Source organism: Micrasema longulum, unplaced genomic scaffold (genome assembly GCF_059751315.1).
Source record: "Micrasema longulum isolate JH-2025_06_02 unplaced genomic scaffold, ASM5975131v1 h1tg001977l, whole genome shotgun sequence".
In the NCBI taxonomy this organism is placed as follows: domain Eukaryota; kingdom Metazoa; phylum Arthropoda; class Insecta; order Trichoptera; family Brachycentridae; genus Micrasema; species Micrasema longulum.
Window position 1 is genome coordinate 3,088 of NW_028279150.1, and position 144,179 is coordinate 147,266.

Below are 144,179 nucleotides of genomic sequence, written 5' to 3' on the forward strand. Positions count from 1 at the left end.
CTGTAAAAATTATGTGCACATAATATGTGTTTGAAACAAACCATAAAATCAAAAATTCTGCTAAAAAATTCAAAAAAAATATTTTATTCTCTTAATTTGTATCTGTACCTCAGAGGCAGACGGATGCAAATCCAGAATTTGATGAAATGACATTTCAATTTTCGTTTCCAGTTTATGATAATGTCCATTGATTTTGAAGAAATGTATGTTTGTCTTATAATGAAAATATCAATGTATTAGGATACTAAACATACAAATTGATGTTCTGAATTATTAGAAATCACTTAGAGAAAGTAGATTGTTTAGGCTTTTGTTGAACATTTGACGTTTTGATTTGCATCTGTCTGCCTCTAAGGTTCAGATATATTCTTTTTTATTTACATGACGTATACACAGAACAGAGAATCGAGAACGTACGAGTACATATTGAACAAAAAAAATTAGTCTGAAAAAGTCATATAAATATATATTTTTTGAGTTTTGTATGAATTCATTTCAATGAAAATCAAACAAATGGTATAAAATTAATAGTTTTGGCAAAAACATATTTAAAAGCTGAAAATAAATAGAAAATTACCATTAAAAATAATATTTTTTCTTATTAAAATAGATAAATTAACCAATACACTTTTATAAAAAACTTACGTTGCAATGAAAATTAAATCTTATTAGTTCTTTATAATTTATTGACAAAATTATATACGCATGAATAAATTTACATCTCTTTTTTTTAAGGAATAACCCACTGGGCTCTATTTTAGAGGCTTACCAGCAGTCGGGAAAGTAAGGATTTCTAAGGAAATTATAAAAAATACGCCACAACACCCAGACCAATTTAGAAAAATAATTTTTAGGATTTCCTTCTTGCAACTGGCGGGAATCGAACCCGCAACGCCAGTTTCACAGCTAGCCATCTTACTCACTGCGCCATGGCGCAAGTCAAAATTCAGTTACTTTTTTGCACCATAACAGGTCTAGAACCATGAACTTATGATCTTACTGGGAATCAATCAAACCTTATAACCCCGTGTATGTCGCAAACATCATTATTTTGAGTTTGCTAAAGAAAAACTCTGTCGAAAATTCGAAATCAAAAACAATGCCATCAAATAATTCAGGTTGATAAATGTGCCTACTTATGATTGAATTTTTACATTTATTTTACTTTGACAAACTTACTGTTTAGCGGTAGATTAATATTTTATTTTTAATCGTGGAAATTAACTTATGAACCATAATTTGGTTACTGGACTTTATTGTCTAGAGGCCAAAATCATTACAATGTATTTCAATGTAAGTTAACACAACTATTGGTGGTTGTTTCCGTAGAAAAAAATTAATAATTTTTCACTGTTATTTTTGGTAAAAGTATTCGTGCTCTAATGAGGTTACTAATTTGGAGCAGATTTGAAAAATCGTGGATCGTAACGTATTTTTCATCTCCAAACCGTTTTTATTTAACCTAGTTTACAGTTTTTCTGATGACGCCTTCCCGCCTAACTCTGACGTCTAAAAGTATATGACAGATTTTCTCAGTAAAGCCCAAAGCATTTGCGGAAAATGATCATCGCTACAAAAGAGCATCAAAGAATGTTGGAATATCTACAAAAATATGTATTCTCTATTCAGCTTTGAAAAGTGACAGAAGAATCCGAGACAGTAAAGAGTTTGTGGTTAGCTTGCGAAGGTTGTTGAGTTCATTCTATTCAGCCATTCTCAACAGTTTTGAGAGATTATTGGTATTTTTACGAGTTAGATAAAAAAGGTGTAGTCAGGGCGGTAATTACAAACGCTATCTTCCTTGGTATATGTCGAAACGGAATAAATAACTTTTCTACTATCTCTACCTTCCTAGGTGTGGCAAATTTTGATTTACGGACATGTCAGTTCATTACGTCATCTCAGACGTCATATGATCGAATTCAACCAAGAAATGGCGCAGAAACTTTATTACGCGTTCAATTCAAAAACCCCTTCGGATATACGGAACAGATCAACATCCGGAGCAATGTAGCGGTAGCCCAACAGGCGTAACCATCGACAGGTTGGTTCTGTATATTATTGTTTTATTATTATTAGTTATTACCAAGAACATACAAACCAATATTCATCATAATCTCAGGATAATCGACAATACCGCGCAACAATCGGTAAAACTGTGTAGTCAAATACACATTCCTTCTAGTCTCTAAACTATTGTAGATAAGCATACCCTGCAGAAACTCGCTTGCGCAGAGCCAAGGATAATAATAATAATATCAATATTAATATATTACAACAAAGATGAAAAACATTTCATTGAAATGTTCATGCCTAAACTTCTATATTCCATTCCATACAATGTTATTCATGTCTGTTGGAATATACTTTATTTTATTTGTTTACTTTATATTTTAAGTATTTATTTCTACTAAATATCTATTTTTTGCCAAAGAAAAGGCATTGCGAGCCGTATATGTCAGTAAATTATTCAATTTTTAACAATGTTTTGAGTATGGCCAAATGTTTGCAGACAAGCTGGATTTTCTCCCTAGGGAGCTATTCAGAACTAAATTTGTTGAGACAGAGGGGGAAAACACATTTGAGAAAGGAGAGGCAATCCAGCCTGTCTGCAAACATTTGGACATACTCAGAACATTGTTGAATTAACTAACTGGTAAAAGAAAAATTATAAAAATAGAAAAAAAATAATTCAGGTATATATATATTCAATAACAGATGCAAGAGTTAAGGAAATGTGCATGTTTAAACATGGGCGGAATGGTGAATGTTACACAGTGTGTAAAGTGGCCAGTTAAACCAGCCAATGACAGGTCATAAGCCCTTTAAATGCCAAGACTTCCATATTCCCTTCTCAAAAATATTTTTTCTCTCTGTTGCAACAAATTCAAATCAATTTTCATTTGAATTGAAAACAAACATTTTATTTCAAAGCCAATTAAAAGACATCACCGTTAATTATTTTATTTATTATAATGTAATGTAAATGAGTTTTTGTGGGCCCATAATTAGTCGTATTTTAAAATAATAAAACCCCTTTTTGGGTATTCTCGTGGGTTTGGAAGCTGTGATCTTGGAAAATCGATTCTTTTTGTGATGGCGGGGCGCCAACATGGTCACTAAGCTGACGATGGCTCCCATTTGCTGCTCAAACAATCGATCCCTTTCTTAATGCCATTTTCCCTCTCATTTTACTAGCCCGAAGTCTACGAGGAGAGAGAGACAAGCTCTAGATGGTAGGAAACAGCAAAATTAATTAAGGAAAGTGATCGTAAACTGCGTAACTCTCCTGAAGCAAAACCGTGTATCCAAAATTTTGAATATGTTCGTTTCTCTTTATCTCTATTTATTGAAACATTACGTACAGTATTTCTTTCGACTTTCATTTTTAAATTTCTAATTCTTGTTTTTATATTTAAATAAAAATGATCTTAACACTGGATAATATTTACCAGTCTGGAGATGCCCATTAAAGGGCGAAGGCACAAATTTGTCAAATAAATGAGTGGAAGCGTACCGAGTATTTTAAATATATATTATGTTTATTTGAAAATAAGTTATTATGTAATTTTAAGCATGTTTTTTCTCACGTTATATTATAAATACAGTGTTATTATTTCCAAAGGAAACTGCTTTGGTTTTTCCACAATTAATTCAGAACACTCGTATTCACGAATTGTTTTCAGTCATTATCTTGTCAAGCTTTCCCCGTGAGTGATGATTCATTATAAAAGTTTTTTAAAAAATGCAAATCTAGGCATTTACATGGCTTGTGGCCTGTCATTGACTGGTTTAAGCAGCCACATTACACACTGTGTTTCAATCTATGTTTTAATATCCACATTTTCTCAACTCTTCCATCTGTTAACTTTTGTGAAGTGGCAGAATAGTGAATGTTGGACATTGTTTAAAGTGGCCTCTTAAACCAGCCAATGATGGTCATAGCCCTGTAAATGCCTCAACTTCCACATTCCTTTCAAAAAATGTTTTTCTCTTTTCTGCAAAAAGTTTATATCTTATTTAGTCCCTAAGGAGTGAAACCCAGATTGTATACAAACATTTTGACATACTTAAAACATTCATGAAATAATTCATCATGAAATGTTACGAAGTGAATGTCCATCACTAAACCCGTATCCGCACCCGGTGGTGAACTGGGCACTGCATTAGTTGAATAAATGCTGCGTATGGCGATCATTATACAGAGAGGTTAGGTGATCAGTCTTACGCTTCAAGTGCCAGCCCGGGGGAAATTAAATGTTTAAGTGAAAACCCAGGACCATGGTAGGTGAAAATGTCAACCATACACTACTAGGCGTACTTTTTTTCACTCGATTTTCATTTACAAGATGTTCACCTATGAGCCTAACTAACCGAGAGATTATCTAATTTTGATAAATTATTAGTGTACATACATATTCATCTATTAAAAAAACTTTCATTGTTTAATAATGCAATATACATTATTTAACTTGATAAAAATTCAATATATCGTCTGCTTAACTTTTAAAACTCTCAAGCCTCTAACTTACTTTTGTTCAGGAGGGTATAAACAGTTTTTACTTCAGTGGCAAATGGTAGCGAAGTTTTTTTCTGAATATTTTTTTTTAAATAACAAATCACCATGTAATTTCCGCCTTGAGAAATTATTTAATTAATTTGTTTTGTCGTTTAGTAATAAGAATTTTCTCGATTGAATGATATATTTTTTTAGGATTTTCCGGTCTTCTCTATTATCAGTTAGTCTATGGTGACAGCATCGATATTCTGTTTTAATATTAGTTCACTTTTCTTCTAAGAATTTTCCCGATGCAGATTTTTTTAGGATGACACTTGTCAGTTCTCCGGCTATTCCTGCGCAAAAAATCACATTAGTCGGTCGCTCGATTGCGACGTGAAGGAAACACAAACACACTTTTGCATTCATAATATTATTATGGATTCGAAGTTCTAACAGAAAATGCCAAAATACCATTTTTGACCATTTGTGAACTTATGGAAATTCCTTTTAAGTTTTTGATACCAATTTTTTCATTGCGATTTCTTACCCTTTTCCGAAGAAAGACTCAGTAAATCAAAGAAAACGCGCACTGGGTTTTTATGTTTGATACTTTGTTTTTATTTCGTTCAATTTGAATTACAAAACAATTTAGAACCAAATTTCCAAACACGGTACGAGTATGTCGTATCTACAAAACGACTGGCTGTAAAAACGTGTAAAAAATAATGAAATGAAACAAAAAAGTTGGCATTTTTCTTGTCCCTACTTTTATAGTAAAAAGTCACTTTGCATTTTTCTGATTCCACGACGCCCATTCCGGATAAAATATGTAACCCAATATTTTTCCAGTTCATTCTTTTTTGTTCTAGTATCTTGGTGATTGTTACATCCATGGGTATATTTGATCAAAAAATAGTTTGGACCAAGCAAAAGTTAAGAAAAAACCTTGGTACACAATTTAAAAATGAATCTGAGAAAATCATCTGCGGAAAGGCTAAAAAAAAATTTGCCACAAATTTTGAACCCTGTAGAAGAATCCTATTTTTTTTTCTTTCTTTCAAAAATAGTCTATTGAAATACACAGACACCCTAATAAAATAAACAAAGACGACGGGCTTAATCAACTCAACACGGTTTTCGACACTACATACGAAGTAAATAACACTAAATAACACGGTACAAACTACAAATACATTAACACATTTTTTTGTTATATACAATTCATATTTAACCCTGAAACTGGCTCCTCCAATAGTAACCGAAACGTCAAAACGAATTCAACGTTTACGGGATCTCCCAAAAAAGACGATACATGTTCAGTGTTATAATATTTTTAATTATTTATTTAAAGAAAACAACAGCCATCGTAACAAAAAGATACAATACTTACAAATAAACCAAAATTATAGGTCAATTATAGTTTTCTATATATTACTCAATACAATGCCATAAATGCAAGAAAATAAGCGTACCTTTAGAAAGCCACTCCGTATCATTTCACTTGTTAAAAAAAAGGTAAAGTTACTAACTTTTTTTTACAAAGTAAAGTCTTTCAGTGTTTTTAAAATATCATTTTATTATCAAATTATATGGAAACCGTACAAAATTTTCTGTTGTTAATTTTCGTATGTAGACTTTAACTCTTGACAATAGAGCAATAGGGGTAAATTTGACAACATTGGAATCATATAAGTATATTTATAAAGATTGTGTCATTTCAAATAACCACAAGTAATTTTTGGCAAAGTAATAATTTGTAAATGGAATATCTTTAAATGTTGATCCAAATTGTACCTAATTACTTTAAAAAACATGTTTGTTAAAAATTGTAGCTTGATTTTATTGACCTTTCTACATCCACTCGAAACGTTGATATCTAATTCTAGAATAGTGAAAAAGAAACATAATTAGATGTGTGAAATACTTTTGTGCCAAAACCATTAATTATCCGTTTAAATATTTCAAAAATAAAACCGTTTTCTTGTTTAAAGGAAGTAATGCGGTAAACTGTGAGATGTAATGAATTTCTCCATTTGTATGACCCGAATTTTCTTTGAAAGGGCGCCTTTGATATCATGACACCCATTTATAACGTTTTCGCGTCCTTGGTCTTACGAAAATGTACCATAAATAAACCTCTCGTTATTGGAATTACCACAATTTGTCTAAGCGGTGTAATATTAGGATATTATGGGGAGAAATTCCCTATGTTATTTAGCACGTCATTTTAACCAAACTGTCACCGTTTTATTTTCATGAATTATTTTTACTCGTTCAATCTAATATTATTAGTGTTAATGGTATTTTTTACGGTAAAATAATTACTTTTGCGGGTCTAATATATTATATACCTTTAAAAACATAATATTTGTCTTTGGAAAATGTTTTTTTTTTTAGGTTTCAACGTTTTTTTTAATTCGAGCTTTTTATGAAAATGTTGTATGAAATACTGTTTTATGGATTTATTTATTATTTATTTATTCATTTATTCATTCAAAATTACACTATATTAAATATTAATGAACTTATAAGGGCTTTTTAGGCTATGCCCGTGTCTAGCCATAATAACTAACAATGAAAATACATAGGAAAATTAATTAGATTAAATTATAATGACATGTGATGCAATAGAATAACAACCTAGAAAAAAAAATTCATTAATAAATAATAAAATTTCAAAGAATACAATGCAAAAAAGATAATCAGAAATTATACTAATTAAGATTCACACATAATCAAATATACAAAATAATGGTATCATTAAAATCAACAAAATAATAGTAAAATATAGTAGTATTAAAAAAAAAGTTAGGAGTATCATTGAAATCAACAGAAAAATAATGTATATATAAAAACATAATTGAAATGATAATTGAGATATGTTTTCTAGAAACTCACTCAATACTATAGTAAGAAATATAAGAAATAGGAGTAATAAATAATATTCCAAATAATAGTACGTACTAAATTAAATAATACAAAAATACATCATAAAAAAAAAATTCAAGATGTATAAAAAGCAAATAAAAATAAGAGTATGTCAGGAAAGCAGGTTTGTAAATTTTTGGTAATTGCTAATCTCGAACTTTAAAAAAATTGACAACCTCGTCCCTATCGATGTGCAGCAACCAATTGCAAACATACTATCAAATAATTCAATTCCTGAAAAAAACGTCTAAGTTATTATAAAAATAAAGAACAATACACTGAGATAAAACAAAATTTATGTTAAAATTTGGTACTTAAAGTTCTCTTTTTAAAAAAATAACCTAACGACAATTATTTCAGAACCTATCTCTTTTACGGTCAGTTTAATTAATATCAAGCTACAAAATACTGAATTTCTTTTTGTTTTTTATTTTCCGCCAGTATTAAAATTTTGTCAGCCTAGTGGCGTAATGGTCAGCGTGTTTGCCTACCAGGCTAGAGGTCTCGGGTTCGATTCCCGTCATGGTTGATATGAAATATTTATTAAAAGGGGCATTTTTACACTAGAATATTTCATAGCACCTGGGCTGGTATTTGAAGCGTAATGCTCATGTAACAAACATGACCGAGATTCGCTGCAATTGGTGTACCAATTCAGTGCCCTATGCACCATTAGGTGCTGAAGTGGAATTATAATGATGATTACAACTTTTTCAAAATCGTCAATACCTATACAGTTTGCAATGCGTTATTGGAATCATGGCTAGTTTAGTACACCAAAATGTTTTACCTTAGAGATTAAATAACGATAAATATTCTCGCATAGATGTTTTTTTAAACTAAAGTCCAATATTTTGTACGGAGACGTTAAAGAGCACGTCACCGTACTAAAGCTAAGCTTATGCAATTTAAAAAAGATCCGAAAACGTCGCGTGCTTCAACATTTTTAGTGCCCTTTTTAAAGGCAGTGTTTTCGATTCCCGTTCCCAACTCCCAACTATCCACGGAGAGCCAAGTGCCTACTCGGGGCTTGCTTTCAGTTGCTAGTGAGATAAAATAGGATTGCTCCTAGCCCGCCATACTGTTCCTCCATCCACCCCGCCCACACCCCACCCTGTCACCGCCGACTTCTCCTTACCTCCGCACTCGGCTGGCGCCCTGGTATTTATGTTTGCAGTGCTGCCGCAGAAAATTTATTTATTTATTTATTTAAAACACAATTTTGTCTTAAAGCAAAAATATATTTGCTGTCGGACTTGTTAGAAAATTCCGTGTTAAGTCGGGACTCTTCTATATATAAATCAAAATCACATAATAACATAGTAAACAATATATAAAATAATCAAAACAAATACAAAATAATAATAGAAAAATATAAATAGTAAAAATTTACACATTTCGAAAAATGGAATGCAGAAAAGTTATATAATAATACATAGCAAAATGTTATTAATAATTTACAGTAATTTTATAATTCAATTCGGTAATTAATCGATAGTAAAAATAAATACAAAATAATACAATAAGGTAATAATAGTAACATATTTACATACATGGTAGAATATGTAATTAAAAAAACATAATAATAAAGTAAAAAAATATATTTACAAATAATTATGCATCACTATTAGGTTTATTTAAAGATTATATACATATATAGATATATACGTATATGGATAATAATAAAGATAGCATCTATATTGTATATTTATTCCGGAAGCAATCTTATACAGTGGTCTCTACCTCTTGATAAAATTCAATGATGGATCTTCATCTTAAATATAGACGTTGTTTTGGAGAACTTAATATGTTCATCCAAGACGTTGAACACTCTTAGAGCGTCTCCGAGCAAACATCGTACGTGTTCTCGGTATTAAGTAGATTAGAAAATTGTTAAATTTTTTGATAATACTAATGAAAACAAACAAACCATCACGTCGTTTCTCTGTAGCGGTAGGCAGAGAGGATAGAACGCCATATCACTCTGCCTTTGCATACAAATCTCGCTTTCTCGACATTCATACATCTTCTCATGCACGCACGCCGATTATTCCTACTCTTGATATGTCCATCTTCAAGTATTTGATGGACTTGATCATGCTACGTCTTTCTCGGTCTTCCTCGTTTTCTTCACCCATCAACATTTGCATCGTAGATCCTTTTAGCTGTTCTTTCGCTGTCAATTCGCTATACATGTCCAAACCAATGCAGCACCCATTTCTTGATTCTGTCGATAACGCATAACTCAGCCTTACACAGTTCACGGATCTCAAAATTTGTGCACCTATCATACATCGTTTTACCACACATTCGCCTGAGGGATCACATCTCGACAGCATTTGACCTACTTACTGATCAAGTATGTTAATCTGACCTAACCTAACCTAACCTAATCTAACCCTATTTATCAACTATGTTTATCTGATAATGCAATGTAAAGATGGTGTTAAAACCATAACAAATTATGGTGTTTGGGAATTGTTATGGTTTGTTTGAAGAAGAAGATTATAAAAGCGCTATTGCGCAATTCCTAAAAAAAACAAAGATATCTTTAAAGATATATTTGTGTTTTTTTATGATTTACTCAAGTATTTAAATTTTAAGTGCCATTTTCAACTAGTTGCAAATAACTTACAAGTATAAAATTAATATCAAGTCGTGGTAGAGTGGGGTTCGAACCTCGAATTTTGGATCCGTGAGTCCATGATACTAGCCACGGAACTACAACTTGATTCGTATACAAATTCAGTGTCCTATGCACGATCGGGTGCGGATAAGGACATGAATGTAAAAATATACAAAAACAGATAAACATACTAAGGAAATGTACTAAAGAAAAAAGTGGAGATTAGTCCCCCTCGTGCGGTTGCCTACTATACCAGAGGTAGTTAATTTGGTTCCCGGCCAGACCGACGAGAAATATTGATCATAATTCCTATTACTTTTACTGTACTTTTTTTATTATGGAGAAAAATAAGAATATCAATGGGCCTAGGTTAGGACCTTGCGTAACACCCGAGTGAGAATATAACATTCTAAGAGTTATTTACAAAAACTTTGAATCTAGATATTGGCCAAATAATTTATTTTCGTACTATAAATTCCATAACATTTTAGGGAAAAATATTTTTTTTAATTGTCAGAACTTCGAGGAAAGATCGTATTTTTACTAAATGAAGCTAGTTTTAGTGGCTTAAATTTATTATTTCCTTTTAAGAAACGTAAATAATTAATGCTTTAATAATATATCTGGCAACCAGAGTCTGTGCTCAAAGCTTGGCAAGCATACTACACGGCCCATACCAGGGGCGCACATCAAAGTTTTGAATAGGTAGACTTGACAATATATTTTACTGCACTTTTTATTCGCAGTATTAAACTTTTTGAATGATGCTTTTTGCTAATGACATAGAGCGCTTTTGCCTAAACAGCATATTAAATATTTAAAAATGGTTATTGAATAATTTACCAAAAAGAAAACAAGTAACCATTTATTGTATCCGATTTTAATGTTACTTCAAATGCAATCGATCATCTCATGATTACGCAATTTAGGAATACCTTTATCTCCGCAAATCTGAATCTTTTTTTATCTGTTTTAAACTCTGGGTTTTATTCATATCCCCAACCGATGTTATTTTTGTAATTTTTATGTAAAATTTAGCAACAATGTTTAATTTTTTTAATTTTTTTTAAAAGAAATATTTGCGATCTTACGATTTACCCAAATATTTTATTTTGAGGGTCATGTTCAACGAGTTGTAAATAACTTACTTTTAGAGTACGGTAATCAAGTTGGGGTATAGTGGAACTCGAACCACGGACCTTTGATCTGTGAGTCCGAGACACTAGCCACAGGACCACAACCCGACTCGTTCATTTAACTGTGAACAATCCTTAACCATACAATAAAAGCCCGCTTATTTTAAAGTTTAATACATATTACAGTATTTTTATAGTGACAGTCAATAGTTAATATTCAAACTGTGGTCCATGACTAGTGCACTGAGGTTTGAAAGAGTAATTTTATTTCATTTGATGGAAAAGGACAGCGCAAAAATATTCTTTCAGTTCATAAGCATAGACACAAAGCTTCTTTGACACACGCTTTCTAAGGATTGCACGCCTCTGCCATTTTGGTATTTTACAGTAACAGGAAGGCAGAAAGAGAGCGGAGATCATTACCCGCTACGGTAAAGCGAGCCGCTATCTACAACGGTGGTAGAGCGGTAGAGGGAACCATCTCTACGCGAATAGCAATTTGGGTACTTAAAGAGAACCTTACATAACTACAGTTTACTCCGTAGGTAGGAATAATGTTCTCATGATGGAAATCCCTTTTTGTCGTAGATTGCGAGCCGTAACGTTCCTTTGTTTTAGTCCGTATTATGTTGTGAAAACATTAATGTTTATTCGCGAGTAAAAAATAACAAGATTTATCACAAACGGAAGCTATTTTTCATCATTTAAAACAAAGCTTTTTAACTAAATGTACAGTTATTTAACATGACTTGTTTTTGTTGGTTTTTCAAGTATATTTATTTACGTTTACCAATAATTCAACTAAAATTATGACGCGATTTAGGTGACAAAAAACTTCCTCCTAAAATGGTCGATACCTCGCAGCAACAAAATGAAAAATTTATTATGGTTAGCACAAAAGTCATGGATCGTTCGTTTGAGTTTTGCTAAAACCAAAGCAAAATACTATTTTGATCGAATTCGAGTGAGATACTTGCTTACAAATCGAAGGCATCACATGCTAAGTCACAGTTTGTTTGTATGTAGCCAGAACGAGAGCAAAACATGATTTTGGTAGTATTCGAGTAAGATAGTTACATATATGGGATATGAAAGAATTTACGAAACAATGGCATGACATGCTGGAAGGTCAGATCGCCAACGTACGTTTTTCGAATTATCCTCTGTCTGTGCTTTTTGTAAACATATATTATTCCAACATTGTTTGAGGAGTTCGTTTATTTTTCTCTTGAATAACTTGTACCTATGTATTACTTTCACTCAGTACAAAGATGCTAAAGCTACCAGAGCCTTTCTTGTTCGGCAATTTTTATTTTATGTGGACACCGCCAAGGAGACTTAAGCCTTCAGATGCGGGTCAATGAGCAAGCTGTCACTTGAATCATGTTCCGAAAGAGGATTTCTGAAACTTCAAAAAGATTGTTGACTAAATAAAAAACATTTTTAATAAAATCTTCTTTAAAATGTTTTCCCTCTCTGTTGCAATAAATGTGTACCTATACTAACTTATAAGGCTCGTTACATTAAAGTGTTGCATCATACGATGTAATTACCTTTTTTTTAAACACATTTTATAGTACTTGACTACAAACATTAAATTACAAAAACTTCCATATTTTTTTGTAAAAAGCGTATTCCACAACTAGAAAAAATAAAGGGTAATGGTAGACGGTTCTTGAATATTTAATTACGGTCCCCAGATACGCCTAGCGTTTTAAATAAAAACACGATTCCTCTTATATTAAAAATACTGAAAATAATAACCTTTCATGTGTGCAAGAATTCATTTTATAGTCAATTAAATCCTTAAGCTTTATTTTACCGAGTGCCGCATACACGCGCGTATTAATCCCTAGAGAAAATGGCATGCGCTTACTCTGTTTTCATTTTGTTTTTTCTCGCATTGAATTATTCCACGCTTTCAATAACCCAGTTCTTTGCTAGGATGGCATGTGTGAAAAATATAAAACCAGTACATACTAAGTGGGTCGCGTGCTTTTTATTGAGGGTGGTTCAGTTTGGTTCAAACTTGCCATCGAACCTACATAACTGATGTACAAAACTATGTACCTACGTTGAAACTAGCAGATTTTTCTATAAATAAATTCAAAGACTTCTCGAAGAAATTGACCAAAATAATTATATACAGACATTAAGTTTTCTTAGAGGTTTAATTTTTACCTATAATTAATATAATTAATTTATTCAATTTATCAAATTTAATTTTTAAAAGTTTTTTCATAATAGGGACCTGAATACGTTTTTGCTGTTTCCCTACAGATGGTATTATATTAGCCTTTTACATCAGACAATACTACAGCCAACTTCATCGTGAAGCTCTACCATTAAACTCGAAATGACAATATACATTATTCCACCGAAGTGTGGATAACATATTTTTTCATAGTGTTAAACATGTCTAATGTCGTGTCAAAAAAAACAGCATTTGTGGGAAATTTTACTGTTATACTTTTTTTTTTTTAAAATTGGCAGTCGAAGCACATAGAATTCTTGTGGAGACTTACGACGACCATGCTCTGCCGAAACAACATGCAGAGATTGGTTTCGACGCTTTAAAAATATTGATTCTGATTTTGAAAATAAAGAAGACTTTAGCGCTCTGAAAAAGTTTGAAGACGAAACATTGGAAGATTACTCGATTAAGAACAATGCCAGGCGTAAAATTAACTTGCAAAATCATTACGAGTTAATCGCACAACAGTTGCCATCCGTTTAAAATCAAGAAAATTGGGTGCCGTACGAATTGAAGCCAAGAGACGTTGAAGAAAAACATCGAAAATTTACATGCGATCTTTCATGTTCAGTACTTGATACAACAGATAAAATTAAATATCTTGGTGTATACATAGACCAAATCTTAAAATGGAAAGACCATATCAGTGAACTAGTTAAATGAATTAGAAAATGTACATACATATTTATTAGATTAAGGAATATTTTAAAAATCAATAATTTAAAAATAGCTAATTACTCAATTGTACAATCTTTGTTACAATATGGTATTATAGGATGGGGTGGTGCATATGCCAATATATTAAACCCTCTTAAATTAGTACAAAGATTAATTATTAAAGTAATTTTAAAGAAACCCTCTACATTCAATACGGAAAGTCTATATAAAATATTTAAGGTTCATACAGTAGACACTCTTTATAAAATAAATTATATTATACAAATTTATAAAGAAGAAAAAATAAAAGAATTTGAGATGAATTTGAGAAGATACCAACATAATATTAAAATTCCAAAATTCCATACAAGTCATGGTCAAAATAGCTTTGTCTTCAAAGGTGTAAAAAATTATAACAATCTTCCCAATGAACAAAAAACTATTAAAAATTTGAAAACACTAAATAAATTTAAAGTTAATCTAAAGAATTTTTTGAACACGTGTAAAAAAAACATTAAATTTTAATTAGTATGAATGTATTATTGTTTTATGTTTTTTCTTTAAAAACCCTATGTTTTTTTTTCTCGTGTACTCGTATTTAAAATTATATAAACTCTTATAAATAAACGACTAAAACAGTGTAAGTCACTCTCCAAGCACAAGTTAGTTTCTTTTTTTGGAGAGTTACAGTGATAACATTTACTAGATGTGTAAAAGTAGATATGTTTACAATTTTACAAAAACATGTACTTTTTTTAAATTCATGAACAAAAAATATAAAAACTGATCCACAATATTTAAAGGATGTTAAGTCAAAGTTATGTTATATGATACATATTTTATATATCTACTGTTTGTAATCCAATTACTCTATAATACTTATTTTTAAAGATTAAGGATAATATTTTTATTTTATTTTTTTATTTGGGAAAAAACAACAGTTTTTAAATAAATTGCATACAGAAAATAAGAATATATAGAAACCAAAATTGTAAAATAGTCAATATAAATTTTCCAGGGTGACGTAAGCTATTGATTAAGTACATACAGTGCTTTATTTATTTAGTTTTTATTGCTTAGTTCTTGGCATGAACACTTGACAAACTTACTACTATGCTCTATTTTTTATAAATTTATTGATATCATTCTAACTTTGCTAGAATTCCACTCGTCCATGCGCTTTGTAGCTGCACGATGATTGGTTATCTAGCTTTCATATACCAACTTAAAAATACCTAAATTTTATAAATGGGGTCTAGAATTCCAATCGTCTATGCGCTTAGTAGCTGCAAGACGTGTTGTAATCTTACTCCTTTTTATTATTCATATTATTTTATTTTTTTTTAGTATCATTAATACACTAAATTTATTTGTCAATTTTTAAAATGTGTAAATGGGGGCTAAATTTCTAACTGTCTATGCGCTCTGTAGCTGCAAGACGTCCTGTAATCTAGCTCCTATCTGTTATATTTTTTTATTGATCTTAATTGAAAACGAGGAACTAGAATCCCAACCGTCCATGCGCTCTGTAGCTGCAAGACGTACTGGGATATTTATTAATTGTACAGCGCCCTTGAGGTGATTTTCACAAAAATGGCGCTATATAAATTATCCAACTATATATATATATACATTATAGGTATAAAAAAAAAGCAATTTTAAAATTGAGAATTATTAGGTACCAAGGTAATCAGGTTTATGAACGCGTTTACACTTAAATTTCTTCAAATAGATAAATTATTTCTTTGTTTTTCTAGCAAACAATCAGACATATTTTGATACGGTGTCGATACTTATAAAACTTGAAATTTTAGCTGTTGTAGTTCTGTTTTTTGGTTTTATTATATTTTTTATTTTTAAATATTTTATTTTTAATATGTAAAAGCCTTGTGGGCATAATAAATAAACTTAACACTTCCGTACTATATGGGTACAGTTTATTAACATCAAATATAGTTTAACACAATATATATTGTCGGTGATACTAACTACGTAACTATCAATTGATTTTTTTGGCAGGGTAACCTAAAAAGTGTTCTGTATATTCTCGTATATTACTTATGATTTTAATCAACTAGAAACACCACCAAAGTACAAAAAGAATCATTATTTAAAACTTACACCTTTTATTATAACAAATTTATCGCAGTAAAACATTTTCGTAAAAAAAAACAGTTTATACCAACATCGGCAGTATCACCGACAATAAAGTTTTTTAACAGAAGAATCTTGGTTGTGCAGTGGTTTGACATTGTAACGAATGAAGAAATAAGAGAATGGATGCAGCTAACTCTGATGAAAACTACTGTCATCAAACGGAGGCGATACCGTTAGCTGGTATATGTACTGCGTATGCCTCCAGATAGCTTTAATCACGCTTTATAAGGCATCAGGGCCCCGATTAAAATGGGAAGTTAACATTTGTCTTCAATTTTTTTTTTGTTGGAAAAGTAGAACATGCGTACTTTTTTTTCATTTAAAAATGTTCAATTATGGGTTACCGATGAAGATACTTTAAATGTTCATGCAAATATACTCATTTTCGTACACAAATGACGATTTTTCTTTATTAACAGTCGAAAATAACTCTGTTAACTTCTCATTGTAATCGGCGCCCAGGTTCTTGACGTCCTACACGTTTGTTGCTGAATGTGTTGGCAGTTAAAGTCAGAAATACTATATGAGAACCTGACTTGGGAGAATGCACAGCAGCTGACAACCGATAGATGCCTGGAGGCTCTTTGTTGAGCGGACATGAAACGCGGTGGATAAGAAATTTGATAAATAGGTATTTGAGCATTGTTTTTCAGTCACTCTCCCGCAAATACCTTCTTAATACTGTGCGCAAAAGATGACTGCACGTCAGACTGATTATGCCTAATCAAAATCGACGTTTTGCTGTCCCGTATTCAGCGCCCCAAAACTGACCCGATTTTTTGTTTTTATTTGAGAAAAGTATCAAAATTAAATTTTCTGATTCGGTACCTTTTCAGTATTTCAAAATTGTTTATCATATTTGTTTACCAGACGTCCGAAGATGGCACACGAAACTGAGCGCTTTTATGGGTTTTTGGATGGTCCTAGCTTCCATAAGAAACAATGAATAAAACAAAATAAGACACGGCAATGGTAAATATCTATTATGTGTAAAAAAAATCACTGCTCTAGTACCATTGTTCAGGGAGGAAATACGGGAATACTTTTGTAAAGGTCAGACCGCGTTACCTCTTGATAATACGGTACTTAATCGTTTTGATGAAATACCCTAATCAAATCTTTAAACACTAGATACTATTTAGAAATGACGAATAAAAATACTGAAATTAGTTTTAATTAACAATTAAGCAACAACGTCAAATTATGAATTATTTTAGACAAAATCGAAAGTTTTATTGATTTCAATATTCATTCAATCTTGTGTGATAAATACAACTCCAATTAATTAAAACGAGTATTTACTACGCTTATATCGAGTGAATAATTGGCTGTGCTTCAGTTGTGTATTTAACAAAAGGGTGTGCTTTTTAAAATGCGGAGACAAAAGCAGAGGAAGCGAGCGCTTTTCCTTTTCATTTGGTGTCGTCATTTCCCCAGTATTTCCTTTCCGGCCCTCATCCGAACTCGGCAGTAGGTCACAGGGTATTGATCTGTAGGTAGGATTGTTACCCCTATAGCTGTGTACGTGAGGTTCAGTCAGTAGGACTCTACATCCCACCCTCTACACGCGGCTCTCAATCTGTTGACAATGTGCAAAACGGAAATGCGATCAGTAGTAAAAAGTGATCGGGAAAAGCGGATGCGGAGACCGAGCAAGACAAGACATGACCAAATCCAACAAATACTTGAAGATGGATATGTCGGAAGTCGGAGTAATCGGCGCGCGCGCATGGGGAGACGTATGCATGAGAAGGGAGCGTAATCTGGCGGTCAATTCTCTCTATGTTTGTCTGTTTTGAAGAAAAAATATTAAAGATTCTGGACAGCAGTTTTTTCAACTAAATATGAGAGAACGTATGAGTTCATTATGATAAATATTATTGTTTTTTATTTATTTTGAATCTTTATATAGGGCACACATAAACATATTCTTATGTGTGCCCTAATAATAACAATGTACATAAATTTCATTTATAAGTAGTTTAACATTTTTAACTGCACGTTGCATTATTTGGGATAGTTGCTGAATGTACATCTATAGTGGTTTATGCTATGTATATGTACCGTATGTAATGTATATGTTTGTTTATGTTTTATATGTGCTTTTATGTGTGTGCGGGTCGATGGCTCGCGGTTTGCATTCGGTATTTTTGTTTATTACCAATGATAACCTCCATGGAAAACGCAAATGTTAACAATTATTATTTTCTCACTTAAGTTTCTTATTTATTTATTTTTTTGTCACATTTAACGTTTACATGTTTTGCATAATTTTTGAAAAAATTGGTCTTTTTATGTTCGAAAATCGTTGTTTTTAATACTTATTATGTATGACTGTATGTTGTCTGAATAAAATAAAATAAAAATAAAAATTACAAAAACACATTTTTCTAAACCTTCTGTTTGAATTCAGAATTTTTTTTCTTCGTGAATATTTTTTCCCATTTCATAAATATATTTTTTTACTGCTTAATGTAAAATTGAATTTTGTGACGTCGCCTTTTTTCTAAATGTGAGTCTGATTTTACCTTTTATCTGGAATTATGATCATGTTCATGTTGGCTAGTTTTTTTTACAAAATATATACAAGAAAAAAATATGTGTTGTAAAATATTTAACATCCAATTTACACTTGTGCATTGGTTTTTTCAAAATGATTGTTTTGGCTTTGTTTTGAAATATGGTTAGTTTGTTTAAATTTTCTTGGTTTGGTGGTTTGATAAAAATAATATGCCACTACAGTAGTTAATATGTGGTTCAATAACTGTGATATAAATAATTTTGCATGAACCCTTATCAATGAATCTAAATCTTCTCAAAATCGAAAAATTTTTGCTATATTTTCCGTTACAACGTTACGTTTTTGACATTGTTTATCCTGTTTTTGGATAATTTATCAAAAATCTGAATGTTAAATATGGGTATTCATAAAATAAGTGTTTGTTTTTGGAGTTGAGATTGTTGCTTGGCAATTTTTTATTATTTATTAGTTTTATATGTTAAGCTTATTGTTTTTTTGTTATTTGTCATTTTTTATATTTTTTAAACTTTATCATGTATATTTTAAACTATTTTATATTATTCATTTTTTGCACCACAAGAAGCCAAGAGGCTCAATTACAGTAGTGAATCACATCACATAACATCACATTTTTATGTTCTCACCGGAAATCCAACCCGGAACCATCCGTGTGTGAGTCGTGCACCTTGACCACTGTACCACGGAGGCCACCGTTACTGTTACTGTGTTATTGTGTAAAACATGTCATTGTATTTTTATTCCTACATAAATAAAGATCAAAGACCTGTTGTATTTTGACTTGCCATTTTAGACGTTTTTATTTTACACTTTACATATATATATATATCCAATATATAAACATATATATAAACGAGCATATTGCCTTAAGGCAATTTTTTCCTACCTACCCAAACCGTTCAGTTTAAGAAAAATTACAAGTACATAGACATATTCTAAGGAATTATACTGAATCTTAAAATTTTATACACAATTAAAAACACAAGTTAACCAAAAAAAATATAATTAATACTATACAATGAAGAGTGGAGAGGAGATGGAAAGGAAATAAGAAGGAGAAAGGAACAACTAAAATATTTAGAAAGCGACATTTCAATCTTGATTTAAATGTAAATATAGAAGGGGCGTCTAACATTAGTGGGTAGATTATTCCACAATCGAGCAGCTACAACTGTGGAAGAGGAGGCAAGAAAGTTAAAGCGGTGAAAGGGTATAAAAGGGTTTTCTCGTTACTAGAACAAAGAGACTGCTATACTTACTAACTGATAATTCTGCATATGTTTGTTGGTTTGTTGTCCTTGCTCCTTGGTTTAGGAAACTGTGCTATACTTGTGAGGGCGGCAGTCCCTACTAACCTACGGTATATATTCGTTAGGGCGGCCCTTTACTAGGTCATTCCGTTTTGTTCCAACCAGAGGGAAACGGATGGGAACGCTCCCCTAAGTCGGCAATTTCCCACGATACCAAAGGGTTTCAGTTTTAAATTGACACTTTATTGGCGCTTAAAATATGTACATTCCAGATTCAATTTTAATTTTGAAATAAACTTTTGCGATAACAGAACACACAACCATTTTAAATGGAATATTTAATCAAATAATTTGTAAAATGACAATCCGTATACAAAACTTATATAAATAGTAACACGTTTTACTATTTGTTTTGTCTTCAAACATACTTAATTTTTCGATGTCAATTTACACCTCGAATATTTTTTTTAAATTTATATTTTGATGGCTCAGTACCAGACAAAGATAAATAGAAATGACTAGTTTTGAGTAATGGCTGATCAAAGTTTTGACAGTTGTCTTGGCCATGTGCTGCGGATGCCTCCTGAGAGCCTTAACCACGCTTGTCTACTTTACAAGGCATCAGGTTCTTGATATCCTGGACGTTCACTGTTGCCTGTTCGTCGGCAGTTCGTGTCGGAACTACGGGACGTGAACCTGACTCAGGAGGATTCACAGGAGCTGGCAGCCGACAGAGATGCTTGGAGGATATTTGTGCACACCATATTTTTCAACTAGGGAGCGGATTTGGAATAATGAAATTTTTGACAGATTTAAATTGATTTGTAGCAAATAATTATTTATATCAACTTAAGTGAGGTAAATGTTTATACAGGGTGACTGGAACTAAACCCGCTATAGCAAATTCACTTGTAGAAGAGGTCATTTGCTAATTATTGGACCTCACTTTTTTTAACTAAAGTTTTATAGTTTGGGAGATATGTCAATTTTTATACTTTATTAAGATTTTTCCAAAATTTTACCTTCAAACATTCAGAACTTTTAGTTTTTTCATTATTAAAGTATATTTTATTTTTTGATGGTAGTCATAAACATTTGTGATTAAAACGTTGTAACTTCCCTCAAACTAGGGTTAAAAAATAAGGTATTACGCTTTTGAAAAATTACTTAAAAAAAATTACGATCAAATTTAACCTGAAATAAAAAAAAAAACTACGCTATTTCAATCATTTATTCTACTCTAAGTTAGTTCTCTAGCTCATTACCTTTTTTATAAAGCGTAATATCTTATTTTTTAACCCTACTTTGAGAGAAATTCCGACGTATTTTAATCACAAGTTTATGACTACCAACAAATAATAAAAACAAAATAATGAAGAAAAAAAAAGTTCTGAATAATTGAAGGTCAAACCTTGGGAAAATCTCAATAACGTATAAAAATTGACATATCTCCCAAACTATAAAACTTTAGATAAGGAAAGTGAGGTCTAATAATTAGCAAATGACCTCTTCTACATGCGAATTTGCTATGGCGGGTTCAGTTCTAGTCACCCTGTATGTTTATGTAAAATAAGTTTTTTTTTTTAATATCCAATTTCCCTTAACACTGAACTTCATTATTCCATAAAAAATAAATTTATTAGTTTTTGTGTATCAAAAATATTTTTTATGCATGGAAGTATTAAATAATATTATGACATTCCCTACGGACATACGAACCTTTCAAGCGAATGAATACTTTCGACTCGTTTTTAACGTTAAAATATCCGCAAACCGTTGAAAGGATAGCGTTTAACAGAAAACACATCGCTGAAACATATTTACTGGGAAATATCGGAGGTAGATTCGAAAATATAAAAGCCTTCTATGCCTTTCTAGAAAGGATCTACCGAGGGATTTCCACAAAGGGGAACGGTAAGCTTCGAGCGAGCGGTTATTACTCCGTCAATACAGAAAAGCGACACTTTTCATTTTTACGATCATCCGATATAAAAATTTCAACGAGAGATAAATTTATTGAAGCTGTCACAACTATTATCGACTCAAGCGTGACGCTTCTGATACGGTCATAAAAATATTACTATCTCTAAATGTTTTCCGTGTTCAATTTCAATTTTTTAGGCTGATTTGATGCTTTTTTAATTACGATTATATCGTATAAATTCTTAAAAAGCTCTTATTTCAAAAAGATGGTTAGAGATTTGTTTGTATTTTTATATATTATCAAATCGAACTTTCAATAGGAAAATGGAAACATACGTTTGAGTTTTTTATTTAAATACCAAATTAGTATTAAAGAATTACAACAGAGCTGGAAAACATTTTAAGATAAGGAAATGTGAAAGTCTAGGCATTTACAGGGCTAAAGACCCGTGAGTGGCTTGTTTGAACAATTTAAAAATTGTTTCCAGGAATCGTCTAGTAGATGACTATGCGAAAAAATTCGACCCGATTAATCTCTTTGAAAAAAAAACGTTTACTTATCTCTATTTATTATTTTGAATAGTTATTTCTTATTTTCTTTACATTACTTAAAGTATAAATTATAAGTACATTATTAAAAGCAGCATAGATGATTGGTCAATGGTGAGTCAATGTTAAATATTTCAAGTCTACGAAAACGTAAAAATAACATTGACTCCATATTCAGGTGTAATTTACTAAATAGCTTAATTGGTGTACCATCGTAACTGGAACAAGTGACATTCAATGTTCCGATATGTCAGTTGTGAAATAATAATGTGCTATTCTTTGAGCAGCACATCACAAACTATGGCTTGCATGAACCAATATCTCGATTGTGTCGCATTGTAAACTCGAGACAAGATCTGCACTTTTTGGTGTTCTTTTTAGATTTAAACAATCACTCACACCTGGTTTTGTCTTGAGGGAGTAATTATAATTTATTTTTTTGTCCTGGTTTTAATTTTCTTGAGTTTTATTTTATTTCGATGAGGAAGTTTAGTGATTTTTTATATTTTTTTATTTGTTAAAAGATTATTAAACTAAGCCAAAATTTTTATTTTTATTTTTATATATCATATTATCAGCGCTATGATTTTTTTCTTCTCTGTCAGTTTTCCCGATTGAGTCGTTTACGGTAAACAAACCGGATATCCTTCATAGCTTTCATATCATGGTTGGTTCATTTGAACCAGTGACTTCGTTCAAAATAGTGCATTTAAATTTTTAAAAAAATTTTTTTGGTTCATTTTCAAAAAACTTTTCCATATAATTTAATGGCCAATTTTTTCCCGCGTGCAAGAAAACATTTTTTGAATCAAATTTCCCGTAGGGCTGAAGTTCCTCATTGTACCTGTATATATAACCTAAAATATTTTCTTACTGTGTATATGTAAATGTTTATTGTTACGTTTGCTATATTTTTTCAGTTTTATGTACATATTATTATTACCACATTATTACTATGAACTGAATAAGTTCGTAAATAAATAAATTACTTACTTCCTTTTGTACTGTTAAGAATCTGCTAAAAACTGTTTCTTTATTTACGTAAATTTGATAAACTTAGTTTTTTATATTGCAATTATTTGAAAAGAATACAACAAAAATTATCAAAAATCATTAAAGTTATTTACGTTTGCGTATACTCGCAAGTACCTATTTATAGATCCCGATAAGTTGATACGAAAACAATAGCCTCTACATTAGTTTTTGAAAACAGTGAGAAAGGCACAACGTTTTGATCACGCAATATTAATTTGCTATTAATTTGTACCATAGTGACGTAAATTCGGTACCAATTAATTAGGAAAAGAAAAAAAACATGCTTTAAAGGAGCGATTTGATTCAGAAATTACAACAAGAATGTAGTGTTTTTTACAAACAATAATTTGTTAACAGACTATCAAACTTGGCAAAAACGTTTTTCATTGTATTTTTATGTATCGTATTATCATCGCTATGATTTTTTTACAGTTTTGTAATTAAGAAATCACTGCGCATGTGACGTCACAAATTATCTTCGGTGAGTTGTCCTGACTGGTGAGTAGGCTTCCCAAAAACCGGAAATCTATCACAATCCTCTGTCATTTGTTGATTCGGAAGAACTTGTGACGTAATTCAAAGTAGTTCGTTTTTTTTAATACGATTTTGGAAAAACTTCGTCGTGCAATTAAATGCTCTTATTTTTAGAGCGCGTGAAAAAACATTTTTGTATCCAATTTCCCGTAGAACTAATCTTCATCATTTTCGGGATTTGGCTTTATAAAAACTTCAACCATTATGACCATTTTTTTATGAAACTTAAACGAATTTTCAACGGACTTATGAAGTTCGTGTTTTATTATGGAAGTGACCAAAACTTTTTACTAAGATTGTATAAACCGTCTAAAAGTTGCGCAATAACAGACATTTAAATCTTGTTTATTGTGACGTCATATTTGCGCCATTTTAAGTATTACTACTTACGTAAAAGTGTAAACACAAAAATTTCTCATTACGTGGGAATGTGAACTGTAAATCCTGTGATAGTAAAAATGCAGTTGCAAGAAATCAGAAATTACTAAAATTGTCAGGCTTCTTTGTGTAACCACGACAAAAAAGTCCGTTTTAAATATTATTTATTAACATTTATTTTCGTACTTTTATTTAAAATGATTCGAAAATGTTCAACAAATATCGAAAAAGAACAATAAATTTATATTTGGCTCCATCCATGTTCAATTTACCAACCTTCAGATCTTAGAAACTGTACTACCTACCAAAAGTGATAAAGGCAAAATAAGGGAGTGGCTATTCGATCAAGGGGGCAATTGCAAACGTTATCTTCATCGAAATATACCGAGACGATATACTTAACTTCTGTACTATCTTTATCTTTCTTGGGTACGTATTTTGATGGGAAGTTAAAATTCATCTTCAATTTATCTACAAAGTAAAATTAAGTTTTCTGTATGAAAAATAGAATATGTTTAAAAAAAAAATCTAAATATGTTCAACTACTGGTTACCGACGAAGATACTTTGAATTTTCCAGAAAATATACACTTTTTTATTTATAAATATCGATATTAGTTTATGCGGATAAAGACAGCCGTTCATAATCGCAGCCCAGGTATGCCTTCCGACTTGTTATCTCTGACGTCATATGATCGAGATGAACCAATAAGTGACTCCAAAACTTTACTTCGCTTTGGCGCGTTCCTTACTCAATTAAAATAGTTCTCTAATATAAAGTTTATATTTGAAGCACTAACTTTGTGGTTATTCATTATAATAAAATAAATAAAACAACTTTGTTTTTAACCACTAATTTTTATTTTTCACCCAACGGTTTCAAAGCAAACAAACTTCTTCGTCAAGGTTTACGTAACTAATGAATTGATTCCTTTTTTATTTTCATCATGTTCACTAAATACTACACGTGGACCCAATAAATCAAGTAGTTTTTCCTTAAACGGGTGGTAATTTAAAATCATTATTTTAAAAGTAAGACAGGAGAGGACAAAGAAATATTGTTTATTTGGTTATTAATTATTGTTTTCTTTTTATGAGTCGCTTTTTTAATTTCTAAGATTTCTAAGTTGTCTAATTTTAATATTTTATTTTCAACATGAAGTACTTTTAATCCAGTGTCTTTATTGTTTTCTTTTTATGAGTCGCTTTTTTAATTTCTAAGATTTCTAAGTTGTCTAATTTTAATATTTTATTTTCAACATGAAGTACTTTTAATCCAGTGTCTTTATTGAAGTTATGATTATTTTCTATCAGATGATTTGCGAATTCAGAAAAATTATTATTATTTAAGCATCTTAAGTGTTCTTTTACTCTAATATTTGAGTTTCTTTTAGTTTTTCCAATGTATATTGAATCGCAATCATTTATTGGGTATACGTGTAGTATTGAGTGAACATAATAAAAATAAAAAAGGAATCAACAATTCATTAGTTACGTAAACCTTGACGAAGAAGCTTGTTTGCTTTGAAAGCGGTAGGTGAAAAAAAAAATAGTGGTTAAAAACAAAGTTGTTTTATTTATTTTATTAAAAAAGTTCTCATTCATTATTCTGTGAAAAAAGTTGCTACTTCGAAGTGATTATAAACTCAAACAAATCCTAATTCAATCAAAAAAGTTATCAATTTTCGGTCCCAAAACACGGATGTCATGATTTTTTTCGCCAAAATAGAGGTTGGTTCTGAATTTTTTGGCAGCTGGGGAACTAGTGTGCCGCCTCTGTGATGACTCTTTTTATCTCAGCGGTTTAATGAGCCACCCATGTTTCATCAGCAGTCACAATGGAGCTCTGAAAATCCTCACCTTCCTATTCAAATCGCGCAAAGAACTCGCGAGCGCTAGCGACTCGATTAAATTTGGGCTGATCTTGGCGGGATTTCTTTTTGACATATTTCACAGAAACGAACACAACGAGGCAAGTTTTGGTACTAACGAGGGCCGTTGTTACTCGTTGTGTTCAGGAGACCCCCACTACCATCAGAGTTGCCAACTTTTGGAAAAAAATTCACAGAACGAGAGCCAAAGAGTAATCTTCATTTATGGATATACCTCGTCTATATATGCATGTCTTGTGAAGTTACTGACTGCATAATAAATGTAAACAACGAATGTCTCGAGCGAGTAGAAAAATTTGTGTATCTGGGAAGCATGTTTTCAAGAGATGGAAGGGTAAAAAAATATGTTGAAAGAAGAGTGAATGTGGGCAGCAAAATGAACGGAGCACTAAGCACAGTAATTTCTAACACAAATATGTCAATCGATGCTAAACTGGCAGTGCACAACGGAGTTTTAGTCCCAACACTTGTGTATGGAAGTGAAACATGGAACTGGCAGAGGAAGGATGAAAGCCGAGTGAACGCTGTTGAAATGCGATCTCTTAGACGAATTTGTGGGAAATCAATGTATGACATGAAATCAGGCGAGGGTGTAAATCTGAGTCAAGTATAATTGATAAGATTAAGAAAGGGTCTCTGAGATGGTTTGGTCACGTAGAACGAATGGACGACGAAAGAATGGTAAAACGTATATATGGCGAAAATTAAAACGGCAACGTGAGACGTGGCATGATCAGATAAACCAAAATCTTAAGGCTGGTCATGTCAAAAGCAGACAGAACCGAAGGGCATGTATGACAAGATGTATGAATGTGGAAGAAGCTAGGATTGTATGCCAGGATAGACGTGTGTGGCGGTCCATTCTCTCTGCCTACCCCTGCGGGGAAATGGCGCGATGATAGTAGTAGTAGTAGTAGTGTATGTCTTGAGTATGTATGGCACACTGAGTTGGGGCTCTTTTAGAATTTCGGGACCTCCATCAGCCCGAGAGACCTGGGCTCGTGTTCCACGTGCCCTTATGGAAAAGACGGCCCGGTATACTATAAACATATAATTTTTTTTTTTCACATGTGGAATGATGCGGAGTGGCTATTTCAACGTACCCTTTTTTCTTCTTATTTTGACATTGTATTTAGTAATGTATAGAAAACTATAATTGGCCTATAATTTTGGTTTATTTGTAAATATTTATTTTTTTGTTGTAATGGCTGTTGCTTTCTTTTGATAAATAAAATAAAAATATAACAAATGTGAATTCTGTAAACATTGCGGGTATTTGTATTTATTTTGACTTTTTTGATAATTGACATAAATAAGTCAAATAAAATATATATGAAACATAATGAAATTTTTCATTACGCATCAACTTATTTTAGGCCATATTGAAATAATACGAACATTGATTAATTGAAACCAGACCAAATATTTACATTGTTATCATTTAACGATCTGCCGAGAAGTGGTTCAACAATCAAATTCTTAAGTATTTATAACAAAAGCTCCGCCGAGTACTCCGGAGGGTAAATATTGATAAAGACGGAAATATGATTAATGGCTGCAAAGAGCGTTGGATGGATGAAATAGTTCTAAGGAAAATACGAGCACCAATTTTTGTAATTTACACTTTCGCTGTTAAGATACATAAATAACGGCAAAAAGTAAAGGGAATAACGATTCGTGTTTGCAATGAGGCAGTTCAGGAGTTTAAAAAAAATGTTAACTGACTATCGAATTGGGACAATATTAAAAATAAAACTAACTAACATTACGTATCGTGTTATCAGCGCTATGATTTTTTAAAGTTTCGTCATTTTGAAGTTCCTCCTTGTGTGACGTCACAAGTTTTCTTCGGTGGGTTCTGTTGATTGTTGAAATGGCTTCCATTAAACGTTGATTCAGAAGGACTAGTGACGTCGTTCTTAGTAGTTTGTTTTTACTAAAATATTTTTTTCATACATTTTCAAAAAACTTCCCCATCCAATTTAATGCTTTAATTTTAACCGCGCGTAAGGAAACCCTTTTATATCCAATTTCTCATAGCACTGAGCTTCGTAGTTGAAAAGCTTCCCTTCAATTAGTATCAGGTCCCTATTGAAGTATCTTGTATTATGGTTGTGGTTGACGCTTGGGTATTTCTTTATATTTATGTGTGTAACCACTACCGTTCTCAATATATACTGTTGAATAATATTAAGTATTCTGAAACATTTAAGTTTGTAAGTGAAAATTCTTGATGGAAGTTCATTGTAATTTATCATATAAATAAAACACGAGTGATACTTTAATCCACAAATTTGGAATATCCAGTGACCGGTTTCATCGCTTTCGCGACATCTTCGAGACTGGTATCTTTATTAAAAAGTTAAATGTATTTATACAGAACAGAGGTAAGGATACATAATTCAAAGTTATATGTAAGTAAATTAAATAAAGTTATTTTTATCTTAAGGATCATTATCAACAAATTTTCTATGGGTTAACTAATGAATTGATATAATGCTATTTTAATGAGTTTAAGTATTTTATTTTATTTTTGGTGTCTCATCCTTCGTGAGTGTGGTTTTGTAAATAATGATTTCTGAAAAACAAAGGGTAAAAAGTCATTAGTAAAATTATATTACAATGGGTAAAGTAATGGAGAATGCACATGTGTTATCTGTTCATTAAGTAATTCTACGTTGGGTTTATTTTTTATAACTTTGAATTATGTATCCTTACCTCTGTTCTGTATAAATACATTTAACTTTTTAATAAAGATACCAGTCTCGAAGATGTCGCGAAAGCGATGAAACCGGTCACTGGATATTCCAAATTTGTGGATTAAAGTATCACTCGTGTTTTATTTATATAATAAATTAAGTATTCTGAATTGTTTGTAATAACGAAACATTTATTTAACATTCCATGTGGACATTCTGATTATGCTTCCTTAAATATGTGTAATAATATTTTCTCGTAACGAAGCGTAAGAGTATTTTATAGGTTTAATAAAATATTATGATGATTTGCTTATAGGTCATGTGAAACAACCGATAAATGCATTTGAAACTCGCATTTAGTTAGAACGTAGCTAATTACCAAGAAATTGATTATACCATGTACACTTATATGCTACTTAGTAATGCAAGTAACGTTTCCAACAAGAGAGCTCAATAACGCCTGCAAAACACCTATACCCAGATAGATGTAAATTGTAGCACTTCAATAGTCATTCGTAACACTTAAATAGGCATTCGTAGCACTTCAATAGGCATTCGTAGCATTTCAATAGGCATTCGTGGCACTTCAATAGGCATTCGTAGCACTTCAATAGGCATTCGTAGCACTTAAATTGGTATTCGTTGGCATTTCTTACGATTCTTATTTCTAATTTATATAATGCAATAGATGCAGTGATCTCTGATGACAACTTGCTGTCGTCAAGTGGGTGGCTAGTTTACATACTTAGAATGCCTTCCGAAAGTCTTAACCATATTTGCGTACTTAACCTTAGTCGGCAAATAACTCAAATATCTTCTGCGCAATAAGTATAGATAAAATAGATATACCTTTACCGTATTTATGTAATCGCCTCTTCATAGTACCTTATATCAAACTACTTTGTCAGACATGTCAAAATGCGTCGGCGTCGGTTAGATTATGAATAAAGTTAAAATGTTTTCCTAAACATGTCCATCTGATTATAGATTATGGGCGATATGCGTAAAAGCCTTGAGATTTTCTGAGAAAACTTTGTAATACCTTCTTACAAACTTATGTAAGTACATTAAGAAGAAACGCTATCTGACTTTTCCTCATACAAACGTATTCCCGTATTTTCTCCCTGGATTATACGAGTGATTTTTTTGCACGCTGTAGATATTTACCATTGGCGTGTCACTATTGTTTTGCTTTTTTGGTAAATTGTTTCTTGTGGGAACTAGAATAAAATAAAAGCGTCCTGTTTTATCTGCCGTCTTCGGACGTATAATATACAAATATGATAAATAATTTAAAAAAACGGAAATAATACCGACATAGAAAATTTTATTCTTATACTCTTTCTCAAAAAAAAACATTAGTTTTGGGATGCGGAAAACGATAGAACGAAACCTTGATATTGTCGATTTTAATTAGGCATAATCAGTCCGACGAGCAGTTGGCTTTTTGGCACAATTTTGGAGAGGCATATGTGAGAGAGTGACGAAAAAACTGTATTCAAATTTTTCCGACACATATCATTTTATTCCCTCAAAATAATAAATTTGTATCCTGTATGAACATTAACGTTAAATTTTTGACTGAAAAGTTTACTCGCTTATGTTTTTAAACTATATATGAGAAGGCGACTGGTATTAAAACAAAAAACAATATGACTTAAAATTAAACACTTTTTATCGACAATCAAAATAAGGATTTTTGAATATGATCTGTAAATTATCGACTTGTACAAATTAAACCATTGCATTGATATGATATTTTATTATTTTCATAGTAAAAAGTTTATCCGTTCTTTTTTGTGGCTTATATGTTTATCGTCCATGTATCTTGTTTTTCTTAAGAGATTCGATTGAATGTTGGGTATGATTGAGTTCTTTTCTGATTCTGATTTGATCGATGCTGATTTTTATACTATTAAAAAACGACGTTTTTACAAAATATTTTTTTTACAATTGAAATTCATCAGCTTTCCTTTTTTGCACTTTTAGCTAATTTGTTATTTGATGTATAAATTAAAAATGATTAATTTTGTTATTTTTCTTTGTTTTCAGGTAGTGTTGGTATTCATTCTGAGCATAGCGTCGCTTATCATCTATTTCATCGACGCATCGAGGTGAGAAATAGTCATTTTTATTTTAGCGCATTAAGTTACTGAAGAAAAAGTCATGCATAATTACACACTACTTCACAACACATTCTCTCATCCATGGCATGCAAAATACACATGAAATATAGACAATAAATATTTAAAAATCGGTACGTAAATAAATAAATAAATATACTCAAGGCTTCAAAACATTAGAAAAAACACATAATTTTGAGATTCATTAATTGCAAAATATTTCATTTAACTTCCTAGCAATATCATTGATCCAACTAAAATATAAAATTAAACTAAAAGATTAACATTATTTGTCCTCAAATTAATTAACCTTAAAATTCCATATATGTGTAAAGCATGTTATTACATTTTTAAATGACTGTATACCTACTATTTCGATGTATTTTTTATTGTTATCAAATGTTTTTTTTTTGTTTGTTGAAAGACAATGAATTTAAATTTGTACATAAATTAGCGAATAGATAAAGTATTTAAGTATTGTATACCTTATTTTTGTAAAATTGAAAATCAGTTCCATGAGAATTTGTATAATACGTTTAAAATGGGTCTTTCTTCACAGATAAAAAAAATTGTTTAAATATCTGCACCTTACAGGATAAAGGAAGTCCGTTTTTTGCCGTTTTGAAAATGAAAATGGAGAAATTACCAAAATAAGATATTTTATGCGTGAATAAAACACCGAAGTCTATTTTCGTCAAATAAATGCTTTTTTTAAGTCGAAATAAAAATCTGAAGTCCGCCTTGTTTTAATGCAATAAACTTCAGTCCCACAAACGCTATTCTAACGAGTACTGTTTTCAAAGTAATTATTATTTTACGTTGAAATTTTTTTACAGATTTAAATTATCTGATTTGCTTCAAAAGTTGTGATGTTTTGAAAATCGGACGATCACGAAACCTTGTTTCCTGAACATTTCGTTTAATGTGACTACCATGGGTTATCCCTTACGGTACAGATACATATTATTATTAATTTGTGATGATCCATAAAGTCAGTGCTCCAAACGAATAAAAAAAAATATTTTGCTGTCTTGTTTATATATGGTAAAAATAATAAATATTTTGTATATTTTTAGCGAGGAAGTGGAACGATGTCAGAAATGGAGCAACAACATTACGCAGCAAATCGACCTTGCCTTTAACATATTTTTTATGGTCTACTTTTTTATACGAGTAAGTAATGACAGTAATTTGTGCGGCATTAACTTATTTTCAAATCAAAGTATACAAACTCTCAAAGATTCCTAATATATATAACACTTTGTATATTTTACTATGATATAGACATGGACCCTGAATTCTTATATTATCTGTGAATTATATAATCATTAAAATAATTATTTTTTAAATATCATCTACAGTTTAGGAACACAAGATTATTTTGTCACAGCGTAAAATAATAAAAAATATTCCTAAAATTAACAAAAAAATTTTAAACTATTTCAAGTTTCTTATTATTTATTATACTTTTATATTTATTGTGTATTTATGCATTAAAACTAAAAATTCTGAGAAGAATGAAAATATTGATAGAAATTCTAACAGTAATACATTTTAATAGCAAATTGTCGATGTACTGATAAACCCCCCCCCCCAATGAAAATTTTTGAGAAAACAAGTTAAAAATGCAATTATGTGTATTTTTTTGAGCTTTATCATCTAATTATCCTCTAAATTCTCCAAGGTTTTGTTTCAAACATAGAATTAAGAATAGTTCAGAAGGAGCGTAGAATCATATGTATTTTTTTTTTAAGTTTCCAAAATTTTATTGTACACGCGGGAACATTGATTGACACAACAGAGTAGATAAAGAAGGGGTCATTGAATATAAGTAATTAAATTGATGAACTTTGAACATAAAAAATGTAAGAAATTTTATTTTATATAAAGCGGATATTTTTATGTCATGTCATGTCATTTTTATGATGAGCAAAGTAGCGTAAAAAAATTACTACTCTGGCAACACTAACAATATGTCCATTTTGTTTTCTTTGACAATCTGACAGATGGAAAAATCGTTTAATTTTTAAGTAATGCATTTACTACTTACACATAAAATGTGATCCCATCTTGTTTCTTTTTGATCCCAGCAGTATTTCTACACTTAAAAAAGGAAACAACACGGCAAAGTTGAATTCAAATCGGGAGTTACGTACTGAACAACGTCTTCAAAGAAACTAATGGGTCGAAACGTAAAACTACTCCTTTGTGAGTAGTTTAGTCGCCTTCTATTTGATGCGCGTATGCGGTTTCTGGAATATTCTAAATTCTATGGTTTCAAAGTTAGCATGTATAAATACTAACTCATTATTTTTTTTTGTTTTCTATTTAAAACTTCATTTATTCCATTTATTAGATATTTTTTTTCGAAACCTCATCCATTGAAACAGTAAAAAGAGACTAAGATGGTCTTATGATTGTGTATCAAGTCCAAAATATTCTGAAAAGACTTTTATCAAGTCAAACATCTAAACTGATTTGTCTCAATATTGGCAATAATGCATTTAGGGGTTTTATCTGTATACTGACGAAATATGATATTATAATGAAATAAATACAAAATTAGGTCCTGAACAACAGAACTTTCGAAAAAATACGTCTTGAAAAAAAACCTGAAATATTCTGAAAATATCGAAGGTTCTCACACGCGGTCCTCGCTTCAAAACTACCTACATAGTTTTGATTGGAAATAAATTCAGAAGTATTTTTTAGCCCTAAAAAATAAAACGAAATTTCCTTTTGAAGTAAATATAATCCGTGCACATCATACATGCAAGTTTTTTTTAAAGTCTTATTATAATGGATGATGCCTGATATAATTTGTATTTTCCATTAAACGAAGATGAAGGAAAAAGTGAAATATTAGCGTTTTTATAATTTACCCAAATATTTTAATTTAGGTGGCCATTTTCAACGAGTAGTAAATAACTCACTTTTAGAAAATGGAAATCAAGTTGGGGTGAGTGGGGTTCGAACCTCGGACCTCTGATCCGTGAGTCCGCAACACTAGAGCCACGGGACCACAACCCAATTAACCCTAAGAAATATAACGACACAAATAATATCTAGACAAAAAAATCTATCAAGAACCTTATTTATTCTCCAACGGTATAAATACATATTTCAGACTCAAAGTATCCGGAAGGGTGGTTAATGTCAGCGGTTACCAAACCATTGTTTATTCTCGAGACTATAAATATAATGGTATAACTATTATGTATACATAAGGATTTCTCCTGTTTTCAATGGCTGTGCCGTCAACCAAGTGACCACTATTGACGTCATGGCCTATCACGATCCCAAAATGGTAGTTTGGTTTTGTAATGACGCAAATGTCAAGGGACAACCATTTACTGTAACATTTCACTACTTCTAAAAAGCCAACGAACAGTAAAATAGTAGCCTAAAAATTATAAGCCCAGCATATGAAATCGTATTTATGTGTGGGGTTGCTAAAATTGTTGTATTTATCAGTTCCTTTATAGTTACAGTTACAGTTTTCTTTGTTTACTAATTCCTTTTTAATTAACCATCAATCCTTCAAATGTTTTTAGAATCCTTCCGCAAAAATCTTATAATTGCTTTTCAGGACGTATTTTTTCAGAATTTTCAATTTCGATGAAGTATTTTTAGGTTTTTATGGAATTCATTTTTATTCGGCCATTTGGTTTTTTTTCTAATTCCTATTTAAAGATTTAGCTTTTTATTTTGTTTTTTACAATAAACACATTACATTGTTTTTATGGCAATTCGAGTCCCAACTTTTTTTTATTATTGATTAATATAAAAACATGTTATTTTCCTATCTAATCAACTTTTATATTTTTTTTATGTAACTTTCCAAAAAAAACGAGCTTGGAAAGTGACTTATACCCGTATGCGGAAACAAAACTTAAGGTGAGGAAAGTACATTCTATTGTTTTCCCCTTCGGGTTATTCTCCGCATTTGAGATTAGAATGTACTTTCCTCACCTTAAGTTTTGTCACTGTTATATTTACTTAATCAATTGAAGTCATAAAATTTCGAATATACATGAGAAAAATTCAAAATTATACGAAATAAAAAGAAAAACTGAAAATAAAAATATTAATTAAAATAGAAAGTTGTTTTTACTCGGGTTCAAAAAAAATATTTTAATTTATTTACTTACTGATATATTAGTTTTAATAGTTTGTTTTCACTAGGGAGATTATCGTAATTTTTTTATTTCTTTAAAAACAAAATTATTTTGACCGTGACTTGTATGGAATTTGGAAAAATTTTATATTATTTTGGTATCTAAGTGACTTATTCATCTCAAATTCGTTTATTTTTTCTTTGTAAATTTGTATAATATAATTTATTTTGTTAATAGTGTCTACTGTATGAACTATAAATAATTTACTTAGATTTTCCGTGTTGAATGTTGAGGGTTTCGTTAAAATGACTTTGATAATTAATATTTGTACTATTTTAATATGGTTTAATATATTGGCAAATGCACCACCCCATTCAACAATAACATATTGTAATAAAAATTGTACAAGTTTATCTTGTATATCTAGTAATGATTATATTAGATTGCAGTTAGTTTTATTAATAATTATTTTTATTACTCAATCTAAATTAGCATATGTACACATGTGTTAGTAATATGTTCAGGTTAGTAAGTTAGTATTTGATATTTTGATAACTTTACATTAAATATTATAATATAGCATCTTAACACCATTACTAACTAGATATTTACATAGAATTTTAAATACATGTTTATTGGGTGGGGACAGGAGAGTTAGAATACGAATAGGGAATGGGATATTAATATCAGAGAGTTCGGATAGGAAATCGGGATAACAATAATTTATGGGGCAGCCAGAAAAAACATGGTTAAATCTTCTTAATTTGACATCAAGTTGATATTCGCAAATATTATTCATAATCTATATTAAAAATATTTACTAGTTAATCAATGTGTTTCATTGTTTGCATTTTTTCTTTTCCAGTTTATAGCAGCTAGTGACAAACTGTGGTTCATGCTCGAAATGTATTCATTCGTAGATTACTTTACGATACCCCCATCCTTTGTATCAATATATTTGGATAGAACATGGATTGGTGAGTAAATTTTTACTGCTGTTTTTAAATATGTACGTGAAATGTTATGCAGCCGAATGCACTAGTATTTTATTAGGACTGTCATAAAAAATTCAAACAATTTATTGAAAATTGTCACACAGATTTATTTCAATTTTATTTATTTTACTTTATTCATATTTGTACATAGCTGGTTTATAAAGAAACAGCAATGTTTCATTTAAGTTTTAAAACCTACATCTGCGAAAAAAAAAAGATTTTCAATGGTAAAATAAATTGTCAGGCTTGAAAAAAGATAAGGGCAATATTCTTAGCTTGTGTAATCAATATCAATTTGTGAATATTATCTTTAAATATTTTTTATGTTAGCATCAATACTATTAACTATTTCCTTTACATATGAATATGAAATTCATAATCGGCTCTTTTTATATCTACATAATATCATATATTTTATTCTTAGTGCACAAATTTAAGTCAGTTTTATGTTTTTTTTTTCATTTGTAATACTTTTTTTTTTTTAACTCAGTGATTTAAGCAAATAGGTAGATATTTTTCCATATCGTAAAAACGCATCAACCAACCATTTCCCTTTTCAAAGCAAAAACATTTTACTCAGATATTGCCAAGGTATGGTTGGTAATCACGTACGTATAAATTATTTTATTGCAGAAGGCAATCTGAAACCATAAAATTTTGCCTTCAAAGGTGATAATGGTATTATTTATAAAGTTTATTAAAAATTAAAATTTCCGAATATACTTACGACAAACACTAATAATAAGAATCTACTAAAACACTATTTTGCAAAAAAAAAAAAACACTTTTCAGTAGGTACCTATTTACGTATTTTCTAAACTATGAATAATAATTTCCGGAATGTGACAGTTATGTCTTGTTGTCGTCTGTGGTTCGAAATTTAAAATGACATGAAAAAATATTTTCAAAACAAAACACTTCCAAAATCTTTTCTGAATTAATCCAACTAGTAATAGTTCTACATTATCTCTGATTAATCCAACATCCAATCAAAAAAGTATAACTATTTTTGCAGCGAAAATGTTTTCATGAAAAATTCAAACAATTTATTGAAAATTGTCACAGAGATTTATTTTAATTTTATTTATTTTACTTTATTCATATTTGTACATAGCTGGTTTATAAAGAAACAGCAATGTTTCATTTAAGTTTTAAAACCTACATCTGCGAAAAAAAATTTTTTTCAAAGGTAAAATAAATTGTCAGGCTTGAAAAAAGATAAGGGCAATATTCTTAGCTTGTGTAATCAATATCAATTTGTGAATATTATCTTTAAATATTTTTTATGTTAGCATCAATACTATTAACTATTTCCTTTACATATGAATATGAAATTCATAATCGGCTCTTTTTATATCTACATAATATCATATATTTTATTCTTAGTGCACAAATTTAAGTCAGTTTTATGTTTTTTTTTTTATTTGTAATACTTTTTTTTTTAACTCAGTGATTTAAGCAAATAGGTAGATATTTTTCCATATCGTAAAAACGCATCAACCAACCATTTCCCTTTTCAAAGCAAAAACATTTTACTCAGATATTGCCAAGGTATGGTTGGTAATCACGTACGTATAAATTATTTTATTGCAGAAGGCAATCTGAAACCAAAAAAATTTGCCTTCAAAGGTGATAATGGTATTATTTATAAAGTTTATTAAAAATTAAAATTTCCGAATATACTTACGACAAACACTAATAATAAGAATCTACTAAAACACTATTTTGCAAAAAAAAAAAAAACACTTTTCAGTAGGTACCTATTTACGTATTTTCTAAACTATGAATAATAATTTCCGGAATGTGACAGTTATGTCTTGTTGTCGTCTGTGGTTCGAAATTTAAAATGACATGAAAAAATATTTTCAAAACAAAACACTTCCAAAATCTTTTCTGAATTAATCCAACATCCAATCAAAAAAGTATAACTATTTTTGCAGCGAAAATGTTTTCATATTATTGTTTGGGTCATCAATGAATTAATATCACTATCTGTACGAATTTGTTCTCAGCTGCTTAAGCTTTGTTTTTATTTGTGTTTCATTTGGATAATATTTTTAGGACTGAGATTTCTTCGCGCCCTACGCTTGATGACCGTGCCTGATATCTTACAATACCTCAACATCCTCAAAACATCCAGCTCAATACGTCTCGCCCAGTTAGTTTCCATATTCATATCCGTATGGTTGACAGCAGCCGGAATTATTCATTTGGTACGTTTTTCTTTTATTTATAACCTAATTTTCGTATATTTTGTTTTAATCGTGAAAGTCTTGAAAATCTTAGCACAGTCGATTGTCAAAGAATTTTGTTTATTTATTTTAATTAAATGCAGGTGGATCCACCAAGTATTATGACTATTGGTTGAACATAAATTTAAAATTAAAAAATAGTTTTAATTGTAACACCATTTTTTTTATTTGTTGATTTGTTGATTTTATTTTTATTGTTTGTTGATTGTAAAAGTGAAGTTTGATTTATAAATTGATTTTCATTTATTTACAAATTATTTTTCGTGTTTTAAACTGAATGATTTGTATAATAAATATAATGTGTAAAAAAATTACTTAACTAAAGTGCAACTGGTTTCAAAAGCGAGTATTTCCACTTTTTCTTTTTCAAGAAAAATACTGTAATTCTCATTATTTACTCAAATATTTAAATTTTCAGACCATTTCCTAAAAGTCGTAAATAACTTGTGCTGGAAAAAAGGAAATCGACTTGTAGTAGAGTGGGATTTGAACCTTGGACCTGTAATGGCTAAGATACTTGACCCGCACACGGAAGGCCTCGGACCTTTGTATTAGGGAAAATACATGTCAAAGAAAATCTACTTTTAGGTTAGCATTTGATTCAGGCAGAGGAAAGCTTGTCGAAATCCAGCTCTCTAGATTCGGAGATTGTGCGTTTGCCGTTGCCAGCCCCTCTACCTGGAACCAAATGCCTTCAAACTTACGAATCATCGACAGTCCCAGTCATTTTAGATCCCAACTAAAATCTCACTTCTTTAGTTTATCATAACCTTAATTTTAAATCAGAAAATATAATATGTCACTTAACCTTAGTTAAAATATACGTTTAAGAATACAATGAGGAAGTTCAGTGTCTTTTTTTAATTTTTTTTATTTTTCAATAGAATATTAAACCATGCCAATTTTTATTTTTTATTATTTTTATTTATAGTATTATCAGCGCTATGATTTTTTTGTACATTTTTAAGAAATTTTACTCTTTAATTTAATGCTCTAATTTTTACCGTGCGCAAGAAATCATTTTTTGTATCCAATTTCTCATAGGGCTGAAGTTCCTCATTGTAAAGCGCTCTTTAGGTGATTTTTTACAAAAATGACTATATAAATCAGCCGAATATTATTAATATGGTTCTGAGTTGGATTCCCGGTGAATATTCAAAACTTAAATGTGATTTTTCTCAAGCCTGTGTGTTCAGTGCTGTGATTCACCACAGTAATTGGGCCTCCTAGCCTGTTGTGGGATAAAAAATAGATTAAATATACAATAATTGTAATGTTTGTTATGCAGCTTCTGATTCTGTTTCTTCACACAGTTGGAGAACTCCGGTGACCCTCTGGAGTTCAATAATCCGCAGCAGCTGTCGTACTGGACGTGTGTATATTTCCTTATCGTGACCATGTCTACCGTGGGGTACGGTGATGTTTACTGTCAAACTGTTCTCGGCAGGACATTTTTAGTATTTTTTCTCCTCGTCGGCTTGGTAAGTAACACTCCAACCCTTTCTCTACATTGTATCATGTTAATAAATGTGGCAATGTTTGTGAAGGCATTGAATGTTGACTTTAGTTTTCAGTTTATGATTTTACATACAAATGACTCTTCTACTCGTTTTTTATTTCACTTAATTGGTGTTTCAATTTATCGAAGACTGCAATAAGTTTATCAACATTACTCGCCAAAGTACTTATTGATCTTTTCGTGTATTTATATTTTCAATAATTGAATGTTTGTTTGTGAATTCTGTTGTATTGCATGATTGGAGATGTTAAGTATCAGCACAGCGATGGAATTACAAAACAGCGGTGGAATCTTCATTGACGATCTCTTTTTACAATAGCCGAAGCGAAGACACGTTAATCGAAAATTACAAATCCAAACGCCAGTTTCTTATTTAATCATCTTAAATATTGGTTCACGATGTATAAATGGGTGCATGTTCGCTAATAAATATCTATTGATTAGCGCACATGGTTCAAGTAACATGACTTTTTTACAGCTTTGACACCAAAACATTTTGTTTGATCAGTTTATATTACTAATATTATTGTTAAAAGTAACTTTGGTCAACATTCATCCTCAACAGCAAGCAATCCAGTATTTTGTTGCCGCTTTTGTGAACATACAATAAGATGTCATTTGTAACTGAAAATCAATACCTGCTAATTATGAACCATCCATATAATAAAATAATCGACTTTTAGCTAACTTACGCATACAAAATATTTGTCATATTAGATAAATGTAACGAGTTACACAATATATATTCTTTACTCGAGAGACATTCTATTTCACCTATTTTTTATAAGATTTTAACTTTTAATTTTCCACTTTTGTGAAGTTCATCAGAAAATATTTTTACAAATGCCAGTTAAGTAATATAAATCAAATTTATAAGAAACTAAATGGAAAGTTTATTCCCCATACACAATAAATTAGGCAACTCTTTCACAATAGTAAAGTTGTCGATGTTAGCACCATTACTCTGATGGCATATTCAGTACCCCATGTGAACATTGGCAATGTTGGCATTGCCTCCCTTCCCTCGCCCCCCCGCCCCACCCCCTCGGGGGACTCGGCCATTGTCTACAAGGCAGGATAGTTGGATACAGTGAGTCAGATAGGTTCCTCGCAACTCTACATTCATACCGTCGTCGCAGGACAAACTACCGCGCAATACTCATCCGCCATCTTACATACACATCCATACTCGGTTGTTATTCAGTGCATGCTTTTATCCTTAGTTACTCCACAAATCTCCCAACCTTTGCTTGCTTTTGCTTTAAATATATCCCAAAGTGTGTTTTATATCCCCTTAGTTTTAATGATGGAATTTCTGTTCCTTCAATTAGGTAAACGCATAAAATCCTTTTGGTTTTCTGTGTAAAAATATCTGTTTCTTAAATACCGGTGTTGTAAGCTGTGCGTTGTTTTCTCGGCTGTTGTCGCTTTGCGTACAACACGGCTATGAAAACGGCGGACAGAGTAATGTTACGAGTGGTAAATGTAAACACCGATGTCTATTCCAGGCAATGTTTGCCAGTAGCATCCCCGAGATTATAGAGCTGGTAGGAAGTAGGTCCAAGTACAGTGGCGAGCTGAAGCGTGAACACGGAAAGAGGTATTCATTAGTTGATCTTGACATTTTATACTATGACGGGGTGGTTGCTAAAGGACCGTGAACATATTTTAAACTCACCTTTGAGAAATCATTGCAATCTCGTTTGGTAAAACATATCTACCTTAAGGGATTTTAAGATAAAAATATGCACATGGGCTCTTGATTCAAACATCCCGCCACAGTTTTCCCGGTAAAATACTGTTGAAATGATCAACTTCTGTTGGCATCAGTGGCGTCAGATGTATTGTGTTATCTACTCACCACTACTGTATGGTATTCCCAAACCGTTTCAGTACTGGTGTTCTATCAGAATATCTCTATTCTCTCCCTATTTTCACTTTCATCTCTTCATTTCCGAGCTGTTTATGTTTTCCGTATGCTTTATTTTACTTTCTTCTAGATAAAAATACTTTACTATCTTTGTGTTGTAGCATTTTATTTTATTTTTTATAAAACTTGCACAATTATTATTATTTGTTTGTGCTCACATTTTTTTTAAAAGTTTTACATCACCCAGATTCAATAAAACTCATCATAATCCATACCCCCTACCAGATTAAGTATAACTAACGTAGTCTGTGGTGTTTTCATTCATATGCATATGGACGTCACAAAGTATTTAGAAATTCATACATGCATAGACATGTATTAAAAAAACCCAAACAAAATTAGGCATTTATATCTGTTAATTTAATGTAATCTATTCAGTTGATATTAATACATGGGCTATTATTTATTACTTACACCCTCTCTGGCTGCTTACATCAATCATCGTATATTTTTTAAATCTATATTCATATGAAAAAACTTTCCAATTATTTTTTTGAATCAATAAATTTATACAGGTGTTATTTATTAATCATTATAGTCATAACTTTGCTATCCATCCATACCTTTACAACCCTAGAATTCGTTGTATGTATTTTTGAAATATAGTTTGTTTATATAGAAACTTTAACCTCAGAGTTCAAATAGGAAACTCACGGTATATTTACATTAATAAATATCTCTATATATATATATAGTTCATTTTTACTTAGACATTAAGTACTAGAACATGTAGTTAAAGTAAATTTGTATTCTTTATATGTATGTTAGATGTAGACACTATGGATTAAAAATACTTAATTTAAATATCTTGAAAAATCCCATTGCTGTCAAATACATATATTACCATGCTTATATAAAAAGGCAAAAAGAAACTGCGTTAAAAATAAATACATTACGATCAATTTTAGCTTTTCTTCGTATTCTTTGCAGTTTTTTTTCTAGTAATATTGCTTTCAATGAATTTTTAAAAATAGTTTTTTTTGTATTACTAAAATGAAAATTTACAGAGTAAATCGACAAATAAATTATATTCACAAGGAAGAATATTTATTTTTTATAAGAACTGCTTTTTATTGAAGCATGGCAGTATAGGTGTTCTTGTAGATTTTATATAGAAAGGTGTATCGTTTAGTATTTTTATTGAAACTGGGTGATTATCGGTTCCGACCTTGAATAAATGTGTATGCGAGAGTACGCATGCGTGTGATGAGGATAATTTCCCCATGTAAACACTTTTATAAAAATATTAATTTCTCTTTTTTTCCTCATTGTATATTGGTAACATTTCCTCATTTTAATTTGTTATGGCAAGATAATACACACTAAAACATGTAAATCATTTCGTTCATAACGTAAGAACCTACGATGACTCACTACAGCCAAACGATTCGTGCTCACAGCCTTGTGTACGGACGCGTAGGGAGAGTGAGGGGCGGGTACCGGGTAGGCGGGTAGGCGGGTAGGCGAGTAGGCGGGTAGGCGGGCAGGATCAGTAGTGGGCTCACCGTGTGTTGTGGTAGGCTGTGTTCGCCAGCTGGATCCCCGAGATCACGGAGCTGGCGGCCCAGAGGAACAAGTACGGCGGGAAGTACTCCAAGGACATTCGCCGCAGGTACCGGCCCGCGCCTTCACTAACACTCGCTTGTCTCGCCGCCTCCCGAGGGAGGGGAACCTCCCCGCGAGACTCCTCTCCCTCGGAGCCATTTGCTAACATCCACTTTATTCTACTCTCATTTTTATTATAACAAGAGTTGATTGACTTGAATGCCGAGTTTGTTTTCCTTTTTACTAGTGTTGGTTTCTTGGTGCCATGGCGCATGCTCAGTAAGGACTAGATCCCGCCCTTATCTATACTGTCGGTTCGCTCTCGACTCCCGACTTAGTCACGGACGAGTCCGTTGAGGGGATAATGTATTGTACATGAGTAGTGTTTGGTTGAGTAATGTTTTGCTTGCACACGATGCCTTGCTGCCGCCACGCTGTAGCGCTAGTTCCAGCACCACCATGTCCCAAGAAACACACACAGCCAGTGCCGCCCTTTCTCGTATTCTCGTACCCGCTACCGCGCTCCCTAGAGGTCTCCACCTTCCGCACACTAATACGCTTGACGTCTCACACGAATGAATGATCGACTTCATGTTATCGAGGAAAAGATATACTAAGCGGTTAGTGGAGGATATAAAACATGACATGTGTTACTCTAATATTAATCTGTATATAATTTAAGATTTCCCCTTGTGTTTGTACTCCCTACTGCCCGCCCATGAATGACCCGTTGTATGTCTTGTTTGTCTGTCGGCGTGTAGGCGATATTTGCCAGTTGTATTCCCGAGATTATTGACTTGATCGGCACTAGACCCAAGTATGGCGGCACGCTGAAGAACGAGCGAGGACGCAGGTGAGAGCCACAACGGTCGCTGCTATCCAAATACTACTGTTTGTGTTTCGTGTTGTGATAACTATTCTCCTTCCTCCTCTATTCTACTCTCTTTTCTACCTAGCACGCTTATTGTCTACACTGTTTTAAGAAAGAGGAATTAATCCTTTATTCTGTATTGACAATATGTGAAAGACATAGTCATCTTGTTATTTGAATGTTCGTAAATGGTGTCTTATTGGAAGATTAGTGTTGTGGTTGTACCCATTTAGGTGGTTTTAGTATACTTTTGGAGGAATGTTGTATATTTGGAATGATCTCTCGGTGTATCAATTTGTAGTTTGTTTTTGAGAGTTTATAGGTTTTACTTATGAATTACCAATTATTTAACTAATTTACATAACTCATAGTGACCTATCAGACATGAAGTAGACTGACATACTCGGTTGTAAAGGGAATTTCCAAACCTGCACGTTGTACTTGTCCCCTGAACTTAACAACCTAATCCAACTCAATACAGTAATGAATGCAATAAGCAATAACTACCATAGATCCGTAATACTCCAGAACATTACTTACTCGTAGAGCGTGGCAAGGCTGTGTGCATTTAGGACATGATATTACAATATATGTACATACCATAGTTCGGCTGTAGAAACTAAACAGTGAGTTGTACACTAAATACAAACAATTCTAGCATTAAGTCGTAGGTTCATTGCGTTGTCCATAGAACTTGAGAAGTAAGATGGGTGGACTCTGGCCTTACCGAGTTCTCCAGGGTCCGCTATTGCCAGATCTCAGCCATTCCCTTTATCATGACCAACAAGTATATTCCTTTTTCAAGGTTTTTGACAGTTTCATTTCATTTCTTTACTATAATATACCTTAAACTTTGACTATTTTATAGATTTATATGATAATGCCTGCTGACTAGATTGCATGGCAGCTGTTTGCACGCCTAGATTTGGTAATATCCACCCACTGTTGAAATCTTGGTAACATTTGAACAATAAATATGTACTTTATTGGTTTGACTAAATGTATCAAATTATTTTATCGAGTTTATTGTTTGAAATTAAATCACTGCATCTCATAACAAAAAAGCTTAAGTGTTATGTACTTCCATAATTAATTACGATGAACCAAGAACTTTCACTAGATTATTAATTTGAATGCCAATGTGTTGTTTGACTTAACATTACCGCCTAATAATAAAACATTATTAAAGTTTTTTTCCGATTACCATACGTTAAAATTAATATAATATCTGTGTCAACGTTTAATTTTTATTTGTCAATAATGGTAACTGATTAATTTTGTTCCTCCGTAAAGTTAGAACAATAGTTATCCCTAAAATTTAAATGAATTAACATATTCTGGCAAAACCTTTTAATAAGATTTGTGAGATGCAAGAAAGGATGCAGTAATTTTTATTTTGAAAAAATAAAACAATACTATTCTTATATGGGTATTTAAAATATGACCTTTCATCGAAATTATTTTTGGTGCACTTACATAGAAATTAAAAGACCTTTAATTTGGTATCACCTTTTTTATATTATTTTTATGGTATTGTGGGCTAACAATCAAAACCCATCATCTGCAGTTGATTACTGAGTCAATCATATTTTCATGTTTAAAAATCCTTAATGTACCGAGTAGTATAAACATAACTGCACTCTATAGTTTGTATTACATTGCAGTTTAATATTGAAATTTTATCGCTTTTATTAAACAACCTTCTCTGTGATGTTTATACATTTTTCTGTGATTTGATTCATTTTATATTTGTCGAAGATCGATTTTCGTTTTAGACCTACAATATTGTTTCGTTGTTTTTTTAAAACAAAATATATTTGCTATGCATTTACATATCGTCGGTCGACGTGCATTACCGCCAATATACAATTACTTTCATATTAGGGGATTTCTAACTTTCATGGGATATTCCCTAGTCATACGATAGTAGACAAGCTTTCTGAAGAAGAACAGTACCGCGCCGCGGATCAGAGTAAATAATGTGTTAGATTTGATTTTAAAAACACTTTTTACTGTCTCCTTAGAAAAGTTTATTTAGTAGTTTATTTAATTCATGCACGCCAACCGACAATATCTTTTATAATGTATTTGCATATTTATGTTGCTAAATATTTTTAATTTACATATTTGGTTTGATATTTTTTTAACTATTTTATAAAGAAGGTGGTCTCAATAATAATTTTAATTATGAGAATACTAATATTGGAGCTTTATGGTTTTAAGTTACCCTTAGCTTAGATAAAAACTACTCAGTTTTTTAATTGTATGAAGTCCAATTATATTTATTTGAAACAGTCATATATTGATGACTTTTATTGTATTTTTCATTATATACATATGCCCCACAGTTTTAACAAATTATAACCACATAATTTGCACTTTTCCATAAAAGTCTGTTTCGATAATGGCACAGAAAGCTATTTTTTGCCTTAATCCTTCTGATTGTGTATGTGACATGCTTAAACAATAATTGTATTTATATTTGGGTACATTACTTATGTACAATTGATTCTATTAGTTGAATAGGAAGAAATGACGCATACATCTAATCTGAAGGTAATTTACCATTTAAGTTTAGATTCCTGCATTCATTTGACCATTTATTATTTCAGTGCATTTGATTATTAAATGCACAATAGCCTTTTGCTTTATTGAAAACACAATAACAAAATTATTCTAGCTCCAAATATTAGTGTAGAAACATGTACATGCATGACTTGGCAAAAAATGATACTATTTTTTTTCTAAACTAATTAGTTTGTGAAATTTCCGCTAGGCACATTGTGGTATGTGGTCACATCACATATGAATCCGTCAGTCATTTTTTGAAGGACTTTCTTCATGAGGATAGAGAGGATGTTGATGTGGAGGTTGTGTTTCTTCACAGGTAATGAAATCTTTCTACTTTATCGCATTAAATTCTTAACAATAATTATTCTTTCTAATCATAGTGATCTGATCATTTTTTTCTAAATTACAGTAACAGACATACATATTATGTAGATCATCTACTACGTACCTATTTATTTTTATTTTTTTAAGTTACATATCATAATATTGTAAGATTTTAAAAATTAAACTATTTTTTATTAACAAATAATTTAGTTATCCAAACTAATATTGTTTAATGTAAAATCTTTGTTTCTGTTTTCGTAATACTTTAAAATGGCTATTTCAATATTGATTATCAATATTGGCCATGCAACGCTTTTAATGCAAAAGCTCATAACACAATGATCATAATGGCAGAGCTGAACAGACATAATACCATTTCAGGAAGGAGCCGGACTTAGAACTGGAAGGTTTACTGAAGCGGCACTACACAACTGTGGAGTTTTTTCAGGGTACCATGATGAATGCTGTGGACCTTGAGCGAGTCAAGGTTAGGTGATACAAAGATGGAAAGAATCTCGCACGGCAGTCGTTTAAACACTTTATTTTTTTTCAAATTCTTTTTTATATTCATATATAATTTGAACATCACTTTTGTAGGATTGAAATTCTATTTTTAATTTATTGTCTTCTTTGAGCAAAAGTACATTTGGCTTTGTACATTTTGGATTTGTGGTTCACTTTGGAAAATATATTACTGAAATGTGGTCAATATTTACCACTCGCGCTATTTTATATACGTGTACCGATACTATACTTTTCAATGTGAACTTACGTAAAAAATTTAATAGAATCTGCAAATGTCATGTATGCATGGTAATGTTGGTATCACATAATTGTTACGCGAACCCGCCACTGCAAGCAGACCGTCCACCGTCCAGCGTCCAGCCAAAGCCGTAGTTGGTAGAAAAAGATAAGGAACGTTTGTAAAATACTCGAGGTGTCTGCTCTAAACTATGTCCTCAAAACCGTCTGATCGACTCTGTATGCGTAATAATTTGTCCAATGCCAACAGCAGATCGTTGCGGATTTTGTGGAATAGTTTACAACAGCCTCGGTTCTGTTAGTTGACCGCTTTGTAGTGGATGTTAATGGTGATGTGATGGCAGGAAACCGCCAGATTTGGAGCTGGAAGGACTCTTCAAGAGGCACTTCACCACGGTGGAGTTCTTCCAAGGAACCATCATGAACCCCATCGATCTGCAAAGGGTGAAGGTCAGGACCCTGCTATGTTTGTGCTCAACAGAGGCCGTATTGGCTCCTCCCTTGTGTGTGGTTATGGTTGCATTGTTGTACCGGTGTTACAGCCTCCGCTCTCTCTATATATATTTAGTATAACTGGTGGAACCCTAGAATGTCCTGTGTGTTGCCTCAATGGAGATCTGTAATGGTCACTATACTGTTTAAATACCCGCTAACCAATTTATTTCATTTTACAATTTTTATCTTTTCAAGCATTTCAATGTTCCCTATGTAATCTAACAGCGCTTTATATGTCGTTTATGGGTTACATAAAAAGTTTTTTGCTTGAAACTTGCTTTTTGTACAAATGTATTGTTTCTACTTTTTGTTTGAAAAATGTTATGCATAAACATCATTCTACCAATACCCGATGAAAGCTGTATTGCCCGTATGTTTTCTGCGAATGAATTCCATTTTTAGCCCTTCTGGCTTCCGTTAATATCTGATATATACTCTACAGCTACTCTATAATATATATGCATGAATGATAATCATAACCTCGGAACAAGTTTGGTTACTCGGTATGGGTATTTTAGTTGAATTTTGCTTAGTATAATTGAATGACTATTAACTTTTGATTTTTTGTTGCGGAAAAATAACATTTGACAAGAGTCACAACCTATACCGCATCTCCCGCAGAGCGTAATAGTGTCCGATGGGTACTCCACTGTTCTAGCTTTTCCATCATCTGATTCCATTTCCAGGAAATTGGTCCGATGAATATTAGCAATTTTTTAAATTGAACAGATTTATATTTACTACGAATTACAATGTGTTTTATATAATTACATAGGTATTATATGGTAGGTAGGTGATTTATCAACAATAAACTGTAAGTTATTATTTTGATTCCTGTAATATGATTAAAATCTTTTTACATTTCTCTAGCTAAATTATCATGGTAAAAGTATGTAGTTTTTTTTTCATATTTAAAAACTAGGCACAGTAAAAAAATATTGAAAACATAGAAAGCAATGGTTAAAATTGTATCTATCATATTTTAGAACAACATGAATATCAGTCAGTTTAAAGTATTAGATATTTTTTAAATTTCAATTGGGTAAGTAAAAAACAACTAGGTGAAAACAATTCTGCATGATTTGCATGGAGTTTCAATAGATTGATGAAACTTTTTTGATATCTTTATGAATATAATGTTTAGAGGTATAATAGGTTTGTGCATATTTCAATGTCTTAATTTTACACTAGTTATGTATACTGCAAACAACTGACACTAATATATGTTTCAATAATTTTATACTTTAAACTGAACCAAAGATCATTTTAGATATCATAATATGCAAAACATACTAGTAAATCAACGATTCACTGTTTTTTATGACTTTACTTATGGATATTTAACTTATAAAATAAATTACTTTATGAATTGCACAAAAGAGTATTTATGTATAGCAGGATATTTGTGGGTCACAATAATTTATCGTAATGCTTACTTTTTATACTTACAGTTTATGTTAACATTTGAATTTAACGTTTCATTGTAACAGTGTTATTAATTTAATTTTACAATATTTTTAATAAAACAATTTTATCTATCTGCCTTCTTTTTCCGGGTTCGATACCCAACTGAGTTAATGCAATATGTATATGTACTTAAATGTTTCTTTTCAACAATAATATTGTACAATTTCTTTGAAGCATAAGACTTGTCATCTTACATTTTTCGTAAACAAACATAACGCTGTAATTATTGGAGTACTTATGTCGCCTTTGTTGCACCATTGCATGAAGGTAAAAATTAGAAGATGCAGAATATTTTTTCTTTCAAATCATTGAAGTAACATTACTACTCATTTTTTTAAACTTTCATATTATATATTGATTAAAAAAATTAAAAACAAACTTTTATTAAATGCATGCGTACAAAAGTGTACACAAAATACATATAGAAATTACATTCAATAACAAATTATCTTCCATAATTTTGATATTTTCTTGCAATTCTTACTATGCATTTTTTATCTTTAAACTTATAAAATATATTTTAATTGATTTTTTGTTGAATTGTAGGTCCATGAAGCAGATGCTTGCCTCGTATTAGCTAACAAATACTGTCAAGATCCGGATGCTGAAGACGCAGCCAACATCATGAGAGTAATATCTATCAAAAATTACTCAGACGACATAAGAGTCATTATTCAGCTTATGCAATACCATAATAAGGTAAGGAAAAAGCATTGTCATTACTATTAAAGCAAAAAATTAATTTTCACTGAGAATGAAAGAAAAACGTAATATTTAATACTATTTTAACGATATAAAAATATGTTTCGTTTTTATTATCAGAATATAAAAAACACAACCCAGATGTAATGTGATTCTAAATAAATAAGTTTTTATAAATGTGTGGTTTGTGATTCCATCTTTTATTCTAAACACATTGAAAGATGTATATCTCATAATTTTCTTACGTAGTCAAGAAAATTATGAAATCTTATTTTCTCACTTAGTCAAGAAAATTGTAGGAGTAGCACCCTATTATCTTTTAATGATGTAGTGGTTTATCTTAATTATATGTGGAATTATTTAAGACTATAACTTTTTTTTAACACCTTCCGGGCCATGCCCGAATCCTGTTCAGTATGCATTTCTCGTCCGGTCGGCCAGCACTTTACGCGCCTTCTATCCTCATCCGGCCAAGTACAGACTCTGTTCGTGTTGACATTGTTGGCTAATTGGCCGTGCCCGAACTGTGTCTGGGTTCGTTCTGCAAATTTTTCCTATGAAAACCACATATCCTGTTTGTGATGCGATTAGTTTAGAGTTCCCTCAATACAAGTAATGATTTATACAAATATTAGTAAATGTCAAAAAGCCTGGCCAGATGGCGTATGTTAATATAAAGAAAGCTGCCCAGTCGGGGAGAATTGTGTCACAAACTGTATTTGTTTATAAAAATTTGTGGCCTGGGGTGGTATTCTGAATCTTCTCTACTCCCTAGAGAGTGGTTAATTGGGAAATTTTATTTTTTAATACAACGACACCGCTTCATATAATGGCCACACTAATGATTAAACGTCAAACGATATATAAAACCGTTTAAAAAACTTGAAAAAACTTATGCGGTTTGGTCAATTCAACCTAATTAATTGTTTCGGGTAATGCTTAAGGTGGCAATAATGTTCTTAATGAAAATCATCATATTTGATTTCACGTGTTCATATTTATTTGACGTTTAATCATCATGTGGCCAGATATTTATTTTATTTTATTTATTGGGGATATCAACAGTAATACATGTAAAAAAATATAACAAATAAAATATACAGAGAATAAAACCAATGACAGATATCCACAGAAATACATTGAATACACGTACAATACATACTTGTGTGTTTGTGTGAGTGTAAGTGTGTGAGAGGGTGGGTGAGTGGTTGTTTTATTGGAATGAGGGTGGACATGTGTGTAAATATTATTGCACAAGTGTCAAAAATATAAAAATATATAAAACATTAAGAATTAGAGGTAAAGTAAGATTTTATCATAGAAACTAAGTATAAGACAACAAATTATGTTTTGAAATGCGCATTTTAAATGTTAAATGTTATGAAGCAAAATGTAAACGCATGCAAAAAATAAAAATCCCTAAATTAATCACTCTCTAGGGGGCAGAGAATATTCAGAATACCACCCTTGGAAAGTGTTAAAGTGCTTAAATACCTCATTTTAAAAATTGGTTAAAATAAAAATGTGCACTATTATATTACTGAAAATAAGGACTGAATAAGACTCCTATATTTAAAAAAAAAACCTACAATTGTTTGATGTAAAGGAAATTAAAGGAGTATGATAAGATCCCGGAAAGTATGAATAATAAAAATAATATGAATGTCGTATGTAGTTATCCATGTCCGCCTTCTTTAAATCTTACTTAAAATGCCTACTTATGTTTATATACTTTCTTTCATACTTTATATGGTATGCTTTAAATATTTTTTTCTTCTCTAATTTTATGTTATTCTTGTTTTAGGTTAACAATATCTCTTGTTAAAAATTTGATTTTTTCATTTTTGTTTTTTACTGATCTTATTTTTTTTAGTATCATAAGTTACCACTTATTTGCCGTCTAATATTTTCTATAATATGTAAATGCCATTAATGAGGCATATTTTGGAATAAAAATATTTTATCCAGGTATCTCTGATTCGTGTATTAACAACTGTTTTGTATGAATGTTTCAGGCATACCTGCTTAATATTCCCTCGTGGGATTGGAAGCAAGGTGATGATGTGATATGTCTAGCGGAACTCAAGTTAGGTTTCATTGCACAGAGTTGCCTTGCACCAGGTTTTTCTACCATGATGGCCAATCTTTTTGCCATGAGAAGTTTTAAAACTGTAAGTTTAGTTCAATTTACTAACATTTTGATCAGGATTTATTTCAGGGCAGATTTTACCAACATTCCCCTAATAAAAGTTTATTAAAAATATTAATGTGGGTAAATATTAGTATTTAACCACTTACCGACTTTTTATGTCTACCGGTTTCGAGACATACCCGTTTCTTCATCAGGACACTCACTACACCAACAGGGAAATACTAAAATACACTTTTACCTTTTCTGTCACCGTAGTATATTTTATTTATTTATTCATTTGTTTAATTTTTTGTACATAATGTTAATTGTACATTAGCGGACTTATTTCTTCAAACCAACCAATAAAATAAAAGTTTTATTTTTATAATTCAAGTTATAAAACATATTCGATAGAAAGAAAAAAAAAGGTAAATATATATAGAATATAAATAAATGTATTTGTGTATAAATTATCTTAAATCAATACCATTACTCAGTATTTATGAAAAAATACATAAATTACATGCAGAGTTAAAGGGAATGCAAACACCACCATGTCGGAACATGCACTACTATGTATACTACAGACGGTAAAGGTGAAAGTGTATTTTAGTATTTGCATGTTGGTGTAGTGAGTGTCCTAACAAAGAGACGGGTATGTCTCGAAACCGGTAGACATAAAAAGTTGGTAACTGGTTAAATACTAATATTTACTAACACTAATTAAAATGTTTGACCACGAAGTTAATGCTTTGAACGTAAATAATTATTAAAAATACATTTAGTATTATGACAATTTACCTTATCTGATCAGGATTCACAGTGGTTAAATCTGCCCTCAATTATTTATTGTAGACAATCAAATGTGAAAGTTCTTTGTGTAATACAATTAAGTAAGTATTTAAAATATTTAGTGAAAAAATGTAAATAGCTAAAATTTTACAAATTTACTAATTATTATAATTTTTAAACCTATTGATTTGAATCCTTTTTTCCTTACATTTTGAGTGTTTGATGCAATATTAACATTTTTTCTTCGTGAGCTTCTATTTTTTGATTATTTTATATTAAATTATGACAGAAGTTTTGATGGTAAAAACATTTTATATCGATAAATATTATTTTAATATAATAATTCATTTTATTTTATTTTATCATTCTTTTGTAATATCAAAATAGGAGCAGACTCATAAACGTATCATGAGAACACTTCGTGGACTGTGCTTCACAAATGTATGTAATGTTTTCAGTATTTGCATTCGGGTGACGGTGTTTGGTTTCGCTACAAGGAGGTGTTTGGATTATGGCAAAGGGCTTAGAACTAATAATATTATATCTCCCATTGGAAAATTTACGGATTCTTATTTCATCTAAATATTATCATTGCGTACTGAGTATATTATCAAAACTTTGGTATTTTAGTACTGGAAAAGTTTTAAACTTTATATGAAAATGTTTGACTCAAAGAGATTATTTAATTTTTGTGCCTCTTTAGTAAAATAGTTGACTTTAAAATACATAATATCGACGGTAAAAATGCTAAATGACTGATGTGCCATTAAGTGAATTTTACAGGAGAGCCAATCAAAGTTTTTTTTAGGAAAAGTGGGCTTAACTTTTTTCATTTTAAATCAATTCTCAAATTATAGGCAAGAATATCATAAAACTTTTTTTCTATTTTTTTAAATATACAGATTACTTGTAAATACTTCAGTTTCTAAGCTACTGGTGATTCGGAAAATTGACCATAAAATATTATATGGATTAATTGCTGATACGCCACTAACAATCTTCTTAATGTGAAGAAAATTTCTTAAGCACCATGGTTATTGTTACGATGTGTGAAGCAAAAAGATTGAATTACTAACAATGCTGTATACAATTTGAAGATAATTGGTTTAAGCCAAATGATGTATTCAATATTTTTGAGGATAATTGCCTTAAAATCCAGCCGGTGTACTAAGAAAAATGACTTAATATATTAAAAATAAATGTTTTGGAACAAAATTATTTTCACTAAACGTATTCATACTATCAAAATAATATTTTTTTTATCTTTTATTTATAAGTTTTATTGTCAAATAAATATTCCTTGTACCAAAATATCTTTTCCATGTAGTTCTGGATACATTAAATCTTCTTCTTATCAGCCCGTTTCTCTCCACTGCTGAATATAGGCCTCTTCCAAATTTTTCCATGTTTTTCTGTCCTGGGCACTCTACTTCCATCCATGGCCTATGAGTTCGACGATGTCGTCAATCCATCTCCTATGTGGTCTCCCTACTTTCCTTTTACTTTTGTAGGGTCTCCAGTTTAGTATTCTGGGGGTCCACCTATCGACTTCTTGTCTCGCCACATGATCCGCCCGCTGCCATTTTTGTCTTCCCACTCTTAATGCGATATCGGTCACCTATGTATGGCGTCTTATCTTCTCATTCCTTATTCGGTCTCTTAAGGAAACGCCCAACATTTGTCTTTCCATCGACCGCTGAGTGCACTTAATTTTTTGAAAAATAAATGTTAAGTATTGAATGTATAAGTATTTTATGTATAACTACTTATACATTAAATACTTAACATTTATTTTATTTGGTGCTGAATTTTTGAACGTGGCAATCCAGATAAGACAAAATTTTCCAGTCAGATTTTCATTGGAGTTTTTTCCAGATATAGCACTCCATCGACCAAAATCTTCACGAGAAAGGACTTCTATTTTATTCTTTCTGGCAAGTTCGAAAACTGTAGACCACTGTGATGGAGCCTAGATTATGTTTTTTGATGTACTATCTTATTTAACAGAATGTATAGAATCCACGTAAAAGATAATTTAGTTGAATGGTGGCAATAGTTTGACGTTTATCATATAAAATATAATGTATGGTGGCAAATACTATCCGATTTTTATTTTGACCGAAACATGAATCACTATAACCACTCACGTGTGTTGAAATCTAGGATTTAAATGCCAGTCGGCGTTTTGAACTGATCTAAGTGTGACTGAAGCGCCAGCCTTCTTTAAAAAAAATAAAGGGCATTTTGCTTTAACGATGAAATCCTTATTTGACTCACAGAGGAATTTTACTGAAACACCAAATATGCAACAAAAAATTGGGTAAAATGACTGCTGTTTTCTTCATACTTCATATGTTTTGAAGTTAATTAGTTCAAACGACAAACAAGTTTAATTTCTATATGAAGTAAAATGTTTAATGCGGTAGCAATATTTGTTTACCAATAAGCAAAATTTTGCTGAACAGTCCAAAAATACTTTTTAAAGTAAACCTAAATGACAATTCTTAAAAAAAGTAACGTTTCGGGTCATATAAATCTCTCAAACAATAAAGGTTTCAGCTCTTTAACTTCACAAACGTCAACAAAGAAAAGAATCGAAGGAATGTAGATGTTCAAATATAGGCAGAATGGTGAATGTTACACAGTGTGTAAAGTGGCCACTTAAACCAGCCAATGACAGGTCATAAGCCCTGTGGATGCCTGGACTTCTATATTCCCTTCTATAAAACGTTTTTAATTTCTGTTGTAATATATTGATATAAATCTGTTAATTTTATGAAAGTCATACAAGAGGGTTTTTGACGTAATCGCCAAAATTTACGGCCGATCTCCACGGGAGTTAGCTCATACGATGCAGCTGAAAATTCCAAGTAAAATGGTTTATATAACTCAATATCGCCCAAAGGGGCGCATCAATCACTTAGCCTTTTTACCGCCGATATATTTGTAATTAAAAAAAGTAGACTGTAAACTAGTTGTAACAAATGTTGCATAAATCGTATTATAGCAAGTTTGCATTTATACATCAAAAAGTATGTAGAATATTGCTACTATTTTTTGTAACTTATATTAAATCAATATCTAAAAAAATAATGATAATTTATAATCAAAATATACAAGTTTCTTGTATTAAAATATGCTAGTATTGGCTAAAAGTTCTGAATAAATCGGTTTTTCTTTACTCTGCCATATCTTTCACAATTTATTAAATGATTCCCCCTTCAAATTATGTGTTCTAAGCTCTCAATGGAAAAAATAACATTTAAACATCTAAAACAAGCCTTGTGCTGTTCACAAAGTAATCTGTCTAACGTGTATTTCTATTTACAGCCATAGTTAATGGAGCTGAGGGATAGCTATATTATAGCATGCATTTTATGCTTGGAGCTTTATTATTCAACAAATGGGCTTAATACTTGTACATTTTTTTTTGTTCAGAATGTCAATTTGTCAAAAAAAAGAGTATCCTGAATATTAATTATAAAATATTGCATTAATTATTACATGATATTACTTTTATATTGTTAAACTTGTTACTTATTGTGTATTTCTCACCATCTTTGAGATCGCCTTATATTTTTTATCAGATATAATCAAGTTTGACGGTAAATATATTTAAAAAATATATATTAGGTTCTTACTATCGCATGCATATTATATTATGTATGCATATGTATATCATATACCTGAATTATTTTTTAAAGTTATATTTATTGAACTATTAGATCTGGTGTCATTTTAAAATTTAATGTATAAAAGGTGATGATGTTTTCTCCTTAATTTTGTGAATAAACTACTATTAACACTGGTGATGGAGAAATTTAATCCTGGTAATATTTACATGAAAAAGTTTAAAAGTATATTAAGCCACAATAATAAATACTATATTACGTGTATGTAAGAGATTGAGACTTTTGAGATTATTCAAATGGGCCGAAATTTCTATGACACTTTTCACGCAGTGTTTTGATTGCACTTTTGTTTTAAAGAATTGATTTGGCTTTATTAATCCGTACTGGTGTAGAGCTACATGTTTGGATTGGTTTGAATACTCTTTGAATGTCTCAATCTAACGTAGAGTAAGGGAATAGGTATGCAAACTGTTTGATTCGGGGGGTATTGTGGTATGGTTTTCCAGTCCCCAGACATGCAAGTGTGGACGAATGACTACTTGAGAGGCACAGGAATGGAGATGTACACGGAGACGTTAAGCCCCACGTTTATCGGAATGCCCTTCGCCCGGGCGACGGAGTAAGTGGTCCCAGCAGCACCCAACTGTATAATGACCTTATAGACGCCCGCCATAAAGCATTCCTTTCTTTGCATTCACCCAACTTCAGACCTGTTCAGATTGATGTTGCCAAGTCATTCTATTGCCATGTTTATACATATATACACAAATAATTCATATTTTATTCAAATATACATTTATTTTATATTCTTTATATAAATATGTATATGTTTTCCAAATTTCAAATGATTGTTTATATTTTTATTAAGTTTTAGTCTTAACTTGTACAATAATCACGAAGAATTCTCCTCGGCAATACACAATAATTTCGTTATATTGTGTAGTGAGTAAAATCCCTTACCAGAATGCGGCATGTATTGATGAATGTACTAACTATCCTTAAAGTAATATAAACAATCATCTGTATGTGTAAAGAAATCTATGGCAAATCCTGAGTTTTGTCATGCCTCTGTAAGCTTCATCTTTCTTACTGTCTAATGCTCTATCGATGTTTATCTATTGATGTTGTCTTCAATGTTTAAATATATTTTACTACAAAATTACAAAAAAATGCACATTTTTAAATTTCTGTATGAATTGTCTCTGACAATGTTAATGGTAAAACTATCTGTTATGAACTAACAGAGAACATCCTGTCAAAGTTTTGCCAAACATAATCAGTGCCTGCTTAGCTGCGTTTTCAAAACATGTTTTTGGCATTACTAGATAGTGTGACGTGTTTTAAAAGCGCAGTTTTATGTTATGCCTATAAATAATAAAATGTCCTTTGTTTCCCAATGTTAATGTAAGTAGGTGTATACAAGCATGCGTGTAATTTGCAGGTACCGCACGCAGTGTCCCAGGTTTTCCAGGTGATATCGGTAGGGTATCTGTGCATCTCGAACTAACATTCCATTACTCGGGTTTAATGTCTAGAATGCTCGAGGAAAGAGAATGTGGTTTAACCAGGGAAAGGGAGTAGTCGGCGGTGAGGGGAAGTAGGAAGCAGCGCGAGTAGACAGATGAAATGTTTGGTTGTTTTTCCAGTCCCCCGATACGCAAGCGTGGCAGAACGATTACCTGCAGGGCACCGGGTGCGAGATGTACACCGAGACCCTTTCTCCTTCATTCACCGGCATGACGTTCCCTCAAGCCAGCGAGTAAGGCCGCCATACCCCTCACCAATCCCAGTACTCTAACTGTACCTCCTAGTTCTAACCGTTCCACTAGTAACCACCCACCTAAGTAATGCGGTGTTACCTGTGTACAGTACCTACCTGCCTGCTGGTTTACTTTACTCGAGTCACTAGGACTTATAGGGTTCTAGACCGGAATGATTACAACTCTGATTAACCGCACTCAATTACATTTTCATTTCACAATGAAAACTAGTTGCATTTAATTTGGCTGCATCCGGATTCTTTTCAAGAATTACACGTGAATGTACTAAAAATGTGCGTATTTTGTTTTTGTTCAAACTGCTGAATCCTTAGTCATTTTCTTTTCTGTTCCATTTGCTTTAGTGTTCTTATTTTTCAGCCACACTTTGCTTTCAATGTTCATTGTTTCACACTATTTCTCCGTTTTATATTTACGTACATACACACATTTATGAATTTATTAATATTTATTAACGCATAGTACATATCTATTCATATTTGTATTTCTACTATCCAATACATAATACACCGACTCCTCATAACGAAGCTATCTATAATGTGTTTGATAACAAGTGTACTAATTCTTTACTTGTTTCTTTGCTCACCCTATTCCTGGGTATTAAGAACGTTAACAAGTATAAGATACACATTTATGTATTCATGTTATTTTGCTTAGAAAATATCACATATTTCCCTGATTTTTAAATGTTTACAATTAACAAACTTATTGTTAGTTTCATTTACGATTTTGCTTCTCTTAGTATTTTATGCAAATTTATAATATGACTAGAAGTTTAAGTTCAATTAAAATCATAGAAACTCCATTATTTTAGCCCGCAGTATACCCACTAAAATTTCTGAAAATAGCAGAATATTGCGCACTTTTTACTTTCATCTCTAGTATAGAAGAGTTTTAAGTACCAATTTATTTTAGATTCCTATTTATTACAATACTGATAATAGCAGTATGTTTGTTACACTCTGCGTAATAATATTTATAAGCTTGGCTTTGTCACCAGAAAATTACAATACAGTATGATTTACGGAATGACTTATGGCATATCAAATTCATATGTTTTAATTAAATCAATTTGTTTAAGAATCTGCTTATCTCACATTATTGCATGAGGATTATAAGATTGGTTCGATAAAAAAATTGGCAATTTGTTTTAATGGGATAACTATTGCTCATATAAATAATTGAAATTATTTTATTTTATTAAGTATTAAATATCTATTACCTTACTTCCAAACAAGAATAGAGAATGAAAATTATATTCAGATTCCATTAAAAAATATTTTTAATGTAAATAAACACTAGTTTTCAAATCTCTGTAGCATTCTATTCTTATTCTGTATCTAATAATGAATATTTTCTACAGACTTTGTTTCACCAAGTTGAAACTTCTGCTACTGGCAATTGAAATCAAAGGCGGCGAAGAAGGCAACGATAGTAAAATTTCAATTAATCCCAGAGGAGCAAAAATATTAGCAAATACTCAAGGTTTTTTTATAGCACAATCTGCAGACGAAGTAAAAAGGTATGTTCTTAAAGATTCACTTGGTAACTAAAATACACAATATCCCACTTTCAACACGGTTTGTAATATGAACCCAGAATAAAAATTCCAATGTAAATGTTTCAGAGCCTGGTTTTACTGCAAAGCTTGTCACGACGACATTAAGGATGAAACTTTAATAAAGAAATGCAAATGCAAAAACTGTGAGTAACATATTTTTTAACTTTTTTTGTCTCACTGCTCTAAATAACTTATAATGTTAATACGTATTTGTTATTATCTCAATAGGTACTATCTGAAGGAGATATTTTAACTGAATTCTTGTGTATTTATAACTTGCTATCTGACTACTTGTGAAATGAAAGGTTTATGTACATAGTCCTCAAATAAATATTGACATAATTATTGTGTGTTGGGGCATATATAGTGGCGGCTCAGCAAAGGAAACTCGGGGGTGATCTAGGTAACTGAACACAATGAAAATAATCAAATGCCTTTATATTTTCGGAAATAGATATCTGTAGCCCTGTACTGTGCAATATTTTATTCATTACTGACCTTTTCATCACTCGCCTGAGCCTCTGTGCCCGTCTTTTATTTCTTCTTTCTCTTTATCTATTAATTTTCTCGAATGCAGACTTACCACAATAAAGGTTGTATTTGAGTAGAGTAAGCCTTCAATACTCCCGTAAACGCGTGTTTTGGTCATGCAATTGGAGAGAGAGTGACGGAGTGAGTGATTCAAGGTCACGACTGTTTCCACCACTCCAACTTGGGAATATTATCCATCCATCGCATGACCAGAATAGACTTAATGCTGTAATGAGATTGTAATTCAGATTGTCAGGGAATGACTTAAGACAATTTGGTTTCACACGAGGCCCCTATTGCACATTTTTTTTCAAGACTGCATGATTATTTGTTTCCTTGATAGAATGTGTTTGTTTTTAATTTCATCTTACTAAATTAAAGATACTGTACATTCACATTTTTATATCAATCTTTACAATTGTAGGTATACATAAAACTTAAATCCACCAAGAGAGCGGTCTTATTTACTAGATGCAGAGTTTTGAGTGCTGTAATTTTATTCTTATACCTCTGTAATAATATACCCTATTTATATGTTTAAACTTTAATGAGACTATTCCAATACTTGACTAATGTTCTTAGTTGTAAAGTCTAGAAAATATGACATATTTGCAGGACTTTCTCTGAGAATCTCTTGTACCAAAGGAATCCTTCTCCTTCCCACAGTTGTCCCTTACTCCCATACTATCCACGACACACACACACACACACCTTCACGCATACACACACATACTCACTTGTGCTGATTGCCCTGGGCCAATGGGTTCCCATCGACCAGCTCAAGCCATATCTTGTTGCTTTTTAACTCTGAAAGACCAACTCGACAGTCTCTGTATATACGCAGTGAAATATCTCAAAATGCTTGAAAAGCATGAAATCTGCTCCATTATTGCTAACATCCATATCATATGTTTCTTCAGTCCTGATTAGAGTTAAGTGAGTATATAATGGGGATACAATCGGACGTGTGTGGATACATTTATCCCTACTGTGTTTTTTCTTGGTATTCTGGCTTTTTGCAGATGTGGGAATGATCATGATGCAGACCGGAATGGTGAAACAGGGTCTGAACACCTACCGAGGTTGTATGGAGGGTACGATAAACCCATATCAACTGTGTTTTACAATACTAACTCTCGAATCCTTCTATTCGTAATCATTTATCATTCAACATTCACCCGGCCAATGTCCTTCCATAACAATGCGTTCATCCTAAATATACCATTAGTGTATCTTATCCGCTTTCTTACATTGTTCGATTGTAAGACTTATTTCAACAGTTTAGATTTGTATTATCGCTAGAAATTTTGCTGCCCTCTGTGTTGTAAGTGATTGGTGTGCTGAGCAGTTCATTTATAAGCTAGTACAGTACAATACTTATAAATTTATCATTATATATACTTAGTAGGCTTAGGTAATGTAACTCAGTCATATTTGGCACCGAGAAGATGGGCTTTTGTCGTTTTTATTTAAGCATAATTACAATATTGATTTAATTCAGTGATTACATTTAAAAAATTTAATGTTTGATTACAACACTGTGTAGGTACTTTATTATGTTTTAAACTAAACAATGTATTTAATAGGTATAAAAAGTTATATCATTTAAATCATCAATCAAAAGTTCATTATCAATTCTTATTGGAAATAGTTTTTAGTTTTTACTATTAGACTCTTTCAACGTCTAATTCTATAGCTAAAATACTTCCGTTTTAATGTATAGGAAATTAAGATTAATAAAAAAATGTCAGCTTCAAAATTCATGCTTAACAACTTAGTAGCTTCAATCATCTCTTTGGCTACCACGGGTAGGTCATTTTGGTACTCACCCCCAGGGTAATAAGTCCAGGTGTACACTCATACTAGTCCTCACCCCCGCAGCGATCCTCCCCAGCCCCCTCCTCCCACCGCACGCCTCCCAGCGCCAGTGGTGTGGTCCATGTTTAACACTAACGGCTAACGTCTCTGTTTGTTGGTTCAGTGGCAACATTCAGGAAAGGTGTGCGAGCGGTGCAGATGGTTGGAAGGGCAAGTACGTATCCACCTCATAGACTAACTTGTTCCATATTTAACCCAATCCCGGTTTGTGCGGGAATCTAAACTTCGTGTACCGTTACAATCTCGGGAACTGTAATTTATCTGGGTTATTCACATTTCGAACACAAGTGTGTATCTCTGTAAAATTAGATATCTCGATGTTTAGCTTGATATAACCCTCATAGAGTTCCAACATATATGTTGTATATTGTAATTGTTTTTATGGGAAATTGAATATTCATTTGGCAAATGATTAGCCCAGTGGTACTTGTACATGTTTCATATTTGGGATGTTAAAGGTGTGTGTCTATGTGTATATTATGATGAGAGCTTAGTGACTCATCGCCAGCATCTAGACTGTGTTCTCGTTGTTGTCTTGTTTTATACTTTGTGACAAACATCAAGTAACCTCAGAGTGAGAAAGGTACCACCACCGCCTTACTCAGTAAACACTCAGTAAACGTGACTGCCATTATGGAATGTGTCGCCCGAATGAGGTTTACTTGTCATAATGTTCAATGTTGTCTGTAGGTGTTGCGTGATATGTGTGAGTGAATTTAAGTCAACACTTGTGTTCGTTATTTACAAGATTCAATTTGCTCACTTACTGTCGCGTCCCATTAGTTACAAACCGTAATTTAAGGTATACTGCATTTAAATTATTGTGTCTCAGTTCATATCACTTTGTTGTGTGTAAATGTAATAACAAATCTGTTGTGTGTCTTTCTTTCTGTCTCCTTTATTCCAACACATTCGTGTCACGACACAACTTAAAGGCGATGAGGAGTACATCCTTACAAGTAAGAATAAGTCTCGTGTGACGTTGAAGTGTAGAAAATTGTAATACTAATACCAGTAATCCACGGTACACGATACCAGTCCGCGTACAATATTAGGACTGGTCTAACCTGGGCTTGCCGGTCATCACGCCGCCTAGTGCGCTTCTTCTTGTTCATTAACACTCCAGTGGATTTGATTTTTTGTTTCATCATAATGTGCGATTCTTTTGTACGCTCGCAATAGAGCAGTAGGTATCGTAAAAGGCAGCAAGGAAAGTGGTGCTTCTTATCTTTATTTATACAATATTTTATGCGTCTTAAGAAGTTGTTTTGTTCTGTACTTGAGATGTGATCAATCAAACTTGGAATTTTCTTATAAAAATTACATTTCTCGGCAAAATCCATCAATACCACCACTTTGATTGCTGTTTTTGCATGAAATTTAAATATTCAAACACTCCACAACGCTTCCTAATGATCAAAGCAAAATTAAAATCCAACTCCGTAATGAAGTTTTCTACCACTCCTCTATTAGACGCATGCTTTCATCTTTAGGTGTAAATTTCTTCCTTCACGTAGAATAGACATACGTAGTAACTTAGACTAGGAATGTGTAGATTGCATGTCTGTCGAATGCTCCCGAGAAGGTAGGTTTCCACAAACTTAAATATTTATAATTTTAAACTCACTAATCAGAATAATGTCGGCCTAACCGAAATAATTGACTCACTGATAAATGTTTAAATTCTTGAATATAACAGTTACTGACATGTTTGTTGCTTTGGAATTAATGAAACAATGCCAAATCAGTTGGTTGGTGCTTTCTCCTTTTGTGATGGTATTTTGGAATGTGTTGGGGTGTTTGCAGATGACCACCACCCCCCTCCCACCTTCACCCCGCCAGAGTTGCCCAAGAAGGTTCACGTACGAGGTACTTAACATTCGCTACAGTAAAATGGCTAAATTTTTTTTTCTATATGACTAGGTTTACGCGCAGTATAGTTTTGCTTTGCTGAATCAGCACATAGATAATATTTGGCAATTCGCGTGTAGAGTTACGCGACCAATTTACGTATTCACTATAGATTTTCGAGCAAGTGTTCCAATATTTAGATTGCAAATAATTTGGCACAAATTCGTTTACACATTTTTTAATTATTTAATTATATGTTTTTAAAATATTATTTGCTTAGTAATTATTTTTATTTTATTTATTTTAAAACATCCACACTAAAACGTTGTCAAGACATAACATAAGAATAAAATATCTTATTCACTTTACTTAACATATTATATATTTTTCTTCATTACAAAAATATGTTTATCCCTGCATGAAATTTAAATGCATGGTTTGTTTTATGAAGCCTCAAATATTTATGAATATTTTACTTCATCGGGTAGATACAGATACCTGGTGATCCCCTTAAAACAGTATTGTGCATTATTTCAATTTTGCATGTAGACACCTTTATCGATCTGTTAGGATAATTATTTTATTTTTCATTCAAGAGGCTTCTTCTATCATCAACATGGTATTTTCATGCAAGCTTATTTTGTTTTTACATAATTATCCAAATAAAATACCACTGTTTATTTTTTACAATAGATACGTCTAAATAATGACACGACACAGCTTTTACATTATTCTTTTAAAATTGCTTTTGCTAAATAATAATTTTAAAACTTTATTATTTAACCATTCATACTAAATTCAATTATTAGATCTACAAATTATTATATTAGCGTTCAGTACATAATATTTTTTTGTATTTTTAAATTATATTTCTTTCTGGTCTCTTATGTACCCTTAATAATAGGCCAACTAAGTCCTAGATATAAAGCGTTTTTACATTATATTGTTTTAATAGTTGCTTCGTATGTTTTATGTATTAGTTTTTTATGAGTACCTTTATATTATATTTTTTTAAGCCACAATCACTACAAAGTTATTTACAATAATAAGGTAAAATATTAACTGACGGCTTAGAGGTGCTGATTTGGAAACAACTGCATTAAATGTTCAATATTTAATACATAATTACCATTCATATTATCCGCTTTCTTCCTAGCTTTTTCATTATCTTTGTAAACTAATATTTGATAAATATAATCTGGTGATGGTTATATACATTTTAATTTTAAATGCTCAAAACATTATTTTTGTCATTAACGATAAACACAACCCTGATAACATTGTGATCTAATCAAATAGTTAAGCCGTAGAATTATTTACACTCAAAACGTTAACAAAACAAACTGTCCAACAAATTACTTTTTTTTTTCTAACTGTAGTTCTAAGATATTCACTACAATTCCCGGTGAATAAACGACAAGCTTACTTTACATTTCTCGACAGCTAGAATACAAATATATTCTTGACAATCATCTGCTTTCAACCCTTAGAATACTTTTCACAGCATCTCAAAAGAAAATATCCAAAGTAATAACAATAATTAGATTGGAAGGAAATCTAAGCTTATTAAAAAAAAACTTTAGTTCGATGTGTACGCATGGCTAGTTGGTGTGTATAAACCTGCGGGTTACAGTAACCTGAAGTTTTGTTATTTAAAATGCATGTTATGAACACTATCTATTAAATGTATGAACATACAAAATCGAAAATAAAAAAATAAAAAATTTTCTCTAAATATAATTCAAAGTTTAAAAAAAATTATTAATGGGTACTTGCATCACTCTCTGAGGATTAATAAATCAAGTAAAAAAGGTAACCCTTAAAAGGTTAGATCAATCTTTTTAGGTAGCTATAAATTTATATTATTTTTAATTTCCAAATAAAATAATGTTAATACATTTGCATTGATGTGAGAGAATATATAAAACAATTAAATGAAAATTATGAACAAAAAAATAGTTGTAATTTTACACTTACAATTTTATATATATTTTTAATTGGGTTGTGGTCCTGTGGCTAGTGTCCCAGACTCACGAATCAGAGGCCTGAGGTTCGAGCCTCACTCTATCCCAACTTGATTCCCATTTTCTAATAGTGAGTTGTTTACAACTCGTTGAAAATAGCCTCCAAAATTTATATATTTAGGTAAATTATAAGAAAGCAAATATTATTTTTTTTTCAATATATATACATACCTATTTTTATCCAAAAAAAAATTCAAGGTGTTCTATTTTTTTCCTTTTTGATATACAGTCGAACTTGGTTATTACAAGGAAGATGAGACCGACTGAATGTGCTCGTTATAAGCATTACTCGTTATACCAGAGGAAGGTTTTTTTAAATCCAATCGCCATTGCATATTGTCACTATTGAAAATTATAATAAATGCTACAAACATACCACTTTTTAAATTTCAAATTTAGATAAATAAGCATTCGTATTTTTTCACAATGTTGGCAATGTGATAAGGATGGAGAAAACTTTTTACACTCTTCAACACATTTGGCGCCACATTCTATTTTACAAATAATTGCCAATTTTTTGGAAATTTAAACACTTCTGCTTGTTAATAGTCATTTTTATAATTCAAGGGTTAGGTTTTAACTTATCTGACATCACCCACTCATAATGTTCATTATGCATCGACCATAGAACATTTAAAAAAAACATTGTGATCGTTATAACCAAGTTCAACTGTATTGATAATCTACATGTTATTTTACGTTTGAACTATTTTTTTATGAGTAATATGGTACCTTCCCATGAAATTATTCATCTTAATGATCCATAACCATGGTTATGTTGATTCAATTTTTATTTTCGATTGCCTGCGTAATGTGTATTATCAATGTGTTTGTTTTATGTTAGAAATTATCAACAAATAGAAAAAAATGTTGGTCTAGTTTTTTTTAATCTTACTTTAATATTATCTTGTTATCCTTGTAAGTCGTTTTAAATTAATCTGCAAATTTGCCATCTAAACAAATTATAAATATCAACACTTAAAATGTTCATAGATTTTATATTTTTACTGGAATACCCGCATCAGTCAAATAAAAAATATAAACTATGTTTACGTTTTTCATCAATATTTTTTTTTTATCTTGGTGGCAAAACAATGATAATAAACAGTGTTTTTATAAACTAGTATTAAATATATATTTATTTTTGAAATAAATGTTTTGTATCCATTCCAACACTCGAAGCTATTTCACTGGATATACCTTAAGAACTAACCCGAAGCATACTATGTTTTAAACCATGGATATTATAGTTGTGAAATATAAAAGAAATATGTTTATGATTTTAAAACTAGACCAACAAATATTTATATGTAAAATCCAAATACTTCATTAGGAACTTAGGTTCCGTACTGTTTAATACAGAAATACCACACTATTTACTGAACGAGGTAAATTCAATCAGAGATTTAAAAAAAAAAACACTTCTAGTGTTTGTTTGATAGAAACATAATATAATCATTTGAAAAAGTCAATTAAAATTTAAATAAACGTCGATGCACTCCATTCCAGCCTACAATATAAGATTAAATTCTGTCCAAATTATGCATTGTGGTGGTTTATTGATGTTATCTTTCTTTATATATTTTGTATGGATGCTAATCAGTTCACTGTGGTAATTTAAATGAATGATCGAAAAACTTTTCAGGCGAGCTGACGCGGGATAGGGGAGAAGAAATAAGCTGTAAGTATTTACTTATTTATTTATCACAACTGTTCGAAACAAGCTCGGTTCCCAGAGGTATTACATTATCATCGCCCTATCTTGTAAAACTCGTAAATCCACAACACTTTCACTTCAAAACGTTAGAAACTAGAAGAAAGGTAAATGACCTGTTGTATTTATAGAATATTGTTAATGGTAAATTGGAAAATTCAAGCTGTTTGAGTAATATTAAAGTTAACATTCCTAATGGTCATACCTTAAGGAACCCAAAAACATTCTACACATATTTGTTTAATAATAATGTGTCCTTCTTCAATCCAATATCAAGAATGTGCAGATTATACAACATCATTGTGAAAACGTAGAGATTGTCATTCTTGACACTGGATTGTTTAGTTTTAAGAAGTGTAGGCTTACTAGATGCGTTTTAATATGAATATGTATATTATTTTTGACAATAATTTACATTGCTAATTTTAATTCGATGCATATTTTATTATTTTTTTATTCAATAATTTTATTTTAATAATCTTTATTGTTAATGTTTACACGCATAGATAAGATGCATTTTATATTAATGAATACATTTTTAAAATAATTTTATTTTAATTTTTATATTATTAAATTTATTTAAATATGTATTTTACTAGTGTTTACATGTAATTGATGAAAATAAGCAGTGTCTTTTTTTCATTTGAATATTTCTGTTTATTAAATATTATTTTTAATCGTTTATAAACCAAATAAATAAATAAAATGGTAAAAATTATAATTTGCTGTTTTCTGTTTCTGCTGGCTTCAAATAATCTATGTGTGTGTAAAACTTGTATATCTGTAGTGTTGCCTTAGTTATCGAAAAAAAACATCGCTATGATTTGCTACTGAAGAAAAATCGGTTTTTGCTCTTCCCTGAAAAAGGTAAGTTTGGGATTTAAGAGTTTTACAAATTAGGCCGACGATATCCTTAACAAATTCAAAGCCTGATGCTTTGACTGATTTTTCTTTCTGAACAGTTAATAGTTGTTTGAATTTTATTTTAGTTATGTTCTATTTTCCTGCTTTATCTGTAACCTCATATTACAAAAATGAGCTAACAAACTTTTTGCTATTTAAATTATCTTTATAATATATGATGGTTTCGTCATACTTAATTATTCGTGATTTCTTTAATATAACATAGTTTTAATAGACAAGATGCTCAATCGTTTTTTAATATAATCCTTTTAAGGATTATCAAATCTTAAGGAATACTACTATCATTTTTGAAACATTGTAATTTTAGGATATCTTAAATATGAATATTTTGTTTGTTCCAGTGATAAATCGAAATCATAGAAACGCTGCAATAACTCCAGCGGCTAATCAACTAATGAATTCAACTACAAAACAAGTCAACAAAGTTAAACCTAATGTTAATAGAACTCCTGCGGATGCACTTACGTCGCCAGGGTATAATAATAGGTATTAACCATTTTTATCTCTTAAACTGTGCTATTGTTAATCTAACACGTTTAAATTAAAAATGGAAATATTGCTTTATCCATTAACTAACAGAAGCTTTTTAATATGCAAATGTTTTCTTTTTTATTTTCTCTTAACTTTCAAAGCTTTAATCAATTTAATGTTCATTGAAGTTTGAATTTTAAGTTTTCTTGAATTTCCTTGCTAATCCTGCATGAGAATACAATTTTAAAGTTTAACATTACTCCTTGGACATACTTATCCGACCCTCCCAAAAGTTACATCTTTTTGTTCAATATTCTACCCGCAACACCTATATAATTATTACTCTTGTTGTACTTATTAAAAGGAGCCAAAATTAGAATATTTTTACAAATAAACATTTTTCTGATAACAGCTTTGAGAATAAAAATATTTCTCGATTTATAGACATCAGAAAAAATCGGAATATTTTTAATTATCTGTGTTCTATACTAATATAGTTTTTTTTGCTGTACTGTGTTTCAGTAATATTTATAAATAATGTTTCAAATTACATTGCGATGTTCATTGTCTGGTCTTACGTGATTATTAACAGATCAGATGATGGACACTGAAATTCGGGTCGAAATATCAGCCAGAAGTGCTATCAATACACAGCATAATAACCTGAGAAAATTATATTTATAGTATCTAGAAAGCCATGAAAATCTATGAAATTTATTAAGGCTTTTATTTATTGGATAGGAGTCCTGTAAATTTCTTTGTAAGCGGCTCCTTTAATGATAGTAAGATAGTGGAAGGGTAGACTGTTGAAGCAGTAAGATGAGCTTGCGTGGGACAGGCAGACAGCTGCAGCGGTAGTGTGCTTGTGTTCACAGAACTGCAGTGGCAGACCAGGACACCACATACCAGGGATATCATCTCTCCTACGAAGTGAAAAAACTCATGTATGATTAGATAAAGTCTATCTTATTACATATTTACTATTACTCTCTCTTCTCTGTAGATGTTAGCATTAGTAGATCAACTACATACTTGTGTGCATAATATTTCATTTTATCACCTGGCATGCTGAGATGTGAAAAGCCTACATCACTATCATTAAATTGTGATTTATTTTCTTCAATATTAAATAATATTTCTTTTACTGTGCTTATTTCGGTGATTATTACATATTATTGAAGCAAAAAAATAACTTTTCGCTTTCTTTAAATCGTTACTTATCAAATTCTCTTCAATAAAAATGTATTACTTAACATAAAATAACATTTTCTAGAGAACATTGTGTTTTTTTAATATAAAAAATTAACAATCTCAAAACAGGAAACCTGCACGCTTTTTGTTACACATATAATTTTGCTCAATTGAAAATCAATTGCATATTCAAGATTTTATGGCTAAATTTGATACAAAATTTGTGATGTTTGCATAATACCCCTTCATGTGTGTAGTTTCGCATTGTGTTATTTGGTTAGAAAATAATATGAGTGTTGTAAAATATCTCTGTTATTAGACAGTACTGAAAACTAAAAAGGAACTAATATTTTTTAATGTTTTCATAATAAGTTAACAATGTTTTACATTATGGATGCAATTTTCCTCATTTTAATAATACATGTTTTTATCTTTTAGTAATTTTGCTATTAATTTCTTGTAGTCTTATTAAAAATATTGTTGATATTCATTTTGAACGCAAATGATTATTTGTGGTAATGTGCCTATTTTTTTTATTTTTTTTTATATAAAAATACTTACTAAAATAATTTCTTTCGTTATATCAGAATAAGATGCTTACTCGTAGTAATTTAACTATTTTATGTATTTTGTATGTATTATTTTGTGATTGATCATAATTTATTTTTTGTACATTTTCAATCATTATCGTAGTATTTTTTTGAATTTTAAACTTTATTTTAAAACCTTGAAAAATTTTTTAAAAATATATTTATGTATAATGTTTGTCATATAAGTATGGGCCTGAATATTATTTTTAATTTTTACGAACATATTTTCATCAAAAATAAAAATCAGTGCGGAATAAGTATAGACAGGGTCTACGTTCAAGGCCCACGAATGGAAACCGGTAGTGCCTTGTGACGCTGCCCGGTTAAGTTTTGATAGAAATTGACAAGTCAATATTCAAGAATATAGTATATTCGTGAATATCGACACCCAAATTTTTATCGAAACTCAACCAGCAGCGTCACAACACACTACCGGAATCCTTCCGTGCGCCTTGAATGTAGACCCTGCCAGTAGATTAAAACCCTGAAATTGGACTTCTGTAGGTAATGCTCAAAATCAAATGTTTTTTAATGTAGTAATAAAGCAATATAATTTAATTATTCACAGCTTTGTTTTTGTATTTTTCTGTAATAATATTAATTATAAAATATGAATATTTTTTTGTTCTATAATATTAAGTAGCAGGCATACAGGGTAAACAGTAAAACATCATATTATAGATATTTGTAGCTATAACATTGTGGATCATTACCATACATAATATTTTTGAGAAATAAAATTCTTTAAACAACTATTATAGATAGATACACTTTATAGATACTCAATTTGTTTATTTACCAGGGTATTATTCATATTATAATGCTTGTTTTATAAACATGAAATCAGTATGCAATTGAAAGATTGTGTACTTGATCTGTTTTCTATTGGTACTTAATAGTTTTATTTTTATAAAATTGACTGCAATATGTCAGTGTCATAGTATATTTTACTTAGTGTTGTAAATTGAAATAGACTTGCATTAAATCAATGACTTTTCAGGCCCACAAGTAGGAGTACTGGAAACAACCAAAATAGTAATGGTGTCAGCCTACCCGCCGGTTTGGCCGATGACCAGTCAAAAGACTTTGACTTTGAAAAGACTGAAATGAAATATGACTCAACGGGTATGTTTCACTGGAGCCCGGCAAGAAATCTCGAAGACTGCATACTGGTAATGCATAACATACATCAGTTAAAACTTATTAAATTATAGGCTCATTAAATCACCTAAATGTTTACTCGTTAAATTATCAAACAATAATCGATATCTCTGGACATTTGTGTGAACTTTCCTCAGTAAAATAACATTGATATTAATTAGGCTTTTTTATCTAACTAAATATGCTCCTATAACACCCAGCATGCACATGACATTCCACACATTAAAAAAAATATACTTTCCAAAATAATATCTTAAAACTAGTATTTTTTGTTCCCGCATAGCCAAGGCTTGTCTGCAAGATACATTTTATTTTTTTACATTGTTATTTACACTTATAATATTATTTTCTGGTAAACTAAGAAATGCTTTTTTAATAACATATTGTATTATACTAGAACACTAATGGCCTTTTAAATATATTTTTTTAATATGTTAATATCTTTTTCTTTGTCAATATTCTTTGTTATTATATTAAAAAGTTTTGGGACCACACTTGCCATTGTTCTGTTCCCGTAATAGTTTTGCTGTCAGGGTACTTCATTCCACACGCCACACTCCAAACTCACAAAACAATAACAACACTTAACACAAATCATATTATTTGTACCTTTTATCATTACATCTTGTTATCCTTGTTAGAAATTTGTAGTGTATATTGTGTTATGTACATAACACTGTACTGGTTCTGTGTTAGGTTTATATTTTTTGTAACATTAAAAAAAATATATTATCCGACATAGCACCGTGTGCACAACAATAACTATAAGTAAATAACAGAGAAATCATAACTTATTTTGTAAATTCAATTTAAACAAAATACATTTACAAAAGAATTCGAATTATTTTTTTAAACAAAACCTGCAATGATACTTGCATTGTAAAAGTAGTGGGATAAAAGTTAATACAAAACCATGTCAAATCGTCGGTGATACTGTAATACCGCATAACAATTTTATTTTTTAACATGGGAACCTATAAAACTATACCGCTGGAATATTGGAACAATTATCATTATTTGTAGTAAAAATAGCAATAATTTCTAGCCAAAGGCTGTTAATCCCTAGAACTGGTTTATGCAGTATTTTTTTTTTTGTAAAAAATTGAGTTTTGCGGTATTGTAGTATCACCAACGATATTCTGACCTTTCTTTTGAAAATGCATATGACCTCTGTATGGTCTATTTATTTCAGTGATTTTAATACCTGTATGCTCTATTAATTTTAATGATTTTTTTATTTCAGGATCGAAATCAAGCCGCCATGACAGTTTTGAATGGACACGTTGTCGTTTGTTTGTTTGCGGATCCAGATTCACCCTTAATTGGCTTAAGAAATTTAGTTATGCCATTAAGAGCAAGTAATTTCCATTACCATGAATTGAAACACGTGGTGATAGTTGGATCCGTAGATTATATTCGAAGAGAATGGAAAATGCTTCAAAATTTACCAAAAATATCTGTCTTAAATGTAAGTTGGTATTTTAAATAATTTTTCTGCCCTAACCAAAGATTCATAAAGATATTTTACTTATATTTTGTTACAGGGATCACCGTTAAGTAGAGCAGATTTAAGAGCAGTCAACGTTAATCTTTGCGATATGTGTTGCATTTTATCAGCCAAGGCAAGTTTAATATAATTGATTCTTTACAAAATTTGTCCTACGCTTTCATTACATTTATCTTGTCTTTAATGCTGTTGCATATTACAGGTGCCAAGTAATGATGATCCAACATTAGCGGATAAAGAAGCAATCTTGGCTTCTCTTAATATTAAAGCAATGACATTTGACGATACAATAGGTGTTTTAAGCCAAGGTGCGACCGAACAAGATGCCTTGACTCCTGTAGGTAGTCCTATTGTATTACAGAGAAGAGGTTCTGTGTATGGTGCAAATGTTCCTATGATTACAGGTATGCCAAAGTTTATTTAACTCTCATTAATTTACTGCTGTCTTTACAGAATACTAATTTAGACAATGACTCTCGCATTTCAGAGTTAGTTAATGACAGCAATGTACAGTTTCTGGATCAAGATGACGATGATGACCCAGATACGGAATTATACCTCACACAACCCTTCGCTTGTGGTACAGCCTTCGCCGTTAGTGTATTAGATTCTCTTATGTCAACAGTAAGTACTATTTTATTTATTATACATAGGGTACAATAAAAAAATACATTTTGAAAAAAAGGCAAAAAACTGTTTGCGAGCTTCATATTTTTTTATTTACATAACCAAAAGGATTTTCCAAGGTAACTGGCGCTAAGAAACGATGATTCAATTGTAATGTTTTAATATTATGTTTTTTGAGCCTCAGATATCCCTCTTTCATTAAAAAAAATTCTAACATTACTTAACTCGAAATAATAATAAACTTTCTTTCAACGTTAATTGGCTAAACTGACAACTCGAAATAAAAATCTTTGCTTTTATAAATTATATTAGCCAAAGGTTCTATCTCTAAATGTTACACAAAAAAGACTAACATTTTATCAACATAATTCAAAATAATACTGTTTTGAACACTACGAATATTAAATAACATTTTAATAAATTATCTTACCTTTTTTAAACTTTATACGTATTTCAATATGTTTAAATGATTTTCAAATTTGTGATTTTGACATTGATCTGACAATGTGTAGGTAGTATTTATGCTCAAAATTTCAATTGATAATTATTTACTTATTTACAGACTTATTTCAATCAGAATGCTCTCACACTTATAAGATCTCTCATAACGGGAGGTGCGACACCAGAACTAGAGCTTATTCTGGCAGAAGGAGCTGGTCTCCGTGGAGGGTATTCTACGGCCGACAGCCTCTCCAACAGGGATCGCTGTAGAGTTGGCCAGATATCCTTGTATGATGGGCCCTTAGCACAGTTTGGTGAGGCCGGAAAGTACGGGGACCTCTTTGTGGCGGCCCTTAAAGCCTATGGAATGCTCTGTATAGGGCTCTATAGGTTTAGAGATACGAGTTCTTCTTGCGACGCGAGTAGTAAACGATATGTGATAACAAATCCACCTGATGATTTCTCCTTACTACCAACGGATCAGGTGAGTTTTTTTTTGAACAGATTCAATAATTATCTCTTACAAGTTCTTTTATTGCTCCCATCAATTTTTCACTGTCTTCCGGGGGAAATGTTCCTTTTTTTATATGTCGCAATATTTAAACTTGCGATAATACAAGGTATATCCAGAAAGTAAGTTCCGTTTGACGGGTTAAAAAAACAAGTAAATATATTTTTTTAATTTTGCAAAATAAATCTTTTAACCTTAACCAGTTTTTCTACATAACTCCCACCATTTTGTATGCTTTAGAGATGGGCGTTTCGGTTATATCATATGAGTAGCAGTAACAGTTACCATTTCATAAATTATACCGTTTTGTATAACAGTTTTTAAAACAACACCCCCCAGAATCAACTTTTGCCGGAGTCGCGGCCATAAGCAAGGGATGGAAACCTGGCATCCTAGCGACAGACATTTTAAGATGGCAAACACGGAACCGTTTTATTTGTGAAATTAACAAATCCCGACTCTTCTTTTTAGTTTTTCCTTAACAGAAACAGTTTAATACATTTTTGTGAAACTGTTTCTGGAGAATAATTGTTTTCATTTTAGCTATTTAACTATAAAAAAAAATACCATCTTTGGTATAGTTACGTAATGTGAAACTTGTCCGGCAGGTGTTTGTGCTCATGCAGTTCGACCCCGGGTTGGAGTACCGGCCCACGCGGAGTCGCGCAGCGGGGGCGGCGGGGGGCGCAGCGGGCGCGGCTCCACCCACCAAGGACGACAACTCCTGACTGCTGCTGTGCAGCGCCCTCACCGACGGACCCTACTCCTACATATGAACACGAGGGTAGCCATACAGCCACTCACTTCTGTCTTGTGTCCGTTTTCTTTTCACTGCACTCTATCTCTCCCCTTGAGGGCTTTCTTCTTATCATTTGCAGTACACGAAAGATAAATCAATATTATTTTCAACACAAATAAACAGAAATTTGAACTGACTCGATAAATTACATTGTAAGATTTATTATTTACAAACCAGCGATCTGCAATTCCCTTCAACTATAAATGTTCTGTCTGGTAAAATGTTTATGGATTTTTTCCCTGCCAGAGCCATTGTAAAGAAGAAACTAAATATACGTATTTGTATCCTCACCCTTAAATGCTGCAAACAGACAAGTCGTGATGCATTTAAATCATATTATGATTGTTAACTGTGGTAATTACCACACAATAGTATAGCAGACAATCCTGGTTTGCATTCAATAGGTGCCTTAATTAATATTTTTTCTGTGCACCAATTTACACTGCAGTTTATCATGTTTGATGTTCACTTTTATGTTTATTAATTTATTTTTATTGTATAACTATTGCAGTTTCATCGTTACTGTTACATCAATTACTCTAATAAAAATATCCTATAATAAGTTATTAACAACTTTAGGAATTGAAATATTTATAAATACAACTGGACTGTTTTTCCAATGATTTGTAAATTAACAGTAAATATTAATTAAACTTATGAATCTATATAAGGTTTGTTTCTACGATTTATCTTCTGCAATAGTAACCGATATGAACTGAAATGTTCTAGAAACTACAGTAGTGTACAGTGATCTTTTATCAATATTCTGACTCATGAATCCGGCATATTGTATAAAACAATAAACATTCCATCACTAATGATGTTCGAATAACTCGGTTTAAAAGAAACACAATTAATTTTACTTTGTAGTTTTAACTAACATTGATTATCTTGCATATTATTATTCTATTTTGTGTATCAACACATTGTTTTGATTACTTGTAGGTAGACATACAAATAGGACACATTTTATAAACACCAATAAGTGATGAACGGAAGTTATTCAAACTGCTTGTTTGTTTGTTTTAATGTGGTTCTTTGGTTTTATGCAATTATGTATATTATATAATATGCCTTTTTTTATTCATTTATAATAAATTATTTTATATTTTCCATTTAATTTAGTCTATTTAATACACATGTTACATTATTCATATTGTTAATCCATTTTTTATATTTTATTAAAGTGACTTTAAATTCTCACATTAAGTAGCCTTCTGCCAATTTGTCGATGTTGGACAAAAACATTCAAATGTCATAATTCAGCTTCATTTTATCTCACAATTCCTAGTTTCCAAAAGCAAGAATATTCATAATATTGTGTAACATAAACTAATTCTTATTCTAAAATAATAAGTGCTTTAATAAGATACTGTGTTAAATTGAACTACGTATTGCAGCGATAAACAAATAGAAAGAATGCGACTAAATGGAAATAATTTATATAAACTTCATTCATTATCCTTTATGAAATTATTTTAGTCCTTATATTTATAATTTATTTTAACGTTGACATATTATTATTACGTATTACAAGTAGACCTTCTGGTGATTACATACAACTAACATTATTTCATTTAAGAAAACAAACATTGGATGTTTTATTTGGTTAAGTTTTAATTAGCAATAATTTGAATGTTTCTTTACGATTCAATAAGTTTACTAACATAAATAGTACCTTAATTAATTAGTATACCTCCATTTCAACCATCGACATTAGTTTTTATATGTGCATGTTTTTATGTTAAAGAAGCATTATTTTGATAATTTAATATTATTTGCATGTTATTGTTTTGCGAAGAGAAGTATGATCAGCGTTACTTTGTCGGCTTTGAGTAGAAGTACAGTTTTGTTTGTTTAGCGCTAGACTTTCCATCCCCTCTGTGTGTCCAGTAGCACCATTTTATTTATTTCCCTTAAACTGTTTGGGTGGCTGTGGAAGGTGGTCCGAGGGAAGCTGCATTAAATGACTATTAACTCTCTCAAGTATTGATAATAGTGAATCAAATATTATACAATGAACTTTCTAGATAAAATCAGACAATTATTAAAGTGAACAAATCTAATTGGTGTTCGTAGTCTTTTAACATCGGTTATGTTACGACTGCAAAGTTATAAACAAACTGAGTTTATTAAAATAAATATCTAATTGAATAGTGTTTTGAAATCGGTTATCAATTGCCATTATCGTGTGATAAATTCTTGGTATATTTTTGGCTTGAATCGCCTGAGAGAAATCATTGTTGTCGTCGCTAAATTAATGAGATGAGTTGTTTTATATTTGTCGAGCTTTGGTAGTTGAGTGTTACTTAGGAGAAGCGAAACGTGTTACAGCCGTGGATGGCACTTGTGACTGATACTAAACTTCTCTTGTTATGTCCATGCAACACTTTGTTTTCTAGAAATCTCATATAAATTACGATAACATCTCTAAATATGATCGCTTGAATCTCGATATATCTAATTACAAATTTAAGATATTTTAAAATGTTTTATACATCATTTTTATTAAAAATTCTTAAATGATTTTTGGATGTAAAAATGTTATCACATTTATTTTTGCACGGAAAGATTGTAAAGTGTCGGTGTACTATACGGAGTCACCTGCGAGTGATACTAAACTGGTAGTAAAACCAACTTGTTTAGAGTGTTTCATCCATTGTGATCTCTGTTATTTTATTGAATAAATTTAAATTTGATGTCTGTCGATTTAGTAAATTGTCGGTCGCTCACAATTTTTCATCGTTATCGAATTTTAAATGTTTTATCATTAGTAAAAGAAAACATCACTCACTGCCTTTAATAAATAAAAATGTTGAAATTAGAATACAAATATTGTATTGCATATTGAACCAATACCTCACAAAATCTACTTAATGGTTTTCTGGACAGTTTTGTCTATCAGTGCTTGTTTTAAAGTAATCACCTTATTTAACTTGTAATAATATCTAATTATTATTAGACTTTTTATACTTTTGCCATAAAATTAATAATGTAGAATCATTTTACAATAATTGCTGGCATTATAAATAGATATTTTTCAGTCATTCATTTCACATTTAAAATGTTAAAAATGTACAAAAAAAGTATTAACAATTTTTATACAATATTGCTACATCAATTTTGTACGAGATGCCATAGAGTTATAATAATAATTATTGTTATAAAAGTTATAAAATTTTCACGGAGAACCTTTTCAAATTCCAGCACATTCTCATCTTCATTAAAAGCAAAATCTCCTTATATTCGAACCTACAAGCTTATAAGGCATCATATATTACAGCTTCTTGGTAACTTGCTCAAATCCAGTTCCATAAATATAGTATCCCGCATTTACGGACACATTTCTGTTCAATTCGTGACTTTGGTGTAAACCCCAAAGCTCATCAAAATGGTTGCTAAACAAGACTTAACTGTTTGGAACTTAACTGTCATCCATACCATATGCAATGAAAATTATAACAATGTTGTTGATGTTGATTGTTAATAAAAATGCAAATATTGTAAATATCTGAAATAAATCTGTATTTGTATTTGAAACTGTCTTTTGATTCTGAAAAACTGGAGAGAGGAAATGCATTGATTATCTCATTATTATTGACCATTAGGTTGATGCAGCACACAATTATCGCCTATTGTTACAGGCATAGAATTATAGTATACCAGAAGGGCGCATAGAACCATGTTTGCATACATCGCACTGTGTCCAAAAGTCTGACATCCCGCCTGCGCGCATGCGTGAAGTGGCCGTGTAAAGTTACCAGACCGCAAACAATAATAATAAGATAACTTTGTGTAATGTTACATTATGTTTTACCACAAAAAATACTTTACCGACTGGACTGTACTGGACAGTTACTTTAATTAAGCAAACGTAAAAAAAAAACATCAAACCAACTGGTCCAAAAAGAAGTTAAAAAATTAGAAAATTATTTTCCACCGTTGCCTAGTATGTGAAATAATTCGATCAAATGAATCTCTTCTCAACAATAAAGGTTTCAGCTCTTTAACTTCACTAAAATCTGTTCTGTAACTTGAACTATAAAAATAAAACTTTTATTTTATTGGTTGGTTGGAAGAAATTGCCATTTGGCAATAAGCCCGCCAATGTACAAATAACATTATGTACAAAAAGTTAAATAAATAAAATCAACAGATGGAAGAATCGAAGAAATATAGGCGACATAGGCAAAATGGTGAATGTTACACAGTGCGTAAAGTAGCCCCTCTTAAACTAGGTTATAAGCCCTGTAAATGCATGAACTTCCATATTACCTTCTCTAAAAAATGTTCTCCATCTCTGTTTTAATTTGTTAATCAACTAATCATTTAGTATAAGTAAGTTAATACTGTTTAATATTATACTAAGGTTTATTAATAGAAAGCTGGGTAAAACAATTGACTACCCTGGCAATACTAACGAAATGTCCACCTTGTCTTATTTAACAATCTGACAGACGGTAAAATAATCAAATTATTAAATAAAATTGTTTGTGAATTCACGTAGCGAATTCGCTACAAACACAAGAAATGTGATCACACCCTATTCCCTTTTAATCCTAGCAGTATTTTGACACTTACAAATGACACAACACGGCATAATTGAATTTAAATCGGTAGTGCGTACTAAGCGATGTCTACAGAGGAACTGAATTCATTTTTAAGAATTCATTCTTGATAAATTTATGTAAATAAATATAATTCGATTTTTACAAAAGATTATTTAGAAATAAATGGTAAGTGTCATAGTGACTGTTGTATACATAACTAGAATTTTTACCCAGCTTCGCTCGGGATAGTTAAAATAAATTTTCATAAATTATTATTTTAAAGACAGTCATATTTTAATTTTGTATACCTTGCTATGTAAGTTCATATTAACATAGTGGTAATTTCAGTTCTATAGTGAGAAAGGCCGAGAAAAATTGGACTTAAAAATAGCACTGTTGACTTAGAAATTGCATCTAGAATGACAAGTCCAAATTTAACTTCGCTATGACTTTCGGTTTTGGAAGAGTTCCTGTGACAGACAAACATACACATATTTTCAGTTTAATATAGATAATTTTATGTGAATAAAAAAAAAACAGCTTTAGCAACGAAAATTATAAAAATCATAATGCTACATTGCAAGGAGAAAAAAAATATTTTTTTTTACAAAAAACATTTATTTACTACATCTCAATGAATTGTATAGTGAAAATGATTACAAAAATATTCATTTTGTAGGGCTGTTTCAATTACATTACATACAAAATATGAGTAAAAATATTTGATTTTATTATTTACGTCAATCGAAATCATTTAAATGAGCTAAGGTTTTATCATGCAATTCAAGTTTTCTTTATCTCAGAATAATATTATGTTCTCTATATCTTTCAAGGACTACAATCAAATATTGAATTAGTAAATAAACTAAATAAAAGTTCAAAAGTTGGTTTTATTTCAGGTTTTTTGGTTTAAAATTTTATTTTTTTACTAGATACTACCATTAATTGAATTATATGTTAATAAACGATTCTCAAACTGCAAACCAAGCACAAACATGTTTTTTAGAGGTTCCTTTTTTTAGTGATTTAAAAAATGTGTTTTGGTGTAAATTTATGAACCAGTTTTCGAAATGTATTTTTCAAGGCAGTATTTACATAAAACCATTTATTAGTAATTAATTGTTACAAATTTCATAAAATATATCTTAAACTAGATAATGTGTATATAGGTTTAGCAATTTACACCATAATTTCATTTTTCAATGAAAAGTTATCACTAAATGAAAACCAGATTGTGTGTCTTACAGCCTTTGTCATTTGACTAAATAATATGTCTATAAAACATCACAATGTACAAATGACTAGTAAAAAAGTACTATATCTTGAACAAATTAATACAATACAATGATTAAAAAGTATTTGGCTCAAATAAGACCACTCTGAAGCATTTTTCTAATTATGTTACAGACTAAGTATGTTTGAACCAAAACATTTTTGATAAATATCTTTAGTAAAAAAATAAAAAAATTGTAGAATGAAGAATTGATATTTCCTGAATTTTTCAAACTTAATAAATGTAAGTAGTACGGCATAATGATACTATTTTTTAAAAAAAAGATATAGTGGCCAGTTCTTTTCACCACTAAGATGACGATATAATATATCTCTACTTACTACAGCCAAGATCTAACTAAAAATATCTATTCTTATTGCAAACAAATTTGTAATTAAAGAAAAACATCAGTCAAATATCCATTTTAACTCTAAATTAAACAGGCACAATTTATATACATAAAAAATAACCGATAATACTCTATTACGATTTCTTTTTGGAGCTTTTTTTTCTAGTTGATAATTTTTTACTACTAACATGTCCATTAAGTGAACTATGAGTATCAAAATCACCAACATTGTGGTTTTGAATATTACTGGAAATAAAGTTTATGGGTGTGAGAGTTGTTTTATTTTTTCTTGAACTCTTGCCTGAAAATGTGTTAGAATCTAAAACCTGTTTTTTCCTGCTATTTTCATCGGACTGTATTGGGGGCAATGAAACTATTCTGTTCTTATGACTAGCACTTTTGATTGCATCACCTCCATGAGGTATAGATAAGGAACGATTTTGTATTGTTCTACTAGCTATAGGTTCTAATGGCTCTAACTGCGAATGTTTATCAGAATTATTTTGTTTTCCTCTTCTTTCGCAAACTTGACGTTTGTAACTAGATTTTCTAGCCGGGTCATTAGAGAATGTGTGAGAATTGCAATATACGTGTTTTCTTGCACCGACAAGGGAAAATAAAGATTCCGCACTGTTGTCTCTAGTTTGTACACTAATTCCATTTATGTTTGTGTGAGGTAAAGAAACAAAGTCTGGACTCATGTTTCCCCGTCTCCATTTTGACGAGGTTATCTCAGATTTAATGATGGCAGAAGACCTATCTCTATAATTATAAGTTGGAAAATTCTTAACCATGGGTGTAATATGAAGAAACATATCAATATCTTCAATTAAGCTTTTGGTGCTAGATTTGCTCCTTGATGTATTCGGAGTAATTCGCGGACACATTTCTTTTGGCGTTTTATGTATGGATTTTAATGGTATAAGCTTCTGACTGTTAACATCTTGAAATTTGTTATTATTTGTCAATGAAGGAGCATTTAGCACTTTGTTTAATTCTACATCACTATCATATTGCAGCGCTAATACTTCTTCTTCAGTATCATATGGGTCATCGTATTCTGAGTAATTTGGTCCACCACAACTTCGACCAACAATCCTAAAAGAAATTTACATCGTAAATAAATAAGCCCACCTGGATATTTCATTTGTGGTTTGCGAATTACAGCAAGTTTCTTTAATTTACGTTTCCTGTTTATATCATTTTAAGGAAGCATTAAGAATATTCCACGAAGAATAATAATAACCATCTTAATTTAATGCAACAGAGAAGGAAAACATTTTTGAGAAGGGAATGTGGAAATCTAGGGCATTTAGAGGCTTCCACATTTCCTTCTCAAATATGTTTTCCCTCTCTGTTGCAATAAATTTAGATCTTAATAGCTCCCTAGAGAGCGAAATCCAGCCTGTCTACAAATATTTTGACATACTCGAAACATTGTTGAATAATAAATATACTTAAATTAGTCTGAAAGTAAATAATTAGGAGTTAGCGTAAAATACAATAAGTGAAGTGTTGAATAAATAAAGTTGAAGTGATTGCTCACGAAAACGGCGCTATAAAAATGGACAAATTTCATTATTGTTACTAAACAATTTACCTTAAATGAGGAAAGGTTGTTGTCCATTGATTGCACTCGTCTATTAAGTGCTTCTGTGTAACTTTAGGGCCAGGTTCGTTATATAAAGTCCTTTGAATTTTTTCCCACTCTTCAGCAACCATTTTAGTCCCTTCCGAGTCAGCCCAGGAAAACATAGAACTTGCACTGCTGTCACTTCCTTCCAACTCCATAAAGTCTGGTGAATCTTAAATAAATCAGTAATATAACTAAAATATAGATATTATTTTTAAAAAGCACTATATTTAAATTAGCTTTATTCGAAAAAACAATAATACAAAAACATAATTACCATGAAATACACATAGTAAGCTTATTCTACCCAAGAGATGTTCTCATAATTAACCTTTCCCTTGCTGTCCCAAAAACACCCGCGCATTACGGCGCTGTGTAGTCACATTACACATGCAAAAAATGAGAGACTTTAAATCGGAAAAAGTAATATTCATAGGTAATTGCTTCAATCATTTATAGTTATTCAACTATATGAATGAATATATCTGTATTATCGAGAGTGAGACGTTAAGGGTGTGTGAGACAATTATAAATTAGGATTACTCTCTTACTACGTACTCCGCAACATGCGACACATTGGTAGACTTTCTATTGTATTGGTGATTTATCACTGATTTTTGATAAAATGCTTTTACTGTTTCCAATAAAAATTAATTGCTTAGTAAAAAAATTTTTTTAGGTGATATGTAAAAGATATACAATGGAACTTGGTTATTACGAGGAAGATGGGACCGATTGAATTTGCTCGTTATAAACGTTACTTGTTATACCAGAGAAATGTTTTTTTTATACAATCGCTATTGCATATTGTCACTAAGTAAACAAGTAAATATGGTACATTGATGGAAAATCCTGCGTTTCTTTGGGTACAAAACCATTGGAGCAATGCGTCATCGACATTAGTACGAACGCACTTTCTAAATTTTTTGTGTCCGTGATATTATTTTCAAATGCAGACAAATAAATATCCTTATTTTTCCACAATGTTGACACTGTGGATGAAGATAGAGAAAACTTTGTACACAATTATACATTTTTCGCGCCACGTTCGATTTCACGAATAATTGCCACTTTTTCACGAATTGAGAGACACTTTCTCTTGTTAGTAGACATGTTTATAATTCAGGGGTTAAGTTTTAACTGATCTGGTCTAGAACTCATTTGACATCACCCACTTGTAATGTTTTTTGTGTATTGAAATAAGCATAGAACATTAAAAAATCTAAAAACCCCGTAAAAACCCCCAAAACAAGCATATCATTCACAAACTACAAAAGCAGCTTTAAATTGTAGCAATGTGCCGAACCGGCACTTACTTAGTTTACAAAGCTTGGATTTTTTAAAAACCATGTGTGTTCATTTGTCGGGGAAAAATCCAATTAGGTACTTAGACACTTACATAGCTATCATAAACATAATCCGATCCCAACGCCCGGCAGTATTTATCCTTTACGTTAGCCAACCATTTGGATTTTATCACTTAGGTTTTTATTTCGAGAATGATGTTTTTAACAATTGAAGATTTTTTGTGTCATTTTTGACAATATTTTTATTCGGTATATCCGAGAAGTAGCTCGTTATAACAGTGAATAATTGTATGGAGAAAACTATGAACTAAAATGTCAACTAATGTTTCCTCGTTACATCCGAGATCTCGCTATTTCCGTGATCGTTATAACTGAGTTCGACTGTATATAGATAATAGAATACTGAAAATCTCAACCCATAATTTATTATATTGATGCCATGTGTACTAGCTACACATCACCGGAAAGGGAGAGTTAAGAAAGGTATTTAACATATTATCTTATTTAGCAAATTAACTTATTTAAACACTTTATATACATATACAGTTTACACACATATGAATACGGGTGGGCATATTGCTTTAAGGCAATTTCTTCCTATCTAACTAAACCGTTAAATTTAAGAAAATCAGTGATTACAATAAACATAATAATAATATCAATGTTTATTGACCTTTCCCTTACTGTCATAAAAACATCCGCGCGTTACGGTGCTGTGTAGTCACTACACATACAAAAAATGAGAGATTTTAAATCGCAAAAGTGTAATGTACATCGGCAATTGCTTCAATTATTTATAGTTGAATTCAAAAGTGATGATATTTTTAATCTAATTGCTAAAAACATGCAAAAAACATTAATTCATGCTCTCAATGTGCGCAAAAGAACCGCCCCCAACGAAAGCCGGGAAGCTACTAACGCAGCTAACGGACGTCTGGGAGAAGTACAAGAAACTTTGCTGTTTGCGCGTATGACGCATAAAAATTGTCTCTCTCGCTCCCAAATATATCCATAACATCAAGAGTGAGAGGTAGAGTGTGTGCGAGACAATTAAATATTAGGATTACTCTTTTACTATGAACGCAACATGCGACACATAGGTAAACTTTCTATTGTATTGGTGATATCTCCGATTTTTGAGAAAACGCTTTTTATGTTCCCAATAAGCATTAATTATTTAATGTTTAAAAAAACATTTCTAGAGATACTTAAGTAAATGTATAACGAAGGAATAGCGAAAATCTCAACCCATCATTTATTATATTTATGGAGATATTAAAGTTATTAGTTGCAATGTGTACTAGCTAAACATCACCAGGAAGGGAGAGTTAACAAAAATTACAATTTCTTTATCTACTACGTGTTTTGGGTAATAGATTGCTCTGGGTTGTGTCTAGTCTGCTTACTAGGTAACACCTGCTTTAAGGCAGACATTGTAGGTTTATCATAATATTTTCATTATAAAACATAACATTGACATTTATACATTTTTTAAAGAAATAAAAATTGACTAAATATCCTATGAATAGAAGAGGGGGTAAAGAGGAAAGCAAAAAGGGTAAGTGGGCAAAATGTATACAAAAAATATAAACAAATACCTGTTCCGGTGTCACTTAAAGATGGCCAATCTGTTTTATAAAACATGTCTTGAAATCTTTGTGATTGTGCACTAGATGTTGTAGAATTATAACGGAAACGCGTTTTGAAATTAACAGCTTCACTAATATTAGAACTAACTTCTTCCCCAAAACTATTTCCTGGCGATTCACAAATTACCTCAGGTAGAGGCCTGTTAAGGGGGAAAACAATTTTCTCAGTTGGGACCAAATTCCTTCTTCGTCCGGACATTTTATTTTCATTAAAATGACGAACGTTGGGAGTAAACTTTTGGATTTATTGTCTGCATAATTTTATTACTTGAGGCAATCGATTTATACCCATATCATTCAAGAACACTAAACCACTTCGGTTTGTTACTCGAAAAGCATAAAGAAAAAGCCTCTGATGCGTTACCATTTTGTATGCTAGAACATAAATATTATAGTAAACTTTACTGATAAAAACTTGAATGCTCAATTAAAGCCGTTTTTGCTATTTTAAAACATTTAACTACGTTTAAAAATTATTCCACCACTATAGTATATTTCGATATTTTTGTAAATGTCAAATACAAATAGGCAATTGTCAAAACAAATGTAATTACCACAGACGGCACAGTTCACGTAAAATTGTAAATGCCATAGATATTTGAAAACGGCGATTAGCGACCAGCGACGAAAAAATATTTTTTTTTTTTTACTAAATTATTTAACCCTTTCAACCCGTGATTTAACCGTTTTCATGATATTTTGAGTTTATCCATTTTTTTATAAAGAAGGATTGGATTCAATCCGTGAAGCGAAAAATATTCATTTACATTATTGCAACATATCCTGGTGGCCTTAACCAATTAAAAAAAGAAATTTTAAAAGTGTGAAATTTCAAGTACTTTTTTTTATTTATTTTTTTATATTTGCATTCTTATGATTTAAACAGATATTTCAGTTTTGTGTGGGCATTTTCAACAAGTTGTAAATAACTCACTATAAGAAAATGGGAACCAAGTTGTGGTAGATCGGGGTGCGAACCTCGGGCCTCTGATCCGTGAGTCCACAACACTAGCCACGGGACCACAACCTGGTTTTGGTTTTTAATTTGATCAAAACATATTTATAATCAACTCCTCATTAAATCATTGAATTTTTTTATTAGCATTGTGCTTTTCACCAACAATTTAGGCAAGTAATCAAAAGAACTTGACTGATATTTCATCAGTTTTTGGCAAAGTATCCTCCAAACATTAGTATGTAGGTGATTTAATTCAATCAGATTAATCTCACATACATTAAAAAAGGTTTCAGCTCTTTAACTTAATAAATATCAAGAGATGGAAGAATTTAAGAAATATAGATGTTGAAACATAGGCAGAATAATTAATGTTACACAGTGTGTAAAGTTACTACTTACACCAATCTATGACAAGTCATAAACCTTACAAACGCCTGGATTCCTAAATTGCCTTCTTTAAATATTCTTCATCTCTGTTGTAACATATTGTTTGTCATATTTTATTAAAGTTTTAAATTATTTCAACTAAACTCACGCGCTTTTCGTATTTCTGAAAATGAAAAGTGATATATATTTTTTTTGTATCCAGTGCTGTCGTGTATTTTGAAATTAGAAGGCAAATTTAAATATTGATTAAAAATAACTCTACAACCCCAAAAACAATTTCTTTTAGATGAAAATAATGTGCAAGTAATAAATTAACATATTTATTTAAAGAAATTTGATTTTCAAGAATATTATGAGAGAAAAGGGTTTTTTAAACTCCGACATTGCATGTGAGAACATTTTCACGGTGTATTTTAACTGTGGTTATTTGTTATCATTTAAAATGTTCCCTATAAGATAAATTAAATAATCCCCATAATCATACCTTTGGTGAATATAGCATGGAGCACCCAGGCTTGAGAAAAATAACTTTTTTTTTCTGTTCTCACCGGGAATCGAAACCATGGTGGGTGGCTCAAGCGTTTTAACCACAACACCACATATTTTTAAACGGAAAATGATTACAATTTTTATTTAAGTCTTTGTCTATGAGTTCACATTAAATAACCAAACCCTTTATTACTAAATAGGCAAAATATAAGGGTAACCAAACGACAGGATTTCTGCAAATTAAAAAAAAAATGTTGAGAAAAGGTTGGACTTTGGAGCAAATGGAATAAAATGCACATTTATGAATAAAATATAAATAGCCTCGTCAATTCATTTTTCTAACGCAACAGTGTTTTGAAATTATCGATCGGTATCTAATATTAAAATTTGGAAACATTCTTCTTAATCACAAAATAAGGCATGTAATGCAATTACACACGGAACAAATTTAGTTATATATTTATATTGTACATATTGTAAAATCATTTTAATGGAATACATAAATATAAATATATAAAATAATTTTAATAGAAAATAAAATAATTATTCTGACAGTTCTAAAATAATCATAGTTGAGAATCTATATTATAATAATAAAATATCGAAATAATAGTTTATATAAAATTATCTCCCTTTCTAACCAGGTAAGTACTTTTTATTGCAAAATATAATGTTGGCTAAAGTGCAAATATTAACACCACCTCAGTCAAAATAGCGACTTTAAATTTCCGGAAGTCTGACGTCACTGCCAACTGACTGAGGTGACGTTCTTTCGAGTGCCTGGGTGAATTTTTGTCTCGTAGCCGAGACAGTATTTGTCAATATTTAATCCTAGGATAGTTATAATTAAGTGAGTTTTTGATGTTTGACTTCAATTTGTGTTCTCGAAGTGTAGCCTGAATCTTTGATAATTTTCAAAAGACCCAAAGTGCTTTATTATTTACCATCCAAAAATTATAATTTTGACGTCTAAACTCAGCTTCGTTTGTAGTGTACCTTCTGCCATGATTTAAAATATTTCTGCGTAATGTAAATTACGATTTTGTACAAATTTGGGCTCTTTCTCGGCGTTGATATTCCATCAAATTTTAAATTTTGAAATAGTTTTGTGTATCAAGGTTATCGAGTTTCTTCACTATGTGTCACTTTCCACAAGTCATTCCTGAAACGAAGATTTATCCTTTGTAAATTAAGTTTTAACGAGTTCCTCTTTCTTTTCAGTTTTTAGCACAATGTTCATATGGGATTGGTTCACTGGCGTTTTAGGATTTTTAGGTTCGTATTTTTTTCTTCATTAATCATTAATAATAAGTGCCAATGAGTTTTTATGACAATATTTATTTATTTAATGAACTTTGATCTGTGCGCGCTAAATACTAGCGAAAATGTTTCACTATCGTCTATCGTTATGATGACCAGTTGTTTTTCTCGTTTTAATAATAGGTTTCGCAAATAAAAAGGGAAGATATGTTATATTGGGTATGGAGCACTCGGGGAAAAAGTTACTGTTGAATTGTTTGATGGAAGAGAATTTAATCGAGCCACTCGATGAATCTAATTTTAGGATGCCGAATAAATATTTGTGCCCGACTTCTGTTGACTGTAAGTGAAAAGGATTATTGTGTTGCCTTATTAACAGCATGGATTGTTTTTAGGGCTGTGGAAGAAATCAGGGAAACTGCTGTTTCTAGGGCTTGATAATGCAGGAAAGACTACCCTTCTCCACATGTTAAAAGATGACCGCTTGGCACAGCATGTCCCGACCTTACATCCCAGTAAGAACTTTTCTTTAAATTACTTTATTTTACCCCGTTAAGAAAAGATAGTATGGATTTTTACTGGTTGCGACCGTGGTCGAAGTTGTAGTATTTTGCGCAGCAGAATTCGAAATTCCTGCTATTTTATTTACTTATTTATTGTACTTTGCATCAAATCAAAAATAAAATGTTGAAAAAATACTTTTGATGCATGTTTTTATTTTATGTTTTCTAATAAAATAACACGCTAATTTCCGATAAGCACAATATCTCGAGATATTTCCGAAAGTAAATCAAAAGACAGTTAATTTAACCTTTGATGCCTCCACTGTGGTGTACCATGATGTTGTCGAAATTCATACATGTAATTAATTTTGTCGGAAAAGTATTTGGTAAACTCTTCGCTGATATTTTATTTAAAGTGCTTAATAACAAAATCTTATTGTGTTAACATGTTAGTTTTCAATGTTATGTTGATAATATTTAGAATTTCGAAGTGTTCAGTGTTGTCTGCTGCAAAATGTACCCAAATCTCATTGCAAAAAGGAAGGAAATGGTTTGATTAAATTCTCATTTGAAGGTGATGCTATTATGTTGTATTTACATATAATATATTTACTAATTAAGCATTTGTAGTATTTTTTGCATGCCGTCGATCATGTTTTAATGATATATTTCATAACAAAATAAAAACAGTAAGTATGGATGTGCACATACATACATGAAAAACTGTATACATGCGTGGGTCATGCATGCATGCATATTTTTTGTAATTGATGGTGTTTCATTATTTTAAAGAGTAAATAATACTTCTACATGTGAGATATGTTTTGTTTAAATTTTAACAAAAATAACAAATTAAAATTAATGTAAAATATTATATAATACATTATCAATGTTTTTCTCCATTGTAAAATGTGTATAGTGATATCGACGGTCCCGATGTTTTGAAATTCAATATGCACATTTTTGGCAATTCTACAGTATCTAAAAGTTTCTTAAAAAAATACCAAGCTTTGTTTTTGCTCTCCCTCCTTTGCTCTATTTTACAAATAATTGCCACTTTTTCATGAAATAAGAGACACTTCCTCTTGTTAGTAGACATATTTCTTTATAATTCAAGGGTTTGTTTTTAACTGATCTGATTGGAGAACATGACAAAAAACGGAAAAACGTTGTAAAAACTCCCGAAATATGGGTGTCATTCATAAACTACAAAAAAAGTTGTAAATTGTAATTTAGTGTCGAGCCGGTACTTACCGAGTTCACGAGCTTGGATTTTTTACAAGCAATTTCAACCACGTGTACGCTATTTTTTCAATTTTGTCAAAGAAAACACCAATTAGGTACTTAGACACTTACATAGTTAACATCCGATCCCGGTGTCCAGTAGGTCCTAATTTAGTCGCCCGTTTAAATTTTATTACTTAGGTTCTTCTTTGAAAATTATAATTTTCAATGATTGAAGAGTTTTTGCTCAACTTTTGACAATATTTTTGTTCTGTATGTCTGAGAAGCACTTCATTATAAACGTAAATAAATGTATGGAGAAAATCATTAACTAAAATGTCAACAAATGTTTCCCCGTTACATCCGAGATCTCTCTATTTCCGTGATCGTAATAACCAAGTTCGACTGTATCTTTGTTTTTTTAATTGTAAGAAATACTTGCATTCTTACAATTTACCCAAGTATTTCAGTTCTGGAACCATTTTCAACTACAGTACTGTCACAGTAATCTGACAACTACTATTTTACCCCATTTTTTTTTACTATTTGGAAGCACAAAATCAGGCTCTATAATTCGCCGGTATTCTTATATCAAATTCAGTAGCCCGCCACGTGCCTATAGACTACAATCCTTTAGAAGAATTGATTCAGAGGGTGGCTGAAAACTTAGAACTCACACAAATGTTTAAGAAGAATAGATAACATACAGTTCTTGGTAACATGCACATAATATATCAAGATTCTTGGATTCTGAGGATGAAGACAATAATTTTCAACAGACTGCAGCTCATATAGTAAAATTCTCACACAGATTCCTCAATAAAAACTATTTTTAATGAAATGAGTATTGAATTTTACCATATTACTGTCTACCATTTTCACTAATTGGATATTTGCCTGGTTTTTGGGGTGGCGGATTACCGAGAGACCAATACAAATTACCGTAATCTGAAATAACCATTCTAAAAATGGAAATAAAGTTGTAGTAAAGTGGAATTCAAACCTCGGACCTCTGATCTGAGTCCACAACACCCCGACAAACGTTTGATACATTAAAAAAAACAAACATTTGATTCGTTTTTGAAAATGTCATCAGTTTAACTCTTAAAGACACACATGTGTATTTTAATACTGTTTATTTAATAATTTAGGCCTGTTATAGCAAAATTTCTTCACTTCACTATTTTAAAAAATAAGACGTATATATTATCAAGTCTTATATTCTATGTAGACTCACATGACATCATTGCCAGCCACATGAGGGTTAAAAATAGGTTAAATTTTTTCTGCGTTTGGCCTTTCCTGTAAAGTAGACGACATCGAGTTATGTTTCTATAAGGGGTCAAATTATACAGTATTAATTGATGAATTGAATTTTTTTAGCATCTGAAGAGCTGTCGATTGGAAACATGCGCTTCACAACTTTTGATCTTGGGGGACACACGCAAGCGCGGCGCGTGTGGCGGGATTACTTCCCGGCTGTAGATGCCATAGTGTTCCTTGTGGACGCGTGCGACAGGGCGCGACTCCCCGAGTCTAAGGCGGAGTTGGACTCACTCCTGACGGATGAGACCCTGGCCAACTGCCCCGTGCTAATACTCGGGAACAAGATAGACAAAGTTGGCGCCGCCAGTGAAGACGAGCTGAGGAATTTCTTCGGACTCTACCAGCAAACGACTGGCAAGGTCAGTAGTACTGACTATTAAATATAGTTCAGGACAAAGACTTCAAACCACAATTCTGGAAAAGGCAGTTTTATTGTTTCAAATAAATTGCGTAGGTCTTATACATATTCTAACAAAAGGATTTGAATGGCAAACGTTGCTGTGATGTGTCTTCTTTGAATCTCATCTTCAAAGTGGTCTTCAAAGAACCAGACTATTTAAAGAGGGACAGGTGGTTTAATGTCTAAATACAGAAAGAACTGCCCTTTTAAATGGGGTAAGGGGGGGGAGGGTCTGTGTATGACATATTATATATCTGGTGTAAGATTGACTACATTGTCATCATTATAAAATAGCATTTCTTGATGAAAAAATATATGTCATGTGATGTAATTATTTTAGATGGTTGTACAAATAAAATTTGAACACCTAGTTATATAAAATATAAAAGAAACAATAAAAAATGTTAGTGCTTCAAATATTAACTTTAAATAATATAAGTTGTGATACGTTTATTTAAGTTAAAAATACTTTAAAAAACTTGTGTAATCTTGTATAAAGACCGATACTTAACGAAGATTGACTGGTGTAATTAATACACATATACTTGTGAATGCGTCAGATACTCCAACGTCGGATCTCTTTAGAACACTTATAAACACACGGGGACGATAATGATAAGGCGGAATTTGAATCCTTATGTTCATAACTGAAAAGTTGCATGTCAACTTTTTGTTTTTTTTTTTGTTCAATACTCAATATTATTAAGAAATATGAAGGGTTTTTATTAGGATATTGTTTTCTGAGGATTGTTTTTTTATAATATATTTATTTTGGCACAGACCCACCATGGTTCAGAAAAACCACATTTAATTATGTATTGTGATTTCACAAAAAAATCAATTTGGACCTCTATTCGTCTTAGCCATTACACCATGACAGACCTACATATGAAGTCATATCATATTCTTATTGGCACTAAGCTCCAGATTCTTCTTTATTATGGCAAAAGAAATGCCTTAATAATACATGTAAGAAATTAGTCAGACAATATCGTTTATTATATTTTTATCACTGAACTAAATGAGATGTTAATTTGAAAACATGTTATTTTCCAGAGCAAAGTGTCCCGAGCTGAGTTACCTGGTCGTCCACTGGAACTGTTCATGTGCTCGGTCCTGAAGAGGCAAGGCTACGGAGAAGGTTTCCGTTGGCTGGCCCAATATATAGACTGAATACATTTTGTTACTCACCATTACATTAATATTATACAATGTTTCAAGAGACTCCTGAGATTGGGCCGTTTACTCGAAAGAGCGACGAAGTGCAATCTTTAATATTCTCATAACAAGTGTTAACTCGTGTGACATTATACATCGGTCCCAAAGACTATAGTGATTCTCAAAAACAGACATCCGTACCCATCACAGTGGCTTTATTTTGTGGTAACCACAACGTACATTCAAGACTAAATTATTTTACAGCTTAAAATAAAGATACGGCCATGCTTCCGAAAATTTTCTATGAAAGAAAATTTATATATTTATTACCATCAAATACTTATGTTTCGTCTGCTTCGGTACTATGTTAAAATTATTTTGTATTATTTTAAACCATCTCGAGTGGTTTGGTGTGGTTAATTGTAGATAAATATCATCTCTGTGGGATGACTACAATTGTAACTTTTCTATGGATGAGTAATGTCAACTAAAATAAATGTGCATTCAATTGTTGCTTCTCCAATGTTTTATTTTCCTGGCAAGTATATACCCACAATATCAATATCAATTCTATAAAAATATATCTTAAATGCATTTAAAACATGTCAAATTAATATTGGATCCTTATGGCACAAAATGATATATTATATAGTTATTAGAGATTCTAAAAAGTTAATTCTTCATTTTCTGGAAGTTTCTTGAAGTAGCTTTCTACATAGTCATCAGTGACATCTTTCAATGTCTTAGGATCCCACTTGGGATTATTATCCTTGTCGATTAACAAAGCTCGTACTCCTGAAAAAAAGTGAATTGTGAGATCATGTTTAGTCTAATTAAATTTCTTAAATTGAATCAAACTGATAGTTTTCTTGGTTAAAAAGACGTTAAATACTTTTCTTTATTTGAAGATACATATACATGCATTGTATTTTTAAATAAAGAAAATTTTCTGTTTCCAAAATGTGTAAATAATAACTAGAAAATAATAAGTTGAGGTAGGATTGGGATCGAATGCTACTATAGGCTCACAACCAGACTCAGTCAAAATCAGTTTATGATTTTTTATAAACCTAAAAGTTTTGTAAATCCACAGTGAAAATATTTTACGTAATGGAAAAAAGGCATTTCATTAATGCACCAGTCAGCGTTGCTAACTCTACCGATTTTTCGTTAGATCTATTTATTTCGGAGGCAATCTACCGATCTACCTAATTCGATGGAAATCCTACCAATTTTGAAACATTTCACTATAGAATAAAATTTCAATCTAAAAAGGGGTTGCGGGAATAATAAATCTTGAGGTTGGGAAATCTGACCACACCCTCACAAATGTGGCCTTTTTAAGGAACAAATATTTTTTTTCAGATTGATCTCTGGATCTCCTGTCAGCGACACTTGGGTTGATAATAAATCTACGATTTATTATTCACAATCTACCAATTTTTGCTTGATGGAGGTTGGCAAGGGGTAATATCTGTTATTTTTAACTTCTCATTCATTTATAGTTTATTTTGACAAAATTAGTGACTTTTATTTAGTTTTTTTTTGGTTTTCAATAGAAAGAATAATAAAAATATTAAAAATGTATCATGAGAAATACATTTTTTATTCATATCCTGAATAATGTTTCAAACAGATATTACCAACGCAATTACGATATGTAAAAAAAAAATTGAGATATGATGGGTACTGTTAATTCTGAGGGAATCATTTTGTGTATAAATTTTGAAACAATCAGCTTAAATGTATTAAAATCAATCCTTAACTTAGAATAAACCTTCACATTGATTTTGGCAAAAGCAATAGAGCTATTATTAACAAGACAATCATTTTACTTTGTTATTCAAACCAGTTTGACTCGATTAATTATGCACAATATTTTGAGTATGTCCAAATGTTTGTAGACGGGGCTGAATTTTGCTCCGTAGTATCTAGCTGAAATAATTCAGTTAGATGAATCTCACCTGCATCTATAATGAACAACTTTTTAGCTCTTTAATTTCACAAAAATCAACAGCGAAAGAACATTCCTCCACATACAAAAATCAACAGTTGGAAGAATGAAAGTAATGTGGATGTTCAAACATAGGCAGAATGGTAAATGTTCTACAGTGTGAAAAGTGGCCACTTAAACCAGCTGGCAAGTCATAAGCCTTGTAAATGCCTAGACTTCCATATTCCCTTTCAATAATATTTTCCCTCTCTGTTGCAAAAAATTATAAATAGTATTGTGCATGATGTTAAAAATATTTATATAATTTTATATTATTTACAATTTTTTATTGCTTGGATTTCACAAGATTTTATACAAAAATCATAGCAAGGAATTCTTTATTCCTCAATAAATAATGGTACCTTCAATAAAGTCTTTGTTAATCAATGCTCTGCAAGCCATTCTGTATTCCATTTGAAGACACTGATTTAGTTCAAGTTGGCATCCTCGCTGCAAGGCTCGCAGAGTTATTTTTAGACTTCCGGGTGACATCTTGTTTAAGGTCTAAAAAAATATATGCTTAAATAAAAATGATCTAAATATGTTGCGGTTAGTGTACCAATGTAGTGCCCTATGCACCATTATGTACGGGTAGGGAAATCATGAGTCCTGTATTTAGAACTCAAAAAAACTAAAACCTTAAGGATATGAGTATTTTTAATAAGCCTGTAAATAACTATAATTTTATTTTTTTAAATTGCAACCAACTGCCGCACTTGATAAGTGTATAGATGTTGAAATTTGGTTGTAGTGTATTATGAACTCCTCAAACCCAACGAAACCATCATTGCCGAGCATTGAAGGAAAAACGGCCGCAATACGAGGAGAGACAAGACAAGTAATTTTGCAGCATGAGAACACTCAGTCACATGTAGCAAGGCCAGTCAAAAGATATCTAGAAACGCTCAAATTGGAAGTCCTACACTAACTGCCGTATTCATCAGACATTGCTCCTTCCGAGTACCACTTGTTCTGATCGATGACATATGGCCTGGCTGGGTGGCACTTATGTTTTTATGAAGATGCCAAAAATTACTTGATTCGTGGATAACCATAAAAAATGAGTCATTCTTTCAAGATTGTACTCGCATACTGCCAGAATGATGTGAAAAAGTAGTCACTAGCAATGGACAATACTTTAAATTACATGGTCAAGTCGGCCTCGTGGTATAATGGTCAGCGCGTTAGCCTGCCATGCAAGAGGTCTCGGGTTCGATTCCCGACATAGTTGATATGAAATATTTATTTAAAAGGGTGTTTTCACACTAGAATATTTCATAGTCCCTGGACTGGTACCTGACGCATAAGACAGATCATCTTACCTTCATGTAACAAAAAATATCAAGATACACTGCGATTGGCGTACCAATGCAGTGCCCAATGCACCATTAGGTGCGGAAAGGTAATAATGATGGTGATTATATGTTATTTACTATTTTAAAAAATAAAGCATAAATTTTCATGAAAAAACATCACCATTCCATGTCCGCTCCCTAGTTGGAGCATATGGTATCTTCTGAGACACCTATTCTCAAAACTCAGAATTTTTCTGTTTTGGGCCCTAGTGAGGTGCCAAGATTCGCATCCGTAGAGGAAAATAGGTTCTATGCTGGCATTATATAGGCGGCATTTGGTTTTCACTCAGTAAATATCCGATCTCCAGACAGCCTTCATACTGTTAAATGAAAAAACAGCTTGAACTTATTCGAGTCCCCAATACATATAAGAAAGGATACCTGTACTGTTTTGTTGGCCCACTCAGATCCATCTTTTTCCAATCTTTCCAGAATTTCTTCTACTGTAGGTGCGGCGAAACAGTAGGTTATTTGTTTCATATTTTGGCTGAGTGAGAATTCTCCACTGCCGTCGTGCATAGAATTCAACAAATTGTAAACTTCATTAGGCGATTCGTTTCTTGTCAATAGAGTTTGCAATTCTTCTAGCCTAGTACTTGGAATGTAATGCGTGGCAATTCCCGATTTGAAAACATCTTTTCCTTTGAGACGATGCCCTAGAAAATATAATGAAAGGTTGTACAAATAAAACTTTATGTATACTGTATGTTTTTTATAATAGTTCTAGCTCAATAGTGTTGTTAAATCAGGAGTAATATTATGTATTTACAAAATTGTATTCATTTTAGAATCACTAGAGTGTTTAATCCCTACTCTATGGGTTTTGATTGATATATTTTACAAATGCAATAATGTTTTTTTAAATATCCGCGGTTTGATCTGGATTTAAAAATATAAGAAAATTCAATAAATATTTTATTTGAGTCTTCTTTTAATGTAGTAATTTAAATGGAATCTTAGATTTTAAAAAAAAAAATGGTTAAAAATACAATTCCTATATTACATTAAAAAAATATATGAAAGGACGTTGCTGACCCCTTAGCATGTCATGTCTGACTTTTATATGTTTTTTTCTTATCCCATATAACTATTCCACTGTAATTCTATCAGAATCATATTTCATTCTCATTTCCATTTTCACGGATATTCTTTTTAAATGGTAGACTTGCATAATTAAATTTTGAAATACTTCAAAGGCTAAGTAAAAGTTTTTTAGTACCCAAATGTGCGAAAAAGGCATTCAATTTCCATATAATGTAATTGCATAATATGTATATTAGGTTCTTATCTATGAAATTGCCATTTTGTATACAAAAATAAACTTTTTTTTAGTGTAAAAATTATATACTAAATTTGTACAGATATGATAATTATAGCGATAAAATAAAGGAATGTGTGTGTACCTGTAAGACCTAAATAAATACCCAAATTTCCTGAAAGCCTCGGTAAGAAATAGGTTCCACCAACATCGGGGAATAACCCTATCTGAGTCTCTGGCATTGCTATCATAGTTCGTTCCGTTGCGACCCTATATCGACCATGAACCGATAAACCCATTCCTCCCCCCATAGTTATGCCATCAATCAACGCCACATAAGGGATGGAGTAGCTTCCAATGAGATTATTAATTTTGTATTCCTCTCGGAAAAAGCTCTGACCGAGAACACCCTTAGTTTTAGCGGATTCAACAACTGCTCTTACATCTCCACCCGCACAAAATGCCTTTTCTCCACTTCCTTTGATTATCACCAACTTCTTTTGAGTTTCCCACTTTCTTAAGATAGGATACATTTCATTGACCATAGATAGATCTAAAGCATTGAGAGCTTTCGGCCTGTTTAGAGTGATAATTCCAGTTTTGTTTATAGTTTCAAATATAACGGAATCAGTACTACTAGAAGACATGCTTCTAAGGAATGTGTTCTTTATGTTTTTGGAAACATATTGTGATATTTTCAAAGACGCAATCTAAAAATAAAATAGATTAAATTCATAAACAAGAATAGTATCGATGTACATATTTCATGGTTTCCCAGACTTGTATTCTTTAAAGAGGAATATTTGCATTCTAACAATTTACCCGAATATTCAAATTTTAGGGGGCCTTTTTTAACGAGTTGTAAATAACTCGCTATTAGAAGATGGATATCAGGTTGTGGTATAGCGGGATTCGATTCTCGGACCTCAGATTCGCTAGTCCACTACACTATCCATGGGACCGCAGCACAGTTCAAATGTATTACATATTAACATTTTTAAGACAGATTTTCCCTTGATGTGACAAGTACATATTATCGAGTTTCTGGCACAAGCTGGTAACTAAAATTTTCGGAAAATGAGATGTCTTCATGAATGGTATCAAATAATCTTTATTTAAAAATTAATAAAAATATACCATATTTTATAAATATAAAAAATAATACTTTATAATATTCAGCTTGCAGTTTTATTTGAATTGTCAATTTTGGATAAGCTTTTAACTTTAAAAGTGCAATATCTCACTACTAGTCAAATATAGTTACCGACTTTTGAAACCCGACAATATTTAGGATATGAATGAGTAAAAAAAATGTGCACATTAAAAAGCAAAACAATTGCCAGAAAATGGGAATAAACTTGTGGCAGAGTAGAATTTAAACTCGAACCTCTGTCTATTGCATATACCTATTACTTACCAACTCTCAATAAACTAGTGTAAAATTAATTATTAGTAAGTTAATTTATTAAATTTGTATCTTTTGAGTTTTCAAAGGTGTACAAAAATAATATACCTACAATGTCAAAAGTTTGTCCAAATTTATGCAGACAAGAACTGGCTCCGACCCTCTAGGGAGCTGTTAATATTAACAAATTACAACAGAGATGGAGAAAATTTAGCTCCTTAACTTCACAAACATCAACAGATGGAAGAAAAGAAGGAATATAGATGTTCCAATATAGGCAGAATGGTGAATGTTACATAGTGTGTAAAGTGGCCACTTAAACCAGCCATAGACAGGTCATAAACCCTATAAATGCCTAGACTTCCATGTTCCCTTCTCTAAAATTTCCTACATCTCTGTTGCAATATGTTAATAATATACCTACTTAACCTTATTTACACAAAATACCTGTTCATTATAGTCAACAAACAAAAAATCTAAACGACTAAAAGACAAATCAGTAAATCTGATATTATAATTTTTTTTATTCAATCTTAATGGTCAAACAATAGGTACCTACTAAGTGTTTTCATGTCCATAATAGTTTATTATATAAAACTATGCATGAAATATCACTAAACCAGTTTTTTTTTAATGGAAGCATCGTTTTTATGTTTTTTTTTTTATCTCCTAATTAATTTGCACTTCACATTATATCTAATTTCTTTTGACAATAAAAAATACCGATAAGACTCTTACAAATAAGACGAAATATATATATTTAATGCGTAGAACATACCTACATGTATATTTCATGTAAAGTTATATATGATAAGTAACCTTAACAAAATTATATACTGTTAAAGACTTATTAAAAATGTATTGACAGTTATATTACCATTGTTGTAAGAATCGTGAAGCCGCTTTCAAGATCGACAAAGTTTCACTTGTAAAAATATCAAAAGTAAATTGATAAAAACGTATGTAGATACTGGTAACGTATGTGATAAGCGTTGATAAGACATAAATATTTTTATGTAAATATTAAAATTAACAAAGAAGTTAAATTAACAAACGGCCAACCAATTACAATTCGGCAAATTTAGAACCCGACAACACGAAACGAAAACCAAAACTTCGAAAATCCAAAGATACTTTATGAGTTTACGTCACTTTTTGACGTTTAACCCATTCCATACAAAACTTTATAGAAAAATAATAAATAAGTAGGTATGTATTTTTTTTTGTTATTTGTACATTGGCGGGCTTATTGCCGAATGTCAATTTCTTCCAACCAACCAATAAAATTGTAGTTTTATTTTTAAAATTCATGTTACATAACATATTTAATAGAAAATAAAAAGTTATAATATTGAAGACTAGAAATAAACGTATTTGTTTAAAAATAACCTTAAATCAAAACTATTACTCAATGGGAAAAAGGAAAAAAAGAGGAAAGGAGGAGGAAATGATATTCGATATTAATATGACTTGTGTTTGCATTTTTGTTAATTTACAATAGCAAAAAAACAATAAACGCATACAATTAAGCAGCATATATTTTAATGTAGGGTGAGTTTTACAGTAATTGAACAGGCATGGCATAGGCATGGCATGCATGGCATACAAGGCATTGAACACTAAAAATGTAATTGTAAAAATAAGTAAACGTAATAATTTATCTCCACCATAAAAAACACGCTAAAAGCGTGTTCTTTTTTTGAACGAACTCATTTTGTTGACTTATTTTTGCCGTATGCTTTTAGCGTGTCCAATTATTATAGCATCGTCAAATTTGGTAATCTGAGATGGAATTTTGAACTTCTACCAAAAGTTCATTTTCAATTAAATAAAATGGTGTATTTGTTCAATTCATCTGTCAATGTTTCCTATTGAAGTTACTGAGCAAATTAAAAGTTTCGGGTTCTTCCATAAAAAAAGATATTTAAATATCTTGTCTCAAAAGTAACATCGCAAAGCGGGATCTTGAGATACTGCGCTAGATAATACTTGAGATAGATGATTGAAATTTAAAAAAAATATTCATTGACACTAATCGATTTCGACACTTTGGTAAAATAAGCATTACAGAACAGAAACAAAACAAAATCTGGATAAATTATTTTATTTTTATTTCGGTTTACAATACGCCCAAGGAGCATTTACAAAAAATATACAAGTGAGTAATAATTTAAAATATATATTGTTTTTGAACTAATTTAGAGAAGACATGTCTCCCTCTAGAAACCTTTTCAGGCGTATTTTATTACTGTATTTGGTTTGAACTCTGGACTTGCAGTTTTAACATTGCTTCCTGCTAGTGACTTTATTATTTCTACAATTATTTGTTTATGATGATTTTTTGGTATCACGACCATAATTAAATTTGTTGAGGAGACGCATTATACGTTATAGTGGTCTCCTATATCAATTTAAAATTTCTCAGGTCTCAAGTTAGGCCCCAGTCTCAAGTTGTCCTTTTTGACGGCATATTCAATTTCTATAGCACCCACCGTAAACCCGTAATTATTGAGGGTTTAGAAATAATTAAAAAATATATAATTCGGTTGCTAGATACCAACCTACTAGTTTTAGTCGGTCCGTCGTTAAAAAATGCGCCGAAAGAACCAATAAATATCATTATTTCTTTTCGTGTATTATTTTCTTACGGTGATTAAACTGCAATGAACAGTAAGTTTATGATTATTAGTTAAATTTTATTTACGATTTAGTAAGAAAACAGAAAACGCATGAATGATGTTTGTTATTGTTTTAGTGATTGACGAATGGAAAAAAGTCTAATTTACTTTTATTAAGATATCTGTAGTCTGTGCTTTTATTTAACGAATATGGTTTTTTGTTTATGGTTTTTATAGTGTATTTGACATTTGACAATCGCTGAAAAATACATTATGTCAAAAATCGTAACTATTCATAATTCATAACCTTAAAATTAAAAAAAATATTAGATCCGCAATTGAAGTTTTGTGCCTTATTATGAATTGTAACACTGTGGGATAGTTGCTACTTTATGAAATCTGTGAATTAAGACCTAATGAATTGTTTATTACAGCCGGTATGTTTTTTGTTTAGTATTTGGTTACGATTTACTGTAGTAATTATAATATAATCTGTTCTATTTACGATTAACGTTGATTCCCATAGTCAATAAAACATTTATCTTCTAATGTATTTTTTCCAGGAATATATTAATGATAAACTTACCCTTTTATAATAAATAACTTTTTAAAGTTATCATTGTTTCCTTTTTTTTTTTACAGAAAACATGTCAAAATATTTCAGGAAATTGTTAAACTGGCATGCACGTTTATGGCCCAAATCACTACCAAAACCGCCTTACAATCATGTAGTTCAAGTAGGAGACCCCATATTAAGAACAAAATGTGAGTGTATTCCTATAGCAACGATTACTTCTAAACAAATAAAAGACATAATAACAAAGATGAAAGACGCAATGAAGAATCACGATTGTGTTGGTATGGCAGCCCCACAAATTGGTATTAATAAACGAATATTTATAATGGAAATGACTAAAAAACATCTGAAAGCCTTTGATGAAGATACAATTGATAAAAGGGAGATGGTTACGTTTCCGTTAATGGTGAGTTCCAATTAAAGGGAATGGATATTCCGAAGTGTTGAAAGTATTATTTTAATTATCAATATTTTGAGTACGTCCAAATGCTTGTAGACAAGGCTGGGTTTCACTCCCTGGGGAGTTGTTAAGATTGAGATTTATTGCAACAGAGAGGGAAAACATTTTTGTGAAGGGAATATGGAAGTTCAAATAATTACCTGTTTTGCATTTAGTCCATACAATTGTGGAAAAACTTGATATTGATATATCACTGGTCACATTTTGAGTAGTTTCATATAATTTTCTTACTGTTAATAATAACTCCCTAAATATTAGTTTTCGTGACATCGACATAAGTATTACACTCTAAACAATATAGTTTTCAGGTCTGTTAAAGACATTTTAAATTTATATTCTGCTTAACTTTTACAGATACCTATTAATAAATTATTGGTTGTGAAATTTTAGCTGTAAATTGACGGGTTTCAGAAACAAGTTGGTAAATAACATTTTACTGGGCAAGAAATACAATCTGAACTTATTTTCTCAATATAATTCGTACCAATAATTTTACAAATGATATTGCAGAACTCCACTAAGAGTTTTTAATGAAAAATATGATTTAAGTTTCTAAAATAGAGTGTCAGTTTGTTCTTTTCATATAAAATATTTCTTATTTCATCAAAGTTTATTCTTATTCTAAGCAGGTGGTTAAGATGCTTTCTACTAATATGGGTTTTGGTTCAATTCCCATTGGTAATAATAAAATGTAATAACTAAGTTAGAGTTTTCATAAATCTTTGCATTAATAACTACAGTAATTGAACTGTTGGCGCACTGTGTTACAAATAGTATTTATAGTTTCAGTTATCACATAATTCACATTTGTGCCTTATATTCAATGAAATAATTGAAAACAACATTCAAATTGCTCTTATTATTGTTATACATTTCAGAATAGCAATCCAGAAGAATTGATGTGACCAGCAAGTTAAAAATGAAAAAGCACCCAATAAAAAAATAAATGAAGTGGTTCAGAACTACATATTTCAAAGTAAAAATATTTGTTTTGAAATCACCAGTTTCAATATGAAAACTACAATAAAAAAAGTAGATAATATTACATTTCAAAAATCTAATTTCTAAATTTATGTTGGATGGAGAATTAATTGAGAATCTTATTAATCTATAGTAATAATTTTTTTCTTCTCTTTTTCAGGTTTTTATAAATCCCACTATGAAGATAACTGATTTAAAAAAGGTATCATTTATTGAAGCGTGTGAAAGTATAATAGGTTATTGTGCTGAAGTCCCTCGCTATAAAGAAGTCCAAATAGATGGTAATTTTACCAACATGTTTATACACATATATAGATATTGTCCGCCTAATGGTCTAGTAATAGGTCAAGTTCGCAGTTATGCCGGCTATAGCCGTCAAAATCGTGTCTCTCATTTAAAAAATGACATCTATAGTCATCAGTCTAAAAGACATTGGTAGTGAGAAGACACCTATAACTTGCGTGAAACTAAAGTAATTATATGCTAGGAGATATTGTGTCCCTATAAAACGGTTAGCAACAAAAGTGTATTAGTAAAATAAAATTTACTTCAAACTGTTTGATATTTCGCGCCCCATCCCTACAGCGCTAAGCCTACACCCAAGTTCTTAAGACTAATTGTTTTGCGTTTAGATACATATGAATCAGATACATCATATTTGTAATCAAAATTTTTAGCCAGTAGCAGTTCTCTAAAGGTCATAATATAATATATTAATAATGGTAATTATTACACAATAATGCACAACTCTTACAATACTCATGCCTCATAGCTGCAATTATAACATTTTATATTTAACGAGTCGTGTATAAAAATAAATTTTAACTCTGCTGATAAATTAGAATATTTAACAATACATACATATTATGTTTTATTGTAAAATGGTGTTTTTTTTCCCCAGGTTACAGTGAAGAAGGTAAAGAAACCAGTATGACTTTTAGAGGATGGCCTGCGAGAATCGCACAGCACGAAATGGATCATCTTGATGGAGTGTGTTATGTAGATATCATGAATAAAGCTACTTTTTCTTGCCAATTTTGGAAAGATATAAATTTATTTGAAGGAAAAATTAAACTTCCATTTTCACCAGAATAACATTTAATATATGTATTTATTTTAAATATAAAAGGTTGCAATGCGTGGATCAATGCTGTTTACAATATACCGCTAGGTGTGGATGCGTTGTAGGAGAAGGATTATAGTTGAACAATATATTTATATAGAAATATATGAAGTACTTACAAAACCTGTTTTTTTATTTTCTGTATCGCCATACATTTGTTATGTTTGCTGAAATGCTCCTAACAACATTTTTTATTTATATAAAAACTATATAATATTATTTGATACAAGCAAAATCATAAATTTTTATTTCATTTTATAATAAAGTTTTTAAAAATGTTTTGAAAAACAATTAATAATAATAAACTTAATCAATGACATTCTCCAAGTGTATTGTGTTTTATTAAAGTTAATATTATTTATTTAGTTTTTCCAGCCAATAAACATTATTATAATGACAGAGGCGTGGAACATAAAAACACAAGTATTTTTTAAATATACGCTTCTTGCATCTTATATAAATGTGTATTGTATGTATTGTACTGCTCAAAATAGTTAATGTTTTTTTTAAAAATTACGTTTGTTAATGTTTGTTATTTCAATTTACGGTAGAATTAATAAACTGGTTAAGAAAGCCTTGTATTTGTGATGCGTTTTTTTTATCAAAGTCTAATTATGAGTTCAGTTGCCTGGTAAGTTAGAAGGTAGACTGCTAGGTACATGGCTAGACTTTCAAATTATCTTCTAAAATTATTTCTTCACTCTGTTGAGATGATAAAAAAATCGAAATTCAATTTAATCCAATGCAACCTACCCATATAAATTTAGAGTTTAAAATATTACTCGTTTACATATTTCATCATGATCGTAGAAAGACACATGTGATTTTTTTCAACTTTACATGAGAGCAGTTTAACCTTTTTTGACACTTTATGTCACAATTTGGTAAGTACAAAATATATCATTTGATACTTGGGATAGTTATTTATATATATTTTTTCAAACCTGGAATATAAAGCCTTTGTAACACTTTTCAAGGTCAAATATAAAAGAAAGTCAATGTCACATTTTTTGCATTATCCATCATTGTTCTACAATCACAACGATATGTATATTATAAATAAAATCATATGATTTAAACCAATATTGGTTTCGCACATATTGATTACACAGACAGGTTAAGCTTATAGGGAATAGGAAAATGTAGAGGAGTATAACCTTTCAGGAATTTTCTTCTTCTTGCGGTGCCTTGTTAGGTCCCCCCGACGTTGGCGATCACTACAGCGAAAGCATCTCGGTCTTGCGCTACTCTTGTATTCAGCAGCCAGGACAACTGCTTATCGGATGTACTCGCCATAGTGATTCCTGGGAAAAGATGACAAGAGTGGTTTCCCGTTGCCTTCTCTGGTGGATTTTTCTGTCGGGGTTACTTTCCCTTAGCTGGTTGGTTCTGGTTTGGAGGCGCCAGAAACTCGCTTTTCATCTTCTCGTTATCTGCTGTGATCACGCGTTTGCGGTTTGGGGTTCGCGACGTGGATGCTAACGAGTAGGACTAGTCAATAGTGTTGCCGGTGGAATGCAACTGTGCGTTTGCAGCATTTTATAGAATCACACCCTCCAGCAAGATGTGACTCACTGCGACCCTACTGACAGTTTGAACCCTAAAAGAATTTTATTTAACTCAATTTGCTTTATTGAATTTCTACTAGTAATAAAAACATTATTTCAAATGACAAAAATATATCCAACAAAGAAGTATTTTGGAATGATTTCTTTTTATCATTTTAGCGTATTACCTATATCAAGTGTCACGTTCAATAATTTATAAAAACTTATCTCTGTTTTCCTTATGATAATATTATATTATAAATATTTACCGCCAGTCAGTCAAAACTGAAAAATATACCTTTCTGTCAAAAATACAAATAAATCTGTTTTCAGCTTCAATACTTTTTTAGGTGGGTGGGTATATTTTAAATGTAAAAAAAAAAACATAACAAAGCAAACTAGTAAGTTATTTCAGTTACTATAATATTTACTTGGTATATATTGTATAGCAACACTACCAGCTTCTAAGAAGTTAAAATCTAGATTATAGTATAAAAGGATATAGCAGAGTGAGTGTTCATAATGATCACTATTGAATAATTGATTTCAAGCTACTTTATATTTACTAATTTTTACATTAGGTTCACTGGCAAGATTCCAGCTTATTATATCTGATTTGCAACCCATTACTTAGAAAGATGAAGGTATTAGATAAATGTGATTACTGTGTTTCAGATTATAGGAATGGAACTACCGGCCTTTGTAATCTCAAAAGATACTTGAATTAGGAAATAATAGATGCAAAATATTTATATACATGGCCTTTAAGTAAAAAAAGAAAAATATTGTTGGTTTAAAAACATTTCATAGGTACATAAAATTATAAGGGAACTGCATTTGAATAAAAATATAGTTGTTTTTTTTTTATAAAGTTTATATTTGAAGCACTAACTTTGTGGTTATTCATTATAATAAAATAAATAAAACAACTTTATTTTTAACCACTAATTTTTATTTTTCACCGACCAATGATACATAAGTTAATTAACGTTCCACTAGATGATATTAATTTAAAAAAAGAACTTAATACAATAAAACATATTGCTAATAATAATGGATATAATGAGAACTAAATTGATAAAATATTAAATCAAAAACAAAAACGCAAACTTGTAAACAAATATTTATATTCGACTCCCACAGTAAATAAAGCAAACCCACATAAACAATGGAGGCGGATTCTTTTTATAAATGACATTTTTTCAAAACAATTATCAAATTCCCTACCATCAAACATTAAACCGGCTTTCTACACAACTAATAATAAAGGAACATTGTTAAAAAATCACAAAGACAAAGTCCATAAATATAATAAATCTGAAATATACCAATTAAATTGTAATGATTGCGATTCAATCTACATTGGAAAAACTAAAAGAAACTTTAATATTAGAGTAAAAGAACACTTAAAATGCTTAAATAATAATAATTTTTCTGAATTCGCAAATCATCTGAAAGAAAATAATCATAACTTCAATAAAGACACTGGATTAAAAGTACTTCATGTTGAAAATAAAATATTGAAATTAGACAACTTAGAAATCTTAGAAATTAAAAAAGCGATTCATAATAAGAAAACAATAATAAATAACCAAATAAACAATATTTCTTTTAGTTCTCTCTTGTCTCACTTCGAAAATAATGATATCAGATTACCACCCGTGTAAGAAAAAAAACACTTGATTTATTGGGTCCACATGTAGTATTTAGTGAACATGATAGAAATAAAATAAAAAGGAATCAATTCATTAGTTACGTAAACCTTGACAAAGAAGCTTGTTTGCTTTGAAACCGGTCGGTGAAAAATAAAAATTAGTGGTTAAAAACAAAGTTGTTTTATTTATTTTATTAAAGTTGTTTTTGTTTGCAAGTTACCAGAATATAAGATTATCAGACTCATTTCCCAGGTCCATGGTCATATGGAATATAACTTAGGTATTTATTCACCTCTGAATCCTATGTGGGGCACAGCGCTGGATCTAAGGGGATCTAGCGCCCTGTCACTTACTAAAAAGGCATGGGAACATACACGTTTCCTAACTTGATTCCAATTTTGCAATATTGGGTTATTTACAACTTGTTAAAAAATTGCCTCCAAAATGGAAATATTTAAGTAAATTATAAGAACACAAATATTTCTTTACCATAAAAAAAATCAAGCATACTATTCTCTCTCTTTTAAGCAGTGTCTGGTTCTTTTTAGGTACTAACTGAACGTATGGCAGGTCTGGCTCTGGTGAGGTATATGGAATGTACAAACTGTGTCTAGCGCTGCTGGCAATTAAATGAGGCATAAAGATTCAAAACTGGCGGTGTCTACTAAATGTAAATTTTGGTAAACAACAAAAAATATTCTTTACACGCGGTGTAAAATTCTCGCATTTTGAAAAATTATTTACCTTTGTTATATTTTCTCATATGTAAAAAAAAACAACATATCTTTTTGTTCTGTTATTTTGATGTCTTCTAAATTTTCTGGAAAAAACAAAAAATGTATTAACTGATATTTTTACTAAGTTTATATTATTGGGAGGAGAGGTCTCTGGAATTGCAACCAAAGCCTAAGACTGATCATCTCACTTTCATGTAACAAAAACAATCAAGATACGCTTCGGTTGGGGTACCAATGTAGTGCCCTATGCACTATTAAGGCGGAAAGGGAACGCTGATTTTATAATTTAATTTTGACCATTTTGTTTGTCATACAAATCATTAGTATTATTTTCAAAAAGGTAATTGAGAAAAATCGATGGTTTAGTATTTGCTATACGCATAACATAATATTATTATAACTGTTTTTTAATAATTTTCGAGTATCCTATTTTGTTTTTAGTTATGTGCCTCAATTTAACTCTGCAGATATCATAAACTTACTTTTTGTCAACTTCGTAATTTTAAATTTAAATTCATTATGTTGAACAAACGAAAACTGTATATTTGTTTTATAATAAGATTGACACGAGGGAAATCTTTTTCAATGCATAATTTAATGTTTATGAGACGAACCAGTTTTGAAGTGCACTGTATGCTTGAATGCACTAGAACATAGTCTATTTTTCGAACATTATGGTCCTTAAAATATAGCTTGATTAGAATGACAGCTGTCAAACTAATTTAATAAGTGATGGGAAATTACTGATCACTGATCAAATCGATTTTATAAGTTATTTAAAAAAATCATGAAACTCTGTTTCCGAAAATTGATATAAAAAACAAAAAAACAGCCTTTTAAGAACGTCGTTAATAATTAAGTTTATTTTAGTTTTTTTTAGTTTTAAAGCTGATTTTATATACAAATGTTGATTTATGTTTCAAGCATTGTAAAAAAAAAAAAATAACACGCCAGTTACAAATGATTTTTCGTGTGTCAATATAAATAACTCCTTTGACGTTACTACAAAGTTATATCGTCACTTTTTCTGACAACTGTCATTCTAATCATGTTCTCCCTTTCTCTCGTTTTTTAACTGAAAAAATACGTTATTTGCATTGATATAATATATTATATGTATACAAATAGATGCAGCAATCGTCTTGTCTTCCATTCGACTTAAGTTCCGGAACTTAACGTGTAGTCAGTAAATGTGAAGCAGCGTAAAAAAGCGCGACATACAGTTTTGAATTCACAGTAAACTGGCATAGAGAGTTAGTCTTTTTTACTGTACTACGCGTTTTGCAAGACAATGTTGACGCGACAACGCTCATTTTTCAGAGCATAATTTTAAACTATCGTTCTATAAAGCATCATTTTTTAATTATACCTCAGTGGTTATTTGGTAGTTTGTATTTTTTATATTTCATTTGTCTGTCATAATTGTTGTGTTAAAGATCACCCTACTTAGTAAAAAATACACCCATTTAATTTTTTTTTATATATATATTTGGACCCCTGTATTTAGTAGCCTTACGTGTCATGTACAAGGCTAAGGTACTCGGAAAAATCGTTTTTGTTTGTTTTGGAAATGGGATGTTCGATCACTGATTTTGGTTTATTACCTTTATGAGTCCAATCACCATTGTTGCAAAGTTCAAGAACAATGGCGTGTGATAACTACTTTTAACTACAGTGTGGATATATGTTAAGGATATTCCATCTTTCCTGCATTCTGCTTAAAGATTATAGCGTTGCAAACTGAAAAATGGGCACTGAAATAACAGATGTTCGATACTCTGTGAAGAAATATCATCGCATGGACAATAGTCATCATTCCTTAATTTAAACCGATATGGATAACTTCTCATAGCTCCGTGTCCGGTAAAAATTTGGGTCGTTTCGAAAGTACTTTGGTGATGATGACGGAAGTTTGCTGCATCAGCCAGTGTTGGGAAAAACATTTTAGTGATTTTACCTGTAGAAGAAGCGCGGTAATGATTTTACTCATTTCACTAAATTGATGAGAAGAAAAAATATTTACAAATGATATAATTTGTAAGTACGTACATTTGATATATGATTGTCAGGTGAGAGTGTGAGAGATAAATATAAAAAGGAGGAAATATGAATGAATTAGTTAAGAAACTTTGAATTCATTCTCAAATAGCAATTATAAGTATTAGAAGATCGGAATGAGGAAGTTCAGTGCAACGGAAAATTGTATGTAAAAAATGTTTTCTTACAAGCGGTAAAAATAAGAGCATTTAATTACATGGCGAAGTTTCTCGAAAACGTACGAAAAAAAATTAACAGTGATCTACTTTGAACGCTTTAAGAATCAACCATTGATAAAGTGTTGTGATAGATTTCCGGTTTCCAGGAAGCCAACTCAATCAGCAGAACTCACCGAAAAGAACTTGTGAAGTCACAGGAGTAATTTCAAAATTACTACTACTATTACTACCATCGCGCGATTTCCCCGTATGGACCGCCACACACGTCTATCCTGGCATATATTTCTAGCTTCTTCCACATCCATACATGCCCTTCGGTTCTATCTGCTTTTGAAATGACTAGACTTAAGATTTTAGTTTATCTGATCATGCCGCGTCTTCCTTGGTCGTCCATATTTACTTTTCTTTACCATTCTTTCGTCATCCATTCGTTCTAGATGACCAAACCATCTCAGAGACCCTTTCTTATTCTTAGTTGCCTAGTATGTAGGTGAAATAATTTAATTTGATGAGTCTCACTCGCATAAATAAAGGTTTCAGCTCTTTAACTTCACAAAAATCAACAGATGAAAGAATTAAAGCAATATAGATGTTCAAATATGGGCAGAATAGTGAATGTTACACAGTGTATAAAGTGGCCACTTAAACCGGCCAATTACAGGTCATAAGCCCTGTAGACGCTTAGACTTCTATATTGCCTTCTTTAAAATGTTCTTCATCTCTGTTGCAATATGTTAATTATACTTGACTCAGATTTACACTCTCGCCTGATTTCATCATTCGATTTCATCATTAATTTTCTTCAAAATTACAATACTTTAAAAATTTTAAATATCGTAGCGCTAATATTAAAATCGAAATTAAATAAATTTTTTAATCGGATTGTGGTCCCGTGGCTAGTGTTGCAGACTCACGGATCAGAGGTTCAAGGTTCGAGGCCCCCCTCTACCCCAACTTGATTTCCATTTTCTAATAGTGAGTTATTGACAACTCGTTGAAAATGGCCCCAAAATCGAAATATTTGGGTAAATAATAAGAACGTAAATATTTTCCCTTTTCTTTAAAAAAATAAAAAAATAAGCACGTATAAAATATGTTTTTTTAAGTTGTCTTAGTTTGATAGTCTATTAATAAATAAATAAAAAAATAAAAAACCACTGAACTTCCGTAAGTTGTAGGGGGGTTAGAATCTCGGACCTCTGAATTGTGAATTAAAGACTCCGCTACGGGACCACGATCCGGTTCAAACATTTCATGGTAACTTTTTATGCAAATGAAACGAGTAGGTAGATTTTGATTCATTGATTCACTGGTGGTAAAAATTTATGGCTTTTCAGAAGCCTAATCAAACAAATTAAAAATAAAAATGTTTTTAAACTTAAAACGCGACGACGCGCGACGTACTTGATACAAAACACAAACCATGTTAATATTTCAAGGTTTGCAAAGTAGGTTTACATTATTTATAATACTTCCCTTAGGTAGTAATTAAAATACTAAAATTTTATCTCTACAATAGATAGTGAACTGTTATCTGTTAGTGTGGAAACAAAAAGGTCCTAATTATAGGTAATTACTGCAGGTAAGTGCGTCTATTATTGTTTCCAATACTGATTTTAATCTACGTAATAATGCGTAAAGATGGTAGTAATATTATAAAGACAGATAATTATTTTATATTAAATCTCGTAAATATGTATGCAAATGATGGCTTATCTAGGCAGAATCAAAATTACAACACTAAATATTATTTAACTATTTAGAATGCGATTAGGTATGAAAAATATTGAAATAGGTACAGGATGAATAAATAGAAAATAAAAATTCAAAAATATTTTTAGTGTGTTGATATTTTTTCAAGACAAATATTTAAGAGGAAATGCGGTGGCAAACATGACATTTTATGAATAGGTATGTGATCATAGTTGTTCTGTCACTCGTGACTGTCTCGCAGATTCTTCCCTGATATTGTGAGAAAAAGACAAATGCACGTCGGACTGATTATTCCAAACTAAAATCGAAAAGTCGAGGTTTCGCTGTCCCGTTTTTCGTATCAAAAAAGTTAAATGATTATGTTTTTTTAGAAGTATCAGAATGAAATTTTCTGTAATAAAATCTTTTCCATTTTTCTAAATTATTTATTATATTTGTAAACCGAACCTCTGAAGACGGCATATAAAACTGGGCGCTTTTATGGGTTTTTTGATGGTCCAATTGCCACAAAAAATAATTTAACAAAAATCAAAACGATATAAACATATCAATGGTGTGTAAAAAAAACACTGCTCTAGCTCCATAATCCGGGAAAAAATACAGGAAGACGTCTGTGTAAAAAAAGTCAGACCGCGTTTCCTCTTAAGGGACTTGTTCAAAGTAGCTTTTAGCCAAGGTAACCTCAAGCCTTTTTACGTCATTAAAATCAAGAGAATTGAAAAAAAAATAGTTGTTTAAATATAAGCAGAACAGTAATTGTCATACAGTGTGTAATAACAAAATCTTCTCCGCCTTTATTGCGATCAATGGTGATATTTTTGGTTCAAATTTACTGATATATTAGTTAGCTTGTTACACAGTGTGTAATAACAAAATTTTCTCCGCCTTTATGGTGATATTTTTGGTTAAATTTACTGATATTTAACCAAAAATACATTACAGTCTACAAAAATAATGCTACATTATATTATATACTGATTAATGTAATATTGAATACAGAGCACTAAAATATGCATGCTATAATGCGTAACATGGCGTTACATATTATTGTGATGTTAAATTTTAATGTTTCCACGAAGTAATATTATTATATTGTTACGTTTAGTTTAAAAATGCACCTCCTTATTTTTTAGTATGTCGGTTCAACTCATAGGTATGAAGAATATTACTGCAAAAGGTATATTAAAATGAAAGTACTAAAACGGCGACGCAAATACAAAATTATACCTAGATAAAAAAATGATCTTGAAATACAATGAAAGCATCCACCCCTTTCCCGAAACTGTTCATAAAGACTTGAGTCTTTCTTCAGTTTCGCATATCAATATCAATTTTTTTTTTTTTAAACTAATTAAGCGAAAATTTAATATTTCTTTACAATCAAACCGCGAAAATAACAAAACAAATAAACTTTAAAAACTTTCATTGTACCCCTCACTGCAGTTTTGTCAGTTTGTGATCAATCAAATACACATGGTCAGCACAATCACCCTTTTCTAATTTCCCAGTATTACAGTGGAGGAATACAGTGTTAGTTCTAAATTGAGACCGCGGCCGTACGCTCCAGATCCCGCATCGGAAAGGAAGAAGAACGTAGTAAAATCTTGAAATAGATTAAGTTTGAGAGAGGGCGATAGTTCGAAATATAATAGAGGAAGTTAAATGTTTTTTTTTTGTTCATTGACTATCAAGCGCAGCCAAAAAAGTATTGTCATTTTTTTATGTATCGTATTATCAAAGTTTTGTAATTTTGAACATACTCCGCGTGTGACGTTAAAAGTTATCTTCGCCAAGTTCTGCTGATTGGTAAATTGGCTTCCCGTAAACCGGAAACCTATCACAACACTATCATTGCTCTTATTTTTACCGCGCGTAATAATATTTTTTTTATGTCCAATTTCCCGTAGCACTGAACTTAATATTGCATTCATGTTAATAGATTTTCATCAAATTTGCCTACGTAATTACGTATTCGTGGAGGAAATAAAGTGACTATTTTACAGTTTTACATGAAGAAATATAAGGATCCTGTTTGATACTAGTTCGATATAGCACAAACTACAATGATAAAAAAAAGTAAAAAATTAAAACCACTTAAAACGGTCAAAATGAATTATTTCTGAACTGAGTGCTTTATTTACTTTGTATGAGCTACAACAAGAAAAATAATGTTTTTTTCACATATTACATGTATTATAAAATTATAGTGTATTAAGATTTTTAAAATGCAAAGGTCACTGCATTCGTTCACCAATTGCAGTGTATCTTGATATTTTCTGTAACATGAAGGTAAGTTTAACGCTTTGAGTCCAGAGACTATGAAATATTCTAGTGCAAAAACACCCTTTTAAAAAAACGTTTCATGTCAACAATGTCGGCAAACGAACCAGAGACCTCTTGCATGGTAGGCAAACGCACTTACCAATAATAATACAGACCTCTATAAAAATTTATTCATTTACATGGGCGAGTTTCAACATTTCACCAAGAATAACCGAAATTGTCTTTTTTTTATAAATTGTAAATTTTATAATATGAGTATATTATCTTTTATATTAGAACTGTACATTTAAATCGATATATTAAATGGTCTAATTTTTACGTTTTTATTAGAGAAACGTCTGAGAGTGGAAATTCGAGCATTCTTGAATAGAAATATGCCAGAATTGAGGTTTAATATCCTTTCGCGTCCGCAATATTTAATTAATTTGGCTCCCTTCAGCATCCATCTGTACCCCGATTACAAATATATGTAAACAGAGTTATCTTCAACAGCCTATAAAGTAAAACCAAATTTCCTGTACGAAAATATGCACGTTTGCACAAAAAAAATTATCTTCGTCCGTAATCTGTAATTGATCATACAAATATATGAATTTCCGTTCAGACAAATCGATTTTACTTAATAGACAACTGAAGATAGCTTTGTTAAATTCCAATTGTAATCGGGGCCCTGCTCCCAAATTTCAAAACATTTTGAACTGGAAATTTTTGTTCAATAGTGATGTGATAAAAGCAATTACTTTAATAATACAGAAAAATGTAATTTCGGAACAAAAATCTGGAGATTTAATGGTAAAAAATATATAAAATACTACTTGCGTCTTTTTTTTCCGGAAAATCTTATAATCTTAAACCACTCTCGTATAATGCTGACAGTATTTGATATGAAAACTCCCCCCTCTTGTTTATTTCGATCTTAATGAAGTGAATACATTAAGGATGACGTAGATTTAATGAAAACTCATTACCGAATTATCTGGAATTTATATTTACGCATAATAGCCGGACGATTCTCGCAATTTTTCGTTTGCAAACACGATACGCACAAGGGTCTCCCCCGCGTGTTTATTTCTGATGATTAATTAAACAAGAAACAATGTCCTAATTACCTTTACCCAGAAAGAATGCATACCAATATGTTTCCTGTGTGCTGAACAAACAATTTTATTATTTGAAGAAAAACATGCTTACTACAGAAATGTACGACTAGGTACTTCTACGTATATTGCCTTCATGTTGAATTTCCCAATGTAACAATTATACGCGTAGTAGGTACGGTATAATGTAATGTATAGTTGTCGCTTCCTATCGTTAGTATAAATAGGCTGTTTCATCTGAAACATTCAACATATGGTTTTTTAAAACCAACTGTGATCAGTAACTATTCAGTTTTACTTTGATTTGCTTTATAGTGCTACGGAATCATGGAGATTTTACCGTTGCTTTTGGTGGCTCTGAGTTTGGTGGCATCTGCAAATATGCAAATGTTAAGTAAGTCAACCCATGTATTTTTTCAAATGAGTAGAATTTTTAGAAGCGCTTTAAAATGTATACTAAATAAAAAAATATGCAACTATTCCAATTTATTAATTTGCTCCAAGTAATATAAAATATATTTTTATTTATTTCTAAATTGATGAAATAGTCTTAATTTAAGCTAAAGAAACGATAAGAGTTAAGGTTGTTAACGTTTTCAAAATTATTTCAATTTGATGTTAGTTTTTTTTTTTTAAGAAAAGGGAAAATATTTACGTTCTTATTACGAGTATTTACACAAATATTTCGATTTCGGGGCCATTTTCAACGAGTTGTAAATAACTCACTATTAGAAAATGGAAATCAAGTTTGGGTAGAGAGGGGTTCGAACCTCGGACCTCTGATCCGTGAGTCCGCAACACTAGCCACGGGACCACAACCCGAGTTATAGGATAAAATTTGAAATTAAATGATTTGATCACTGTTAACTAGCCCACATTTTTTGATTTTTCAAAATTTTTATTTTACTAACCGAAAAGCAGCATTTACACATTATTTGAGACATAAGTCCTCTATGGGACATAAAACTCTATAGGAATAAAAGACCTGTGTTGAGTTGGGATGAGCAATTTTTTATTTTTATTTTTTTAAATTTTATTTTATTGGAAAGCATTTATAAATTTATACGATACAATTATGTTATAAATACATATCATAAAGTCCAATTAGAGGCTTTCAAATAATATTGTTATTGTAAATATTGTCACATAAAAATTAAACATAACATAATATAATGAATCATACACAACTTACAAAATTACTAAAAGTGTAAATAAAATACATACCATTAAAAATAAATCTACTTTGGAATATTGGTCACACAGTTGCACATTGTAATATTGATTACAACTATAGTTGACCATACGTGTACACTTATTATGTGCCTATATACAGAACTGCACATAAGCTGCATAATATTGGCTGCGGATTCAAGATGTAACATCATAACATGAAATTTTTTTGGAAAAAGATATGTTATTAATACCAATATAATTTAATTCATGATAACACATATTACAGGTTCTATTTCCAAATGATTTTCTGACACAGACACATGAGTATATCATCACTAATATTATATAGGATCAGAAACACAAAAATAATAATAACAATTGACCATAGACACCATAATAAATATTGTATTAAATCGTAAATAGGGTAGTGAAACTTTTTCAGTTTTTAAAAACTGAACAAATAAATAAAACACCGGTAAAAATATGTAATTTCTATTTATTTCATTTGTATTGTGCTAGGTGTAGTGTTAATATATTTTCGTGATGTATAATGAGCCGTTTAATTTGGTTCTTAATTATTTAATCCTCTTCGATTATAATACATTATTATTATTGACTCGAGTTCATTAATGTAAATGCTACCAAGTAAATTGTTCGCCTCAATAGCATTAACTCCTTTCGCCAAGTTACAGAATTATGCCAATATCGTGATATATTTGAATATCGTTTCCTGCATTTTCTTCAAAAGGATATTCAAAACAATAAACAACACTCTCATAATAAGGTTGTTTACTAAACCTCTGACATTCAATAAATGGATTTGGATTATTTGACTTCACAAATTTTGGAAATCAAAAGATTTATTTTAACCTTTAACATTGACATCACACTCTGATTTGTAATGTTTTTAAATGTCAGGTTATCTCTTGAATTCAACTCTAGATCCATTGTAGACAGGTCACATATTTTACGGTATGCAATGTGCGTAGCACTAATTTATGAAATTTTTGTTCATTGACTATCAAGCCAATTTTTCAGTAGATGATTAAATATTTTTTAACTAAGCTTAGTACATGCTTTGGCATGGCGGTGTTCGCATCTCTATAAATCTGCATGTGATTTATGTATTTTTGGAAATACTATACATATTCGACGGTGATGGCAAAAGTGGAGGTGTAATTTAGTATTTGTATGTTGGTGTAGTGAGTGTCCTGACAAAGAGACGGGTACGTCTCGAAACCAGTAGACTAAAAAAGTCGATAAGTGGTTGTATACTAATATTTACCAACATTAGAAACATATAATTATTATTTTATCATTTTGTAGAGTTTATGTGAGTTTTTTTTTCAACATTTTTTGATAATATGTATGACATGGTAATATTTCTGTAGAAATGTTAAATCCAATTTGAAAATTATAGTGCATTTTTTTGTTTAAAAATCCATTCTGCGCATACATGATGGTTTTTAAAAGTATAATATCATATTAAATTCACGCAAATGTGTTTATTTATGCAAGATTTTTTCTTTATTACACTATAAAGATAACAATATTTTGAGTTTGTCAAAATTTTTGTAGACAAGGACGGGATTCAACTCTCCGAGGAGCTGTTTATATTAACATATTGCAACAGAGAAATTTGGATAAACTCAAAATATTGTTGATAAATCCACCTGGTCCATGAAGAAGTACTGAAATTAAAAAAATAACATTTTCTGGCGTTGCCTAGTATGTAGGTGAAATAATTCAATTAATGAATCTCACCCGCATAAATAAAGGTTTCAGCTCTTTAACTTCACAAACATCAACAGATGAAAGAATTGAAGGAATATAGATGTTCAAATATGGGCAGAATGGTGAATGTTACAGTGTGTAAAGTGGCCACTTAAACCAGCCATTGACAGGTCATAAAATTCCTTACTCTTTTAATAATACCCCGATCTCTATAACAGATAGTCAAATTCGCGACTTGGGTGTTATTATTGATTCGAAACTAATGTTTAATATTCATATTGAATCAGTCCTAAAAAAAACATATAAAATGGTCGGACTTATTATGCGAGTATCAAAACCTTTTAAACATGCAGAGACATATGAAAAACTCTTCTATCGCCATCTAGACCGACAATACAAAATCTTTTTTTTTACACTGAAAACGCGTCAACAAACTATTTTAAACAATCTACAATACCTAGAATATGCGACCAATATAACAATATATTTACCGAGGCTGATATTTTTTGTGACAATTTATGTAAATTTAGGTCAAAAATTTTGAGAGAAGCAGACATTTAACATTCTTATTATTTAAATATTTTTTCATTTCGTTTCTTTTACATTTATTATATTGAACATAATTTAAATTATTGTATTAAGTGTAAACCATTTTTTTGGTGTGTGCATGAGTTTCTTACACTAATATACAAAGAAATTGGCAATATATGTGTACATACTGTTTGTTTACCTAATAAAATAAATAAATAAGCCCTGTAGATGCCTAGACTTCTATACTACCTTCTCTTCAATTTTCTTCATCTCTGTTGTAATATGTTACTATAAAGATAAGTTGGTAGCAAGTACTGCAGAACGTTAAAATAAATTATTGTTAACAATTCGTTTTGATTTTCTTGGTATATTGTAATAATAGTTAAGTCAAACAAAAGTGTTAGGACTTATTCCGCCTATACATTATACCGACGCAGATTAAAAGCTACTTGAAATAATAAACAATGAGATAATAACATGTGTTTTTTTTGTCATGATAGAACTGTCTCCTGTCAAACTAATAACATAACAACCCTAAAATTAATAATGACACGCTTTACACTCGCCAACGCCTGCAATTTGTAGTAAAAATTAAATCACTAAAAATCAGTGTACAGTTCTCTATTCGTATACGGCTTTTTGCGAAACCATGAATTTACTGCGTGATTAGTTTGGCAAAATATTGATGTATTGATGTAGACATTTTTAACTGCACGTTGCATTTGTACAGAAAATTTCTTCATGGGGTCGATTATTTGGGATAGTTGCTGAATGTACATCTTGAGTGGTTCATGCTATGTATATGTGCCGCATGTAATGTTTATGTTTGTGTATGTTTTATATGTGCGTTCATGTGTGTGCGTGGATGGCTCGGAGTGTACATTCGGTATTTTTATTTATTTTAATTTATTACCTCCATGGAAAACGCAAATGTTAACAATTATTATTTTCTCACTTAAAATTCTTATTTATTTTTTTGTCTTTTTATGTTAAAAATTGTTGTTTTTAATACTCATTTTGTATGACTGTATGTTTTCTGAATAAAATAAAAAAAATAAAAAAAAAAAACAACATTATTTCCAGAAATGTTATTTTTATTAATTGGCCTCCACGATCCTGTGATTTGACGCCATTTGATTATTTCCTATGGGGAAAACAAACCATCAACGTTTGAAGCACTGGAAGCCAATGAAACCCACCATTTCATAAATAACACCGGATTTGTTTTACGTATTGTACGAAGTTTACATATATTCATATCGCATGAGATTAATTTGATTAGGTCAATATAACACGAAGGATACGAAATCAAACACGGAAAACAGATTTGAAACCAAAATTTGATTTAAAAAAAAAAGTTTTTTGGGGTTATTTTCAGCGAGTTGTAAATAATTCGATCATGAAAAACGGGAGGGCCGCGATTACAAACACCATCTTCATCAGTATATATAGAAACGATATAAAGTAAACTCGATATTTATGTAAGAAAATGTGTATATTTATACGAAAATTTACAGTACCTTCTTCGGCAACCTGTAATTGAACATGTTTAGAAAAAAAAATTACAAATTATATTTTTCATACAGAAAACTTAATTGAATTTTCTTGATAAGATTGAAGATAAATGTTAATTTCTCAATGTGATACGAGCCTGGGTACGTATTCTGATATATTCTGAAGTTTTCTGTATGAAAAATAGAATATGTTAATTTTGTTTTTCTAAACATGTTCAATTACCGGTTACCGACGAAGATACTTTGAATTTTCATACAAATATACATACTTTCGTACATAAATATCGATATCAGTTTATACCGTCTCAGTATATACCGATGAAAATAGCCGTTCATAATCGCGGCACAGGTTGTGGTAAAGCGGGGTCTGAACTTAAGTTTTCTAATATGTAAGTCAGTGATACTACCATGGAATCAGTTAAATTTTTTTTGTATCAGTTTGGCATGTAGAAGAAGCGCGGTAATGATCCTCCCAACCCTGCTGCGTATTTTGTTTCATACAGCGCTTTGCAAATCCAAAGGGAAATTCTGAGAAGAAAGGTGCCGTTCTTTTACAAGATGCGATTCTTGCTCGTTCATCTGATCTCTCATTTCCCACGATACCAGCATGTCCTCTTATCCAGCATATTTGAATAACCATCTCTCTGATTTTTGATTGAACTGATCACCTTTTCCCCATGTAGCATATTATCGAAATACGCTACTTTTGTTTTACAAATTCGGTGCCCTATGCAGCGCATGGTACGGAAAGGGATATGTTGATGACGATGCTCCAGTATTCAATAGTAATTCACATATAACTAAAGCCAAGTACGAAGTTCACTTTGACTCACTTTGATTTTATGCAAATCTAATCACCCGTTACAATCTCTGAAATTACTTACATGGACGTGTACACTGTACACGCTATTGTCGTGGTAATATTTACAATATAAATAATTAATCATACTCTGAATAATCTACTAAGATCTCATAAGTAAACGTACTTGTTATGCGAACACCTTAATGGGTCGATATTGCGAGAACATTACAATAACTATTATTTAATTATAAAAATAGCACGGAAAGCAAAAGTGCTCTTATTATTTATTCTTACAGGCTGAGTAGTTGAATGCTTATTCTCATTCTTTGAAATGAGAATCAGTGCTATATAATATATCGATGTCTTGTGAGTTAGTTCTCGTCTTCCAAACCCAGGTCTTTAAAAAACCAGGCTACTCTGTGGAGAGAGAGAGCTCTAATTTTGGTAAATCTTCCCTTCCTAGCCCAGATCCATAAAATATCTCGCTCTAACATCCTCAGATATAGCGGGTGGTTTCCCGAGAATGCGGATTCTTTTATGATATAAAGCACATTAATATAGAGCGTGTATAGGTGTTTCTTCGTCTGAATTGCTAAACCTGCATCAAGAAGTTTTATACATGTTTACTCTAGCAAGGTGTTAGTTCAATCTGCAGTGCCCCGGGGGGCTTTAGTAATAACCCTCACGCGATTCGGTCGAAAACAAACCTCTGCGACTATTTATTTATATTTGGATAATTTATATAGCGCCGTTTTTGTAAAAATCACCTCAAGGGCGCTGTACAATAAATAAATATCCCAGCACGTCTTGCAGCTACAGAGCGCATGGACGGTTAGGATTCTTGTTTCTCGTCTCCAGTAATGATATATACGAGCTAGATTACACGTCTTGCAGCTACAGAGCGCATGGACAGTAAGAAATCTGGCCCCTATTTACATTTCTATTTTTTTATTTGACAATGGAGTTTAGAGTGATATTTAAAAAATGAGTACCGCTTTTTCAGTTCCTTTAAGTGGTGCTGACAAGGTTTTTTTTTGCCGTAGCATTTGCTTCCGGACACATGACCTTAGTTTTTTTTATTATTTATACATGTAAATAAGTTGATTGTTTCTGTTATGATATATTTTCCATGTAAAACCCCTTTTAAAATTCCTTTTTAAAAAATAAGTGACTACAATGAAATTTAAAATGAAAATACGAGCTAAACATAACAGTTTAAGCGTGCGCAAGTCGTAATAATGAGTTCTTTGGTTACAACAATAAAATTTGTTGTTTATAAAACATATTAATTGTAATATTATTTCATGGTCTAAGATGACCGACTGTTTTTATTTTCTTGAATCATTCATCGTAATAATACCGGTTACTAATTTTTCAGAAAATGGAGTGACGTGCGAGGAGAAGAAAATCATTATAGATTTTCACAACGATCTTCGTAAGATGGTTGCTAATGGAACCCTGAAGGGACAACCCAAAGCTTCGAACATGCAAACACTGGTAACAATCATCTTCAAAATAATTTTAATCGATACTTTGACTGATACGAAATGTAAATTAAACTTGTACAGTATGAATAAATCTTTTTATACATTTATTTATTATTGATGTGTTTTTAGGTGTGGGATGACGCTCTAGGGACTGTTGCTCAAAATTGGGCTGATAATATGCAGTTCAAACACAATGCTGATCGAGCTGATGGTAAAATAATAGAAAATATTTTTAATTAGTTTTTGTAAGATTTCTCTTTAATTTCATTATCTGACTTGATGAAAATTTAGTAAGTACATATTGTAAAACAAAATAATATTACACGATCATAATCAAATGATTGATCTTCTTCATCCGCAATTATTTGGTAAGAAACGGTTATCGTTTTACGTCTGAAGAAGAATTCATTTAATGTATTTAATGTCACGATACACCCGAAGAACATTAACAGAAATAACACAGGCAAGTATAAAAATAGTAAGTTATAAAAAAAACTTTTTTTTGAAGATGTGTAGGAACCAAAAGAGCATGATGCAAGTGAAAAGTAAAACTCAGTGTATCCAAAAGAAATATTAATTTGGGATTTATTTTTATGCCATTTATTAAATAAACTAACGATTTTTTTTACTAGCGTTCATCCAGTTTTTATAAATATATTATTACAGAAAAATAACAGTTCAATAATATCAAAAACTATTTCATAGCTTAATACAAAAGTCGTTTGACGAAAAGCTAGCCTAAATAAGAAAACGCACGATTTTTGTTGTTTTTATAAGTTATTTTTCAACCTAGTCCTCTTTTAGGGCAATTCACTTACAATACACACACAAGACGACATTTCGACTTCTACATCCCTTCCGAAAAGTAATTTTGCTTGAGCTCTTCAAATAGTGTGAAGTTTTAGTCGTCACTTCATCGTTTGTTGCAAAACGGCGTTCTCCGAGCCATTTTTTCATGTTTGAGAACAGAAGAAGTCGCAAGGGGCTAGGTAAATACGGTGGGCAGTCGATCAATTCGTAGTCAAATTGGTTCAATTTTGCCTGCACGATGGATCTGTGATCGGGTGCGTTGTCATGATGGAAGATAACTTTTTTGCGAGCCAAACCAGGGCGTTTTTTCTTCAATTCGCCGTCAAAATGGTTAAAAAATGCTTCGTAGTAATTAAAAGGTACTGTTTTACCTTTTTGCAAGTAATCAGTAAGAATAATGCCTTTCGCTTCCCAAAAAACAGTCGCCATCAACTTACTAGCTGATCGGGTTGTTTTTCCTTCTTCGGTGGGCCTTCGCCGCGTTTTCTCCACTTCTTGGACTGTTCCTTCGTCTTTGGCATGGTAATGGACCCACGTGTCATCAACAGTGACGTATCGATGAAAAAAACCCTTGGGACCAAGTTGTATCTTCGCCAAAAGCGTCTCCAAATCCGTCAGACGTGTGCGTTTTTGGTCGATAGTGAGCAAACGCGGCACCCGTCGTGCGGATAGCCTTTTCATATCCAGATGTTTGTGTATGATGGAGTGAACACGCTCAGTTGATATGTTTGCAGCCTCTGCTAGCTCACGGATTTTGATTCGACGGTTTGCCATAATCATATCATGGATTTTGTTGACGATTTCTGGGTGTAGTGACAAAATTTCAGGATCCTGGTGGTCATCATTAAAAACACGACCACGAACAAATTCAGCTTTCCAAAATTTAACTGTTGCTAGCCACGCCAACGCCAACCGTGCAAACTTTCTATCTAGTTCGGCTTTGATTTCTGAATAGTTTTTCGCTTTCTTGTGAAGAAACTTATTCACTGAACGATATTCGACTTTCTCAACTTTTCACTAAACACATAAGTTGCTTGCTGGCCACGGCCGTAAAAACCAAACTAATTGTTCTTTAGGCTTCAAATTTTGATAGACGTCATGTGTTGGGTTGGCAGATGTTAAAATCAATATGACGTTTGTTGTCACGTAACGCCATCTATTAAAGGCTAGCTTTCCGTCAAACGACCCTCGTATATGTTGTTGGTGAGTAAGTATGTTTCAGGTAATAATTTGACAAATACGATTAATATTTTACAATTTATAATTTCACTGATTTAAAATGACTTACATACTTTTAAAAATATAAAATTTCCTTAACTGGGTTGTTCTTTTGTTAAATTTTGACAAAATAAGCATACAAACACAAACATATACTTCGTTTATCACTATTACAAAAATAAAAGCACCCGTGTTTATTGCTTTGGTTACCTTACAAAAGGTTGATTAAAATTATTTACTTTTCAGATCGGTTTTCCGTTGGAGAAAACATCTATATTTCCTTTTCTACAGCTGCTGATGATACTTTTGACTGGAAAGCAGCTATTAAATCTTGGTGGGAAGAGCATCATGAATATAAATACAAACCAATGAATGGGGATCCCAATACTGGACATTATACTCAGGTAAAACAATCATAACATCGACGGTCTGACTTTTCTTTACACCAACGTATTCCGTATTTTGTTCCTGGATGGCACTAGAGAGAAGTTTTTTTACACGCTGTAGATATGCACCATCAGCGTGTCTTTATCGTTTTTTTGATAAATTATCTTTTATAGGAGCCAGGACCATCCAAAAACCACCTAGTTTTACCTGCCATCATCGAACGAACGGTATACAAATATGATAACGCAAAATATGCCGTAACAGAAAAATTATTTCTAATTCTCTTTTTTTAAAAAACAAATCATTTCTGTTTTGGGGAGCGAGAAACGGAAATGCGAGGCTTTGATTTTGTCGATTTAAGTTTGGCATAATCAGTCCGACAAGCAGTTGTCTTTTTCCCACAGTATTCGGGAAGCATCTGCTAGACATTGACATAAGAACTAATATTCAAATACCTTTGCATCAAACCGCTCTCTCACTGTATATCCTCTTAATTACACGTGTAGATAATATAACAATATGATAAAAAAGTCTAGATATTATATGTCCATTATCAACTGTAATAATTATCGTTTGTAAATAAAATAATAAGCGTTGTGTTCTAGACATGGTTAACTCCAATGAAATGCATGTTTTTGTGTATTTTTAACATGTATTTAAAAAAAAATAGGAATGAAGAAATAAGTATTTGGTAACACTTTGATTAATTTAAATTCAAAAGAAAATTACTTTTTTTTTACAATGTTTGATTAAAATCATGTTACAAATACCTAATTACAAATAAAAAACTTAATTTTTTGTATACTTTTTGTTATTTGGTGATTTTTCGAAACTGATTTATTTATTTATTATTTTTCACGTCTTTTTAATATAAAATTAGAATATTTCGTACTTAAATACAGAAATCACTGATCCAGAAACATTCTGTAAAAAAAAAACATGCATGTTATTATTAATTTAACATAAACAATTTAATTTAATTTAAAATAAATAAAAGATTAAACAAAGTCATCAAATAGAGTCTGGTAATTTGCAAAATGCGGTATTTTGTAACAGGAAATAATTAAATTTGATTTGAGCATAGTAAGCAAAAAAATTAAATCTAATTTGATTTATACTCCATATGGACAGAATACGCCTCACGCGAATTTTTCAATTATATACACACAAACACATACGTCACACAACTTCCTATATACATTTTGAGAGTTCATTGTATTTAATGATATTTGCTAAACTTTGATAAGAAATCCTTTTCGAGGAGCCTGTAACCGCTAGAGGACGCGTCTCCAGGTGCCGGATAGGGCGACAATGAACGATATAACGGAATTGAAAAAAGCCATTCATTTTTTTAAAAATAAATGTTAAAAACAAGAAGTAATACCAGATGATTGGAAAAATGCCAAAGTGAAACTGTTATTGAAAACAGGGGACCAGGAAAATCTAGAAAATTATCGACTGATCAGTTTACTTCCTCATTTATACAAACTGATGAAAAAGATATTGAAGCACCGTATAGCTCCGAAATTTGACTTCTACCAACCTGTTGAACAGGTTGGCTTCCGCAAGGGTTTTGGAACCTTAGACCTAATTCAATCTATACGTCTGCGTATAGAGAAAACCACAGAATATAACATAAATATACACATAGCTTTTATAGATTATCGTAAAGTATTCAATTTTGTAGAAAGCTGGGCAAAAAGTAATAATTAAAAGAAACTTATAAAAGTGCACTAGAAAATACCAGGATTGATTTTAGGTACACGAGGTTGATCAAATATGTATATGAAAATGCTATCATGAATGTAAAAGTAAACGACGATCTGAAACGGATAAAATCAATATAAAAAGGGGTGTATGATAGGGTAATAGGATATTTCCAAAACTTTTAAAATTAGTCTAAGAAGACATTTTCAAGACGCCAAATCAGAAGATTAAAGGCATAAAAATAGATGGTAAGTATCTAAATCACCTCCGTTTTGCAGAAAATATATAAATAATAAGTGAAGAAATAAATGAACTGGAAACTATAATAAAATAATTATACGAAGCCTCTGGATAGACTGTTCTGGAAATGAATATAAACAAAATAAAGAATTTGAGTCCAACACCTGGCAACCCATGTACTGGAAATAAAACTATTGGTGCTGTTGACGAGTTTACCTTAGACACAAAATCTAAAAGAAAAGAAAAAAATCAAACGCGGAACTGCCAAGATAAATCGGGTTAAGTTGGGCTACTTTTGGAAAGCTGAAACACGTTTCAGAAATAAGGAAATCCCAAATAATCTGAAGGCTAAAGTCACCAACTCTTGTGTTCTGCCGGTGGCAACATACGGTCTTGAAACTATGTCACTCACTGCCAAAAGTGAGCACAAAATTAAGCGCACTCAGCGGTCTATGGAAAAACAAAAGTCTCCTTAAGAGACTGAAGGAGGAATGAAAGAATGAGGAGATAAGACGCCGTACAAAGGTGACCAATATCGCATAAAAAGTGGGAAGACAAAAATGGCAGTAGGCGGGTCATGTGGCTAGACAAGAAGTCGATAGGTGGACCTCCAGAATACTAAACTAGAGAGCCTACGAAAGTAAAAGGAAAGTAGGGATATCACAAAAGATATGGACTGATGACATCGTCGAGCTCGTGGAACATGGATGGAAACAGAGTGCCCAGGACAGAAAAACATGGCAAAATTAGGAAAAATAAGAAACTTTGATATTAAAATAACATGTTTTTTTTTTTTTTTTTTTTTTCTCTTAAAATAGTACAAACATAGTAAATGAATTTCCTAATATTAACTTATATCTAATTATTATTAAAACATATACTAATTTCTAAACAATATACGTACACTTAAAAAGAAAACTTCTATAAAGCTAACATGAATAAGATTACTTTTGAAAAATTAACTTATCTGCTAAACACATGTTTTTTTAACTGACATTTAAATGAAATAATAGTTTTTTGCTCTCTTATTTCTAATGGTATTTCCTTATAATATAACTGTACAGCTCGGTGCATCAACGAGTTCTGTGTGTTTCTTTTCCTACGAAATGATAGTCTTACTTCATGTTTATTTCTTGTTTTATATACATGTTCACATTAACATACAAGACGACGACATAATATTAGTCAAAAATGCTGACATACATAAATATAACACCAGACAACAAAAACACTATCATATTGAAAAAGCAAAGACAAACACAGGACAGTCAAAAATACTACATAATGGACTTAAACACTACAACGACCTACCTTACTACTTGAAAACTTTTAATGGAGACAAATTTAAAATCAATCTGAAAAAGCACATGATGACTGAACTAACTAGACTAGACGAGACATAAAATGACTAGACAATATTAAATTTCTAATGTAACCCTAACGGTTTTTTTAAAATTGTAAATAAAAAAATATAAAAAAATTAGAAAAAATCTTTTGAGTCAACTCTTTTGAGGTATAACCATTAATCATTTTATGAACAAAAAACATTACATTAAAATATATGAGTTGACGTACTGTCATAATTTTTGCTTGTTTCAGCATAAACTTTATTCTAGTGTATTTATTTTTTCTCAAAATTGCTCTCATAACCAGCCCTATTCTACAGAACAGTAAGATTATTTTTTTCCCCTTCAGTTGCCAAAAACAAAATACTACTACAATAATTTATATGAGACAAAATAATGGAGTTGTAAATCATCCTGCGCGAATCAGCAGTTAAATATCATTAGATAGATATATTATTATCAGTTAGATATATTTTTTCCGTTGGTCAATTAGCTTTTTTGAGTTATTATGCAATAGGTCATCCGCACTATTTTACATTACAGAGTCCACCATCAGAGTTGACGTTATTTGTGGATATATACATGTAACGCCATGTACTTAGTTTGTACCGCATCTCAGTCGTTGCTATATGCAGATTGTTCATCTATAAGGTCACCGTATAAGAGTGAATAAAAAAAACTGTTTTTAATACTTAACCTCAATATCAAATACATAGATGGCGCTCTAAACGCGCTAGCGAAAGCTTTCCTTGTTTCATGACATATATACAAAAACCAAAAATGTCACCGATATGGATATTCGCTAATAAGCGGAATGGGGAATGTTGTAGTATCTACATAAAAGTGGCCACTTGAACCCAACCTATGACAGGTTATAAGCCCTGTAAACGCTCGAATATACATAATCTTGAAACAAAAATTCTACCCATCTCTGTAGTGATATAAATAAAAAAATAAAAAATAACTGTTTTTACTTAATTTTCAGGTTGCTTGGGCCAGTACCACTCACGTAGGGTGCGGAGCTACTTATTACGAGGGAGACAATGGTTTCAAGAACAAGTTGTACGTCTGCGATTATGGTCCAGCGTAAGTAAAAACACAATTAAAACATTTTACTGTGAGACCAACTAACTTTACCTTAGTAAATAAATAAAAAAACTGTTAAAAAATTAGATTGTTCCTTACTTTAGCCACAAAGTCCAACCGTTGGAGAGTTTGAACGAAGTTTTATCATGACTACAAATGCTAGAACCTCGTATTATACAGTTATGAAAAAACTCTTCTTCTTCTTCTTATCTGCCCGTTTCTCTCCACCTCTGGATATAGGCCTCTTCTAAATTTTTTCATGTTCTTCTGTCCTGGGCACTCTGTTTTCATCCATGGCCCACGAGTTCGACGACGTCGTCAGTCCATCTCCTCTGTTGTCTCCAGTTTAGTAAACCAATGAAATAACAGTGTCCAAAAATTAAATTAAATAAAATGTTTAAATTAATTTAAAAATGCGCAATAGTAATGTAATTATTACTACTATTCGTTATTGGAATGCCCTACATAGCCATTTTCCTTGGCGTATAATATTATATGATAGTGAATAATCTTTGAAATAATTTTTCCAAATATTTTAATATGATCTTGTTTTTTTTTTGTAAGTTACAATAAATAGTTAACAACTTTCAATATGAATCCTTTCAGGAATCAAAATGTCGAATTTTCGTCAGTAACAATGAAGAAAACTCAAAATATTGTAAATGTAATCATTTCAAATTTTTAAATTCGAAATTCCGCTTAGTAAAAAACAAAATCTTCGTGTTTTTTTTGTGTGCTAAGCAATTAAGTATCTATCTCTTTTGTAAGAAATAAAAAAGTTTATTTACAAAAAGAAAAACTTGTAGGATCATATGAAAAAAGTAAAGCAGTGCAAATCATTATAATGCATCCATTATTTTCATTCTTAAAATAGTGCGCACATATACATATTCCTATATGTGCCATGATAATTAATTTTTTAAGGCATGTGCCCTTATGTTAAGTTGAAATTCAGATATTTGTTTTTCATCATAAATGTTTTTATAGATGTTCATCGGATTTTGTATCAAAGTAACGTTTTTTATATGATACAAGTAATTAAAAATAACTTGTAAACAATCTGATTCGCTTACTATGAAATATTGACTTATTTTACAGTGGTAACTACCTCGGAGAGCACGTTTATGAAAAGGGAGCAGGATGCGAAGACCTTTGCTGCAAGGACCAGTGTAAAACAATGTATGGAAGTGAATGCTAAAAACAAAATACCGTTTCATTTACTCGTGGCAAACCAAAAAAATCCTTCTGGTAATATGGCTGTACCTTTTTACACTTTTGTTATTCTGCGTATATTATTAATTTATTTATTGTAAAACCATCACAGTTTTGTATTCTATGTGACCATCTCGTCCTGAATCAGATCATCAATCACCGGGGCAGTACTATTCGATAGACAATACTGTTATTTGTTGGAAATCATTAGAATAATGGCTATTCATTTGTAAGTTTAACGGTACTTTCAATAACATCGAAATATGCGTGAAAACTTGACACAAATTGTGGATACTTTACAAACATCTATTCATAATTTAATTTCTTTTAAATTAACTTTTTCAATATCGTTAAACTTATGTTTAAACCAATTAAAAGGGAATAAAAGGCTTATATATATGGCTTGAAAGTACAAATTCGATTAATTAATTATAATTTATGTTTAAATTCTTCATTACCGATGTGAAAAATAATAAAATGTTGGCCACATTAAAACATTTCAAATAAAAGTAATTTTCAATATGAAAGTTTTGGATGTAAAAGTTAGTTTTAAATTTATGGAATTTTAACTAAATTTCTGCGCGACTAAAGTACTGAAATCTGAATAGCAATACGTACTTTAAATAAATGGAAATTAAATTGTTTTAATTTCTTTCTTTACGTTGTTCTTACTGAAAAAGTCTTTTTTTGCATGCTGTATTAAAAAATATAACATATATATTTACACCTCATATCGTCTACTTTGAGCAAATTTAATTGAATAGTAAAAATACTTCCAATTTCTTAGATTCACAATAATTATAGTTGGTCCCGTGGACAGTGTTTCAGACTAACGGATCAGAGGCCCGTGGTTCGAACCTAACTCTACCATAACTTGATTACCACTTTCTGATACTAAATTATTAATTTCATTCTTTAGAACTCGACCCCCAAAATTGAAATATTTGGGTAAATCATAAGAACGCAAATATTTTATATTTGTTTTAATGTTACATTTTTTTTAAAGTAGCTATTGCATAAAAATATAATGAGAACCTTCATTTTTTGCACAAATTAGATGATTTATTCATCACTTTTAAAATATATACTTAAGGACACAAATGTACATGTTTATAAATATATTATTAAAAAAAGTATTTTTGTGTTATTATTATTTATCTATTATGTATATGATGATACTTGTTTAAAAATATATTTTTCCTCCTTTATGAACTGAAAAATGTAAAATGTTTTTTTCGTTTTGCTTTGGATTTACTGATCTTACTTTTATTTCAATTTTTAATGACACAACTATCACAACTATCACAGCATTATTTTGTGCAATTATTATTTGACAACACGTTAAAATTTTAAAACTGAAAGAATAAAATGAACAATGTCTTAAGTATGTCGAAATTTGAGTACCTACACAAGCTGGATATCACTCCCTAGAGCGGTGATGGCGAACCTTTTTGAGAAGTCAATGGCGACACTTGGAAAAAAACAAGTTTATGAAAATTAACGCGTTTTTAGGCGTTGCCTAGTAGGGAAAGTAATTTAGCCAAATAAATCTCACTCACATTATTAAATGTTTAAGTTTTTTTTTACTTTTTATGTTTAAACATAGACAAAATAGTGAATGTTACAAAGTGTGTAAAGTGACCACTTAAACCAGCCAATGACAGGTCATAAGATGTTTTATTAATTAATTAAAAAAAATAATTACACAATCTTTTCTGTGGGGAGATATTTCCCGCAAAAGTTTTTTATCAAGTCTAGCAGGACTGTGTTGTAGTTTAAAACTGTAATAACCGCGCCGAGTAATAAAAAAAAAACATTTCAAATATTATGTTTTCAATATGTTATCTCTACCTAAATCCACCCACAAACCCCTTCTCTTCTCTACTCCCGTAGCCACACCCACTCTACCCTCACTATGAAAAATGTATACATGTTATGTTGGTTTGTAATTAACCCCGAAGAAGGCATAGTATTGCCGAAAGTTAGTTGGTTGTCAAATAATGAAAATATAAGTGGTACATAAAAACAAAGTCATTTTAATAAATTGAGTTTTTCTACTGACATTTCTTGGTGGAACTGCATTTTTAATTATAATAATAAAAATACGTATATAGTTTTATTTCACTTTTATTAATACATTTTTACCAGTGACCGGGTTTCTTCCACCAGTTTTACGATGTCAGCCATGACGAACACATAAAACTTTTAAGTTTATTTTTTAACAGAAATAGCTTTAAAAAATATTGTTTTTATGATAATCTATGTTTTTTTATTTTTTTATAATTGCGCGATCAAAAAAAAACATTTGTTTTAAAATGGCAAAATCATATAGTTTCCTCATTTTGCGTGCGTTTTACCAGACTACAGCCTCAAATACATTAGTAAGATCGTTAAATAAGTTGCCATTTAAATGAAACCGTGCTAATGGAGAGAATTAGGTACAATGCAGTGTAACATTGTTTTGAGTACGTCCAAATGTTTGCAGACCGGCTGGATTTCCTCCCTAGGGAGTTATTTAAATCTAAATTTGTGTCAATTTTCCTTTCTCAAAGATGTTTTCACTCTCTGTTGCAACAAATTTGGGTAATGTTTGTTTGAAAATATTTTGTATTGGAAGTACATTTAAGGTAACTAAGTCTGGTGCTCTTAAATGGAATTCAACAGTTTATTTCAAGCATGGAAAATCTAACATTATTCACAATAAGTACATAAGTACTGTATTATGTTATGTAGTATTCATTATTTTTTTTATCATTAGTAAAGGTAAAGGTAATGTAAAAGGGTTTTTATATATTATGTTACTTTACTTGGGCAAAGTTACTGTGCGTGTCGGCACCAGGAGAGATTAATGTTTTTAAAAATCAATAACACCCTTAATTTTCTTTTTATAGAGCACCTAAGATAAAAATATGTACGTAATGTATAAAGGTATGGAAATGTTAATGCAAAAGGGTTTATACCTTTTATTCTGAATTGAATTATCCTTTGCATTGGGTAACTTTGGTTAGGATTCAAATGGAAACGGGCGGTTTAATAGAGGTGTATGTAAGAGTACTAAAAGTATGTGATGCCATATTTTTATTTATATTTTCAAAATTTGGTTGAAAATACCATTTCTTTTCCACCATTAATTTATTCGAGGGCCAAAAAGTGAGCCAGTATTTGTCCACTAAAATTTGGACCACTCAAAATGTTGTGTTCACATGGATGATCATCTATGCTGGCGAACTCATACTTATGATTTAAGCTGCAAAATTTTTCAGTTTACACTCAGAAGGTTGCGAAAATTCCTTAAGAAAAATGTAAATATCTTTTACAAAAAAACAAACAAATCATCACGCCGTTTCCCCGTAGGGGTAGGCAGAGAGGAAAGAACGCCATAAAACTCTATCTTGGAATACAGACGTCGCTTCCTCTACATTCATACATCTCCTCATGCACGCACGCCGATTATTCCTACTTTTGACATTTCCATCTTCAAGTATTTATTGGACTTGATCGTGCCATGTCTTTCTCGGTCTTCTTCGTTTTCTGCATCCATCAACATTTGCATCGTAGATCCTTTTAGCCGTTCTTTCGCTGTCCATTCGCTGTACATGTCCAAACCAACGCAGCACCCCTTTCTTGATTGTGTCAATAATGCATGTCTCAGCCTTACACACTTCACGGATCTCGACATTTGTGCACCTATCATAAATCGTTTTACCACACATTCGCCTGAGGGATCGTATTTCAACAGCTTTCAACCCTTTTTCATCATCATTTTTCCAATTCCATACTTCGCTCCCATAAATTAGAGTTGGCACTAGTGCCAACAGTTCTAGAACTCCGTTGTGAACTGCTAGTTTAGCCTCCTGCGATAAACATTTGTTTGCCAAAGTAGATTTTTGTGCACCATTCACCCTTTTCTCGGCACTCACCCTCCTTTTAATATCTTTCTCGGCCTTTCCGTCCCTAGTAAACATACTTCCCAGGTACATAAATTCATCTACCTGATTCAGAATATCTCCGTTCACGCTGATCTCACATTTAGTTATATTTTCATCCCTTTCAAAAACCATCACTTTCGATTTATCAACATTCATAAGCAAATCACTTTTCTTGCATGCATCGTATACTTTTGTTACCAAGAATTGAAGGTCTTCTTTGCTGCTAGCAAGAAGCACGGCATCATCCGCATACAGAAGACAGTTAACAGTTATACCACTCATTTTGGCCCCCATTCTTAAATTTTTCAGTTCTTTCATACAGTTATCGATGTATATGTTGAACAACCATGGTGACATTACACATCCCTGTTTGACTCCTTTCGGAATATTAAACCACGATGTGAATGACTAATTCACCTTCACACATGCTGTGCTGTCCTTATACAGTGACGCAAAAGCCCTTGTCAGGTTACCATTTACTCCATACTCCGACAAAACCTTCCACAATTTCTCTCTGTCAACTCTATCAAATTTAAAAAAAAAATCTAATTTAAAAAATATATTTTTACCTCTGGGAATAACTTCATTCTTTTCAATAAAAAGTATGCTTCAATTACGTAATTAAAACAAGGTAAATTAAAACAATTTCTTAACGCCCATGCGCTCGAATTATTCAATCCATTGTAAAAAAATTGCAGTTTTCCCCCCAACAAACCCTGTACAAATGATAGTGAATATGCTGAACTGAAGACACTTGGGAATAGGTGAGCGCACTCATTGCATGTGCGGATGAGGGATGAAAAGACGATTAATAATATTTAAAAGGATATATTTTACAATATTAATTTATTTTACAGTTCTTAACATTATTACATTAAATGTAGAGACATGTATATCTTAACACTTTCAGTGTAATATTAGTTATACCAATAAATATATTTATATTAATATAATGTTATGGTAAACATACACGTATTGTTAAAAACCTTACGTAAGCCTATTGATAATTATTTTTATAATATAATTATGGGGTATCAAAAATCAGATATCTTCTAGAGACGAAATACATTTAGATTTCAAAGCACACAAATGCAGAGTATATATGGGGGGTTAAATGCAAAACCGCCACTGTGCATGATCATTTTTTATGGGAAGATCAACAAAACCAGTAGCCAAATGACGATTTCTTTGGAGTTTAATGTGCACACTCAACATAAAATGAATAGTCTTTTCGCGACCTGTTCCACGCACACGTTGCACATTGAACTTAAAAGAAATAATCTTTTTGCTGCTTGTTTAGTTGGTCTTGAGAAAAACAGAGATCATGCACAGTGGCGGTTTTGCATTTAATCCCTTCGTATTTAATAAATTTTATTTATTGATGACTTTTATTTACAACATACCGACGACGGTAACGAAAATAAGGAATTGATGCGCCACTATAGCCGAAATTGAGTTAGTTAATAAATGTAAAGCTTTCCTCAGAATTTTAATTTTTATCGTGTGAGCCAGCACCCATGAATATTGGATGTAAATTTTGGCGTTTACATAAAAAAACCCATGTTTGACGTTCATGAAATCAACGGATTTATAAAACACAAAATTGGACTATTTTTTCAAATTAACATTAAAATCGGTTTTGTTATTTATCCAGCATAGCATTGGTTTAACGTAACTTTTGTCGTACATATGTACATTGTTTTGGAATTGATTTAAAATTTTTAAAAAGTAACACTCATTTTTCATTAAAAAAATATTTGATTGACTCTTATCTATATAGCACATCTATAATTTAGCCTTTGATATAATTCAATAAAAATGTTTTCAAAATTCAAGTTTGTAAGTCAATAGTTGGTAGAAGTTCATAGGTAAATACAAACATCATAGAAACAAAAAAAAAAAACGTTTGCAAAGAGATTCTATTTTTTTCATTGGTTAATCAAAAATCATTTGATAGATGAATTAAAATTTTCGATTGAAACAAAATAATATTAATCGGTGGTAAGACACAAGATTGCTACAAAATAGTTATTTTACATCATTTCTAAGAATACATTTTAATATATACAATTGTACAGTGTACCCACATACATATCTGTATAAATATTTATGTACCTTAAAGCTGCGATGCTGGAAGTAACATTTAAATCTAAATTTTTCAGGAGAGCGGTTTGAAGTTGTAAACTGTTTCAAATGTATCTCTCGAATTGAAAACACAATTTATTGCTGTTTTTTGTATTTTTAATCTTTTGATAAGAATATTTAAGAAAAAAAACATTCAAAGTATGTACTATCAAATACCTATGGATTTTCAATGTTTTTTGTTCTAACCGCCCGGTCCGCGCCCTGATTCCTCCTCGGACCTTAGTATATAAAAAGGAATGTAGAATATTGAACGAAAAACAATATATTTTTAATACTTTCTCGAGGCAAAAACAATACATTACGTGCCATTAATTATTTATGAAAATAACAGATAAATATAAATTTAATGTCAATAAAACAGTAATTGAAAGGAAACAGTATGTGAAAAAAACTGAAGTAAAATAATGAAACACGTTTAATAAAGGTTTACGAAGTGTGCAAGGAGAGTGATTTGCTAATGAATGTGCAAAAGTCGAACGTCATGGTCTTTGAAAGAAATGTAACTATGACTGAATGTAAGATTGTAGTAAATGGAGATAGTTTGAAACAGGTCGAAGAATTTGTGTATCTGGGTAGTATGTTTACTAGAGATGGAAATATGGACAAGGATATTGAAAGGAGGGTTAGTGCCGGTAACAGAGTTAATGGTGCCTTAAAGTCTGTCGTAGCAAATAAGTGTCTATCGCAAGAGGCTAAATTAGCAGTTCATAATGGAGTTCTGGTACCAACCCTAATGTATGGAAGCGAAGCATGGAGTTGGAAAAAAAGGGACGAAAGTAGACTGAATGCTGTTGAAATGCGATCCCTCAGGCGAATGTGCGGAAAAACAATGTATGATAGGTGCCCTAATGTCGAAATTAGAGCAGAATGCAAGGCTGAGTTAAGCATTATCGACAAAATTAAGAAAGGTCTTTTGCGATGGTTCGGTCATGTGGAGCGAATGAATGATGAAAGAACGGCCAAAAATATTTATGATGCGAATGTGTCTGGTTGTAGAAGTCGAGGAAGGCCGAGAAAGACATGGCATGATCAAGTACAACAAATTCTTGAAAGTGGTCATGTGAAAAGTCGGAATAATCGACGTGCGTGCATGAGAAGATGTATGAATGTGAAGGAAGCAAAGGAAGTGTGCCAGTGTGGCGTTCTATCCTCTTTGCGTACCCCTCCGGGGAAATGGCGTGATGGTTAGTTAGTTAGTTAGTTAAAATAATGAAATTAACGCCAAAAGAAATGACATTATGGTTAAGTATGGTTGATTATGACAATTAGACCTTAATCTTGTGCAAAATTCCTCGCTCCGTCAGAGGTAGTTTGTTATAAAAATTGTGGAATTTATTCGGTATCCACTGCATTAATACCAGAAAACCGTTGAATCTTGTTAAAAGCTTGAGTATTATTGCACTACTGGTGTTTTAGAGCAAGCTATTTCAGTAGTAGTATAACGAAAGGCCCAATATTTTGGGCATTAATATAATCTGAATATATGAACAAAATGACATTCATAACTCAATTTTGCTAAAAATGTGACTTCCAGCCTTCCAGCTTAAGGTACAGACTTTATAAAGTATTTTGGGTACATACATGAACATTAATATACAAAATCTTAGTATCTCATTGACAAAACGAAACCTGTTAACTTTTGGTTTAAAAACACATTGATTCGAATAAAATTAATACAGCATATATATATATATATATATATATATATACAAGAAAAAATATTTAACATTTGTATAAGTTGCATGGATTATATAATTTACATGAAAGTATTTGTTTTAGCATAAAGTTTATACGTTATTTTTAAACAAGTCACACATTATAAATAATTCCATTTCCATTTTCTAATCGGGTTTAGATTAACTAACACGTTCAGATATTTTACCTCCTTTTTAATATTTCGCTTTGTAGCAGTAAAATTATCACGAAATGCCAGATACATACCTCGAATTATAAACGTTTATTTATTTTTTAGACAATAACGTGTTACAGATGAAGATACAAACATAACTATTATGGATGAATAAGTTAACAAGGTTGGATAAAATACGGTTTATGGAGGTAAATATTTTTTTAAATGCAAAAAAATATACAAAATTATCATTTTGTTACTAAGATAAGATGTAAAAATGAAATTGTGACACCGAATCTAAATACTTATGCGAACATACTTTACAACCAGATTTTTATTATTTTATTCACATACTGTACAACCACTTACATTATATTTAAATATAAATGAAACGTAATATTTCATTTTAATTAATTTTTAAGCTTTTGATGTAAGATTTAAAAAAACATTTGTTTCATTTTTTTATGAAAAATTCTTAAATATATTTGGAATGACTTACGACAATTATAAATGTACTTACTTAATCCTATGAGTATGTATATCAATGTATAAAATTATCTTAAACGTATTAGAAAAATTAATGAACTAAAAATACATAGACCAATTTAAAGCTATTTTTGAATATTTGAACAGTTTCAAAATGGTTTAAATTATAATAAAAATTACTACAAATAAGATTTATGCCATTTTTTATAGTAAAAATTGATTTTAAAAAGTTAACAATACAACTTACTTTAATTTAGATATGTTTTTATAATAAAATATTTAGTTATAAAACAAGCGTTTAAAATGTCAGAATTCAATACAAGTCTTCTTAGATCTATGTAAGTATTTATCTATGTTTATTTATACAATGATTTTAATGACGTGATAATAAGATTACACTTAGTATTTTAAATGCTGACTTTAACGTATTAACTAGCAAGAATATTAAATTTAACTTGACAGTATAATATATTTATATTTAAACTTTACAAAGACTGTTTGAATTATGTAAGTTAACGATTTGTAAGCATTTATGTTCCCCAAAAAGATTTCTGACTTACGTTAGTATATGCTTATTATTTACACAAATATATCAGTATAATATATTTAGTTTTAAAAAATGAACCATTACCATGAAGGATATTTGTTTATTAATTATTCATACATTTATACAACTCTGTACATGTTTTGTATGGAAGTACATTATTTTACATTACAATTTAAAAGCATGGTACTTTCGTACATCAAGTCTGATTACTTGACATAAAAACAAAATGTGTTCGACTAAGTTACTTATATATTACATTTTAAATACGTATATTAAGTAAAATACATTCGGTTTACTAGTAAATTATCAAAAAATGTTGTAAACTATGTTGCAAAATAATATTTTGAGCAAAGAGAGTGTTTTTATACACTCCTACGATATCTCTTCTTTAGTTGACAAAACTTATGTATAGAATCCTAAAAGATTTTTCCTCAAAACACACAAACAAACTTTTACGGCGTTTCACCGTAAGGTTTAGGTAGAGAGAAAAGAACGCCAAATCATTATGGGCTTCACTTATAAACCTGGCATAAAGTTACGCCTAGGCGAATGCCTAGGCATAGTCGTAGAATACGGATGAGAATATCATTCTTATTCTATAATTACAATAAGGATGGAAATACCATAGAATGATAGAATAATATTATTTTACCACTATCCCTACGCCAAACTTTATAGCAGGTTTATTAATAAGACTCTTTGTCTTTGCATACATACCTCGCTTCTCGTGCACCTGGACCAATTATTACTCTCGACATGTCAAATGTCTATCTCCAAGTAAAATATTTGCTGGATTTAGTCATGCCATATTTTTTGTATCTATCAACATTCGCATCGTTAATAATATTGCTAAGTTAATATGTGCATTCAAATATTTTTAATTGAGTTGGAGTAAAAAGCGATGTATTTATTTTAGTAATTATTAATTTCAAATTACTTTTGTATACCACCGCTTTGTTCCAGTTTGTAGATTAGTATTTTGTAGGAGACGGTGTCGAATGCCTTTGCTAAGTCTAAAAACACAGCAATGGATTTTTGACGCTTGTCTAATCTTTCCGTTAAAGCTTTTGTCAGGTTGGCTATGGCATCGCCCTTACCCCTTTGCTCTCTAAATCCAAATTGATTGTCCGACAACAAGCTGTTTCTCAAGATATAGGATCAAAGCACCAGACCACCCCCCAATAAATAACTATTAGTTAGTAAAACACAATATAATAAGAATTGCTACATGTGTCCGGTCAAAAAACTTTTATCACTAGAAACTATGACAAAAGCAGTAGGCGGACACATCTTTTGGTAAGAAACAAATCTATCAGTTTTGAACTGTGAGTTGTCAAAAGGTAATAGTGCGTCTTTTCCATTATTATTGATAGTGCTTTTATAAGGAAAGGTGTGGGAAGTGTTTTATTTGATGCTATTTCTTATGCAATTATTTGAATATATACATATTCTAATGTGTTAGGGTGTTTTATAATGTTATGATGTAACTAAATCTGAGTATTATTTTTACTGGGGTAGTAGTGGTCATTCACTGGCGATTTTGCCATTTTTTTAGAGTAAGATTAATTATAATTGTAATACTCGTATTTCAATAAAAAAAGTAAAAGTACTTAAAAAAAAATAACGTTCTTTTTATTGTTTTCTTTT

The 144,179-nt window shown here is 31.1% G+C and overlaps 6 protein-coding genes across 7 annotated transcripts; 4 read left to right on the plus strand and 2 right to left on the minus strand.

The window, feature by feature from the left end:
- Positions 1-26,273: 26,273 nt before the first annotated feature.
- LOC148273340 (calcium-activated potassium channel slowpoke-like) lies at positions 26,274-76,965 on the plus strand. The gene is made up of 28 exons (XM_088238834.1): positions 26,274-26,549; positions 31,110-31,171; positions 32,257-32,353; positions 36,164-36,275; positions 38,355-38,506; positions 39,859-40,026; positions 41,573-41,664; positions 47,187-47,297; positions 48,412-48,517; positions 50,576-50,728; positions 52,747-52,902; positions 54,042-54,095; positions 58,933-59,045; positions 60,428-60,586; positions 60,692-60,768; positions 63,138-63,188; positions 63,970-63,993; positions 64,841-64,903; positions 68,555-68,590; positions 69,889-70,033; positions 70,894-70,962; positions 72,800-72,971; positions 74,204-74,428; positions 74,505-74,582; positions 74,670-74,871; positions 74,955-75,091; positions 75,657-76,019; positions 76,655-76,965. Exons 1-28 carry the CDS (start codon positions 26,274-26,276, stop codon positions 76,772-76,774), a joined length of 3,573 nt encoding a protein of 1,190 aa, XP_088094960.1. The 3' UTR covers positions 76,775-76,965.
- A 5,027-nt stretch (positions 76,966-81,992) lies between these two features.
- Positions 81,993-88,202, minus strand: LOC148273341 (uncharacterized). The gene is made up of 4 exons (XM_088238844.1): positions 88,161-88,202; positions 87,556-87,981; positions 84,618-84,822; positions 81,993-84,115 (listed from the first exon to the last, which is right to left on the minus strand). Exons 2-4 carry the CDS (start codon positions 87,803-87,805, stop codon positions 83,152-83,154), a joined length of 1,419 nt encoding a protein of 472 aa, XP_088094970.1. The 5' UTR covers positions 87,806-87,981; positions 88,161-88,202; the 3' UTR covers positions 81,993-83,151.
- Positions 88,203-90,194: 1,992 nt separating this feature from the next.
- Positions 90,195-95,829, plus strand: Sar1 (Secretion-associated Ras-related 1). The gene is made up of 5 exons (XM_088238837.1): positions 90,195-90,290; positions 90,662-90,715; positions 91,096-91,215; positions 93,811-94,112; positions 95,210-95,829. The coding sequence occupies exons 2-5, from the start codon at positions 90,673-90,675 to the stop codon at positions 95,324-95,326; spliced, it is 582 nt and encodes a 193-aa protein (XP_088094963.1). The 5' UTR covers positions 90,195-90,290; positions 90,662-90,672; the 3' UTR covers positions 95,327-95,829.
- On the minus strand, positions 95,820-102,624 carry Hibch (3-hydroxyisobutyryl-CoA hydrolase). The gene is made up of 5 exons (XM_088238836.1): positions 102,200-102,624; positions 100,063-100,627; positions 99,041-99,315; positions 97,667-97,808; positions 95,820-96,106 (listed from the first exon to the last, which is right to left on the minus strand). The coding sequence occupies exons 1-5, from the start codon at positions 102,200-102,202 to the stop codon at positions 95,976-95,978; spliced, it is 1,116 nt and encodes a 371-aa protein (XP_088094962.1). The 5' UTR covers positions 102,203-102,624; the 3' UTR covers positions 95,820-95,975.
- Positions 102,625-103,754: 1,130 nt separating this feature from the next.
- On the plus strand, positions 103,755-107,204 carry LOC148273344 (peptide deformylase, mitochondrial-like). 2 transcript variants are annotated; one of them, XM_088238838.1, is made up of 4 exons: positions 103,755-103,992; positions 104,583-104,923; positions 106,119-106,239; positions 106,860-107,204. In XM_088238838.1, exons 1-4 carry the CDS (start codon positions 103,986-103,988, stop codon positions 107,051-107,053), a joined length of 663 nt encoding a protein of 220 aa, XP_088094964.1. In that variant the 5' UTR covers positions 103,755-103,985; the 3' UTR covers positions 107,054-107,204. The 2 variants fall into 2 exon arrangements, with proteins under 2 accessions (XP_088094964.1, XP_088094965.1); XM_088238839.1 differs by having other exon boundaries at positions 103,990-104,377.
- An 11,396-nt stretch (positions 107,205-118,600) lies between these two features.
- LOC148273345 (CRISP/Allergen/PR-1-like) lies at positions 118,601-134,553 on the plus strand. Its single transcript, XM_088238841.1, has 7 exons — positions 118,601-118,723; positions 125,462-125,580; positions 125,700-125,781; positions 127,845-128,002; positions 132,264-132,364; positions 133,463-133,561; positions 133,636-134,553. Coding segments are annotated over exons 1-7 (627 nt in total). The 5' UTR covers positions 118,601-118,656; the 3' UTR covers positions 133,637-134,553.
- The last annotated feature ends 9,626 nt before the right edge of the window (positions 134,554-144,179 follow it).

Excerpts from the sequence above, each read along its gene's own strand:
- LOC148273340 (XM_088238834.1), top strand. The coding sequence starts at position 26,274 with ATGAGCCACCCATGTTTCATCAGCAGTCACAATGGAGCTCTGAAAATC. Across the intron at positions 70,034-70,893 it reads TCGCCAGGGTATAATAATAG|AACTGCAGTGGCAGACCAGG; the intron begins GTATTAACCATT and ends TTGTGTTCACAG. Across the intron at positions 74,872-74,954 it reads AAATGTTCCTATGATTACAG|AGTTAGTTAATGACAGCAAT; the intron begins GTATGCCAAAGT and ends CTCGCATTTCAG.
- LOC148273341 (XM_088238844.1), bottom strand. The coding sequence starts at position 87,805 with ATGTCCGGACGAAGAAGGAATTTGGTCCCAACTGAGAAAATTGTTTTC. Across the intron at positions 84,823-87,555 it reads TTTAAGTGACACCGGAACAG|ATTCACCAGACTTTATGGAG; the intron begins GTATTTGTTTAT and ends GATTTATTTAAG. Across the intron at positions 84,116-84,617 it reads ACAACCTTTCCTCATTTAAG|GATTGTTGGTCGAAGTTGTG; the intron begins GTAAATTGTTTA and ends AATTTCTTTTAG.
- Sar1 (XM_088238837.1), top strand. The coding sequence starts at position 90,673 with ATGTTCATATGGGATTGGTTCACTGGCGTTTTAGGATTTTTAG. Across the intron at positions 91,216-93,810 it reads TGTCCCGACCTTACATCCCA|CATCTGAAGAGCTGTCGATT; the intron begins GTAAGAACTTTT and ends GAATTTTTTTAG. Across the intron at positions 94,113-95,209 it reads ACCAGCAAACGACTGGCAAG|AGCAAAGTGTCCCGAGCTGA; the intron begins GTCAGTAGTACT and ends GTTATTTTCCAG.
- Hibch (XM_088238836.1), bottom strand. Across the intron at positions 99,316-100,062 it reads TATTTATTTAGGTCTTACAG|GGCATCGTCTCAAAGGAAAA; the intron begins GTACACACACAT and ends TATATTTTCTAG. Across the intron at positions 97,809-99,040 it reads GGGCCAACAAAACAGTACAG|ACCTTAAACAAGATGTCACC; the intron begins GTATCCTTTCTT and ends ATATTTTTTTAG.
- LOC148273344 (XM_088238838.1), top strand. Across the intron at positions 104,924-106,118 it reads TGGTTACGTTTCCGTTAATG|GTTTTTATAAATCCCACTAT; the intron begins GTGAGTTCCAAT and ends TCTCTTTTTCAG. Across the intron at positions 106,240-106,859 it reads TAAAGAAGTCCAAATAGATG|GTTACAGTGAAGAAGGTAAA; the intron begins GTAATTTTACCA and ends TTTTTTCCCCAG.
- LOC148273345 (XM_088238841.1), top strand. The coding sequence starts at position 118,657 with ATGGAGATTTTACCGTTGCTTTTGGTGGCTCTGAGTTTGGTGGCATCT. Across the intron at positions 125,581-125,699 it reads CTTCGAACATGCAAACACTG|GTGTGGGATGACGCTCTAGG; the intron begins GTAACAATCATC and ends ATGTGTTTTTAG. Across the intron at positions 125,782-127,844 it reads CAATGCTGATCGAGCTGATG|ATCGGTTTTCCGTTGGAGAA; the intron begins GTAAAATAATAG and ends TTTACTTTTCAG.